The following is a 144,179-nucleotide window of genomic DNA, read 5'->3' as shown; positions in this document are numbered from 1 at the left end:
GTTGATAATTAACGTGACATGCTGGTGCCGCTTTGGTATATCGCGCGGGACCTTAGATTCGTCTACAACATATAAATTGCTCCCTTGAGCATTCACGATTACAACGATGCTGTGTGTGGCACGGTAAAACTAGAGCTTGTTCGTATTATGTGGTTTATTCGCTTCTATTTCAGACGAAATAAACTTCTTTCACTTATTCATTCATACTAAGTAAACTAAAGTTGTACTGCGCACGTGCCACATAGTTTTGAGAGATTCCGTCACTCCAAGACGGCCAACTGAAAACGCGGAAGATAACACAAGAGTACTTAACCCTAATTTATATTTTTCGTCATACATGAGGAATAATTGCGAAAGACAATTCTATGCTCTTCGGGGTTGGCAGAGTGATAGTAAAAACCAAGGTTACATGTCTCACAATGGCTGAGTAACTATCTGGTCGGAGGGCGGTAATTTATAATAATTGATTGATATGTAGGGTTTAACGTCCCAAAACCACTATATGATTATGAGAGACGCCGTAGTGGAGGGCTCCGGAAATTTAGACCACCTGGGGTTCTTTAACGTGCTCCCAAATCTGAGCACACGGGCCTACAACATTTCCGCCTCCATCGGAAATGCAGCCGCCGCAGCCGGGATTCGAACCTGCGCCCTGCGGGTCAGCAGCCGAGTACCTTAGCCACTAGACCACCGCGGTGGGGCCGGTAATTTATAATAAACACATTCAAAGTCATTTCATTAGCACCAACTTTTTTACCCGAACCTAAATACTGCCTATCTATGACATTCTTTTCTTTGTTCCCCTATCGCTCGTGGCTCCTACTCACTTTCAAGGACTGGTCAAGAATTAGGTGGTTTTACAAAATGGTCTGCACTTTTAAAACAATTGATGGTATCCAATACAAAGAAAACAGATTAGCGACAAAATTGTGGTGCTTCAGCTATAGCGTATATTTGTTAAAATTAAAAAGTACTTTTTTTATTTAGAGCAGCATCCTGAAATTTGATACGTATACAATTTTGTAGACACAATACGATAGTTATCCTTAATAATTAGTCAACATATTATTTTCATCCCTAGTATCAGACCTTTTCTCCTTCTCTGGTAGCTGATAACAAATTCAGGGGATTGGCTTAGTAGTATTTGATTTTTTTCACATTTTCTTTACTATGAACTAAAACTAATATAGCGAATACACATATGGATAATGAATAATAAAATATTTGATAGATGAAAAATTTGGCTAGATATTTTTCAGACTTATTAACAAATTCTTTATTAGCGATGCAGGCACACCTAATTCTGATATTTCGGATATTTGAGGACCCAGATTTCGAAGAGGACGTACTAAGATTTTTTTCCTCACTGACGTGAGGCAGTGACATAATAGAAAGTACTTTTGCTAGTTTTCGCCTCATTACAAAAGAGACATAGATGAGAAATCGTTCACCTGCTCTATGTAGGTAAAAACCGAAACGTAACGTGGCAGCGAAATTTGGTCATAGCCACTACCATTTTTCTCGATCCCGATAGAACACTACGCCAGGGAATACCATCAGTCCACTGCCGAATCATATGGGCCCAGCTTCTTCTTCACTATCGACTTCTTGGTGAGCAACGCGTAGTGGGTGAGTGTCAGGTATCAAGAAGGGCTCGAGCAAGCAAACGGCAGACATTTTGAGGCGATCAAACAAACCACAAGGGAAGGTCATCAAGAACAAGAACAAGACTGGATCAGCATGGCATCCTTGCCAGTTCATCAACTTTCTGGCATCCCTTCTCAGCCTTTCAAGTGGCCACACGTACGTTTATTTATTGAGACTTTGCGAGTGCACTAGCATAGACCACGAAGTCATAGTGATGGGTAGTGCTCCGTTCGAAATGTAGAACTGTTGTGGAGCAGCTAGCTTACGCCAATATTCCTATTAGGCGCATGCGTTTTAGTTTGACAGGGTAATCTCCAGTCGTTTTGTTTACCTTAGGAAAGATTGCCTATATTCGTGCGACATTAAAGTTGTTACAATGAGTGTACTTTCTTCGATCAGAGCCCCGCCCCTATGCATGCCCCTGCCTTTTTGCACCCTGTCATAGGTGTTTCTTGAGTTTCAGACAGAACAAGATTAATAATATCGAATGTGAGGCTTAATCCACATTACCTAATGTGTGCAATGTGTGGTGAGTCTCAGAGCCTAATTTAGCCTTGCACGATCTCAGTTCATTTGAGTATGCGTGTCTCGCTCCACATTATTATAGCTACTTAGGTTTTCAATAAATTCAAACACTCACCCAACACGTGCATTGAGTGATATTGAAAATAAAAGAAATGATTCCTATTTATAAACAAACGTGCCGAGCATGTCACTCGCGTGCGCTGTGGAGAATTTTCTTTAACCCCTTTGCATAGGCAGTCAATATCTTCACATGTCGAGAACCACGCAAATGAGTAATAAAGAATAATAAATATATTTCTGCATGGCTTTTGTGCATGTTTCATACAAAGGCTATATTTGTGATTTTTATAATGTGCTAAAACACAGACATTGTTATTTCATGTACAAATCATTTAGCAGAACGTGCTTCACACGAACGGTATTTACCAGCCCTGCTTTGTTCGTTTTTTTTTGTTGCATGGCAGTAGCCTTGTAAGCACGTTTTGTTTTTGATCAGCACGCAAGCTCAGTGTTAAGGTGATAAGTGGTCTTTTCTCAAGTGGTGTGGTTGTGGATAACGCAGGAGCCAAATTCGTATGTGCCCGACAAGAGACCTGGCACTCAGATGGAGCCCACTGACGTGGACGGAAGCAGCCTGGGCGAACGCAATTGGCTGAAGGTGACGTTCTTTTGCCTCGTAGCCGCTCTTCCAATAACCATCTGCAGCCTCCTCCTGGCCCTCGTTGTGTTCACTCCTGAGGTGGCACTGGAAGAAACCAACACGGTAAGCTGTGCATCAGTACTGAATTTTGCGTACCATTGCTGTGATTGCAATAGATTAGATATCGTACTGAGCACAAACAATAATCAGGGCACTTATACTATAGGTCATGACAGTGCCAAATTAGGCAATTTCATAAACAAGCATAGCAATTGCGCCAGTATATTTCTTGGTAGTCTTTATCCACGTGCAGTATGAGGCCACATGGCGAAATGTTACTCAAGAAATTCATCTGCGTCACTTCTAATTATCTGTTCAGATGGAGCAACGCTTACTCAGACAGTCCACCACCATAGCAAAAGATCGGCAAGCGACTCAGCTGCTAGCTTGAACTTGATAGATAGTTAAAAACGGTAACCGTTTAACTAGTATGCCTTCTGAATTATGTGCCAGTGACGTAGTGATTAGAACATCAGGCTTCAGCCTTCAGAATCTTGCAAACAGTTTATTCACGCCCACCCGATGCACGTAAGCGGAACAGCTCGTCATTCGTGTGTGTGTGTGTGTGTGTGTGTGTGTGCGTGTGCGTGCGTGTGCGTGCGTGTGTGTGTGTGTGTTTGTGTGTGTGTGTGTGTGTGTGTGTGTGTGTGTGTGTGTGTGTGTGTGTGTGTGTGTGTGTGTGTGTGTGTGTGTGTGTGTGTGTGTGTGTGTGTGTGTGTGTGTGTGTGTGTGTGTGTGTGTCAATTACCAGCAGGGTCGTTGGGGGGGAGATGTGGGATGGGTGGCTCAAGGCACCCCGGTTTATGCATCCCGCCATCTTAACAAATTGAATGTCCCACGAAATTCAGAACAACGACAACCTTGCATTTGGCAACCAATAAAAATAGTATGTGCGGTTAACTGCCAAGCAAATTTACTCAGGAAAAGGTAGTGGTACCTGCGTATTTTATTAGTCACTGGTCACTGCATTACCGAGTGCTGCCGTGACTAAAAGATATGAATGCTTAGCGAAGTGCTCAATTTTCATGTGTAGAGCTGTAGCATTTGCTCACCATTTGTCTCCGGTACACAACATATCCGCCCTATGATTACGCACTGAGCTGTTCTTTCAACCTCACCCTAAACCACTGGCCCAAACGCACCCCTTCTTGTCCGTGCACTTTTATGGCTCAGATAACTCTGCGGAGGAGGGTGAAAGAAAAATGACACTAATGCTTAAGTGCACCTATGAATGAGCATGGAGCTTCCGAAATAAAGTAACTGATATAATGTGGACTTTTATGCAAATGTCATTCTGCTAGCCCATCTGTAATGCTTATCAAAATATTTAGGCGAGAAGACTGGAACGATAATTCATGTTGCCTATATCAGTTTTTATTGGTTTGCGCAAGGCATGCACCTTCACTCGTCATGTTGTCTGCGCGTAGACTTGTTTATTTGCTGTTTCTAACCAATGAGGTTAAAAAGTTTTTAACGATGTCAATATATGGCAAGGTTTCACAACCTCTAGCGGGACAATTCATGCTACAAAATGCTGGTGGCTCTGAGGGTTCACGAAGCAATTTGGATTGTTAACGTAGAAGCATGGTTTGTGTACCCTAACAAACATAACGCTACCTGAAGCATCATACGACAGATCAAACGTTTATTAAAATAAGCCGCTGACCGCGAATTGCGTCCCAGATTCACATTTCATTCCTTTTCTCCCGTGTGCTGCTGCACAAGACATCCTCGAAACGTGTTCGTCAGCTGCGCCACTTTGTGGGCATTTAAAAAAAAACACTGTAACCGCATTTTGTTCCAGCCTAAAGTAGGAGGACGATCCGGCCCCCTAAACCTTGACGACCCGTCGCAAGATTTTCCAGTAGAAGAAGTCCGGCAGCAGCAACCTTGGCCGAAAGTTATTAAAGAGATTCAGTCGCCTTCGACTACCACTCTTATGACGCCTCGTGTTGGCCCCACCAAGGAGATGATATGCGGAACTCGTGACTGCCGCATCCTCGCCAAATGGCTTCAATCGAAGCTAGACAAAAGCGCAAAGCCATGTCAAGACTTCTACCGATACGTGTGTGGCACCTTCAGGGGTACCAACGAATTTGCTCAAGTACGTATCATAAGGTAGTAATATGTTCTGTAACCTGGCTTTCGTCTACTATGCAGGGCGAATCGCTAGCCATCAGAGATTTCCGAGGTCTCTACAAAACAAGAGCGTAATAGTTGCATCGCGTATATGAAAAGCACTTCCGCGTAGGTTCAGAACATAATTCAGAAACTTTCACAAAGTGAACTTGTACCGAGATACTAAGGCTTCAAAAAATCCCAACTATACTAATAAATAGTGCTGCAGTTGTGGTCTTACGAAGAGAGATGTTCTACCTTACGTGTAAAAAAACTAGTTTTGTAGCATAAGTTACACTGGTTGAGGTGGAGCAGTTTTGCGTGGAATATGTAGAACAATAGCTCTCACGCTCGAAGCGCAGTGACGTCACATGACGCAGAGCTGGCGCGCCGGAGAAGGTCTCGAAGATCCTGGAGTGACATGTCGCTAGCGGGCAGGTGCTTAACTCGCGTACGCTTTCTCACTTGATCGCCCGTCTATTGATCCACCCTCCCATCTGTCTATCCGTCCGTCTATAGATCACGTTACTTACATGCTTGCATAGACGAGCTAAGCCACTGCAATTTCAAAGACGATAGTCTTTTTTGAGGACCTTCGACGGAAAACTTTTGATCTGTCTGTCTGTCTGTACATTTGTCTGTCTGTACTTTTGTTTTTATGTCCGCCGTTAACGATACCTCAAACGGCACCGAATGACCTACACCATCCGCAGCGCCCTCCAATATTGCTCAAGCTTCAGCGTTCATACTTGTACGATTGTCTGTTAAAAATATTTATTGCGTATATCTGAGGCACCATAACAACATGTCGATGTTTTGTATGTTTGCTTTATACTCTAGAAGGCACACACAAGTAATTCTAAGGACCGTAGTGTTCATCACGCTGCACTGACAGTGCAACGTGATGCTCAAAAAGGTAAGTGCTTCCAACGTTTTGCTAAGACGGCATGGTGGTGGCATCTGCCCGTCGCTTTGCGTTCGACACCTTATCATCTCCGAGACAAGCGCGCACCTTTCTCCGCGAGCGAGCACGCCTTCCTTCGTTTTCGAACTGCCAGGTGGCGCTCGTGTTTTACGTGTGTCAATTCGCTCGTTCGCTTCTGCTACACGCTCGAGGCACTAACACAGCGCCTCCAGAATACTTTTCACCAATTTTCTTGCGTAGAACATCAAATAAACGTTTTTTCCCTCTCTCGAGACGCAAGACTATATGCAGTGTAACGTGCAGATTTGGGGTTATTTTTTTAGGTGCAAAACTTCTTATAGTCTTCGGCAATCCCTCGTCTCCCTGGCACACCCAGTAGCGTCTTCCTTATCATACAATAAATGGCACTTTTCCACAGGGATAGATGCAAAATGCACTTCGGTGACGACATACTAATTGGCGTTGTACGCATTTTCTGTCGTCATTGCAAGTTCTCGTCTGGTTTCTTAAATGATACCGTCCCGTAGAGATGTGTGCAATATGGCAGCTGGGTGAATGGATATCAGATGGCGTTAGAGGTGCCACTACTCTCCAAGTAGTTGCTACGTTGGCGCGCACGTTATCTCTAATACTCTTGGGTCGTCGCCGTAAACTTCGGATCGCGCCTGATAGCTCAAGAGGCTGCACCACGCAAGCTTGGCGCCAGGCGGATCCTAAGACGGTGCGTGCCAAGGACGCCACTTCAAACCGTGGCAACGACAAGCGGATCTCTGTACGGCGCGAACCAAAGAAGCCGCCCCGAAACGAGCTCAACGAGAAGCGGACATCCAAATGCGAGAGCGGAATGCGGTGCTGAAGTGCGCGCGGCGCCGAGTGGACCCGGTTGCTGCACTTCACAGGATTCACGGTATCACCGAAAAACCTCTGGAGCTTCGCCCAAATCACCATCGGGTCCTCCACGGATATGCTATAGTTTTAAAGACGATAGTATTTTTGGAGGACCTTCGACGGAAAAATTTGTTCTTTTCCTGTCTATCTGACAGGAAAAGGTTGCTGCGTTATACTCGCTGGGCGTAACCTCCTTGGTTTTAGAAAGGTTTAGCGAGGGTTGGGCCGCAGTGCCATGAATACAGTGAACTAGTATATACAATGAACTCGAGGTGGTTAAAGGTGGGCAGTAGACCCGAAGGGCAAGCCGTAAGAAAGTGCTCGAGTGCCACCTCTCGTTTAGTCCTTGGAATGTCCACTGGATGGCAGTGCTTCTATATGGGGAATATATGATGAAAAGGTGCGAGATGGTGGTACTTGGAGTGTTGAATAGATGGACGAAGGGACACACACACAGATGTATTGATGAACCAAGGAGAAATAATGAAAAATTGCTGGAGTGCAAGCTCCCGCAGTGCTTTGCCAGCAGAAGTGAAGCCACCTTTTGCCACTGCCAAGATGGCGGAAACATGCTCTTTTCTGATAGTGCCCACCTAAAGAACAAGTGGCTTTGATATGTTATGTAAATCAGTGTTAGTTCTGTAATAAAAGATAGTTGTTCCCGACGAAATGACACACAGAAACTAGTATAGATGAATGAATTTTCAAAGAACTTCGCTTCCAATTAGAGGCTCACTAAGGAAAACTAGTAACACTAAGACGCACTTGGAGAACTATGTGACCCAAAAAAGTTGTCACAATAAACTCGTTGGGCGTGCAAGGGAAACACTTCGTTTTAAAGAGATGATAATTTCCTAGTAATCCCTAGTAGTTTGGCCACCAAAGCCACCATCTCGTCAGAAAAACGGCTTCACTTTTGCGCGATCATTTCCACTCCAGCCATTTTTTTAATCTTCCTTGGGATGGACGCATGAACAGACGCAGAGGCGGATACATGGATAAATGGAGGGACGGACGCACGAACAGATGCATGCACGAACGGGCAGATGGACGCATGGACGGTCACACAGACGGACGCATGGACGGACGGAAGCAAGAACGAATGGACGGACGAATGCTTCGCCCCACTCTCCATCATTCACTCCGTGGATATGCTGTCATTTTTTTAGGGTTCATCTTTTATGTGCACGTTCCTGCGTTGAGCGGCGTCCGCGTAACCAATAGAACAAACGAGGAGAGCAGCAGAGGATGCAAGCAGGTGACAGTAAGAACAGCGTGAGAGAAAGGGAACAACACTGGTGATAGAATAGAATCTCATGGCGGTCGCTTCTGGCGGCACATTAGCATGCGCCGTCGAGCGTCGGCATGTGCGGAAGTAGGCTACGTGTGGCATTACACTGGCTCCCACTCAACCGTGCTACGATCCGTCTGCGGCTGTTCTTATTGAATGGCTGTGACAAAATCATGCGCATCTGTCATGGCAGTCACAGTGTCCCCTTCTTATATTAAACTGAGTACATGTATACAAAATAGCGTCAGGCAGTTTCTTCTGAAAAATAGGTAAAACAACTGAATCTTCGGAGCTCAATTCACGCATGCGGTAGCGCTAATGGAGTACGACGCGTGATATTAGCCGAATCAGGGAGTCAGAATTTTGAAGTACGAAATTCTCCACAAAAGATACCCGTTCGCTATTTTGCTGATCACAGGAGTGTATGGCACCGCACTCATGGGGAAAATATGAACGTGACAGCTGGAGAGCAACAGCAGGTAAAACATACACGTTTGCGCGTGCGTTGATACGTCACATTCTACGTTGTTGTAGGGTCCTTTTGCTGCCGTGCTCGTCTTCCAACCCGGTCCACACTGCCATACACTGCGTAGCATTTGTGAAACAGTAAAATCTACTTCAAAGCTATCTTACAGCACTACAAAAAGTACGTAGGCACGAGAATTATGATGTACCAAGTGGAAATATTTGTTCAGATATTCCCGTTTCTCTTTCTCGCAGATTGCTCAAGATTTGTCCACCACCACAATCTCGAACGCCTACGACTCGAAGGTTCCCGCCAGGGGTCAGACATCATGGCAGAAAGCTGCTGGGCTCTTTCAAAACTGCGTTTCCATGGTAACTGAGAGTCGCAAAGAGGTACGAGCAAAATGAGGCACACAATAGAAAATAGCTCATTGCAGTATGCCAACTATGATATTTGTCTATGTTTCACTTTATACGTAACTAAGCCGCGATGTCAGCTTTTTCAAGAACGTGCATATTTTTAAATGTGTGAGTTCTCATTTATCAAAGACGCTGTCCTTTCAGAGCGCTGGCATAACTATTGTTATCGCGCTTACTGTGGGTCAAGATTAATTTAACGAAGTGTGTCTAAGTCGACGTATTTTATTACTGAATGGCAGTTCTTCAATAAAGCACATGGTAATTTGAAACTCATGAAAATACTATCTACCAATCAATAACAGCAGTTATGTCAAGAAGCAACTCAAAGCAACACGGTCGTCTTGAATCTCCCCTTTCATGATTCATACTTGAGTATACGAGATGTCGCAAAAAATTGTGTGAGCCGTATTGTTGTTGTAGTTGTTGTTGCTGTTGTTGAAGTTTAACGTCCTCGAACCACCGTATGAATATGAGAGACGCCGTACTACAGGGCTCTCAAACTTTCGACCGCATAGTGTTCTTGAATGGGCACCTAAATCTAAGCCCACGAGTCTGAAGCATTTTTGCCTACATCAGAAATGCGACCACCACAGCCGGAATTCAATCCCACGACCTGCGGATCAGCACACAAGTGCCTTAGCCACTAGTCCACCGTGGCGGGTAATTTTCAAACCCTAACCAAGCTACGTATAGCTACATGTATAATATATTGTCACATGGTCACAGGGACGGAGGCACGGAACAGGTCGCTAACTTTCGGTACTGAAAGCTGAAAGCCCACACATCATAGCACGCGCCCACAGAACTACTTCGTTATCCTCCTCAGAGGCTGGCCACTAAAGCTACCAGCCTACCTTGCGTCAATTCTCCCCTTTCAAGAGCAACCATCCCGGTCGAATGAAAATATGTTGAAGATGGCCATGAAAAAATTGTCGCGTCAACGAAAAAAAAGCAACCCGCGCTGTTGCAGATAATAAAGTCCGAAGTGTTCATAACTCGCGAGCGTGGTACGGTTTCATCCGCACCACGTTGACAACTCCTGGACGTGGACATCGTCGGTTTAAACTGGCACCGGAACTTTTGGGAGCTACCGCGTGATTCACGTCACTCAGGTAGCGCGCAACTTCAAAAGGGCCAAAGTAGCGTCGCAATAGCTTCTTCGAAAGCCCACAATGTCGAACTGGTGTCCACACCCATACATAGTCACTTGATTGATAGTGGACGTTTCTTCGGCCTTGGTTGCAACGGTGAGCGTCGGTATCTTGCTGCGTGTGATTGTGGTTCCGTGCAAGCTGCTGGGCATCCTCGGCTTCCTGGTTGAAGTCGTCAACGATGTCACTTCCGCTTGTGCCCTGGTCTACGGGGAGCATAGCGTCTAACGGTGTTGAGACGTGACGGCCATAAGCAAGCTCTAATGGTGTTAGGTCTGTGGTCTATTGCTCAGCCATATTATAAGCAAACGTGACGTAGGGTAATATTTCATCCCACCTTTAGTGCTATACATCAACATACATAGTATGTCGGCCACTGACGGACAGCTCCGTCAGGCCGTTCGTTCGGGGATGATAAGATGTTGTTTTCCTGTCAGCTTGGTGAACTGTTGCAATAACTCTGCCGTAAATTCTGCTCCGCGATTGGTTATGAGAACAGCTGTTGCACCATGACGCAAAACAATGTCGTGGACGAATAATCTGGAGACTTCCACTGCAGTTCCCTTGGCACAGCTTTGGTTTCTGCATAGCGAGTCAGATAGTCGGTTGCGTCAATTATCCACCTATATTCTGATGATGACGTAGGAAATGGGCCGAGAAGATTCATTCCCACTTGCTTACATGGTGCTGGAGGTGAATCTGAAGACTGGAGGCAGCCGGCTGGCTTTGCGGGTGGAACTTTGCACCTCTGACAGTCATGGCAGGCTCGGACATAGCGCTGAACGGATGAATGCAGTTATGACCAGTAATTTCTTTGTCGCATGCGCGCTATTATCCTAGCAAAGCCTAAGTGACTGGCAGAAGGATCGTCGTGGCACGCCTGCAAAGCTTCCTCACGCAGTGCCGTTGGAATGGCAAGGAGAAAAGTTTCCTGGCTGCTCTTAAGATTTACCTTGCACAGAACATTGTTCCGCAGGCAATACAATGTTTATCCACGTGGGAGCGGGAGTGGGACGATAATGTCTTCTCCTTGATGACGCTGGATGACTGGAAGTAGCTCAGTGTCCTCACGTTGAAGTTCAGCCATGCGCACCACCTAGACGATGCCAATAAAGGGTAAATATTGTTAAATGTCGGATGACTTCGAGAAATAGGAGCACGAGACAGGCAGTCAGCATCTGTATGCTTATCTCCTGATTGGTAGACCACCGTTATGTCGTATTCTTGAAGGTGGAGGCTCCGGCGGGTGAGGCAGCCTGATGGGTCCCGTAGATTGGCAAGCCAACAAAGCGAATGGTAGTCGCTGACGGCTTAAAATGTCCGGCTGTATAGGTAGGCTGTAAACTTGCTAATGACCCAAACGACTGCTAGGCACTATTTTTCGGTGGTAGAGTAGTTATTCTCGGCTTTATGGGACTGCTGCTCGCGAAAGCGATTACACGCCCTGCGCTATTCTTCCATTGAACTAGAATGGCTCCGATTCCTACGTTGCTGGCGTCCGTGTGAATCTAAGAGTAGGCAGTGTCATCAAATTGTGCCAGCACTTGAGCTGTCTGCAGTCGATTGTGTAGCTCTACGAAGGCTTGTTGTTGTTCTTCCATCCATACGAAGAACACATCTGGCTGTGTCAGCCTTGTTAGAGGTTCCGCAATTTTTGAAAATCCTGCGACAAAATGAGGGTAGGAGGCACAGACTCAGAGGAATCGCTGAACAGCCTTCTTGTCTCCAGGACGAGAGAACTCGGCAACGGCCGCCAGTTTCTCCGAATCAGGTCGATGGTTCCCCGGGCTCACCACGTGGTCGAGAAACTTGAGTTCCTGATAGCCAAAATAGCACTTTTCGGGCTTGATTGTAAGGTTTGCTTTCCGTATTGCAGTGAGGACACTTTTTTGCCTTGAAAGATGTTCGTGAAACGTGCTTGAAAACACAACGACATCATCCAAGTATACAAGACGCGTCTGCCACTTTAGTACAGCGAGTGCAGTGTTTCTCATGCGTTGAAATGTGGCGGGAGTGGTACAGAGACCGAAAGGGGAGGGGGGAGTGGTTATGTTGTAAGAAGGAAAAGAAAAGAAAAGTTAGCCCCGTAACTGTCTGCTTCAGGGAGCGACACCTCACAAGGAATGGGGTTGAGGAGAGGTTAAAAGGATAGGAATAAAGGTGTGGAGAAAGAGAGAAAGAGAGAGGAAGTAAGCGTGAAAGCATGAGAGCGATGACATATCGAGGGGATAGGAGAGATAGGAAACATGGAAACATGGTCACAGGAGTCCGAGGACGGGGAACCACTTGCGAGAGCTCTTGTCGGCGTCAGGAGATGGCGTAGAGCAAGTCCAGTTGGTCAGAGCTACACTGTGGTGGGAGGTCGGCGTCAGGAGATCACGTAGGGCAAGCCCAATTGGCCAGAGCCACGCTGACGTCGGAGATTGCGAGGGAACAACCGGTCGGCACGGAATCCAGCGAGCGAGTCAGAGACCGAAAAGCAGCACTTTAAATTCATAGATCCCGTCGGGAGTCACAAACGCGGTTTTTTCACAGTCGCCCTCATCTACTTCAGTTTGACAGTACCCTGACTTTAGATCTAATTATGTAGAGAACTGGGAGTAGCGCAGACGGTCTAAGGCATCATCAATCAGTGGCAGTGTATAAACGTCGCGTTTTGTGACTTTGTAAAGCCGTCGGTAGTCGACGCAGAAGCGTAGGGTGTTGTCTTTTTTCTTTACTAAGACAACAGGTGATTCCCACGGGCTTGTCGAGTGGTAAATGACGTCATCATTCAGTATTTTTTGAACTTGACGCTTAATCACGTCTGTTTCCTTCGGAGACACACGGTATGGATGTTGGCGAAGAGGCCGCGCTGACTCTTCGGTAACAATGCGGTGTTTTGTTACGGTAGTACGTTGAACTTTCGATGTCGTGGAAAAGCAGTCTGAGAATTCCGTCGCAAGGTTTAGCAGCCGCCCTTTTTGTGAATCTGGCATGTCTGGATTAACGTGAATGTGGCTTCCCAGGTAGGCACAAGATTTTGCGTCCGGTAAAGTCGTATCCAATGTGCCGACATCGGAAAAGTCGGCGATTTTGCGGGGGAAAGCGACAGTGGTGCCTCTTGGGACGTGCTGAAACTGATTGGTGATGCTGCTCAGCAGAACTCGAGAGCTTTTATTCTCTAACCGAGCATCGGGCTATTCAGATGTTTTCTTTGAGCAGCGATGGCACATTTGCCTCTGCAATACCCTCGTAGTCATTCGGAAGAGAAGCTTAAAAAATGTAAGCCCCACGGTACGCCTAAAGCGCCTACAGCTTCCGCGGCTCAGCGGTGTATGTACCAGTGCCACAACTAATGAATTGCGAAATTAGGTGCGCGAGTCCCAATCTTGAGCGGGCTTATTTGGCTGATGACAGTGATAAGTGAGTGGCCTAGTAGTGGGTAATAGTGAGAAATATGGGCGCATTTCTTGAGGAACAAGAACTTCATTGCAAGCTTTACGCTCCTTTTGTTTTGCTTCAAGTAAAAAAAACCTAACAAAAATTCACCATAACAGAAAGATTGGTGCCTGCTATTCTTAAACTCACTGTTACGCCACTGTTATTAGTTAGTGGGACACCTTCACAAAAAATACACTGCGTGTTAAGCAGTGTTGCAAATTATTCTATTTTTATCTTGGTGCCATATTGCCAATGAAACAAATTTAATTTTTATTCTAGCAAACTTTAATACCCTTTGAGCTAAGATAACAAAAAACGACATCCCCAATGCTTTGAAAAAAACTGATACAGAACTATTTTGTGTATTCGCGTAAAAGAAATGCATGCTTGAGGCTTTTGCAGGTCAAATTAGGGTTTAAAATTGACATTTATGCACACAGGTATTTTTTCGTGAAAAAAATGGGTAAAAGTTGTCACAGCTGAATTACTTCGTTCGTAAAAAAACGCCAATACAATTGAATAACAGTGTAATATTTGTTGTGTGTTTGCATAATCAGGAATATCACAGATCTTGTATTATTCATTACTATTGCAAGCTGCCGCATCGGATGAAAATTCTTGTGTTTCAAAAAACAGCCTAATTCAGCAGGCATGCAAATATGTTTCAGACTGGTGACCTCGTGGCGTGGATGAAGTCACTCAATCTTGACCTGAAGAATGTGACAAATTTGCGCAGAGTGGACGCAGTCGACATGATAATTCGTTGCAACTTAGACTTTGGAGTCCAGGTCATCTTTTCAATCGTATTTCCTGCCACATGGTTCCTCAACAAGCGACGAGCGATGCAGGTACGTACGTTTTAGTTATCTTTCATGTTTCCGTTGACACCCAATACTCCTGCGACACTGTCATACGCGAGAAGAATGGCTAGATTCTATAAGGGTATTTATCTTACAAAACAAATTGCCAGCTAGAAATCTTTGTAAAATAACTTGGGTCACTATATTTTATTCTGGCTTACAAAAACCCAAACAAAGTTTTCTTTTCTTGACTTTTTAAATATCTTTTTATATGTGCTTCTTTCATTGTCTGTGCTCCCTTCTGTGACCTTTGCGCACACAGCATGTGAGCTCAGAACAAGAATTGCCGTTTGCTGATGCGGTTACATACACCGCCTGTATAGAGTGTACAGTGGAGCAACGACACTTAGTAAAAGTAAACTGTACACGTATTAATACAAGTAATCGAAGTAATCTACGTCATCCACGTACCCCTATATCGATTGTGTGAACAGGCCCATGACACAAAAAGTATGATACCGGAACGAGTGGTTTTGTCGATGAGTTAAAATGTGTGAGTCGGAGCAAACGATGAATATCAAGCCTTGAGTATCATTGAGCGCTTAGATTTTGCATGGATGTCAACATGCCAAAGGTCCATGCGAATGTTAGGGACAATTTACGAAAATATCCCGCTGTTTGCACGGATCACATCTTGCCAGACCTATGTGCAGTTATTATATATTAGCAATCCTGTTTACCTTGTAGGTGATAACTGAGCAGTGATTAAAAAAATATTTCCACTTTTTCAGCTTGTGGATGATTGTCTTGCTGACAAGTTTTTGCTTACATGTGTAGGTTGGCAGAAGAAGACTAACGTTTGTTACTGCCTAAGGTTTCACGCAACTCCGTGGTTGCCTAAGAAGCATTGCGTTTTAAGATTCACTGAAAGTGTAGGGCCACCATCGTTTCCTTTTTTTAATGGGACCGACAACTGATTTTTACGGACCCAACATTTTACGGTGCGACAGAAATTTGTAGCTCTTCACGAATAATTAGGCAGTGATTGATTAACAATGTGTGTGAATATTTCGTAACAAGAATTTTAGTTCTGTGAAGCCGCTGAATACAGTGCAAGTTCCTCTCTAAGCAACGATGTGAAGCGATAGAAATGGCGATATCCCTCCACGCAAACTGTTTACCATGTTCAAGATTCTGCTTTCACGGGAATGAGAGAAACTGCGGTTAACATCTTTCATGTTCACAATAACTCTTCGAAGCAATGGATGGTCACGTGAAATTCCTTTACCGCATCACAAGTCACGTGCTCATGGCCTCTGCGAATAACAAAAAGTGGAGTGCATGACTGTGCTAATATAGGTGCACGTGACAGCATACATCACGGGAATCACATGCATGTTTTCGGCTATATGGTGCACCAAAAGTAATTTTCAGTGCAGAGATGATAACTCCCCTTCTAATGAGATGAACAGTGTTCGTTTTAGCAAACACATTAGTCAATCTTTCCAGTAGTTGAATTATCTCAGTTGGTGTCCTCAGTGGTTGTAAGACTCTTTAAGAAACAAAGATAAAAAATATATCGTTACAATAAATTTTCAGCAGTCTAAGTGTGGGAATCTTTGACGTGACGTAACGACTCGAGGGATAAAACAAAGGCGTATTTTGTTTATTTGAAATTTGCAAGTAGTATCTTAAAGGCCAACGGATACCACTGAGACTGTTTCAATGATGTCTCGTCTCCGCATTTCAACGCAGCTTGAGTGCAGCAAAAAGGACGTCGTATGGATGGCCTCGCACCCGAAGTTTCCACGGCCAATAATATCTGGCGACTACTACAAGTTACTTCGTTTCTACGATCCCACCAGCCTCGATGATGGAGGACTCGCTGACAAGCTCTCTACTTATGATGACGAATGTTAGTGTTCCTATTTTTTCAACTGCTTCCACTGCGCTATAACCAAACGAATGAAACAAACTGCTGGTTCCCCGGCTTCTAGTTTACTTGCCACTCTTGCTCCCATCATCGTCTCAGGCACCAATCTTGTTCTTTAAAACTAACGTACGAAGAAATTCAATCGTAGCCTAATTATGTTTTCCTAAATAAATGTAAGAAGCTACTGCGCGCACGTTATTTGTTGTATGCGGATGTAATTAGTTCCTGCGCAAGGTTTGTTGTATCTTTGGCTGAAAGTGTACAGGTGTACAACTTGCACGCTCTGTTGTAGCCTTGCATGACATTACCATCACAGAAGGTATCAAGGCAGCTGCATTTGATGACAGGCTAGGAGCTGCATTACGCAGGAGTGGATAGCACTCTTCTTGAGAGAGACAGAGAGAGAGACAGAGAGAGAGACAGAGAGAGAGACAGAGAGAGAGACAGAGAGAGAGACAGAGACAGAGACAGAAAAAACACATTGTTAACAATGGTGGCGACTGTGTGCGTAGAAGCATGAGTGCAGTGTACAGAACAATATGGCAGATCCCACGTACCATGTGAATCCATGATATGCCAAGCACGAATGACGAAAGTTGATATGTCACTTTAAAAAAAGCACAACGTTACAAGGCAGGGGTACTCTATGCCATACATGCCTTCCATGTCCTAATTATCATGCTTGAACGATTCATTTACTTTTGTTGTCTATTAACGTCACCTGATACTAATTTTGGTATATATGAAGCTTGCTGAAAGGCCGTGAGCGTGCTATGAGCATAGCATGTAGTCATGTTTCAAATGACATCCATATTATGATGTTTTGACGTGTCATTTACATTCGTCGTCCATTCAGGCCACGCGATACCAAATTTGGTATATGTGGAACTACTGAAACGGCCGCGATAACGCTATGAACGTAGCTTGTAGCCATGTTTTACATGAAACGCATATTATGATTATCAGGTTTGGACATGTCATTACTTTCATCGTCTATTCACTTCCCGTGATACCAAATTTGGTATATGTGGAGCTAGCGAAACGGTGGCGAGTGCGTCATGAAGGGCCAAATATACTCCGGCGCAACGTTGAAGCGACGCAGGCTGCGTGCAGCGACGCCACGCTAGCAAAACGGGAGCACTCTATTAACGCCAGGCATGGCCGGCGTGACCAGCGTCAGTCAGCGCGGCCTGGCGGCAACTGGCGCAAAATCGAACATGCTGCATTTCACTTGAAATACGTCAAGCAGACAGCAACGCGTCTGCCTCTCTTCGTGACGGAGGAACGCCGTGTGCGCTCAAACGCGCTTGCGTCAAAGCAACGCAGCACGGTGCGTGCCTGCGAGTCTATGGCAGGCAGATCTACAATGAAAGTCAGTGGTTAGATTCACCGATCCCTACTAGGGGGACAACGGTGCCTGGCGTGACTCGATGAAACGAACACCGGTGGGCACGCGCACCGGGTTACATCGAAGTGAATTGGCACCTTGAGTGTGGCATGTAATAATGTTCTTACATGACGCGCATCTCATGAATTGCATGCTCTCACTAGTCACAAACCATTGTCATCCATTCACGTGACGTAACACCAAGTTTTGGCAAATTAGAAAGTAGTAAAACCGCCACGAGCGCATCATGTGTGTTGGACGTAGCCATGTTGTTACATGACAAGCATGTCATGATCATCATGTTTGAAATTCTCATTTGCCTATGTCATCCATTCGTGTCACGTAATACCAAATTCGGTACATGTGAAGCTAGTGAAACGGCCACGAGCGCATCATGAGTGTGGCATGCAGTCATCTTGTTACAAGACACGAATTTCATGTTTATCATGTTTGCACCAGTCTCATACCATAGTCATCCATTCACATCCCGCAATACCAAATTTCGTATACGTGAAACTGGCAAAGTGGCAACGAGCACATCATAAGCGTGGAATGTGTCATGCTGTTACATGACACGCATCTCATGATTATCATGTTTGCAGCACTCGCATACCTTCGTCATCCATTCATGTACCGTAATACCAAGTTTTGTATAAGTGAAGCTAGCGAAACGGCCTCGAGCGCATCATTAGTCTGGCATGTAGTCATGTTGTTACATGACACGGATATCACGATTTTCATGTTAGAGTCTGTCGCTTGTGTCCACTATGCAACTTGGTCATACTATACCAGTTCTGAATTATGTCATCTGCACAAAACCACCGCAAGAGCAGCAGGACCATGAATTGTAAATCACGACATTCATGATATACTTCTCATGATTTTCATGTTATGACGGATCAGCTATGTTCTTCATGCAATAATGTTATGTCATACCGAGTTTGGTATTGATACCACTATCCAAACGGTCAGGAGAGCTAAAGTCGTAAGCGGCCTGATAGATAGATAGATAGATAGATAGATAGATAGATAGATAGATAGATAGATAGATAGATAGATAGATAGACAGACAGATAGATAGATAGATAGATAGATAGATAGATAGATAGATAGATAGATAGATAGATAGATAGATAGATAGATAGAAGACATAAAGACAGATAAATAGACATAAAGAAGACGCAAAATAAAAAAGTTGAAGGATGCTTACGCTTGACCTGTGATAGAGTAAGCGGCTTCCCTTACATGCCCTTTGATTTTTTTTTTCAAATATAATTTTACAACGTATTTTTGACCGCAATAATTACGTAGTGAAACACGTTTACGCTAACTAAATGTTGCCTATTTTTTTTTTCTTTTTTGCTGCAGTTCACGCAATAATAAAAAAACGCATTTCGGCAAACGCCTCGATGCTGTCTGGAACCATTCATGGCATGGGACACACGACGGATCCATACGTGTCACCTGGTGTGTTTTCTGTTGACATCCTTTCAGCAATTTATACATTTACTTTATTTTAGACTTTAAGTTATACGGAAACAATATCACTGGCGGTCTTACACAAAACAGGTTTTTAGGCATACATTGCTTGGATTGGGCTATCTATAGCGACCAAAACAGTACTTCTCTTTGCTTACAAGTTAACATACCACGTTTACCATGCCAACCCCAATACGCTGAGCCTTACTACTATAGCAAAAACGAATACAATAAAAAAACAGATATATAGTAAATAAAGCAGAGTATGGAAAAAGAACGCTATGAAACACCAACATTTTATCTGGTGGCGATGTGTGAGTGATGCCGTTACAAGAAGTGCGCAGAAAAAAGAGCCGTTTTTCACGCTCATTGTCAATAATAAAAGTGTACTCGATGCAATGAGCCTTGTTCAATTAGTATCATGACTGCAACTTGTAACATTTGCTGTCTTGGGTATTGTGTTTCCAGGCTTGTTAAACATCAGCGCACTTAGAGGTGCCGATACAGAACTTTTCCGCCACTATGCAGCTAAGGCACCTCCATGCCAGGCAATAAACGCTGACCGCGCACACGCAGTTACGAAAATTTTGAGTGGTGCTCATTTTCAGATTGTTGTAACTACAGCATTCCCGAACCGTATTTCTCCTTATTTGTCACTTTGATTGCGATGGCAGCTTATGGTTGGATCGTTACCTTAATACCGTTTTTCTGCCGGCGCCAATTTTATTATTCTGCACATCGCGGTTGTTTGCAGCGAAATGATGTACTCGACTGCACACAATTTTAGCTACTGCCATTTTTTGATATATTCAAAGAACTTACACAATGATGCTACCCCTGAAGCCTAAATGGCTGGAAAAATTATTTAGCTCAGTTGTGTCCTGTACGACAAAGTATATATGCGTCATTGAAAAATTTACCTATATTGGACTAAGTGTAGTACTGATGTTTTACTGGTACTAGTTCCAGTTTTATTTTCATTATACCACAAAACCAGCCTTGCAGAAAGATTCCTTGTATGCCCAATAAAATTTGTAGTTAATATACTATGCATTTTTGCTTTTTTGTTTTTTACGGAAACGTTTGACAAGCATGGATACTTACTCTACCAGCAAACACTCATAAATAAGCACTCAGAAAGTAGCCAATACTTTCAGCATATAACATATTTCAAGGTATCCCATCTAGGCGTAATTGCCCTTGACCGTGGCCACGTATACTTAGGTAGCGCTTACAGTTATCTGTGAATGTTAAAAAGAGGCTTTAAAAAGCCCAGCGGTTGAAGCACAGCGCAGCAAATATTCCCTACTTGGCTATTGATTTTTTTAATCCTCCTTCATATATTTAGGGCAGACACCTAACTTGACGTCGTTGTCCTGTCTTTGACAGCAAAATGGTCTACCGTGTTTTCGAAGTATACCAATAATATCTACCACGGAAACAGCACAATCGTGTACCACAAATACGTATTGGAAATTCTTGTCGATCTGATCAACCACAATTCTGTGGGCGCCGAGGGACTTCGCTATTTGATCGCTTGGAGCATCTTCCGACAGCTGGTACGCTACACGGAGCCAACACTGCTGTTGGGCAAAAAGAGTGTTAGTGAAGCCTGCTACGCTGAAGTCTTCAGCGTCATGAAGCTGGCTCTAGTGAGCCCATTCCTGCAAACGGGTACGTCTAGATACCTAACTAATACATTCATGATTTCCAACACATTTATAGTTTTCTTGTGGAAAATCAAAGAATTCAGGCCTAAAGTCGCGAGCGTGTGCCTGACTGAGGCGTTGAGCCGTGTACAGTCAGTGCTTGGTAAATTGACCTAATTAAGACAAAAAACACATGTTACGTAGACACTAAACACATGGTCGATTAACATAAGCTATATAATCAACATAAGTACCATTAGTAAACTAATGAACATAAGTGATGCAAGTAGCAAGAGAAGAAATACCAACTACTCAGCCGGCATTCTCTTTCACTGGCAACATAACAACCACCTTTTCAGGTAATATAGCAACCATGCAGTTCCTAAACAATATTTAAACTCACCGCGAATTTTTCGATGGAAGAGTTTCATTAAAGAACAAGTATTTATCCTTCACACTCATACCGGCCAACCTTATATTCACGCTCTCAAATATTGCTTGTCATTAGCGAATTATAATTCCACCCGATAAGATCTGACGACCAGTATCCCTGCATTTAAGTGCCATGTTCGGCACTATTTATTTGGACTCTTCTATCTCGTCTACGCTCTCGTCTTTTTTTTCTTTCTTCTTTGATTTTCGTACCCTCCAAATTACTAATCTTTTGCCGGCACTCAGGGAAATTCGCAAGGGTGAAAATGTCTTAAAATTAAACGTGCCTAAATAGTTCTCTTGCACCCGTGTTTAAATATTCGTGCCAACTGCATTCACTAGTCCCTATAGGCAGAGCGTAACGAAATTCGCTTTGAGTTTCACGATTTACTCTATGCCAACATTTTTTTTGCTCAACAGTCGTTAAACCGGATATGGTGCGAGAGGCCAAAAGTTTATTGACCACGATTGTCACGGCCTTCCGGAAAGCATTGACTTCTTCGCTTTGGCTCAAGGGCAAGGCCCGCATTATCGCCCTGAAGAAGCTCGACAAAATGCAGCAGTACGTGGGGAGCCCTGGCCGCTATTCAGAGCCTGCCTACGTGGAGAAACTTCACGGTGACAGTCATACCACTCCATTTACCTAATTCTACCTTCAATTCAACAGCATTATACAGAGGTGGTTGGGGTACATAAAGATAATGAGAAATTCAAAAAAGAATAACATGGAATAATAACAACGACAGTACATATGAAGAAATGATGTTAACCTGGTGCAACTGAATTCAAACAGAGTTGCAGTTAGAAGCTCAGAAAGATAGAAGTAACGGTCAATAAATACACATTGTAGGCATCTAGTATAAAATATAGGGTTTACCGTCCCAAATTCAAATATTACTATAAGAGACGTCTTAACAAAGGGCTCTGAAAATCTTGACCACCTGGAGCTTTTTATGAGCACTTAAATCTCACCAGACGGGCCTAAAGCATTTTTACCCTCCATTGAAAATGTGGAAATTGTAAATTTTGTGAAATAAGTATTTGTCCAAGCAGGAACAAAACAATTCATGGCATAAAATGGAAACCACGCTGCAGGAAAGGCGGCTCCGACACATGAACGTGCTTCAGACAAAAGAAAAATAAAAGGCCTTAGTGCAGCGTCCATATGGACGTGTACCTTATTGTGATAATGCACACGGGTTGAGTAATAAAATGTGATCGTAAAGAACTGGATGATTGCTTGTTTTATGAAGAAGTATGACATCAGACGCTTTGCAACATGATTCAGGTGACTATAACGAAATGGTGCATTCTATTGACGTTACACTGCTAGCGCGTTGGCAGATAAACAATATTAAGCGCGCTTCATCACTATTCCAAGCAAGGATGTGGTTAAAAAGGTCGCAGATAGAGAATTCTTATTAAAGGCGAAGCTCCTAAAGCCATGGGTCCGTGTTTTCTAGCTCGTACATGACTGCCTACTTAAAGGACTCAGGAGGTGTGGACGAACGAACTAACAAAGAGACAGACCGACGGACAGACAAACAGACGATTCACGGTTTACCGATAAAACCCTGCTAAGCTTCGCGCCACTTATCATCGTTCACTCAGTGAATATGCTGTGATTCTATTTTTTAGTTCAGGCTGAGTAGTGTTGCGAACGTTGTTACTCCACTTGAGAAACGCAACTAATGTTTCGTCGTAGGTACCTTAGAACACACTTGCTATTGTTGCACACATAGTCAGTTTGCTGTTTACAGCTATAGCAAGACTTTGTTTGAATGCTCACGTACATGTTTTAAGTAATGAAATATAGAATAGCGTTTTTAAGGGTATACTTAGCACGAGGTACGCTAGTAAGTGAGAAGCCTAAAACAATACGTTTGTTAGCGTTCATGTCTATGTGCCCACGCCGGCCAGCGAACAACATTATCAATCTGATATATGATGATATGTGGGATTTAACGTCCCAAAGCCGCCATATGATTATGAGAGACGCCGTAGTAGAGGGCTCTGGAAATTTCGACCACCTGGGTTTAACGTGCACTCAAATCTGAGTACACGGGCCTACAACATTTCCGCCTCCATTGGAAATGCAGTCACCGAGGCCAGGATTCGAACCAGCGACCTGCGAATCAGCAGCCGAGTACCTTAGCCATTAAACCACCGCGGCAGGGCAACATTAGCAATCTCAGTTAGCAAAGAACTAGCGTCGAGCTTACTGAAACACGACAGTTTGAGTTTAGCGTTAGCCTGATAGCGTAGGTCAAGGGGATGGCGTTACCGTGCAGCAAGCGTTCGTTGTGGGCAGCATCTTATAGTTTAGCGGAATAGCGTTTACGTGGTTTACGTGCCTCAGCCGAGATGGTGACGTCACCTATTAGATGGTTAATAAGGTAAACAGTAAAAATCAAAAGAACACGAGAATGTCTGCCTAAGCCACCACGCGAAGAATTGTTAGAAGTTTATTTTTGTGATAATAAAAGTAAATAAATATGAACCACGCGCCAAACGCCAAAACATCTACGTTGCCGATTTGTTTACATCGATGTTGTAGCTAGGCCTAGGCGCGTTCGAAATGGGAAGCTGTCTCAAAAACTATGCCAACTTATTCGTAATACTTGGTCAGCGAAGCTAACTGAAGGCAAGCGAAGCCACTTTGAACAGTCGTTTGCTGGGAACAAGGTGAATCTTTCAACAAGTACGCCAAAATTACCTACGCCTGTTCACCCATCTGTCTGTCTGTCTGTCTGTCTGTCTGTCTGTCTGTCTGTCTGTCTGTCTGTCTGTCTGTCTGTCTGTCTGTCTCTCTGTCTGTCTGTCTGTCTGTCTGTCTGTCTGTCTGTCTGTCTGTCTGTCTGTCTGTCTGTCTGTCTGTCTGCATATTTGTCCACCCGTCCATCTGTCTATCCATCCGTCCATCTAGTGAACACTCCAAGCACTGCCTTCTGGCATCTTTTCATTATTTACTCATCATATAAAAGTACTGCCAATCAGCGGACATTTCAAGGTATAAAGGATATGTAGCTACCTACTACTACGATATAGATTGAGGACTAATGACCCATGGCTTCAGAAGCTTCACCCCAAAATATTCCTTGCTTTCCGACAGATGCGATGCAACCAGTTCCACCTATTCACCCCCGCATGGCATCATATATTGCAAAAACCACTGAAACTTTTTGACTATTAGAAAGATTGTATAAGCTTAGTTTTCTTAAGAAATATTCAGTTCCTATTCGTTTATGTTGCACCAAAAGCAGGTGAAATTTCGAGGTAATTTTGTACCTAATTTCACAAGATCTTCAATTGCAAACACAATATTTCAATGTTATTGAATAATAGCAATGGGCAACACAACAGCAGTACAAGTAGACGATACTGATATTTGCAGAAGAAGTTTTTTAACTAAACCGGGTCGGCTTCTTTGCAGCATACATGAGAATGCCACCTTGGTCAGCAATTACAATTTCACTGTCATTTATATTTGTTACTGTTTTTGATATCTTCCTCGCGTTTCTGAAAGGCACTCATAGCAGAGTACTAGATAATCTTTTCAGCTTGTATTTTTTGCACTTTTTTTTCGAATTTACAGTGATTAAAATTACCCGGCTATTGTTAACAAGTAGTAGTTTCTGTAACAACAGTTATTGTAGAGTTGTTCATCAAATAAAATAAAAAACTATAACCATGAAGTGTCAGTACCTTAAATTGAAAATTACTGCGCTACTGTCACAATGGTCATCTCCATGGTGATGTCGTGCTAATCCAAAATCAGGCGTAGAGTGTGGTCTCTAGCGAGTGGCTAATGAGCGTTACTTTCATTATTATTTCAAAGTACCTCGAACTTTTTGTTGTATAGTATACTAAGTACCAATTAGATTACTCCAGAAATTCAAGGAAACGTATTGTCAAATCGACTGCGTCACCAATTGAAAACCATGCTTTAATATTTTTATTACCACTCTCAGATACAAGGAAAGAAGTTAGCCCAGTTTGCTGAAACAAGCCATCCGATTGCCTGAGCCGTCAAAGCTAACCCACTCGGCAATTCTTGCCGAGAGTGCAGAAACCGACATTTTGGATTGTGACATCATCTGGCGTGTGTGTTCATTGCTACTGGCTTGTGTGCATCCGCCTTTCCTGAAGTGTGGCGGATTTCTAAAGTTATATCCTACTACAGACGCCACTGTCGGATTCATTTCCCTTTTCTTCTCGTACCGTAAAGGGCAAGCGATGTGAGTGTCGTGCCCCGCCGCGGTGGTCTAGTGACTTAGGTACTCGGCTGCTCACCTGCAGGTTGCGGGATCGAATCTCGGCCGCGTCGGCTGCATTTCCTACGGAGGTGGAAATGTTGTAGGCCCACGTGCTCAGATTTAGGTGCACGTTAAAGAACCGCAGGTGGTCGAAATTTCCGGAGCCCTTCACTACGGCATCTCTCATAATCAAATGGCGGTTTTTAGAAGTTAAACCCCCCATATCAATCAGTCATCTTAAGTGCCGTGGTACATTTCTTCATATAAAGGACTCCTTTACTACACAGACGCCCCACTGCACTGGTCTAGTGACTTAGCTACTCAGCTGCTGACCCGCAGGTCGTGAGATCGAATGTCGGGTGCGGCAGCTGCATTTTTGGTCGAGGCGGAAATGCTAGGCCCATGTGCTCGGATTTCGGTGCAACTTAAAGTATCTCAGGTGGTCAAATTTTCCAGAGTCCTTCACTACGACGTTTCTCATAATCATATGAGGGTTGTGGGACGTTGAACCCCACATATCTATCAATCATCGTGATTGTCGAGGTACATTTCTTCATATAAAGGACTCCTTTGCTCCACATAACAAAGCCACCTAGAACAGGTTAAGGCCTGTGCACTCCCTCCGTGATGTCACGCGCCTTGCCCGAGTGGGTCACGCCTCCCGAAAAAGTTTGTCTGCTAGCCGTCCAAGCTTTACTAACTTCCATGCACTGGATGCATGTGGGATTGCCTCACACAAGTCGCAGAGTGCTAATCACATATAAGTACTTGTCTACCGAGCATGCAGATATATATTTGAGGGCAAGTTATGTCAAACTAAGGCGTGCTAAAGGAACCTTTAATTATTGTGCCCGAAAGCCGTAGCGTTGGAAGCGTGCCAGAATATGGTATGGCGCATTTCGATTCCCTTGAATAAAAAGAAATAAACTACGATCTAATATATTTCGTGGGGACTACATTATTTATTTATTTTAGCGTGAATCTTCAGGACGTTGAAGGTAGCTTAATTAAGCGTTTTTAGTTTTCTCTTCGATGTTGCGCCCTTCTTTGCCACCGTTAACTTGTCGGTTTTTATTCGAACGCAGCTTTTCAGTTACGTGTTGGTGGCTACCTACAAGATCTCGTCAGCACTGTCTCTGGATGGTGTCCTTTGCAACGTATGTCTAAATCTTCATTGTCAATTAAAAGGTGCTTCACCACACTGAGCAGAACCTGCCTTTGGTGCCGTGCTGCGTGAAACCGGGCGGTGTTCTCTTTCGAGATCAGCTTTTCAAGCATGATTTGTGTGCGTAGAAAAGCACTTATTACTACTGGTTGGGAAAATTTTAGGGCCCCTCTTGTGAGGCCTTCGATTAGCATATCATCAACCATTGGTATATCTCTATCTTGTCTCGTGATGTTGGCCCCACAATCTTCACAGGAAGTTTTCCTGAGAGTGGCGTGGGCACAGCAACCTGCAATATACACTATTGCAGCCAGGCTTTCCTTTTTTGATTTCACGTCCACTTCAGTCGACTTGATGCCACATTCTTCAATCACCTTGACTGCACCAAACACATTACTTTTAGGTTGGGACAGTTCTTTCATCTCTGAACAAACCAGCCAGTTTTTAAGCTTCAGTTTCTCTTCTGATTCGAATATTTGTTAGACGGAAATATGTAAGTTGGATCCACATAGGTGACAGTAACGACCAAATCTCTCCTCGAGGCTGTCTGTCTGAAACTTTCCAAGCAAGACATATTCAAAACCTAGCTCCTCCAGGCAATACCGACTGACTTCAATCAAGGAATACGACGTGAGACGTAGCGCCGAGTGCGTCTTCGTGGTTAACAGTCTTGCACGGCCAGTCCAGTGCCAATCTTGAAGTTTTCCCAAGTGTCAAGCCAGTCCACAAATGCATTAATAAGCTGCAGCTGCATGTCCTCCATGCTTCTTACGGGTGCTTGAAGAGGATTTCTTAGGCTTGCCTTTTGATGGTGTTTTAGTGTTCACGACGCACCACAACTTGTGTATTAATTCAATAAATTCAGCAGTTTCTTGGGCACGACTTAAACCAAGCTTTGCACCATAAGTTTTGAGTGCTTCTGCGATAAATGGACAGATCACTTTCATAGCTAGCTTCACGTTGTGTCTTTCGATGTTAAAGGGCTTTAAAGCCTTATAAGTAAGTCCATATCCCGGCTTCGCGAGATTGTGTTGCTCGGAAGCGTACAGTTCACGAAGTGTCTCAAATGTTGCTTTCTTCACCTGCACTTGTGATATCGTACTTGAAAATTCGGGTTAAAAAATGGAACAGCCTCCATTTTTCTGGTTCAACCAGTTGTTATGGATGCTTTTCACCAAATGCACGGTATCAATAATAAAAACTAGTGGGCTTGAATTCTCTGCTGGATGTGGGTTTACAATGTCTGTTGTGTTGTTTTTTGAAAAAAAAAATGATATTACTTTTCGGTTCACAGCGTTGTCATCAGTGATAACGGCAATTACTGTAAGTCCCGCGTTTTCAAAACCCAAAATTAATTTTTTCTGGATGTCGTGAAAATGGCTGGCTTCAATGCCGAAAACAGGAAAGATGTGTACCACAACTTTGTGCGCATAAAGCAATGAATTTGGCATGAACACGTGTGCTGTTTTTATTGCTTTTGAGGAGTCTGATGCCGTCCCTGTTAATGAACCACCCTTATACTCAAAATACTTCTGGATGTGTATTTTATCTAACATGAGCGTTACGACTCTTTCGTGCGGCTTTAGAAGGCTCACCTTTTTTGTAATGTACTGCAAAAAGCCTTCATCGCTTTGTTCGTTTGTAGGACTTGCATTCAACTTGCTACACAGCCTCAATATTGTGGAAGGCTGAGGTAACATTAATTTCCAAGTGTTGCGACCAAATTTGTATGCGTGAGGAGATATCATATGAAAAATACTATCAAGTATAGGAAGATCTGAAGAATATTTCATAGCTCCTCGCTCTTTAAGTAGAAGGCGCAACTGTTCCTTCAGAAACTCGAACGCTTCTGATTTCTCTTCTTGTAGGAGCTAACCATTAGACAGCTCATCAAGAATAGAAAAAATAATGTGGAAGCAGGCTTTCAACTTTTCTTCTTTTTCGCAGACGTCTGGAGCATTGAAAAGTTCCACACTTTAAAGAATATTCTGCAAGCTTCGAATTCCTTCTAGTTTTTCAGGAATGGGAACATCAGCAATGTGCAGCTCATCTTTTTTCAGTAAGTAGAAATGTGCAACTAATAAGGAAACAACCACAGAACGTTCAACCTCTAGAGGTAGTGTGTTACTCGAATATGCAGAAACATCACAGCAGCTTCCGTGCTGCTCACTATCCAATAGTCGGACAACCTAATATGTGAGAGTTCTGACACGAGCTGCTCGAAAGATGCCACTCGATTCTTGCGTTCCTCATTTTTGTGCGAAACAAATGACATCTGAATGCCCTTTTGTAGCTCGTCTCCATCACAACGCTTCCGTTTTGCGTCAGACTCCTTGCGAACGGAATCACAGTTGGATAGGTGAGCGGCGATGTTCGGAAACAACGTCGGCACTGCATCTTCGGTTAGTCGAGTAAGGCTCATCGGAACTTCTATTGTCTTTCCGTTGCTATCCGTGTAAGTGGTGGTAGTCCTCAAATACTCTGCTTTGAAATCAGATTCGCAGACCTGCAATATGCAAAAGCAAAAATAATGTTTGAAAATATTTTAGCAACATTTTATATACGTTTTCTGCCCGATATACATTCTATAACGTTATAATTAGTAAGGATTGAGATCTACAGTGACGCTGCTCCGCAATGCACTGCACTAGCACAGATCTGCGACACATAATTCACTATATCTGAAGGTTTATCGGTAAAAATTGTAAATTTTTACCTTCAGATCACGCAGAGTGTTAATATCGACGTCTTCGCGACGAATAGCGCGTTTCCATTTTATCCTGTGGTCGTCTTTAGGGAAGGAGAACAAGCGGACCTTCGGTCCAACGTCATAATTTCCACGACAGTTCGGCACGCCGAAGCGGCCCATTCTGTGAACTTCCTGATAATTTCACGTGAACAAACTTCACTGCTTTCACTCCAAGTAACACAGCCAGGGCCAAGACTAGCACAAATCTCCAAAGAATGTCCACTAGCACTTTTTCAAAATTCTTGTGCAGCGTAGCACCTCGCTGTGCCAGGCCCAAACAAGTTACATTCAAACCCAACTGGTCGTTACAATGCCGACCAGTTTATCAGGCTAGGTGTGCTGACGTCAGTCAAGAACACGAAGGGAGTGAAGAGGCCTTGAAAATTCTAGGAGGCGCTGCACAGATGCCAAACCATGATTTTCTAGTGACTAAGCTACTCAGCTGCTGACCCGCAGGTCGTGAGATCGAATGTCGGCTACGGCAGCTGCATTTTTGATCGAAGCGAAATTGCTAGGCACATGTGCTTGGATTTCGATGCAAGTTAAATAATTTCAGGTGGTCCAATTTTCCGGAGCCCTTCACTATGGCGTCTCTCATAATCATATGGCAATTTTCGAACGTCAGACCCCACATATTAATCAATTATCGTGAGTTTTGTGGTACATTCCTTCATATAAAGGACTCCTTTACTCCACAGACGCCCCACCGCAATGGTCTAGTGACTAAGCTACTCAGCTGCTGACCCACAGGTCGTGAGATTGAATGACGGCTGTGGCAGCTGCATTTTCGATCGAGGCGGAAACAGTGCTCGGATTTCGGTGCAAGTTAACGAATCTCAGGTGGTCAAATTTTCCGCAGCTCTCCACCACGGCGCCTCTCATAATCATAAAGTGGTTTTCGGACTGTAAAGTCTACATATCAGTCAATCAATCTACTCAACAGATACGTATCAAATTGAACAAAAAGGTGCATATCGAGCACCATGTTACGTAAATTACGCTGGGGGATAGCTTACGAAGTCGGTCTTTTTTTTACGAATTTCGCTTCCCAGCTTCCCTGCCGGACGTTCTCCCAGACCGGTTCTTTGCATCGTGGAGGAAAGCCCTCTCACACTGGCGTCACCGAGAGTGGGCTGACCAATCCACATGGCTGTACGATGAGACAGAAGCGAACGCTCAGTACTCTGTACATTCAAACTCCATAGCCATACCGACAGCGATGCTTCAGCGCCCCTTCTTTTTCTTCGATGGCCCGCCCGCACTGAGCTACGGTGGGATTGGCGCAGTGAGTACATGGTGTCATGCAATAAGCATATATAGACGCTGTAACTGTGAATTTCTGTTGCAGAGCGACCAGCATCGTCGACACGCATCCACCTAACTGCGAACGACAAACACCGATGTTCTTATTTGCGTTCCTATATATGCAAACTGTTGTCCTGAAGTAACATGGACCTTTAAAGAAGCAGAGTTAAAATCTATGATCAGGAGAGATCATTATATCGGAAATGCTATGTCAGTGACATTGGCGGCGAAGGTTGTGAGCGAATAACATATATAGATGCAGAGAATATATATAAGCATCCTCTCGGGAATCTAAGGCCGGCGCGGTGCGTATTAAGTCAGTGTTGTGCGAGAGAAATGCTTGTGCGGGGGCTACTTTGAACGTTCTACAAGTAAAGGCAGGGATTTAACAAGAAAGTCACTATAACACAATAAACTATACGTTAAACGACATTTAACTGTGTTTTGTGTGTGTGCGTGTGTTTGCGTGTGTATGCGACAGCTTTAGCAGAAGTACAGCGATGCGATGTTTCCGAAAGTAGGCCAAGCGTTCTCGCATGATCACTTCCTTGACTTGGTGTGCAGCGGTAATGCCAAATCTATAGATGATTCACGAATCATAAAAAATATCTGTCGGTGGCGGCGTCCCACAGCGTCATCGGTGACAACACTAGCATGCAAACAATCACAGCGTGATGACGTTGACACTTCTTGCATTATGTTGTAACAGATAGCCAAACAAATCTGATGTGCTAATCACGATTTCACTACTGTGTCACTTGGGGACGCCACCACATGGCGTCATCATTAGTGAATTGTGAACTGGTAATTTGAGCAGTGCAGGTGACAGTAAGAGCAGGAAGCTTAGGAGGCCTCTGATCCTGTAGACAAAAGAAAGTAGAGAAACTTGTTGGAAACAGGGCGGCAACAGTAGGACAATGACTGGGCTGAAACTAAAAAAAGAGATCGATTTCACATCTGACTTGTCTTAAGGTGCACAAGAGGCACAATGAGTTTCAATACCTTTCTCGCACGTAAATAAATATGCTATAATATCGCAGATAATGGCCCACGAGATCATGCATGGCTATGACGTTCAGGGTTCAAATTACGATGACAAAAGTCACCACGATCCCTGGAGAACGCAAAAGATAGGAGAGGAGTACACCAATAGGACATTTTGCATACGACGATCGCATAGAGCTGCAGTGAGTACATGCTTTATGCTTCTAATGAAGCGATGTTTTATTTATTTCCTCTAGAAACTTGTTCAAAAAAGCACGTGTTGTGAAAAAAACTATAGCATGTGTGACTCACAGCTTCGCTAGGCGCATGCAAGCAGCGCTAATAGTACTACTGAGGTTGTTCATGTGACTACAACGGATGGTTCAAATATATAATCGTGTAATTGAGATGCGACTGCTACGCAAAATATTTCAATGTTGAAGTACAAACGCTATACTTAATTTCGAAACGAAAGACGCCTTTCGGGGCTTTTGCAGCCAAAGCGCTAGCCTGGGCATGAATCACATAAATCTCTTATTATCATAGCAATGGAATTTTGCAAAACCATGCTGTTATGAAGACGAATAATAATTAAAGGACTTGTTGTAAGCGCTTATACGTCTCTCACTGCCCAGAATTTTTCACACTCACAAAGCACGTATTTCATTCACATATACGTATAGGAGATTCACAAAACGACCGGTATTTTAGACTGCACAAAAAATTGCGTTCACGATGCCACGTATGCAACATGCAGATCTGGTACTTAATTGACTTGACAAAGTGCGCGACTAAGTTTTCACAGAGTTTTTGGGTATGCAAATTTAAGTTTGTGGGAAGTGTGAGATAACACAAAATTACCTTTTTCAGAGACCATAGTGGTTTAACATAAAATACTTGGTCAAAAGTGCTAAATTCACAAGCGGCGCGGTATTTGTTGAATTTGAACACGCCGTATTAACATTGGGACTTGGAAATTACAGCGCATTAGGCACGGATTTGTTGCAGCTGGACCAGTATATATTGCTCATCGCTATAACACAATGATCGTCATTGCTAACTTCGGTGTACCTAATTAGATGCGGGGCAATATTGCTGCATATGAACTTTGCAAAACCAACAGGCCAGAATACAGACTTTCATACAATTACAGATCGTCAAAAAGCGACAAGAGTATCAGCTAGCCTGCCCTTCCCCCCCCCCCCCCAGAAAAAAAATTTTTGGTAATATTTTTGCTGACAAAATTGATAGAAGTACAGTCTCGTTAAGGCTAGGAAAAGGGCTTCACGATGATGGCCGATGCGTCTGACACGAAGCAATACTGTCTTTGAAAGAAGGTACCAGCAACACTGGAAGGCGGTGCAAAATGCAATGTAGTAACAAAATAATCAGGGTGGAGTGATTCACATCCTAAAAAGTGCAATCGCGATATGATGTTGTCTGCACCCTCATTCATTGGCTGAAATGGTCGGGTCCCCCTCCAACCCACCAACAGAGGTCACAAAGATGGCTATTTTTTAAATAATTACTGTTACTTTCCTCCGTGGACCATGACAAAAGTTAAACCATTCTGGAAGAACTACCTGGAACAACAGAACAACGGCTGTGGTGGCACTGATCGTCTCAAGTACATTTTGTAGCTTAAGTTACACTGGCCGAGGTTGAGCACTTTTGTGTGGCTTATTGAGAGCCGTGCTCCGCATGCAGGAGGAGCAGTGACGTCACACAACACACAGCTAACGCACCTGAGATGGCCTGAAAGCGTCTGCAACGATGTCACTTGTGGGTTAGAACTTGAATCACGAGTGCTCGCTTGCAAGCAAGTACGTCTACTTGTGCATTCATCCATCCATCCTCAGCTCACGCCATGTGTATCCTGGCATAGCCGAGCTAATCGAGTGCTAGTTTTATTATTTCACTGGCGAAGTGCTCCTAGTGAATAAATGCAACAAATACAACGCCTTACAATTCTGCTATAGTGAATGACTACGAACTTGCCTTCACACTCATATCAACTGGCTGAAAAAAATGCGGGGATGCTTGAAGAGTTGAACGTGATGTCGATGTTCTGTCCCTAGAGCGCACTTAGTGCTAAATGGCTTGTCTCAGTAAAGTTTTGCATACGGCTGCATTCCATGTAGTCAGTAGCACTCTAAGTATTACCAAATGAACGCCTGAAATCTTTTCGAGCTTGCTATTTACCCACAATAGGTGGCTTCCAGGGCAAAGCCGCCGTAACGTGTGTGCCTTTCGTAGTGGGTGGCCCACTTAAAGCACGAAGTCAGCCCAATCGTATGTTCTAACAACCGCTTGCAATGTAGGCTTGTACCACGCAATATTACTGCGATAGTATACGGCACAAGTCAAGCATGTATACAAGATGCGTTCATGTGTAAACCATGCATGTTACTCTCGCGGCATTTCCTAGCAGATAAAGTTACTTTTACGATACTTCAAACAGACGCATGGGTCTGCAGTAGAACACCCGCTTGCCACCCAAGCAACCCAGGTTTATTCTTACTGAGACCCAGGCTTTTATCGTATTTATTCTATTTCCAACTTTCTCGCTTTTTTTGGTCGTGAACAAGATCATAATTTTCTGCTCACAACTAAGGATGCCCCCACCAACTCCGCAATTTCCGCAAAACCAGCTCGCTATTACTTTCATGAGTGCCAACGTGTAATACTCGGTATGAGCAGGAGGCTCATCACCACGCGCGAGACGTAAGTACACCAGTGCTAGTTGATGAAAAAAAGTTGCGGCAGCCATTAGACTTGTGCGAGGTGGTTCAGGCCCTACATTTACTATATTGTGTAGGCAGTTGAAAGTAATATGGCGGGAGTAACATACCGGGGTAGGTGGGTAAGCTGCGCTCAGTTAGCAGTCAAAGCTTGCACAAGAAAAATCAACTTTACTTTGCACTGTTTGTAAAAAGGAAGGGTATTTTGAGAATTATTGATGTGAAGCCAGTAGCCTGTTTATTCCCCAGATTGCTTTACCTCCCGAGGAAAGTGATACTCTAAATATCTCTGTTCACACCATCGTCTCTATATATTCCCTGGCATTTCTCGGTCGCCTAAGCCTTGTTTTAGTCGTATTTTCCGGTGTATTATTGGGTTACTGTATCAGTTGAGCTTAAAGTTCAATGCTTAAAGTTCAATGTATTATGTAATTTGTATTATAGGCGGCTTCCACTAGAATATGAATACTACCTGTATCCGTTTTGCACTCGATGTGTTTCGCAAAACAGTTAGATTTGTGGGTGCAGCAGTGGCACAGTGCAGACACATAGCGTGTATTGTGTGGCATACTTCGAAAACACTGTCGGTCGTGAATTTTATTACTGCTTCTTTTTTTTCCCTTAAGCAGGAGCTGTGAACTCACTTATTGACGTTGCCCTTTAACTTGGCTTGCAGCTAATAATGAGATCCCAACAGGAAATGGTAAACGACACCCTCGACTCGGAGAACTTGGCCGACTTCGTGGGCACCCTGACCGCGTACGCGGCCTTTTCGTCGTTACCCTCGTACGAACGGGACATCGAGCTGTCGGGCCTCAACATGTCAGCCGAGCGCACCTTCTTTATCAGCAGCTGTGTTAAGTGGTGCGAACAGGAACCTTTGATTGGAGATCGGTATGCACCGAGCCGATCTCGCTGTTTGGTGCCACTCATGAACATGCCACAATTTTCGGCTGCGTTCTCCTGCCCGTTGGGGACGCCCATGAACCCTCGCGACAAGTGCACTTTCTGGTAGTGCAAGCACTTCTACATTTGTGCTATTAGATATATATTGTGCGATATGTTTATCAATTGTGAATATATAACGTTTCTATACTTCGAGCTTTCATATTGTATTACAGTTTTATGCTTTATTGGAGACTAAGGTTCCGTTGACTTGGCAGTGACAACGGAACTGTGAACGTCGTAATAAGCAATCTGCTTTCTGTACAGGCTGACGCACGTTTTTCACCGGTGATACCCAACCCTGGAAGGAAAAGTACCGTGGTCCCTGGCTGCATAGTTACGCTGCTGCGTGCTTCATTTGTGCGCCTGCGTGCTGCCGTGTCCTGCGCGGTGCAGCTTCGTCCACGTCATCAAATTCACCCTACAAGAAGAGCGCTCAGGTCGCCGGCTGCATCACTTGGCAGTGACAACGGAACTGTGAACGTCGTAATAAGCAATCTGCTTTCTGTACAGGCTGACGCACGTTTTTCACCGGTGATACCCAACCCTGGAAGGAAAAGTACCGTGGTCCCTGGCTGCATAGTTACGCTGCTGCGTGCTTCATTTGTGCGCCTGCGTGCTGCCGTGTCCTGCGCGGTGCAGCTTCGTCCACGTCATCAAATTCACCCTACAAGAAGAGCGCTCAGGTCGCCGGCTGCATCACTTGGCAGTGACAACGGAACTGTGAACGTCGTAATAAGCAATCTGCTTTCTGTACAGGCTGACGCACGTTTTTCACCGGTGATACCCAACCCTGGAAGGAAAAGTACCGTGGTCCCTGGCTGCATAGTTACGCTGCTGCGTGCTTCATTTGTGCGCCTGCGTGCTGCCGTGTCCTGCGCGGTGCAGCTTCGTCCACGTCATCAAATTCACCCTACAAGAAGAGCGCTCAGGTCGCCGGCTGCATCACTTGGCAGTGACAACGGAACTGTGAACGTCGTAATAAGCAATCTGCTTTCTGTACAGGTCAGTGACCAAGTATACTGAGCTGCTTATAGCTTTTTTGTGTGTTCCGTCGTCACTGCCAAATTGTTTTGAATTATCTGTGGTGCTTTCTTGCTTCTTTCGTAAATCATTAAGATTTGTTATGGCTAAATTGAAGGAGGAAATGAAGACTGAATGTTTGAAGTTAAAGGAGGAGGTGCAGCAGGAACTTAAGATGTTCCGTGACTCTGTGGTAAGGGATTTCAGGAATGAAATTCGAGACATGAAAACAGAACAAAGGAACATGACTAAAAGCATTGACTACGCTCACGACAGTATTGAGGAGTTGAAGAAAAAATTAGAAGAAGCTGTCGCTGAAAGTGCTCGCCTTAAAAGTGATAATGCTTCTCTACGCCTAGAAAACGCGTCCTTGAAAACCTCTGTATTTGAATTGGAGCATCGATTGACCGGCTGTGAACAGTACTCTAGGAATGTCAATATAGAAATACAAGGCGTTGTGAAAAGGGAGACTGAATCGGTCAGTGACTTACTTTGTACGCTAGGCACGATTATCGGAGAGCCGCTTAGCAAGGATGACATAGAGGCGTGTCACCGTGTGCCGAGTAGAACGGAAAACAAGAGCAACATCGTTGTTCAATTTAAGTCCCGCGTCAAACGGGACAGGGTGCTAAAGAAGGCAAAAAAAGCGCGCCTTACAAATGCTGATTTGGGCATTGGCAACTCAACTTCCTTTTCACCGCCTGTGTATGTGAATGAACATCTCTGCCCGACGTTGAAAAAACTGCTCGCGACCGCTGTAAAAAAGAAGTACGAAATGAAATGGAAATCTGTATGGTCTTACAACGGGAAGATATACGCTAAACAAACTGACGAAACACCTGCTGTACACATACCCAGCGAGCGTGATATCGACAGGATTTTTGGAGGGCAAAATAGTTCTGTGTCTGCATAATGTCAGTTGATGTGCTTGCTTGAAACTTTGAAATAGCATTTATTCGCTATGGATTACCTAGAGCTTGCTTTTCCTCGCGATATCTGCTTACACAATCAAACAGGCAACTCAGTTCTGCATATTAACACGAGGTCACTTAACCATAAAAGGGACGACGTTGCACTCTTTTTAGAGCAATTCCAATTAAAATTTGACCTCATTATGATGACTGAAACTTGGGGTACAAATGATGAACCAACTTTTACTCTGGATGGCTACAATACATTCTATCTTAATCGGACGCATAAGCGAGGGGGAGGGGTTGCTTTGCTTGTTACGACAAAAAAGAGTTGCCACATCGTCCCTGAATTCAGTAAGATAACAGATGAATATGAAATACTTACAGTCCAGTTTAAAGATGAGCTTATCTCGGTAATCTACCGACCGCCAAATGGAAGCATGGCAAGTTTCATGCAATTTTACGAGAACTTCTTGGAGTATGCTTGTTGTAATAATTTCCTCCTTATTTCTGCAGGAGATTTTAATATTAACCTACTGGAGGAAAACTGTGTCACCCGCGAGCTAAATAACCTTTTGCTCTCGAGTGGTTTTAAAAATCTAATTAATACGCCAACACGAATTACATGCTCCACTTCATCAGCACTGGATCTTGTCATTACCAATATTGACACAGTAATTTATAGCGCAGGCACAATAACATCTGATATTAGTGACCACTGTCCCGTGTTTATGAGCTATTTTTGCAAACCTCTTGATAAAGGGACGCGGCGGGTGCTGCCTACCATACAGCATATCACATCTCGAAGTCTTGAAGCTTTTACGCTCGATATATCCAAACAAAACTGGTCATCTGTATTTAAGGAGAAAAATGCCGATAACGCATATGATGCATTCATCCAAACTTTTCGACGCATTTACGCAAAATATTTTCCATTCAAAACATTAAAATCTGCAAGAAAGGCAAGGAAACCCTGGGTCACTCGCGAGCATTTGAGTATGATAAAGCGTAAAAACATCTGCTATCACACTTTTCTACGTACGCGCTCTGCTGAAACTTTGAAAGAATTTAAAAAGCTTCGCAATAGATTAAACGCTGAACTTCAACGTGCCAAGAAAGCCTACTATCAGCGTATCTTTGTACATGCCAATCGGCAACGTTCAAGTGCTACGTGGAAGCTAATTAATACCATACTCGGTCGTGATAATAAAAATGCTTTGCCTGAGTCTATAACCTTTGGGGGTAAAGATTTTAGAGGTGCAGCACTCGCAGATCATTTTAATAACTACTTCATAAATGCAGTAGCGTTGTGCAATGATAACGCGGATTTTGTCGCCGGATGCAGTAACGTGAGCCAAAGTATCTTTCTTGACCCAACAAACGAAAGTGAAGTATGCGAAATCTTCAAGCATCTAAATAGTACTAAATCTCTTGATGCCGATGACCTGCAGATCACACCAATAAAACACGTTTTATATCTACTTAGTAGTGTACTAACCTATATATATAACTTAGTTCTTGAACATGGTGTTTTTCCAGAAGCCATGAAGAAAGCTCGTGTATCAGTCATTTTTAAGGGTGGTGACCGCAACAGTGAAAGTAACTACAGGCCTATATCGGTCCTTCCTGTCTTCTCTAAATGTTTAGAAAAAATTATTCATGTCCGCATAACGAAATTTTTTAACAAACACAATGTGTTAACAGATGCGCAGTTTGGCTTTATAAGCGGCAAGTCCACTGAAACTGCATTGTTGACATTAAAGGAAGCTATACTTCATAACTTTGAACAAAATAAATTCACACTCAGCATATTTCTAGATTTCAGTAAGGCATTTGACTCGCTTCAACATAATATATTGTTAGACAAATTAGAATCAAATGGCATTCGGGGTGTTGCCAAATCTTTAATTCGATCATATCTTAGCAATAGGTGCCAAAGTGTTTACATTAATGAAAATAGCTCGTCATTCTTGCCCCTCACTCGTGGTGTGCCGCAAGGCAGTATACTTGGTCCGCTGATGTTCAATGTTTACATTAATGACATTGTTCAACTGGACACAACAGTTAAATACGTCATATATGCGGACGATTCAACAATAATCCTTGATGGCGTTAACTTAGATGACATTGTAAGCAAAGCAAATGATATACTTTCAAGAATTTCGTCATGGTCCAGAATGAACCAGCTTAAAATTAATCCAAATAAAACCAAAGCCATTGTTTTTCGTGCCAAAAATAAAGTACTCGCTACCCATCAACCTTTAGTTCTTGAATCAGTGCCGATTGATATTGTTGATAGCTACAAAATACTCGGAGTTTATTTTTCCTCCAATCTAGGCTGGGATACACATGTAAATTTTGTTTGTAAAAAGCTTTCTTCGGTAACAGGAGTGTTGTCTCGTTGCCGGAACATTTTGCCGCTCAAAGTGAAACTTCAGATATATTATGCGCTATTTAATTCACATCTAATGTATTGCAGCCTTGTATGGGCCACGACAAGCAAAGCAAACATCAATAAAGTCATTACTTTGCAAAAAAAAATAGTCCGCCAGATTGGAAATATTGAACCGTTCGGAACGACGCGTGGAGCTTTCCAAGAATTTAATATAATACGAGCTGACAACCTTTACACATTTCGCTTATTGCACACACTTTATTTCTCGAATAAGGAGTTCTCCAACTTCATTAGATTACTGTCATGCCTACAGCGTCGTGTCATTACGTTTCCTACAAGAAATACAGATATTTGGTTCGTACCGCGTTTCCGCACTACATATAGACACCAAGCCTTGGCCTACAACGTTCCCACAACACTTAACACGCACGAAAGTACAATCTCCTGCAACAAAAAACAACTACACTCACATTTCTGCTCTCTGGCTCCATAGGAACATTCCTAGTCCAGTCCAGTGTAAATAAATTGTATCATGTTATATCTCGTTATCTTGCGTTGTATTAGCGATATGAATGTATGTGTTTTCACATAAATGTATATATGTTTCTTTTTAGGTTGATAAGTGTCAATGTATACGATTTGTCTGTGCATGGTGTATTTTGCTTATTGAAAACCCTTTTTTACACATTTTATAACAGGTATTGTAAAATAATCAGTTAAAAAATCATTTTTGAATTGTGTATTGTTCATATTTTTTTTTTTTTTTATTGTACTTGCATGTTATGTACTTGTAATCATTTCCGCACTACTGCCATGTGTATATTCAGGTCACCAGGGCCTTTGTCAAGCCGTTTCTCACGGCTTTTAGCCTTGGCGACCTTCCAGTTTGGTCTGGTAAATAAATAAATAAATAAATAAAATAAAAAAATAAAAAACAATGAATTGGTCTATGAATGTACTTTGATAAATTTTCATTTCTACTATTCTTTTTTTGATTAGAGAAAAAAAGCTGCCGAGTTTCTTTCTTGAATTTCGCGCCAAAATATTCATGCCCATTGGCAACATTTCGATGTCTATATTATGTAGTTTCAAAACATTGGCTAAGCAAATTTCTCAAGCAGAACGTATATATAAATACATGCCCCCCCTACTACTTGAAACCGATGTTGAAACGTGTCAAAGGAAATGTACCAGCAGACTTATGCAGCCATAGTCACCTATGATACTAATGATGCAGGGGTAGCCTTAGGCAGCTGTCCTCACGCGAATTAAGCTAAAGACCCTAAGTGGTATCCACAATGAAGCCGGTGGAGTGGTGGTGGTCACTGGTGTCCTGAGAAAGGTAAATCATCCTTGACTTATGCTCGTCCCAATTGTTTATTTTTATTTTTATAAAGAATAAACGTGTCATTATCGTCCTTATCATCATTTGGTTATTGGCTTCTGAAAAGCTGAATGAACCTAATCACTTTACTGATTAGAAACCACTTAGGAATCAATGAATGCAGCAAAATGTGACGTTTGGTTTGGGAACCCAAAGGTGGTGTCGGCAACCAAATTTCTTTTTGTGCTTTTTCCGCATACCAAGCGTGATTACGTGGGGAGTTCGACTGTTTCAGAAATGTGGAAGAGTAATTTGATGGAATAAAAAAGTATTTGTCTTTACTGTCACCTACACGGCTTTTGAACGAGTGCCTACATATTCTTGCAACATTACATACAACGATAGCTGATAAAATGTCAGCAGCAGCAGGATAGTTGAACAGTGCTTTTGGTGAAGGTATACACAATATTTGTGCAAGGAGTCAAGTTAGTTGTTCATGATAGAGAATGTCCATGAAGGCACAGTTAAGCCTGGCAAAAGAGATGTCAATCACACTGGTGGCAATATCATGTCACCATGACATTGCCCCCAGTGTGGCTAATACCATGTCGATTGGGAATAGCAGCGACCAGTCTTCTAGTTGGATAGTGACAGTCAGGCGATTCGGAGCGTACATTCTTCATTCTCGCTCTAAAGGGATGGTGCCACCAAATTTGCGGCATGTGTGTTCTTTGTGTAAGCGTTTCCTTCAGCTCCAGGAAGCATGATACACACACAAAATTCGTGTATTTTGGCTAAATAATTTAATATTGCTCTACCTATGTGGGCCATTTTCGGTTTCGGTTTCGTGGTTCTGAATTGGGCAGTGACGTCGGCGCATAGGTGGCTTGGTCACATGAGCACAGAAGGCTGTGATGAACGTCGTGTCAAGTTCCGTCTGCACTCACACATATATGCCGCACCAAGCGCCAGCAAAACAAACGCGCTCACAGTCGCCATGGCCAGCTGCAGTAGCATCGAGGCAGTGGCAAGGCAAAAGGCAGCAAGATGGAAACAAAGCTTTTATAGTTGCAACGTATGTACTGGGCTTGGACAAGGAAGCCGCACGACGCTCGATGAACCGACCTTTCATAGGCGTCGAGATGCTGATGGAGGATGAGACAACCCCGCTGTTCGACGCGCGCATCATCTCTGAACGACGCCTCGAGTTTCTTTTCCAAAGCACTCCGAGTCCTTGACGGACGCACACAGTGTCTCTGCAAAGGTCATCAGCACACTCGTAACAGCAGGCATGCTAGTTCTCTTCTTGTTCACAAAATGCGTTTAGGAAATGGTGGAGGTCATTCGCGTCACTAAAAATCTGTTGTGACGTCAAAACAGCTGCGGTTCCCGCTTCTAGCCTAAAACGTCAGTCTTGCTGCGCAAGTGATTTGCCTAGATAGCGAGAGTGAGCACCAAGCTACAATTTTAAATGCAAATCATTTTTAGCAAACTTTGGCAACTTTCATGCTATCTATCTATCTACCTATTCATCTATCTATATGTCTGTCTTTTTATCTATATATCTATATTTCTATCTATCTTTTTATCTATATATATATATATATCTATCTGTCTATCTATCCGCTACATATTTCCTTATCTTTCTATTTATCAATGTATCTATCTATCTAATTATCTATCTATCTGTCTATCTATCTAGCCACCTACGACTTTAAGCTCTCCTGGCCACTTTGTTATTGGTATCAATACCAAATTTGGTATGGCTTGACATGACTGTATTACGAGCATAATGTACTAGTCATAACATGACTATCAAGACATGTATGTCATGAATGTCATGATTTATATTTCATGGTCTTGCTGCTCTTGTCCCCTGTTGCAAAATTGGCATAGTATGACATGACTGCATGGCAAACACCAGTGAAAGACTAACGAGGGAATCATGACATACATGTCATGTAAGTCATTAGTCACGACTACACGCCGCGCTCATGTTACGCTTGCAGCCGTTTCACTGGCTTCACCTATACCAAATTCGGTGTTACGGGACGTGAATGCATGGCGAAGGTGTGTGACTGGTGCAAACATGATAATCAAGACATGCGTGTCATGTAACACGACTACATGCCACAATCATGATGCACTCGTGGCTGTTCCGCTAGCTTCACATATACCAAATTTTGTATTACGAGATGTGAATAAATGAGGAAGGTATGTGGCTGGTGCAAACATGATAATCATGAGATACGTGTCATGTAACAACATGACTACATGCCACACTCAAGGCGCCAATACACTTCGACATGACCCGGCGCACTTGCGCACCGGCGTTCGTTTCAACGAGTGACGCCGGCAATGCCACGCTAGGCGCCCATCTAACTGGCATATGCTCGCAGGCGTGCGCCGCGCTGCGTTGCTTTGACACACACGCATTTGAGCGCGCCCGGTGTCCCTCCGTCACGAAGCTAGGCAAACGCGGTGCTGTCTGGGTAACGTCGCTGGCGCGAAATGCAGCATGTCGCATTTCACGCCGGTTTGCCGCCAGGTTTCGGCAACAGACGCTCGTCGCATGCGCCTTGCGTCACTCTAGAGAGTGCTCGCGGTTTATAGCGTAGCGGCGCTGTGCCCAGCGTGCGCGCGCGTCGACGCTACATGTGCTCGCCCCCGTTTTGCTAGCTTCACATATACCAAGTTTGGTATAACGGGACGTAAATGAGCGACGAAGGTATGGGACTGGTGAGAACATGATAATCATGAGATCCGTGCCATGTAACAAGATGACCACATGCCACGCTCATGATGCGCTCGCGGCCGTTTCCCTAGCTCCACATATACCAAATTTGGTATTGCATGACCTGAATAGACGACAAAGGTCAATGACACGTCCAAACATTATAATAATAGTATGCATGTCATGCAAAACATGACCTTACGCTACGCTGATAGCGTGCTAGCAGCCGTTTCCCTACTTACACATTCCCGAAATTTGGTTTACGTGACGTGAATGGACGACAAATGTAAATGACACGTCCGAACATGATAATCATGACTTGCTGTCATGTAAACCTGAACTACATGCTACGCTCATAGCACGCTGAAAGCCGTTTCGCTAGCTCCACATATACAAAATTTTGTATCAGGTGACGCGAATAGATGGCCCTAATAAACATTGCATAGAAGTCATCTATGCCATAATTTTCCTCCGCTTCGTATCATTTTGCTGATTTTAAAGTGACATATCAACCTTCTTCATTCGTGCTTTGCATATCATTGATTCGCACTGTACGTGGAATGTGCCAATTTTTAGAAGTGAACTAAATATATTTTACGCGTTTGTTGTGCCAGACAATGCGTGCGGAGAGTTTTTGCATACGGAGGAAACCCACAACAGGCTTGGGACAGCCTCGAAAGTTGTTGTCACCAGCCCTTTCAGTTTTTTATGATGTACTTTTGTACTGCCATCATCAGCACCTCTTCAAATGACGCCATCATCCTGGCAAAGTTTATTGCATGGCAAGTACCACTTCCACGTTTCGAAAACTAATGTGTTCCTGTTCTTGCTACAGCGGCCCTATTTGCGAGAACTTTGAAACCTGATTAGCCCCCCTAGTTCTGCGCATAACCTGCGAGGAGGACCTGGTGCGGGTAGTGTAACAAATCCTTATAATGGTCTTCTTAGTTGTGATTCTGTATGCTATATTACTTTCGATTCTTTATTTTTTTTGCTAAACAGAAAAATGATATCCATATGCCTTTTCTGACAGTTTTGCATGCTACACGCATCTTGTGTAATCACTGTCTCTATTTTTAATTGATACTTCACAACTGAATATTTGTTTTATACCGGTAATAATGTTGCAAACTCGAATAATGTTATTGCTCTAAATACTATGCATCACTTGTTAGTTATCTATGTTTGGTTATCAAAAGCTGTGGAACCAAAGTGTGGTACTGCAAATAATGATAAACCATCATTACTACGTATTTTATTTACTTTTACTTATGCATCCTATTTAAGAGCTGCTACTTTGTAATACTCAGTAACCTTATTGTCTGTTTATATGTTTTTATCTCTATCACCTGCAAATGAACACTAATATAAAGTCTTCTACTCCCTGTAAAGTAAACACACTTTTTGAATATCTGGGCGGGTCACGCCTAGCTGTATTTCATAATAATATGCAGTCCGCACGTTGTAAAGACGACGACCTCTTTGCTCTTCTTGATCAGTTTAAATTTATTTTTCTGTAATAATGCTTACAGAAACGTAGTATCGTGATGACCTGGATGTTATCACAATCGAAGGTTAGAATACAGTGTACTTCAATAGAAAAACAAGAGCAGGAGGTGGTGTATGTATGTACCCTAAACATGATATGAGATACGAACGGTTAAATGAATGGTGTTTTATTATTTATTTGTGGGGTTTAACGTCCCAAAACCACCATATGATTATGAGAGACGCCGTAGTGGAGGGCTCCGGAAATTTCGACCACCTGGGGTTCTTTAACGTGCGCCCAAATCTGAGCACACGGGCATACAACATTTCCGCCTCCATCGGAAATGCAGCCGCCGCAGCCGGGAATCGAACCCGCGACCTGCGGGTCAGCAGCCGAGTACCTTAGCCACTATACCACCGCGGCGGGGCAAAAAAATGAATGGTGTCAATACTTGAATGATTATGAAATTGTATCTGTTAAAGTGGACAACTGTGTATTTGTGACAGTCTGCAGACCTCCCAATGGTAATATTACAGCTTTATGCAGTTCTTGGATGAGATGTTTGCTTTCATTAACGAGCATAATTATAGCATTCTATTGGAAGGTGACCTTAATGTTGATATGTTAGGAAACACAAAAAAAACAAAAGAATCTTTCCACACTTCTTTATTCTCACTTTTATCAAATGTCATTGTAACTCCTATTCGTGTTACTCAATCGAGTGCAACATTATTAGACCTGTTCGTAACAAACCTTTCCTCTGTATTCATACTTTCAGGCACTATATCTACCGCGATTAGTGACGACCTCCCTGTATATTTCATTGCGCCCCAAATCCGTTATCATCCCAGACAGTCGATTTCAGGTATATTATATCAACCAGTGAATTTAAGACCTATTTCCAACTTTTGGGTTGAAATCGAGCGAGCATAATGGGACAACTTGTTTTCCTTGTCCGCAGCTGATTTAGCTTATGACTATATCATGCAAACGTTAATTCCACGTTACAACAAATGTTTTCCTCTTAGGGCTCGCAAGCCTTGGATGAATTCTGAGATAATAAAAATTATGAAGGAAAAAGATAAATTATTTACCATATTTCTAGTTACCCAAAATTTAGATGATTTGAAGACGTTTAAAAAATACAGAACATCAGTTACTAATGTCAAACGGCAAGCAAAACGAAATTAGTATCATTATATGCTTGAAGGCGTCTCTGCAGCAAAGAAATCTGGAATAAGTTAAACTCCATCATATCTCGAGGTAGAGCTACAAATTTTTTAGAACTTGTAATTGACAATGAGGTTATAAAAGGCAAAGAGTTAGCGGATAAATTTAATGAATACTTCGCATCTATAAGTAAAAGCTCGCATCAAACAAGTGCTTTTGAGTACTTACCAGCACCACTCTAGGAATTAACAATTTTTTTGTCCGACAGATAAAGATGAGGTAATACGAGTGTTTAAATGCTTTAGGATGTCTAAGAGTGAGAATTTAAATGGCCTAAAAATGTAAGTGATAAAACATGTTATCATCCTGCTTAGTCCATGTCTGACAAACATTTACAACGTGTCCTTAAAAAGCGGCATTTTCCCGCAGAATATAAAGGATGCTAAAGTGACGGTGATCAACCAAGGTGGAGACAAAAACGCTTTAACAAATTACAGGCAGATTTCCATTCTGCCGCTTTTTTCCAAAGGACTTGAAAAAAGTATTCATACTAGATTGTTGAATTTTTTCGATAAACATTTCGTTATAACTCAATCACAATTGGGTTTTAGATCAGGCTACTCAACCGAAAGAGCCGTATTGTTTCAAAAGGAATTCATTTTAAAAAATATTGAGGCCAAAAAGTTCACACTTGGCATATTTTTAGGTATGTCGAAAGCATTCGACAAAATAAACCACAAGACATCATTAGGAAAACTGCAGTGTTATGGAATTCATGGTGTAGCCTTAAATCCGATCGAAAGCTACCTAACAGACAGACACCAGTGTGTATCTCTTAACAGAGAAATTTCGTCCGCGCAAACTGTTAAAGATGGTGTTTCCCAAGGCAGCATATTGGGTCACCTTTTATTCATTATATTTATAAACGATATTGTACATGTTGAGCCTTCAGCCCAATACGTAATTTACGCAGACGATAAAAGCTTATTTTTTCACGTACAAATGTTAGTCCTCTCGTAAACACTGCTAACTCAACATTACAAAAAATATACAGCTGTACCCTTAAAAATTCTTAGCTTATAAATTGTCTCAAAACAAGAGCAGTTCTTTTTCGTGCCAAAACTCCTCTCAATGAAACCACTGAATCCTACAATCTTAAGGTAAACAGCACCATAATCGAATTCTCTTCCACCGCGAAGTCTTTTGGCGTTGTTTTCCATGAACACATGAAATGAGATTATCACTCGGAATTTTTATACAATAAGCTTTCGAAAGTCATGGGTGTATTGAGAAAATGTCAGGGTCTATTGCCAGTTCCTCAAAAACTTCTGATATTTAATGCGCTCTTTACATCACATCTGAGTTACAGCAACCTGATTTGGTGTAATGGAACAAAGTAATCTATTAGTAATCTTATTATCTTACAAAAAAGGCGCTACGATCTGTTGCTAACCTCCATTTTATTTCCCATACATCACAATTATTTGCTAAATACAAAGTATTCAAATTAAACCTGCTCTACGAATATTCTTTAGCAGTCTCTTTTAGATTTGATACCATAAAAGGTCGTGGCTATATACGTCGTTCAGCTAACTTGCAATTAAATCCTTCAACATGCCTAAACCGACACTGAATATAGGCATTTGCTGATACCGCGTAAAAAATATGGCTTTCAGGCATTGAGTTATTGCTTGCCAAATATACTAAATAAATTAGGAAAAAGTTATGAATATGTTCGTATGCTCTATAAGATGTTTATTTTAAATATGCTTTATTATTTGTGTGTAGTATTATTTTCTGTTTGATTACTTCTTTCTTTCGATGTATAGCATGTGCGCTTTTGGTTAGTGTAGTTCGTTTAAATTATTTTGTTCTGAAGCAAAGCATATGCATTGCTGGTTTAAACTGTCCTGTGTTTAAATTGATTTTGCTGTTTTTGTTGCCACAGTTGCCACGGGGATATGGGGCTTTGTCAAGCCGTCTTATACAGCTTTCTTCCTCTGTTCCAGCCATTTACTGTACAATTGCACGAGGTAAATCAACTAACCTCAAACTCAAACTCAAAGCTATAGCATCCCCCTCGCATACATGCTTTTTCTTGGATGGTTGTCGTTCAAGTCACGAAATATATTTTCAGGCTAGGTCTTAATATGTTTACTAAATGGACAAAAGCGGCTATCATGGAACTATGACAGATTTAGTCAAGAGCTAAAACATGAATGAAGTTTGAAAAATGCCATGCTAGAGCAGGCAGCGAAAAACAAAACGTGCGTGCGAAAAGCACTGATCCGTAATGAGCGCTAACTTCAAAGTATAGGAAAACTTGGCAAAATGAGTTTTAATATAGAGCTAACTTCTAGTCTTTGTTTCACGAGTGCTATTATGCGTGTCTGCTTTTTGCGCTACCTGGTAACATATACGAGTGATTGAACAAGAAGCATAATCAGAGCTTACAAGTTGTTTGCGTTCATTTCATGACGTCACAGCGGCGTTAAGGATCAGAACATTTTTGAATCCATTATTACTGTATTATGATGTGTATAGCACGACATCATCACACGAAGACGGTGCATGGTTAAAGCTCTACCGATCCAGAAGACCACGAAGTACCAGGTGAGCTTCAGTTATATTTTAATGGTTCTGGAAGCTCTTTAGAGCGTTTGGGGGAAGGCAACACTGGAATCTCGCTTGAGAAGAAAAAGTTGTCATTCAACAGAGTGAGTGTGGCCAACTCAATTTATGCCATCGTCATCTTTACCATCCTCATTAAATAAAGAACGCCAACACAGTCGTTGCGTTTACCTATTTCGGATCACTACGCTCATAAGCCTGGCTGTACTGTTCACCGCAATGGCGTTGAAGAGCTCGTTTCACAAAACTTCTGGAAGCAGTATCAAAGTCCGTGTCTGCGTCGTTAGACGTGAGCAAAAAATTACCGCTTTCCAGGCCTTCTGCCTGGTAAGCAAGTATTCTACCTCAGAGTCTCACAATTACATGAAACCACATGGGGAAAATTATTGCATGAATGGCATATATAGTGAAAAGACTCTCCTTAGTTGATGTAACCACCAAAACCTCCGCTAAGGTCTCTCCTCGATGAAGTGGCAAGAGTGTAGAATAGCGCTAGGCGTCAAGACTGGTGAACTGACGAAAGCACCCGTCCATCACAAAGCGCGATGAAGAATTTCATCATTATCAGCCGCAAACACATCAATAGAATGAGCAGCGCTGTATACAAGCGCACGTGTTTGCCTTCGTGTTTGCGATGATTTGCAAACTGAATAGCTGTGATGCAGTGGGTTTTTCGCAGCTGCATTTACAATAGCTATTCAGCATAGTATGGAACTACCAATACCTCGTGCAAAGACGTTTGTCTTTTTTCAGCACGGTTTGGTCATTCATCGAGGAGTGAAGGCAGGCTAGCAATTGCGAGGCACCCTAATAAAATGTCTTGTTGAGCGCGTTGGTTTCTTCCAGATTTGACTTCAGTGCGACCAAAAAAAGTACAGATTAAACGAAGAGTAAACAACTACACGAGCGCCCGTGTTGTCGTCTCCTCTTGTATTTTGTTCATTAGCGCTCAAATCTATTCCGTATTTCGAAATTGATGCGCACAGCACCTAATTAAGCTACTGTGGTTGATTGATTGATTGATTGATATGTGGGCTTTAACGTCCCTAAACCCCCAAATGATAATTATAGACGGCGTAGTGGAGGGCTCCCGAAATTTTGACCACCTGGGGTTTTTAAAATGCATCCGAATCTGAGCACACGGGCGTGTAACATTTTCACCTCCATCGGTAATGCAGCCGCCGCACTCGGACGCTGTTTTGTTCTCCTGCTAAAAGCGAAGTTCAAGCGTTCATCGATGTTTTGCCTCTAGTGTATTCATCATATTTTCGTCTCTCGCAAAGATGAATCAAGAACGTCGGGCGCGGACCACAGCTCACGACAACTATACTCACACTCAAAGGGTGCCTTATTTGTCTATGCAGCTGGACCAGTGAACCGCAAATGCACGGCAAGCGTCATTCATGAAGGAAAACTGGTCAATGGTATATCAATCATTCAGGGCACAGACACAACTAGAATGGAAGAAGCAGGAATTTCCCTCACCCTATATGAAACCCCGAGTCGACCTTTGTTCTAGCATATTCATAAGTAGCCCACCGAAATTTTTACCAGCTTATTGCACCTACCCTTGAATCTGTGTATAAACCTGTTTGCCACATATAGAGAAATTGTGCAGAATCAATGATGACTCAAAAGACAGAAACTTTCACCCCCAGTGCCAGGCGTCAGTAAGAAATCGCAGTTAGCGCGCGGTTGCCTACCGACCCCGTCCAACTCCAAACAATATACACTGTCTAATATAAATGCCAACACACACGCACCATTGTTCAGGTACTGGGACAATAAAACAGCCACTCTGTACCACATGGTATGGAAATGTCCACACAATCCAACTTTTGCAACTCAGGACACAACCAAACTTGGAAGGTTGGGAGCCAGCTCTGTGCAACTGGGATCCGAAGGCCGAAGAAGCCCCCCTGAAACGTGCGGGGACTACGGTCCGCGCCAATTAGATCCTGGACAAAGGATCCCACTCACCGAGCTACAATATTAAGCCTCTTATTCTATATATCTCTCTCTTGAGAACATTGTAGCTAGTTTTTGTGCCGCTTGTTTTGTAAATAACGAAAGTGGATGTCGCTGAACCAGCCGTTATCAACAAATGTGTGTATAATGAAGCTATGAAATTTCAAAAAAAAAAGAGTCAGCTTACATAATATCAATGTCAGCCAACAGTGCACTAACAGCTCAGGACTAAAATCATCAAGGGCGCCCACATAAAATATTAGGGTGGCCTAAACATTAATTTTATGCGCTGGTGCATTGAACCGGACCATGCAGCCGCTGTCGACATGCGCCAGCGCAACCACTGTTGTGATGACTCTTGCTGAAATCACGCATTTTTCAACGCAACTTGCTTTTCTAAAGCTTTATGCTGACCCACTATCCCTTGCGTCGGGAAGAGGGCTCATGATATTTTGCGCCCAAGAGCTGCTCGTGCGTGGGCTTCATGCTACACGGGCTTCAAAGAGAGCAGCCAACAACGCACGCGAAGGACTGTCTCTAACTACACACGAGAGATGATTTCGGTGGGCGGAATGTAGCAGAAACTGGCGCTGGCCCGTGTGCCAAGCACGTAAGCATATAAACGCACCTTCATGCGTTTGTACACTTGCACTGGCGTGGTATGTTTCATTCTCATACAGTATATGTGGACTAGTGCGAACAGACACTAGCCGACTGTGCGTTGACAACGGTCTTAACTTCGCGTGAAGACTTTTTAAAGGTCGCCAAAACTGCATATTCTACAAAGTGTTGCCATCACAGAATGTTTCTCAGCTGGCACGATTTGGTCTGACTACACAGATCAAAATGACAAGTTTTTCAGGATATTGTCATATTGTGAGATCAACACCGTGATTGCACGATGACAGGTGCTGCACGGTGCTCGTGCCCTTTATTCGCTGCGCAACAACGTTTGGGATCCATCACCATAGTGCGTATGGATCATTAGCAATGTTGAGGAATCCTTAATATGATTATCAGTGTAAACTTTAGCGTGAGCGGCTTCACAGTCGGTTAGAAATTACAACCACCAGATTACGATGGGGAATTCCGCACCTGAATTATTACCTACATAAAGCTGGACTCACAGCATCTCCGTTATGTCTTTTCTGCAAGGACTCAGAATCAGTAGATCATTCCTTTTTATCCTGTCAAGGATATTCTCAGCAAAGGAAAATATACCTGGTCCAACCAATTGAGCAGCTAGGTTTAAAAATAAACGTGGAAGTAATTTTATCCTTCGGAGGGATTACATTAGGTTATAGCCACAGGGAGGTCTACTCTGCCGTGTGTGCGTACATAATGGCAACAAAAATATTACCTAGTTAGTCTGTTGTTATTATTATTTATGGCTACGAGACTACCTGAATGCTTGACTCAAAACTAACTCACTTGATGATCCTGCCGCCCGGTTCTTGGCCGATCCCCCTTTGTGGGCGAGTGCCAGCAAAGCTGAAGGCTCATCATCATCATCATCTCCTGCTGCGCGTCTTTCAGGCACGCGCTGCCACGTTGTTCTCTCAGTCGCCTGCCTGGCTTTTACAACACCACTAACGGTGAGCGAAGTACTGAATTATGAGCTTTGTCAGACTACGCCTATATTCTGAAGGAGCTATTTATACGCGAGAAGCTGTCCGCCTCGGTGGAACGGTGGCTTTGGTGCTGGGCTGCTGACGCGAAGCTTGCTCGCCCAATCCAGGCCATGGTCGTCGCATTTCGGCGGAGGCGAAATAATAGTCCCGTGTACTGTGCGATGTTAGTGCGCGTTAAAGAACATCTGATGGTCAAAATTTGCGGATCCCTTCGCTACGCCGTCTATTATAAGCATGTCCGTTTTGGCACACCAAACCCCAGATATTATACGCGGGAGGTAGTTTAGGAGCAAATTTACACCTAAGTTTCTCAGCGCTCTTGTTTCGGTCTGAACTTGTGCTTACATTTTTTTTTTGCAGACACACAGCGATGCTGCTTTGATAAAGCCAGCCGGTCAGATCGAACGCCACTGCTTTAGGTACAGAATTTTTATGAGCGGGTTCCAAATGTGTCCCTGTTAGTAGGAAGCCTTGTTATAAAGAACCCTCGCAATAAGATACTTGAGGAAGCGTATTTGTTGCTTATGAACGTCTCAGTTTTGCTTGGTCAATTTTCTGTGAAAGTCATGGCCAATCTTAAACTAAGGCTAACAACAATGGAGCCTGCATGTAAGAAGTTTCGGTAGTGCGTGAAGAAGTTTTGGTACAAAGTATTGACAGTGGCTCGTTGTTTGCATGCATTCAAGTTAAAAAAAACAACATTTTGACGGTACAATCAGACTACGTGCACCATGCAATGAAGTGTAGAGTGAGGCCAGGGCAGTCAGTGTATTTATTGTGTCGTTTAGAGTGCGGTGACCCTATTTATTTGAGTACCAGATTTTTTGAAAGTTATCAGGATATGCTGCCATATTAATAGTTGGCATAGTGGGCTTCGAACTATCAAACAGCGCTCTAGATCTCACATCGTCAATATCGTTGAGCAGTAAATGCTGCTTCAGTACTCTCTGTTGCCAAACTCATTGAATGACTTCAAGTTTTCTTTTTTCTCTTCTCTACTGAATTTACAAGCCGAGCATTGTAGCCGCAGCACCACAGCGATGGACTGTGTGATTTTGTTTTGTAACTACTGTAGTGTAGTTTTACCACGCGACACTTTAAAATTTGTTATCCAGTGTTTGTACATGCAGTTAAGAATATCGCTAACTTTGTGCCTTTTCACCATAGATTCTGCATATGCGTTAGTTCAGCGTTTCACCGCAGTAACCAGTAATTTTGTTCTGTAGCCTACTGGCTTGTGTGCTCGTCGCACTGGGTCACGTAATTTTAGAGAGAGTATTACTCGAGCCAAATTTCGCTACATATTAGGCTTCCTAAATGTGCGATAACGTTAAACGCTCAATCTAATCACCAATCAAAAGATTGTTTTAAAACGACGCTGTCGTTGCTTGCAACATCACAGCTTCAGTAATAATAAACAAAATCAAAACTTTGCTCTACATTCTCAACCAGAAGCAGAACACTGCACCGTCAGTGCACAATTACAGTCCTTCGTTCGAGTACTTAGACTACACCGACCAATGAAAATTTTTACAAACTTGATGCGGTCAATTCGGCTCTACGAAACGATAACCTGGTTAACTTTTGCAGAAAATAAATTACAGAATAAACATACCACGCTATGAGTGTGGTATGTTCTCATGTTCTTAAATGACACGTGTGTTAGGGTTATTATGTTTGCACCAGTCATATATTTCCCATCCTTTGACGTCTCGTCAAATCCGTTTGTTACATGTGAAGCTAGCAAACGGCCGTGAGTGCATCATGAAGGGCCCAATATACTCCGATGTAGCGTTGACGCGCCCGCACGCTGGGCGCAGTCACGTTATGTTAACAAAACGCGAGCACTCTATAGTCTGACGCCAGACGCGACGGCGTCCGTCGGCGCAGCCTGACGACAACCGGCGCGGAATCCAACATGCTGCATTTCACGCCAATGCATGACCCAGACAACACTACGTCTCCCTCTTTTCGTGACGGAGGGATGCCGGACGTGTTGGAACGCGCATGCGTCAATGCAACGCAGCCCGGCACGCGCCTGCGAGTATAAGGCAGGACCGGCGCCTGGTGTGGCAACGCCAGCGTCACGCGACGAAACGAACGCCGGCGAGCATGCGCACCACGTCACGTCAAAACGTCTTGGCGCCTTGACTCTGGCATGTGGTCATTTTGTCACATAATACGCATCTCATGATTATCATGTTTGCACCAATCACATACCTTCGTCATTCATTGGCGTCACGTAATACCAAATTTGGATTATGTGAAGCTAGCGAACAAGCGCATCATCAGTGTGGCAAGTTGCCATGTTCTTACATGACACGCATGTTCGGATTATCATATTTGAATATGTGATTTACATATGTCGTCCGTTCGCGTCACGTAATACCGAGTTTGATACATGGGAAGCTAGCGAAACGGCCGCGAGCGCATCATGAGCATAGCTTGTACTAACGTTGTTACATGACACGCATCTCTTATTTATCATGTTCGCACCACTATCATACCTTCATCATCCATTCACGTCCCGTAATAAGTGAAGTGTAATAAGTGTAGTGAGGTATAAACGAAGCTAGCGATACGAACACCAGCGCATTATGATCGTAGCATATAGTCATTTTGTTACATGACGCGCATCTCATAATTTTTATGTTTGCACCAGTCGGGTACCTTCGTCATCCCTTCACGTACCAAAATAAGAAATTTGGTATATTACACGCTAGCAAAATGGCTGAAAGCGCATCATGAATGTGGCATGTAGTCATGTTGTTACACGACACCAATGTTGTTATTTTCATGTTAGAGTCTGTCACTTGTGTTTACCATGCAATCATGTCATACCATGCCAGTTTTGCAACTTGTCATGCGAACACACCACAAGAGCAGCAAGACCACTACATGTATATCATGACATTCATGAAAGACATGTCATAGTTTTCATGTTATGACAAGTCAAATATGTTCTTCATACAGTCATGTTGAGTCATACCAAGTTTGGTATTGATACCATTATCGAAACAGCCAGGAGAGCTAAAAGTCGTAGGCGACTAGATAGATAGATAGATAGATAGATAGATAGATAGATAGATAGATAGATAGATAGATAGATAGATAGATAGATAGATAGATAGATAGATAGATAGATAGATAGATAGATAGATAGATAGATAGATAGATAGATACGCTCAAAGGTGCTGAAGTACGCTAAGAAATGCTTCGCATTTAAATAGAAAAGTTCTATGGTAACCGTGAATGGGCCACTCACCATATCTATTCCTAATAAGATACCAAAAAGCAACAAATGGCGCATGCTGAGCATAACCCTGCGCCTCACTCGCGTTTATTTCAACCTGCCAAGGAACAGAGTGTTATCTCACCCACGATTCAAATTCTTAGCTGTGTCTTCATTCACCATAATGTTCGCTCATCTTGTACTCTTTCGTTGCAGAAATATAAAATGACTCGACTAAAACGCTGATTTTGTTTTTTACGTTACTTACACAGAGGCTAAAGCCACCCGTGATGAAGAAAAGACCACTAAGCATGCAAGACTTTGGTGATGATATGGCGGTCCCGCAGGACGAAGATGACTGGTTGAGAACGACCGTCTTCTGCTCGTTGTGCTTACTGACGCTGATGAGTTGTTGCATCGTTCTGGCCCTGTTCATACTGTACATTGAGAAATCTGAAGACATGAGTGAGAGAATAAGGAGTACCTCTACAGTAGTCTTTTCTTTATTATGTGGTTGGGTTCTTTCATTTGAACATTCCTGAAATGTATAGAACTTGATGGCCAAAGACGATATCAGATGGTTTTGGACACCCCATATACTTCACTGTGACTGCATTATTGCGTTTGTGTATCTTCCGAATCTTATCTAGGAAACGGTGTCAAAGTGACCGAATTTTCTCACCAAGTTCTAAACACGCTTACTGTGATAGGCAAACTGTAAAAAAATTAAGACATGTGTTTAAATGAAAAGTTTTAGCATAGCGTAGAAGTGACCCCCTCCCTTTCTCTATATGTTTTTCGTACGCATAAGTGTCCTAATATTTCTTCACATGGTATTACCTGATTGCCCTATATGGTGTTATACTCTTAGTACTAGCACTCGCTAATTGATTCATGTTCAGCGGGATATCTACAATCTCGTAAAGAGTTTTTAAATAAAATTACGAAAATTTCTTTTCGCAGTAGGGCGCGGCTTAACAGAAAAAAAAACAAGAGCATTTGACCTTAACGATGCACAAATTTTGTAGTGTTGAAGAGACACAGGTTATTTACTTGAACTCAAGGCACCTATTGAGTTCATGTAGATCATCCATTATAATAGCCTTGTTGGCGGGCGAACGTCACTGCCTCACCGCGGTGGTCTAGTGGTTGAGGTACTTGGCTGCTGACCCGCAGGTCGTAGGATCGAATCCCGGCTGCAGGGGCTGCATTTCCGATGGAGGCAGCAATGTTGTAGGCCCGCGTGTTCAGATTTGAGGGCACGGTAAGGAACCCCAGGTTGTCGAAATTTCTGGAGCCCTCCACTACGACATTTCATAATCATATGGTGGTTTTCGGACGTTAAACCCCACATATCAATCAATAAAACTTTGCTGGAATTTCTGCCGTAAACCTACTCCTTTAAAAAAGACAATAAGCGTATATGCATATCTCCTGCTTTTGCAATATATTTCGTTTTAATATTTATGTAAGATGTAGTTGAAAAATGGGACTGATTTAGAGGATAAAGAGCTTTGAAGCAGTTGGGAATGCAACTTCAATGAAGCTCTAATTACTGTGTCAGTTCGTTATCCCAGCGCCTGTATCCTTCAGATAGCCACGCACATCACTGCTTGACTGGTTTGTCTTGGCTTGTTCGCAAACTTCCGGACCTTATTCGAATGTCTAGTCACGGAGAGTGTAAACTTGTCAAACCTAGTGTTACCAAAATTGCTTCGTGCCCCTTAGAATACAATGTCGGTTTCCCATGTGTTGTATCAAAGCTTGGTCAGGCAAAAATGGCTTTTACTGTATTGACAATGTGCATGCTCTGTTGATGCACCATGGCCATTTGATGACAACATAACGAGTGATCGTGGTTTCACGTGTTTTTCAGTAGCAGCAATGTCAACACAATCATGTTTTCATAACCCCTTATAAATGAGGAGAGTTTCAGTGAACTTGATGTGTTTTGAGTGCTTCTATTTACGTACCTATCTAGCCGCCTACGTGTGGATGCTCTCCTGATAGCTTTCATTACTTGGTGTCCAGCGAAATCGGTGTAGGAGAGTGGCAGGGTTGCATGAGTATGACTGTCCGTTCATGACAAGTATAATTTGAAAGTGCCGTCTCGTACGTCATCAAACCTTTTCCTCGAGACACGTGGTACAGGCACCGGTATAGCATGGACCATAGTATACGGGTATGCGCCACAGTAGATTGCCAGGTTACACTTACCCAGAAATGGCGAGAAGAGTTACTAGGGATTTAAATGCAAGAGCGTTATGAAAAAGCTAGTTTACAATAAATAAATTGCACACGAAAAAGTTATAATTAAAAATAATATGCATATTATTCTAACGCCATTATACAGTAGGACAAAAAAACATCGCACAATCCCGCCACCGTTGCATATGATGTATAGACTCGTGCAAGTTGACAGCCACTTGCCATCTCATAACAGCATTGTGCTATCAAAGCAACTTTAATTCAGACAACTATTGCACAGCGGCAGACTATTGAAACAGCTGTCAGACAACTTTAATTTTCCTGGCATAGTACTTCCAACAAAAACGCAGTCACCTGGAAATAACTTCATGTTAGATTAGGCCTGTTAAATTATAAGATTTAAAAGCAAAGTAAACACGACAAGGCGCAAAACAAAGAAGCCTGATGTGTGGGCCCTGAAGCTTGGTCCAGGAAAAATTCTAGTATGCTGGGTCCTGGCTGCAAAAACTGGTGACGGTGACATAAGGAGCAGCATAATCTGACTCGAATTAGCCAGTCTCTGATTAGGTTGAGGTTCTAGAAGCAGTTTAGCATATTATACACAATTGAAGGCCCTTGCAAAGGGTAATACTTCTCTATACTGGCAACGATTTGCTAAACTTCAAAAGCAGGGGAATGGAGTTTCTCTAATCCTCCAGTTGTAGCACCGTAATTTTGTAGTCGTCCTATGGTGAGAGATTATCTTGCGACTATTATTGTAGTCAACAAAAATTCATTCAGTCAGACAATGCAAGAACAATCTTTGTAACATATGAAAGTTTTCATTATTCTTCGTGGGAATAAAACAAATCATTCAAGTAAACTGATTTGCTGAAACAGAAAATACATACATGCAGTGAATAAGTCTTCTTCAACGAAATTATTCCGTTAACAGTGTGCGTGTGTGCGGCCAGCTACTTAGCATAGGAAATCATGCGGGCAAGCTATCCTGTCTCTTTTGCCACGCTATGACAGCAGTTAACGCACTCCCCTGTCCACCCCGAGGTCACACCTCCTTTTCCTGTGGCGGTCGCCTTTTGATAGGTGTGAAATGTTCATGAACCGTATAGAGTGTGACATCGGTGCTACCTAAAGAACACAAAATGTTCGAAATTACTGGAGCATTGCAGCCCAACATGGTTTATAGTGACATGACGGCAGATTTTTATTACTATTTATGAATATGTACCCATGACAACTGGTTTCACGTGTGTTTTGCATTTCTTCAGCACGAGGATGCAACGATCAGGGTTTTACGAGTTCCGGAGGTATCGGTGCGGGTCCAAAGCTTACCACCGTCCACAGGAGTCACCAAGACCGAGCAACCCGCTTCAGGGGCGCCAGCTATAGTACCTACACAAACGGAGGTCATCCTGGATCCCGCGTGCACAACCACCCAGTGTCACATTCAGTCACAGTGGCTCCGAGCAAAGCTGGATTCTACCGTAGACCCATGCCAGGACTTTTACCGCTATGTGTGTGGCAGCTTCAGGGGAACTAACCAGTACATCGAAGTAGGTAACATCGAAAACCGAAGTAGTTCTTTCTCTCGTTTCAGCGAGTTTTCTTAAAACAGCACATTTCAAACGAAAGACAAAGGTTAGACACATAGCTGCAGACTACTAGATTGCCCAAAGGAAAATGTGAAGTGTGAAGAATAATACGTAGATGAATAATACATAAGTGAACTTCAATACAAATGGCATCTTATTTAGAAGAAAGTTCAATTTTTGCGTTTTCCAAGATTCAACATCTTTTAGAATAAAATTTCACTCTCGTTGCATCACTCCTGCGTTACGTCGAGCCAATTGGCGGAGAGAGCCAGGTCAACAAAAGCATTCGAAGGGCAGACATACCGTCGTATTCTCTGTGAGATTCCTTGTATGTACAAATGTGTACGAGTATATAAAATAGAGAGAAAATATGTCAAGAAAATGTACGCTAGGTACGTGACCACGATGTCGAACAACCGACGTTTCACTTCATGACAACATGCCTTAGATAATTGAGCCACAATTGTAGGTGGGCTCGCCTGTGCGAAAGGCCAGCTATTTATTCACATTATCACTTCAGGTGCTTCAGCGTCACAAAGGCCTGTTCACTATTTCATCACGAGGTGGTGCTAAGAGCAGACTGCGTGACTGCTCGTGGTCTCGTGAGCCTTCTATTGAAAGTAATCTGCGAAGTGAAAACTGCTAAGTGTGGTTTCCAGTTCTTTTTTCACAAATTTGCTTTCTCATTGCAGAACGCGATTTCATTCCCATACGATGATATTGTCAAGTTACTCACGACAAACTTGATACAATAGTCTCGTTGAGTCGACTAGCCAAGCAGCGGCTTAGAGAGATCGTCTTTGTCCTCTTTCACTCTTCGATTTCACCCAGGCAAAACATGTGGCAATAGTCCCACCCCCCTTTGAAAGCATCGACTCGATGCTCGTAAATAACAAAAATGAAGGCATACACACGCAGATATCGCAGACATAGAGAACCAAAAGGAGAGTGCCAGTACTCGCAGCGCAAATGAGGAAGTTTCATCAACGCTCGTTCCAAGCGAAAAAAGAAAAGGCATAAAAACACAGGAGAACACAAACAGGAGCAGCAACGCAAAGTCATGGCATATCGTAGCACGTGAAACGACAAGGGCTACTGTGTAAAGTAGGGCTTCAGCCGAACGACATGCACGGTTTCGGGCCGAAGCTGTCGACGAGAAGACGCTGCGCCGTGTGGAAATACCTCGTAGGTAACATCTGTGACTTGTCTAAGAACGTTGTACGGTCCAAAATAACGGCTTAGGAGTTTTTCGGATAAGCCTGGTCGCCGTACAGGGATCTACACCCACACTCGTTCCCCAGGGTGGTAGGTGACATTTCGATGGCGGAGGTTGTAACGTCGTGCGTCTGCATCTTGTTGGTGACTGGTGTTTATGCGAGCTAGCTGACGAGCTTCTTCGGCGTATTGATTGTATTGCTCAGCGTCTTGAGCAAGTTCATTGCTTTGGTCGCACGGAAGCATAGCATCGAGCATGGTTCGCACGTTGCGCCCGTAAGCAAGTCGGAAAGGCGGAAATCGCGTTGTTTCTTGCGTTGCCGTATTGTCAGCAAACGTGATGTATGGAAGAGTCTCGTCCCAGGTTTTGTGTTGTACGTCCACGTACATTGACAGCATGTCCGCTATGGCCTTGTTAAGCCTCTCTGTCAGTCCATTGGATTGCGGGTGATAAGCCGTTGTTTTTCTATGACTTGCGCAGCTCAGTTTAAAAATGTCCTCCATCATTCGTGCTGTCAACGACGTCCCTCTGTCCGTAATCACGCATGACGGGGCACCATGCCGTAGGACGATTTGGTGCACGAAGAACTGCGCGACTTCAGAGGCCGTGCCATGGGGTAACGCTTTTGTTTCAGCATAATGAGTAAGATAATCTGCGCAACTATAATCCATTTGTTCCCAGAGGACGACAAAGGGAAGGGCCCGAGAAGGTCTATTCCCACGAGGTCAAACGGTGTCCGTGGGGGGGCGATCGGTTAGAGCGGGCCCGCGGGTGTCACAGGCGGAGTCTTGCGTCGCTGGCACTCACGGCAGCCTTTCACATATCGATGTACACTAGTTGATAGTCGCGGCCAGTAATACTGTGTTGGCGTACTCTGGCGAGAGTTCGCGAATAGCCCAAATGTCCTGACGTGGGCTCGTCGTGGCACGCAAGGAGGATCTCATCACGCATCTCGGTAGGAACAACTAGTAGGAAGGCTTTGTCGCTACCACGGGCGTTTTTCTTGTAAAGAATGCCTCTTCTTAGACAAAAAGAGGACAGTTCGTGAGCAATGTGTTGAGGGACCTGAGAGCTGCGGCCTTCCAGGGAATCAATGACTGGGCGTAATTCGTCGTCTGTCCGCTGCTTTGACATAAATTCGGAGTCGCTAACTGCTCCGAGATAGGCATCTTCATCTTCGGAGCCCCTGACACCGTTCCCCACAGGCGCTCGAGAAAGCGCGTCGGCGTCTTCGTGTTTGCGCCCTGACCTGTACACAATCGTAATGTCGAACTCTTGCAAACGCAAACTCCAACGTGCGAGACGGCCGGATGAATTTCTGAGATTTGCCAGCCAGCAGAGCGAGTGGTGGTCAGTCACCACTTTGAAGGGACGACTGTAGAGGTAAGGCCGAAATTTGGTCGTCGCCCACACGACTGCGAGGCATTCTTTTTCTGACGTAGAATAGTTGGTCTCGGCTCGAGAAAGAGTACGACTGGCGTAAGCTATCACATGCTCAACGCCGCCATGTCGTTGTGCAAGGACAGCGCAAAGTCCGACGTTGCTGGCATCTGTATGAATTTCTGTAGCAGCATCCTCATCAAAATGGGCAAGAACAGGGGCTGCTTGCATTCTCTGTCGTAACTCTGTGAACGCTGTATCTTTTTCTGCGCCCAAAGTAAAGAGCACGTCATCTCGGGTGAGTCGCGTAAGAGGTTCAGCTATCTTCGAGAAGTTGGCGATAAATCGGCGATAATACGCGCACAAGCCGAGAAAACGGCGTACTGCTCTTTTATCTGATGGAACAGGGAAGGTGGCGACAGCAGCAGTTTTGTCTGGATCAGGTCGCACTCCATCCGCACTAATGACTTCTCCTAGAAATTTCAGCTCCTCATAGCCGAAATGGCATTTTTGAGGTTTCAGCGTGAGTTCAGCTGTGCGAATGGCTTCCAGAACCTTTCTCAGACGCTTCAGATGTTTTTCGAAGCTCTCGGAAAAGATGATCACATCATCGAGGTAGAAGGGGCAGCTTTGCCACTTCAAGCCTGCGAGAACTGTGTCCATCATCCTCTGAAAAGTGGCTGGTGCAGAACAGAGGCCGAAGGGAAGAACTCGGAATTCGTGAAGACCTTCTGGAGTCACAAACGCGTTTTTTTTCTCGGTCTAGTTCATCCACTTCAATTTGCCAATAGCCACTCTTTAGATCGATAGACGAAAAATATTTTGCGCGTCGTAACATGTCGAGGGAGTCGTCGACCCGTGGAAGCGGGTAGACGTCCTTTTTTGTGACGCTATTAAGCTTCCTGTAGTCAATACAGAATCGCAGCGTTCCGTCTTTTTTCTTTACTAGAACGACTGGCGAGGACCAAGCGCTGCTGGATGGTTGAATAATCCCGTCATCGAGCATCTCTTTTACTTGTGTCTGAATAGCCTCGCGTTCTTTGGCAGAAGCGCGATAAGGCTGCTGCCGGATGGGGCGGACGTCATCATCGGTAATAATTCGATGCTTCGTGAGGTGTGGTTGACGGACTTTAGAAGAAGAGGCGAAGCAAGGTCGAAACTCCCTTAAAAGGACATAAAGTGCAGCCTTTCTCTCATTTGACAGCGTCGAATTAATGTCGATGCGGTCTAGACATTCCTCATCCTAATGCGTTTCCTCGGATGCTAAGCACTCCATGACGTTGGCAACAGGGTCTCCATAAGCTATGGTGGTACCGCGGAAAAGATGCCGGTGCTCGTAATTTAAGTTCGTAACTAGTATCGTTGACTGTCCGTCACGGACGCTCACAACACTTCGGACAGCGCATACACCTTGGAGCAGCAGAAGTGATAGGTTCCTTTCAGCCACCACGTCGCCGTCTTGGAAGTCTTCACAAGTGACTTCGATGGGAACAGATGCTCGAGGTGGCAGCGTCACACTGTCGTCAGCAACACGCAGCGCAGGTCTACGGCAGTTATCAGCGTCTCGATCTGTTGCGCCTTGAGTCGAGAAGGTCACGATGCACTCACGGAAATTTATGATGGCGCCGTATTCCCGAAGAAAGTCCATGCCGATAATCAGGTGACGCGAACAGTCGCAAGAACGAGGCAGCTGAGCACAAACGTTGACGCACGAATTTTCACTCTTGCGGTACAGCGACCCAGCGGTGTTACAACGTGTCCTCCAGCTGTTCGAATTCGCGTTCCATTCCACGGCGTGATCACTTTTCTGAGATCTTTCGCTAGCCTCCCGCTGATAATCGAAGAGTCTGCACCAGTGTCTACCAATGCACTGATCTGAAGACCATCAATCAGCACAGGTATGTCGAGTGACACGCGGTTACTAGCTTCAGATGTGGATGTCGGCGTTTCTTCGGTACTGCGATTATTCTTTGACGAAATGTCTTCGGCGTTTCGTGCAAGCGTCAATGGGAGGTCTTCCGCACTTTGAGTCCCAGCGACCTTGCCCCCGAAGGCCGCTGCCTTCAGTTTTCCCGACGAGGGCTCAGGGAGCGTTCCCGTGCCGCCACCCCGAAACCTGGCCCAGTGGCTGCGGGTCTCCTCGGAGATGGTGACCGCGATTGCCGTCGTGTAAAGTGTGCACGCTGTTGCGCGAGATACTCTTCGATATCTCTTGGCCTTTGACAGATTCGGGGACGAGGGGAATTGACAGAAAATCCGCGCAGTCCAAGTTGCCGGTATGGGCATTCGCGGTATATGTGACCAGCCACACCGCAATGATAGCAGAGGGGTCGTCTGTCTGGCGTACGCCAAAGATCAGACTTGCGCGTCGGTGCACGGCGACTATCGAAGTCCAAATCAGCGTGCGCTGACTGAGTCGCGACCGACGGCATCATTGTCTGGATCAGGACGTGCGGCACAGTCTGGATCAGGACGTGGGGCACAGTCTGGATCGGGACGTGCGGCACTGGCTGGGTCGGGACTCCTTGACCAGAAAGAGGAGTGGCAGATCGCAAGGCTTCCGCGTACGTACGACGGCGACTGTCAGTAGACATGGGAGCCGTTTCCGGATCAACCGACGTGGGCGGAAAACGATGGGCATGCAGCACCTGCTGGACCTCGTCACGGATGACACTGGTGATAGAACCAACATCGATTTGCCTTGTTCCGTACATCTTTTCCATTTCTTCCCAGACGACAGATCGGATGATCTCGCGAATCAATTAGGGGCTCTTGCTCCCAGGGGGGGCGAAAATTTCGGGAGTTGAGGCAGCATTCACTTGACGGTCGAACAGGGCAGACCGTTGGTGCAGTACTCGCACCATTGTTGCCGCTTCAATAAGGAACTCAGAAACACTTTTGAGGGGACTACGCACCAAACCAGCGAAACGTTGTTCCTTCGCACCACGCATGAGGTGGCGCAACTTTTTTTCTTCTGCCATAGCAGGATCCGCTCGCTTGAAAAGCCGTGTCATGTCCTCGACGTACATCGAGACGGTCTCGTTGGGCATCTGGATGCGTGATTGTAGTGCACACTCCGCCCGTTCGCGGTGGTCAGGACTCCTGTAGGTCTCCAGTAGGCGACACTGGAACTCGCGCCAAGATGTCAGAACATCATCCCTGTTCAAAACCCACGTCTTGGCGCCGTCTTTTAGGCAAGTGTACACGTTCCGGAGCTTCGCGGCATCATCCCGGTCATTGATCGTTGCGACACGTTCGAACTCACTCAGCCAGTCGTCAACATCTTCATGCTGCTCTCCGTGAAAGGGGCTAGGCATGAGCGGGTTCTGGACGGTGCAGCAGATCGGCGTGGAAGGTGTCTGAGCTTGCACGGGGTCTTGTGCCCCGCCGTGGTGATCTAGTGGCTAAGGTACTCGGCTGCTGACCCGCAGGTCGCGGGTTCGAATCCCGGCTGCGGCGGCTGCATTTCTGATGGAGGCAGAAATGTTGTAGGCCCGTGTGCTCAGATTTGGGGGCACGTTAAAGAACCCCAGGTGGTCGAAATTTCCGGAGTCCTCCACTACGGCGTCTCTCATAATCATATGGTGGTTTTGGGACGTTAAACCCAACATATCAATCAAATCAATCAACGGGGTCTTGTGTCGAAGTCATAGTCGCTGCATAAGTGGTTGGTGTCTCAGGCGGTAGGCCTCGTTGGCGGCGGCTTACTCTATGAACAGGAGTGTCCACGGGTGCAGGGCTTGTGTTCCGGCTGCTGGACGGGGTCTTGTGCATCGGGTGGATTGTGAAACGTTGTACCCAGCAACTCCACCAGTCTTGTCACGTTACTCACGACAAACTTGATACAATAGGCTCGTTGAGTCGACTAGCCAAGCAGCGGCTCAGAGAGATCGTCTTTGTCCTCTTTCACTCTTCCATCTCACCCAAGCAAACCATGTGGCAATATCTTGCAGTTTAGTACGAATTCAGTCAAGTGCCAGGACAAACGTTTGCGCTCGCTTGTGCTGTCCCGACCGAAAGTTGCAGGAGGCAGGCGTGAGGGTTCTCCTTTGTTTTGACCGGGGTTTGCGGCGCCAGAGATCCGGGATAAAGATGTTTAGGCAGAAGGAGGTTGAACTTCGAAGAGAGGATTGATTTACAATATTTACATGGCACGGGCTGCCTGGCCGGAAGCTCTACATAGGAAGCTATACATTTAAAAAGGCTTTCTCTCGAACAAGCTCCGTGAACCACCCTAAGCAGCCCGCGAGGGCTGAATAAATAGTGTCATCTCCCCAGATCCCTAGATCGGGAAATAGGTCCACAAGGCACTCTACAATAAGATGTCCCGCAGCACACACGAGTGTCTTTATGCCGGCACCAACCCAAACATACACATACACAAATACACAAACCGAACACGTGTATGGTCCCAGCGATGCTGCCTCCTTCGGGGAATCTTGCTTCAGCGGAGGTAAAAAAAGTCTGTCATCTCGCCGCTCGGGCCAACCGCCCATGCTTTTTCGAATGGCAGTCGCGGTCTAGGCGCCTCGGAGGGGCCATGCCTGGACATCTTGTGCTGATTTGAGCGTCGGCGGCTCATCAGCCAGTGACGCACAGTGTGATGGTCCGACGTCCGTAATCGGCGGAACTTCGGCATTGTGGCTTTTACCAGGGCATGAAGACGCCACGTGTGGCATCTCTGCGTGGAGCAGAAGGACAGTGGTGCTCCGTAGAGTAATTTCAGCTATGCAGTGCCCAGCACATCAAAAAAGCAGGGTGTCTTGGCGCTTCTCCTTATCTCCACAAAATGAGGCGGCTGCCTTTCTTCTGTTCTGGCAGCCGTGGCAAAAGGGTGGCCCACCTAACACTACAGCTCGTCCACCGGCGGGAAAGCTACCAACCTGAGGGGGACCAGCTGTACGGGTTGCCGGAAGCGTCCTTGTTTGGTGGCGTCTTCCAGGCCACTGCCAATGGCGCATCACGGCAATCCTAAATTATCCATGGGCCTTTCCTCCCTGGTATTTCACAGAAATACACACAACCGCAGACGCGGGAGAGCACCCTGCCCGCAAGTCAGACACATCGAGTCCGAAAATGTTCTAAAACAACCCTTTCTTAAGTCTTAAAACCAAACACAAACCAGCAATCGAAGCGTTTTCTGAGCTGTCCCTCAAGCTCTCAATTCCAACACGACAATAATCTTCTCCTAAACTGCTTTCAAGAAAAAAAAACTCCCAATCGATGCCCTCCCCATGGCATGCTTGTGTACCAGAGTCGGTATTTCGCTGTAAGTTAACCAGGTCTCATACTCATAAAGAAAATTCTTTGGCTTCAAGTTATCATTTGATCTCCGAAACGTTCCCGAAGCTATTCGTGAGTTTCCTGTAAGCTGACAAAAAGATAACTATCATGTTGCACAAGAATCAGGAACATCCACATCACACGTCTGCAAACGCACGCTATAGCACTATTGCGTGGATGAACTACTAAATAACTTTCTCTTGCGGTTACCACTCTTCTCAATTATACAAGTAACCTCATGAACTAACATTCTTACTCAAATCAACACCAGACACATGCGAAGAAACAAAAATAACAACTACAAAAAACTTCCGCATGAACCGTGAAAAACTTGCAAGGAATATCCTTGCGTCTCCGCGCTCACTCAAACTTCGTTCTAACGTCACCTTTGCTCCACAAACGCTCCTAGGCGCGTCGTTAAGCAACTGTACTGCGCTAACTTTTAAAATAAAACATACAAAGCTTAGGAAATGAATAAATCCTAGCACGTGTCACCTAAACGCTAGCTCCCGTAGCCAAAATACCTAAAACTTTGCGAAAGTAAAACCGACTTGAAGAGTCAAAAAAAACTTCAAAACAAAGTAAACAAGTCCGCTGGTTATTATTTTCAAATGCTTGTGGATTTTACTCAATTTTTTAGAAGAATGTGTGGCGGTCGCTCTCTGTAGGCCTTCCTTGGCGAACGGTGATAGGAACAATCACAAAACCCATTCGCTTCACCTCCGAGCCCCGCTGAGCTTTGCGCTGTCAACCAGTGTTCTTCCTCTCGTTTCGTTACTTCTTGCGAGCCAGCGACCTTGCGCCTGCATGTCCAAGCAAACGTGTGGATAGGATGACGGCAGGCCAACCATCCCATTCCTTTTCCCTGAATTTCCACCCAATGCGCCGTTCCTCTTCTCCTCGCCCGGCGGCTCGGGTGCATGCAACCTAACTTTGGTGCGGATGACAAATGCCTCGTTCGGCTTACTACGCTTAAACGTTTACCGGCTTTTGTTAAGTGGGTAGTGCTCTTTGTCACACTCCTCCCTTTACGGCGCCGCTGTAACCTACGCCTCTGCTTGGAGTCCATTTCTGACCATTACACTCGACTCTCCTGCTCGCCAGCACTCGGGCTGGTTTCGTTAGCTGTCTTGCCTGCACAACCTGAATGATTTGCGCACAAATTATCTCTCTCACTCTGCATACTGGTTGTCATCTTAACGCGTCCTCTAACACTGCAGCTGTTTTCTTCCAAAGAAGCTAGCTTGTATTCCAGGGAGCTGCTCACTACTGCGTTGTCCTGACCAATCTCAATTATCACTTCATCTCTAGAATTCGCCCCAGTGTTCCTGACAAGCGTGTCGAAATCCTCTTGAACACCGCATGCACAACCCACCATTGCGACACTCTCACGTGGACTAGGCTCACCTACCTGGGAGTTGTCCACAACTACTCCACCCTGCACTACTTCCGTACATAGTACAGTCCTAATGCTGGCGTTCTTGCCCAGCGGGTCGAAATATTCTTGGACTCCGCAGGCAATATCCGACAAAGGCACACCCCACTTTCTGTCTTGCCAGGTGGGTGGCCTACAATTATCTTAGCTGTTTTACTAGAATTCCCCAGGCACGGCACCTTACCGCGTTTACTCTCGCCTTCGGTGATTTCTCCTCTAAGCGCGGCTTTTTTTGCAGCAGTCAACCTCGGTTCATTCGTGAACCCACTGCTACTCTCGTAGCTGCTAGCTTTTCCTGCGGCTCTGATTTGCACCGCACTCCACTGTTCTTCGCTCTTCTCGTGTGCTTTCTGTACTAATTGACCACTCCTCTGCTTCTCATCTTCGCAATTGACCACTCCTCTGCTCTGCGGTCTAGTCTGTCACACTCGCGTTTGAGACTTTTCTCCTCATCAGAAATCTCTTGCATCGCCTTCCTCTGTTTTTCCTCCCTTATTCTCTCTTTCTGTATTCATTCATGTTCTGATAAATACATATTCCCGAAGTGGTCAATATCGGCCGTGTTACTTTTGATTTCAAGAACTACCTCATAGATTTTATAGATGCATTCATGTCATCCTCGAGTTCTAGGTCAAGATCCCAACGCAGGCTTAGCAGGTTATCCCTCGTCACTTTTGATAACAGCTCCATGGCGACTACTTTGCTTTGGCTCAGTTGTGAAAAAAAACAAACCACCAGCGTTTTCATTCTGGGTCTGGAGAATGTGAAGCTTTGTAAACCCACAGCGGAGACCACATGCATAAGCACACAAGTAGCAATACGTGGCCAACCTCACTCTCTACATATTTTCCTATTTCTTTTGCACTCCTGTGCTCTCTTCAACTTCCCAAAACTTTTCCGCAACGTACACTCACAACTTGCGCCAGCCTCACAAGTTGCTACAGAATTATCTGAGCTTTCAATCTGAACCTACTTGCTCAGATAAACATAGAGTGCTGGTCTGTGCGCTACTAACAACTACAGGGGCTAGGCAGTTGTCCATTATATCAGTCTTTTAACGGGTCTAAGCTAAAAGACTCGATACATCTCAACCACAAAGCCAGGCACTCACCCAATTACATGCGGTCGTGGTATGCTGCTTTCGTCCTGCCGAATTTCAGGGCTAGGGCTTTCGGCTGACCTCCAGTTCATGTCGCTCTCCTTCACCGAGTCTCATCTCACCGCTGCTATCCAGTTGTTGCGACCGGGGTTTGCAGCACCGCATATCCGAGTTCAAGATGTCGAGGCAGGAGGAGGAGGTAGAACTTCGTACAGAGGGTTTATTTAAATTATTTGCATGGCACGGGCTCTCTAGCCTGAAGCTTTACATTGCAAGCTCTACATTGAAAAAGGCTGTCTTTTGAACAAGCTCTGTGAACCACCCTAAAGCGGGCCGCGAGGGCTGGAAAAATGCAGTCTCATCTCCCCAGATTCCTAGATCGGGAAATGGGTACATACGGCACCCTCCAATGACATGTCCTACAGCACACACTAGTGTCATGATGCCGGCAGCACCCCCTAAACACGCAACACAAATACACAAACCAAACACGTGTATGGTTCCAGCGATGCTACCTCCTGCAGCGAATCTTGCTTGAACGGGGTGAAATGAGTCTGTCATATCGCTGCTCGGGCCAACCACCCATACTTCGTCGAACGGTAGTAGTGGTGTAGGCGCCTCGGAGGGGCCATGCCTGGACATCTTGTGCTGATTTGAGCGTCAGCGGCTCATCAGCCAGTGACGCACAGTCTGATGTCCGACGTCCGTAATCGGCAGAACCTCAGCATTGCGGCTTTTACCGGGGCACGAAGACGCCACGTGTGGCATCTCTGCGTGGACCCGAAGGACAGCGGTGCTCCGTAGAGAAATTTCAGCCTTGCAGCGCCCAGCACATGGAAACAGCAGGGCGTCTTGGCGCTGCTCCTTATCTCCAGAAAATGAGGCTGCTGCCTTTTTTCTGTTCTGGCAGCCGCGGCAAAAGGGTGGCCCGCCAAACGCTACTCCTTGTAAGTCTCACGCATAAACCAAGAACGTTCGCATTGCATTCGGTCACATTGAAGGGCGTGGTGACTCTGCGATAAGTTCTCTCCTGCATGTCGGCAGCGTTCCATGGCATGACATATTTCACAGCCACCGTAGTGGAGGAGCAGTACGGTGGCTGACCGGGTGTCGTACGTTACACTCTAAGAAAAAAGGGTGTTAAAAGGGCGAGTGGTTCGTCCTTTTGGGGACTAATGGGGATGCCACAGCCATTATTCTCTTTAAAGACTAACCGCACTAGGTCTAACAGTTAGTCCCCACAAACAAGCTTATGGGACTAACATTTAGCCCTCACATTTACACCTTAGTGAGGAACCGTTAGTCCCACAATTCACCGCAAATGACTAACATTTAGTCCTTACACTAGCACGTTACAGGGCAACTGTTAATCCCCGCATCTACACCTTACCGCGCAACCGTTAGTCCTCACAGCAGTTGCACCTCACCGGACGAATGGTTGATCCAGTCAAATACTCCAATCGAATGAAATATACTCCAATCGAATGAAACACGGTGCTGCACGCGGAGTGTCTGCCGCCAGCGAACTTCGAACAGGAGAGCGAGCGCACGCTTGGCTGCTGCCACGAACAGCGCTGAGCTGGTTTGGAGCTAGGGCCGAAGAAATCGATCGTAATGCGGCCCTCTTTCCCAAACTCGAGCGAGTTCAGCGCGAAGACGTGAGTCCGCCGTGGCGGCCCACTGATGGCGCCGAGCTGCTTGCGACCGATTGACGGGAAAGTCAACTTTCATGGCGACCAATTTTTGCTGAATTCCGGCGCTAGCGAAAGCCCTGCCAGCCCATGCAGGTGCACTTACAGCGCGCGACGTACTAAAACCAAGCTCGTTACGAGATCCCGCGACGTGTTTTTGATGACTCTCAACACAGCGACGAAGTCTCAGCCGAATATATCGTGAGCCCGGAGCTCATAGCGGCGGCGAAGACAGGTGAGCACTCGATGAGCGAGCGTACGAGAGGCCGACGGCAATGGCGGCCAAGTTCCAGGCGGTTGTAAAGCACAGGCGAACTGCAGGCGCCCAAGCTGACCTTCGCGGTGCATTTCGTGCGTGCAATATAGAAGACGACCGAGCCCGTTTCCGGCAAGCGCAATCCGTATCGCACACTCGACAAGTAGAATACAATAGAGAGTAATCACCTACTTGCGTAATAATCCAGCGCTGATTTCTGCCCTGAGTCGGACTGAAGTAATGTATCCGATAGGCCTGCTGTCTTCCCGGCCGCCATGTTGGCCTTCCCAACTGTTGCTTTCGTGTGTTGGTCGTGACTGTCTCGAAGCCAGAGATATACAGCATGGCGTGGTGAAGTGTTGAGACCTGCTCCAGACTTCACGGGTGTGGCGAAACGTAAAAGCAGCAGCACAAGCTCATCCAAACGTACACACAAGCACCACGTCGTAATTCCTAGATTGTCGAATCCAGGCGGCCGTGGTCGAGCACTCCGAGCGCGACGCAACGCGAACCATCGCCAGCAAACTTTTTACTGGGGAAGACTGCACCAGGAGAGGCGGAGGACGAGTAGTGATGTTGGCAACGCTTTTGGCACTGCCCGCCTTTCCCGGGCGTTTCATCCCTTTTGAGCGTAATTGGAAACTAAGTGGTTTGCAGGCGGCATCCTTCCCTCTGTAGTTGCTCCTCAACGGTCTATCCGTTCATCGCGGGCACCTATTGGGCGCCGTTACTCCTTTTCCGGGTAATTTTCCCTTAGAGTGTACGTGCAAACTATCTGAGGCTTTGCAACCTATCTACTCTAACCACGTGCGCAACTTGTCGCGCACAATCGTGCTGTTTACACGGTTTGTCACTGTCACCGAGTGTTTCTTTTCATGCAAGTCAGACCATGTCCCAGCAAACCTGCTTACTTAGCAAGTTTGCTTAGTATAATTCAAATCACTCGTCGTATGCTTTTGCTCTTTTAAGAATCTTCTCTGTTGTAATCGCATTCAGTTTCATTCTTACGGCGAAACTGTCTTTTTTCTTACATTCTGCATGACATCATCTTTTCGTATTTTATTGTCGATACTAAAGTTTTTTACTGCTTTAAAAGAAGCAGTAGTTTCAAAAAAGACCTCCACTTTGAAATATTGTGCACCGCAATTCTGCAGTGAGTTCCTAAATTGGTGCTGTAAACTTCTTTTAACACTCAAATATGGGGATGACAAGTAGCCAGGTACTAGTCTCCTCTTACGGGTTACCGAAATGATTACGAAACTCCGCAATTCTGCTAACTACTTCATCTTTTTCTTCGCAGACTCAGCTTGCCATTGAAGTTAGCATCGTGGCAAGCATATATAAGACTGATATACCATCCACAAATCAAACTTCATGGCAAAAAGTGGCTGCATTGTTCAAAAGCTGCGTATCTATGCAGGCAACAAACCGGACCGAGGTACGTACTGCATATATCCTATATTGTAAAGAATACTTTTATAGCAGTATAACTCACTTGCGGAGCACACCAGTGTCAATACCGATGAAAACTGTCCAGGAACTTAAAAAAGTTCAGAACATACAATAATAGATATACGGGCGATATACAGAATATATAAGATGTACAATACCATTATCACAGAAAGGCTACAATTTACCACCCAGATGGTTATTTAGAGCACTGGAAGCTCAAAGGCACACATAGACACTAGATAAGAGAAAGGACTGCTTCACCATTATTTAGATAGAAGAGTTTCATGAACATGCACTACATAAGCTTAGCGCTATGTTGCATAAGTCAGAAAATCAACATCAAATATGCGCCAGTTACACTGAACAAGCGGACTGTTAGAAACCATTGCGAGGCTTTTAATAGAGTTAGCCTAGTGGTTTTCGGGAGTTCTTCGCACATATACTGTTGTCGACTTATCGTTTGACTCATGGTTGTCTCATTGTAGTGCCTGAGGGATGTGTTACGTCATTCCCGCCCCGGCGCGCTCTGCGCTCGGACGCCCCCCCCCCCCCCCCGCTTGCTGGCTCCGTCACGACTTCAGTGCCGGATGACATGCAACTTCCGCTTCGCGTGGTGCTCACGTGATGGCGCTCTAGTCTACTTCCCGTTAAAGTCCCTGGATATTTTTAGGAAAGTACCGCCATTCTGTAAACCGAGCCGCCACACCACGCATGCTCCTTTCCTCCTCTCGCCTGTCGGGCCGCGACGAACATCGCACGTGTTATAAGCGTGACATAGCATTCTTAATAGGAAAGTGGCACCAGCTGGGTTAAAGGGCCGGTGCCCGCACGGTGGCTGTTCGGTAGAGAATATAGATTAGGTGTGGATACTTAGGAGAGGAGAGTTGCACACTTTGGAGAGGATATGGCGGAGAGTGTCGCTAATTTCTACTATATTAAGGGGCTTTACTTGCCGTGACGGACTTCTCGCAACAACTGGCTTCAAAGCGGGAGCCAGACTAAACTTTGTTGTACACATGGGCGCGGTCATGAGCGCTTGATTGGTACAACGTTCAAAAAATACTATACGATTATGAGAAACGCCGAGTGGAGGGCTCCGATCTGGCCACGATCGAGTGCCGACGCGTGGGCTGTCTCGACAGACATCGATGTGCTGATAGCTCAGCACGTTTTGTACTAACAGTGCCTACTTCGTATTGAGCGAGGGAGAGTACGAAGACCTTTTCGCACGCTGCAGCAGCTGTATTTTGACACCACAGGTTTGCACTTACGCAACGTTGGATTGAAACTAGTTAGCTGCAAGTCTTTCTTCATATAAGCCGACAATTGTTTGCCATCAAAATTATTGAAATGTCTGAAATTCTGCGTTTTATGAATTGTTTATCTTAGCCCCATCAGTTTATATGGTCTACTGTAATTAACTTCATGATCTATTATTTCATTCCTGAAGTAACAGATGGTGTGGTATTAGCAGTACATTATCAAGCAGTATGACGTCAAAGGCCGTAACAAAGTGGCACTTGGAATAAATATCACTTCGTTTATTGATACTACAGTTTTTAAATAGTTTCGGCAAAACTGTGCATAAGTTCCTTTTAAGGTTCCTTTCATTGGACTGGACACTGTTTTTATGGTGATGCATTATTTTACAATACAATAAAAAGTGATCGTATACGTCCGCGCTCACCTTTTCCACGCTGTGTGAGACTGTATGCGTCATTCACTGGCAGTTAGAGGCTTCTAAAACTATGCAAGAAACTTTAAATTGTAAATAAATGCGTCATTTTAGTTTAACACTTTGTTTAACAGATTTAGATCATAGCTGCATTGTAGTTTTCCTTTCTCACAGAATAACGCACTGATCTCGAGAAGCGGAGAACCGACTGTAGTAGCAAAGTACTAAACGTAAAAACTGAGTAACACACATGCTCCAGCTGGTTTATGTACTGTGGGAAGCAGCTGCTGAGAAACTATTACACAGTCACTGCTGCGAAAAGGTGCATATACGCGCAATTACTTGCATGTTGCGACATAGTTCCGTTAATTGCCTTGGCTTTGTTATTTCTTGTATACATTTAGTTTTGAGACATACATAGATAATTATCTGAATACGATCCGTCGCGCTCCCTCTAATAATGTTCAAAGGTGAAAATGTAATTATGCACCAGTGTCAATACTAGAAAAGTGTTAGCAAACAAAGAACTTCATTCCCTGCGAAACTTGCGACGTCTTTGCTTTGTCGTTCAAGGAAGAGCACGCGTGTATGACGTCGTGAATAGCTTTGCACTTTCGACAACAAGCGTATATTCCAGACGGAAGATCTCGTGGAGTGGATGATTTCACTGAATCTGGACCTCTGCAACGATACAAGGTTGTCGACAGTCGATGCAGTAGATATGATTGTGCGCTGCAACCTGGACTTCGGGCTGGAGGTCATCTTCTCGATCACGTTTCATCCCATCTTTTTCGTCGGCAAAATGCCAGCAGCACATGTGAGTAACCATTTGATTCTTTCATTTTCATCTCCTGACACAAAGTATAACTGAGGATGTGTTGGTGCGAGTGAAAAAAAATTGGAGCAGCAAACCATGCCGTTTTTATTACGCTCTGACCATGGTGACATGAGAAAGACGCTAGAAGAGTCCTTAGTTGCATCAGAAATGACTCTAGGGGCATTTTAGGGGCGAATCTCTTTAAAGCGAGGGCGGTGCGTCTCTTTTATGTAATAGCCACCTCTCGTTTTATCCTTGAGTGTCATCTGGATGGCGGTACATGTATATTAGGAATACATGATCAAAAGACGCGAGATGGTGGTACTGTTCACTAGATATAGAGACGGACGGATGCCTGGACGGAAGGAAAGACAGGCGAGACCAAGCGATGATTCATGGTTTATCGAGGAAACCCTTCGAAGCTACGCCTCACTTATCATCGTTCACTCCGTGGATATGCTGTGCTTCTTTTTTTAACATTATTTGGACAACAAGCACTTCAAAATAAATGCAAACAGCTGAGGCAGCAGATACCACACTGTTCAAGTTTATTTTCTCTCTGAACAGTGCTTGCATTATAAGAACAATCAATGTACTCGAATACCATCGTTTTTTTTTGTTAACACTCGTGTGAACCCTTAGAAAAGTTAGGCTAGGTTTTCATTTATTAAATAGTGTTGTGTAGTGGCAAAAAACTGAGTTTCACCGTGATAAGCCTTGGGGCTAAGCATACGAGTTCGTATTTTTGTTTCACGGCCTCTACGTGTGTTTGCGAGTCTCTCGATGCTCCCACATTAAGGTAATACAAAACAGCTTCACTTTGATAGAAAGAACAACATTCACGCCTAGTGCGCACAAGGCAGCGGCGTTGAAAAGAGATTCACTTATGAAGAATCCGCACAATATTGATATCTTTAGAAGTGATTAGCTCAGTCAAAAATTTGGCAGCTTGAAGTACTGCAGCCTCAAAGAACAGTAACCATCTTGGTATGATCTAGAGCCCTTAACCGCCAAGATGCAGCTCCACGTCCGCAAGACCCGTTTCCCTTCGTGGAGTTTCCGTGCGACAGAAGACAGCCAGAGTCGTTCTTCTCTGGTTGAGTCGTAGTTCCTAGCATGCCTTCACCTTTATTAGCGATTAAAACATAAAACGCGCGAGGCAGTCTTATGGGTTAAGACATCACACGGAAACCCCATGGGGAAGACGATGTCGACAGCAAAAGTGAGTCAAGGGTTTCAATTGAATTGCTGTCGCAATGAAGCGATGCTGCCTGATAAAGGTATTTCTGTGGTGTAGAAGAAATTTAATAGGCGACTGCACAGTCGTTTCTTTTCTAGTTACATTAGGCATCGGGTTGGGCGTGAGAGCGAGCCGCCATAGTTAGACAAAACAAAAACAGTTTATGTGCAAAGATATGCCTACAAGGACTCGTGTAAAACGCACCGAATCTCCAGTATTATATAGGTGCCACACGAGTCAATGTCCATTCCATCTATGTCACTCAGAGCGCTTGTTTATTTATGCTAAAGTCACTCACACCCACTATAAGCCGAAGAAAGCATGCCGCAATCGCTGTGGATGCTTTGTCGCTACTGCTGCTGAGTAAAGCCCAAACCTCATAAGCGCGAAAATGCACGCGACAGCGACGAGCGAAGCGACGTAGATCGGCGTCGCGCGATCAGTCGCTAGCGCAGGCAAACCTCATTCACGCGACGGCTTCGGCCAGCGAATTCCACTGTTGCTGGCATGAGGCCGTCAACTCGCACCAAGAAAAACGCGTAGCGAGCGGTTTCCAATTAAAAAATACAATATATTGTTGTGTAATGGAACGGAAAGTGTTTATTATTGCCTTGCAGCATTTTTATATGCGCGTGCGTAATAAACATTGCGTTATTTCTTGTTGCGCATACGTGACTAGGGCAGGGTCACGTGCACCTATGTAGTCTTCGTCTTTTCCGGTTTTTCGCTATTGGCTGCTTGAGCCCAGCACTTCCGGGCGATGAGCGACGGTTTCCAAATCTGGAGAACCGAGCGATCGCGCGAAAACGAGCACGCGACACGTCGCGCGAACGCCCTGTTTCGTCGCTCATAGCGTCGCTCGTCGCTGTCGCGTGCATTTTCGCGCTTATGGAGTTTGGGCTTTAGCAAACATCAGCGACTTTGAGCATATCTATCTATCTATCTATCTATCTATCTATCTATCTATCTATCTATCTATCTATCTATCTATCTATCTATCTATCTATCTATCTATCTATCTATCCATCTATATATCTAGCCACCTATAACTTTTAGCTATCCTGGCCGTTTAGATATTGGTATCAATACCAAACTTGGTATGGCATAACAAGACTCTTTAGAGAACATATTTAACTATTCATAACACGAAAATCATGACACGAATGTCATGAATGTCATGATTTACATTTCGTAGTCCTGCAGCTCTTGCGGTGGTTTCGTTCACAATGGCATGTTGCAAAACTGGTATGGCATGGCATGATTGCATGGCGAACACCAGCGAGAAACCATAACATGATAATCATGAGATGCGTGTCGTGTAACACCATCACTGGATGCCACGCTCATGATTCGCTGGCGGCCATTTCGCTAGCGTCACTTATATCAAATTTGGTATTACGGGACGTGAATGGACGACGAAATTATGATACTGGTGCAAACATGATAAAATTGGGATGCGTGTCATGTAACAACGTCACTACATGCTACGCTCATGATGTGCTCGCGGCTGTTTCGCTAGCTTCACGTGTACTGAACTTTGTATTACGCGCCGCGAACGGACGACATAGGTATATGACACATCCGAACCAGATAATCACGACATGCGTGTCATGTAACAAAATTACCACATGCTACATTGATGATGCGCTCGCGGCCGTTTCACCAGCCTAACACATGCCAAATTTGGTATTACGTGAGGTGACGCCATTGGATGACGAGGGTATGGAACTGGTGCAAAGATAATAATCATGAGATGCGTGTCATGTGAGAACATGACTACATGTCATAGTCAAGGCGCCAAAACATTTCAACGTGACGCGTTGGGCGTGCTCGCCCGCGTTCATTTTGTCGTGTCACACCACCATTGCCACGCTAGGCGCCGGTCCTGCCATATACTCGTAGTCGCGCGCAGCGCTGCGATGCTTTGACGCATGCGCGTTTCAGCGAGTCCGGCGTCTCTGCGTCACCATAAAAGGAAGATGCATTGTTGTATGCATAACACATCGGTGCGAAATGCAGCATGTCGCATTTCGTGCCGGTTGCCGTCGGGCTGCGCAGACGGACGCTGGTCGCGCCTGGCGTCCGACCATAACATGCTCGCGTTTTGCTAACGTAGCGTCGCTGTGCCCAGCGTGCGCTTGTGTCAATGTTAGATTGGAGTATATTGGGCCCTTCACGATGCGCTCGCAGCCGTTTTGCTAGCTCCACATTCACCAAGTTCGGTGTTAAGTAATATCAATGGATGACGAAAGTATATGGCTGGTGCAAACTTAATAATTCTGACGCGCGTGTTATGTAAAAAGATACATACCACGCTCAAAGCGTACTCGCGGTCGTTTCGCTAACTCCACACATACTAAATTTAGTATCACGTGACGTGAAAAGATGACGAAGGTAAATGACACATCTAAACATGATTATCGTGACACGGAAGTCATGTACGTTCTCATCTACCTCCACCTCGTAACGTTGTGCTGATTTTTAAATGACATATCAGCCTTTCTCATTCGTGCTTCGCATAACATCGATTCCCACTGTACGTGGGCTCTGCCAGTTTTTTCCTACGGTAAGATGCCTTGGCATTCCTAGGTAGAAGGTCAATTTTAGATGGCTGGTTATTTAGGGCTCCATGAATACACGACATTTTGCCCCATAAGTAAACGCTACTCACAGACGATGAAGTTCTCAAAATCATTAACACAATGTTCAGTGGCTTTTAGTGGCTGCTAGAGTCTGAAGAATGTTGGTAATTTATATATGGCTGCCAACCAGAGTTTAATGTTCAGCGTTAGCTTGTAAACAATTTGTTTCATATTACCATGGTTATTCCTCAAATTATTTGACACCCCGCTACGCTGTACGAAATCCCTAGCACAAACCACGCCTGCAATGATCGAGAAGCTTCAGGACTATAGTAAATCATTTTCGTGAGACTGGACCCACTTCGTGAAACGTTCAGATTATTCTGAAACCGACGTCACCGCAAGCGATAACGCTAGAAAGTTTGATGACAAGTGTATAAATGCGCACACGCTTTGTCACTTGTCAATTGATGGACGGCCGGCGCTCCGTTTGGCGCTATGAGTGCTAGACTGCTACTGTAATCCAACTTTCCGTTTACCGGGCACGAGTTCACCCAAATAAACAATTTATTATTCGACCCGCAGTCTGCTCCATTGGTCCAGGTCAAGATTCCGTGAAAATATATTAGAGCACAATACACTGCAATGACACACACAGATGCACAAAAGGGATCACACTATGTAAAAAAAGGCACATTTAAAAATAAGGGTGTTGTATTTCAAGAGCAGGTGTCTTCTGTTCAAGGATGCTACGTGGCCTTTTCGTTTCAGGTTACCCCTGGTTTACTTATATTTATGAAATAAAAAACATAAAGTTCCAAGTACAGCAAATGAAAAAGTGAATGAAAGTATAGAACTATTCAGAGCATCATGCAAACAATTCTTTATGCAGTTCGGCTACAGCCAAGCAGACACAGCTTGGTGGTTCTGGCGCGGCACGGTTTCAAAGGAGCATAGGTCGGGCGTCTACATCCAGCTACTTCGTCTATACGGTGTCACCAGCCCTCGAGATGAGCTACTTGCAGGGAAGATTATGAAGTACGAGAAAGAATGTGAGCGCCATTTTTTGTCATTTTTCTGTATATATATATATATATATATATATATATATATATATATATATATATATATATATATATATATATATATATATATATATATATATATATATATATATATTGTGGGCATTTGTTACTTGCATCGTCCTCATTCCTGCATGATCACAATCACCATCATTCGCTTGTCTCTTTGTCCTCATGGCCACTCTGGTTCATCATCATCGTCATCGTCTGTGTACTGGCTCTGCCCGTTCGTTTTGCGAGGTCTTTCCTCAATTAAACGCTGTCGCAACCCAGACTACCAAGACTTCATACGTGGTGGAGGTGAATTTTCGGTCCTCTTACCTCCCGCAGCCCGCTCTACCCGCTGGAGCTTCGTTCAGGCCGCCGATTGCGCCCACTGTCAGCCAGCATGTCCCAGACCGAGCCTACCGGCGCTCATGTCATCAACCAGGCACCCACGCAAGCTGCCCCTCCTATTTACATACACGGACATCAGCGGGAACCCCCGCTCTTCGCTGGTCGTCGTGAAGAAGACGTAGAAGATTGGCTCGACGACTACGACCGCGTAAGTGTCGCTAATCGGTGGGACGAGGCCGCCAAACTGCGTTACGTCCCATTTTATCTGACCGGAGTCGCAAAGACATGGTATTTTAACCACGTCATTGACTTACCCGACTGGGCTACCTTCCAGCAGCAGCTGCGACACGTTTTTGGCACCCCGGACGTTCGATCCGCCGTCGCGAAGAGGACACTTGATACTCGCCGACAACATCCCGGTGAATCGTACACTTCATACATCGAGGATGTCCTCGCACTGTGCCGGCGTGTCAATCAATCCATGCCGGAATCGGACAAAGTGCGTCACATATTGAAAGGCATTGGGCCTGTTGCCTTTAATGCACTCGTTGTGCAAAACCCAGCTACCATCGCTGATGTCGTGACGACATGCCAGCGCCTTGATGCGCTGGACTCCGTTCGCCTCCAACCAGACATTGGCGACCACCACTCCACGTCAGATGGCCACCTGCGCGACCTTATCCGGGACATTATACGCGAAGAATTGCGGTCCATGGGCTTCACACCTCCTACACCACGACCTACTCAGCCTTCGGGAATGCCCTTACGTGACATCATCAGGGAGGAACTTACAACGCTGACCGGCGTTGCGCCCGTACAGCCACATGCTTCACGCCCCATAACCACGTACCCTGAAGTTGCTGCCGTGCCTCCCAGCGACGCCCACACGACATTGCCGTGTCCATCCTACGCGTCAGTCGCTGCCGCTCCCCCGGTCAACTACCTTTCCGTACCCCCTGACCCTCCGGCCCACCTGACCGCGCTATCTACAGGTGCCCCGAATGTCTTCTATTCCCCACCGTGGCGCTCGTCTCGCCTTGTTTGCTACTACTGTGGCTATCGCGGCCACATATCTCGTTTCTGCCGAAAGCGCCAGCAAGATGAGCGTCGGAACGACGTGCGTGAACGGGATTTGTACGCCGGGGCGTCTTATCAAGGTCCGCGTTATTCGTCTCCCCCGCACCGTTCTCCATCTCCTCCTGCATCGACTGCACCACGAAACAGCCGAAACACGAGACGCCGCTCGCCTTCGCCCTTCCGCCGTTCCACTTCTCCACTTCGGCCCGCCTCATTCACCTCTGAAATTCATTCGGAAAACTAAGTGATGCAGTTTGTGGAGGAAAAACTGCATTCGGAATCAGAACTGAAATTCCTCCATCGGGCCCGTGTAACATGGTTTCTGTGGAAGTGGAAGGAGTGCGAGTCGATGCTTTGGTGGACACAGGTGCGACATTGTCTGTGATACGTGCTGATTTGTGTGAACCTTTAAGGAAAGTAATGACGCCTTACGATGGCCCCACATTAGTTGCTGCCCAGGGGAACGTCATTCGCCCTTCCGCGTTTTGTACTGTGCGTGTTTTCATCGACGGCATCCGCCATCATGTCCAGTTTGCTGTCCTGTCCCGCTGCTCTCACCAACTAATTTTTGGGTGGGATTTTCTATCATCTGCTTCCGCGGCGATTTGTTGTGGACAACGCGTCGTTCACCTTGCTGACACGGACTACATGCTTGACGACGACAATCAGAAGCCACTTCGTCTGGTCGCTGCGAAAGACACCGAACTGCCGCCACTACAAGAGCAAATTGTCAGCATTACGTCCAATGACATCTATCACGGGGATGTATTGGTCTCACCGTCACCACTTCGCGTTCGCAAAGGTATAGTTCTTCCGTCCGGTGTCGTTCGTTTTTGCAATGGCTCGGCACTTGTCACCGCTGTCAACTCTACACCGGAGAAGATCTTACTGCCACAGGGCACTACTGTGGCCCACGTTGCTGACTTCGAGCCTGTATTTGTCACGCCACTTCAGGCCATCACATCCAAAGAACCTTGCCTCGGTGAGCATGTTTCTTCCTCCGCCTTTACCACAGCTATCAGCAGCGAACTGACATATTCACAGAGGCAGCAGCTGCTCGCATTGTTACAGAAACATGCAAATTCATTCGACATTTGCTCGTCGAAGCTGGGCCGCACTAATACTACAGCACATCGAATTCAAACTGTTGGGACATCTATCGTACACCGCCGACCCTACCGCGTGTCTCTAACTGAAAGAAAAATTATAGAAGAAAACGTTGCGGACATGCTTAAACGGGAAGTCATCCGTCCTTCATCTAGCCCTTGGTCGTCTCCCATTGTTTTGGTCCGCAAAAAGGATGGCTCTGTGCGTTTTTGCGTGGACTACCGGGCGCTCAATAAGATCACACGCAAGGACGTGTACCCTATGCCACGCATTGACGACGCCCTTGATTCCCTACAAGGCGCGGAATTCTTTTCAAGCATCGACTTGCGTTCTGGGTACTGGCAGATTCCCATGCATGAAGACGATAAGCATAAAACGGCGTTTGCAACCCCCGACGGGCTATATGAATTCAACGTGATGCCTTTCGGGCTCTGCAACGCACCCGCGACTTTTGAGCGCATGATAGATACCGTGCTGCGCGGTCTGAAATGGAAAAGTTGCTTGTGCTACCTGAACGACATTATTATCTTTTCGTCAACGCTTCCTGAGCACCTAGAACGACTGGATCAAGTTCTGACGTGCCTTGCCGGCGCCGGGCTTCAAATAAACACTAAGAAATGCTCCTTCGCTAGCAAATCTATCAAGGTCTTAGGACATGTCGTTAGCAAAGATGGCATCCGGCCCGACCCTGACAAGATTTCTGCAGTCCTTCACTTTCCGCGTCCCGAAAAACCAAAGGAGCTTCGCAGTTTCCTTGGCCTCGCCTCCTATTTTCGCCGGTTTATACAGAACTTCGCTTCTATTGCTGCTCCATTACACCAACTACTCGTCTCGAACGTCCCCTTTCTGTGGTCTCAAGAATGTGAAACGGCATTCGAGCTGTTGAAGCGGTCACTCAAGTCTGAACCTCTGCTCTGCCACTTTGACGAAGCCGCACCGACTATCCTTCATACCGACGCTAGCGGCCTTGGTATAGGAGCCGTTCTTCTACAACGCGACAAGTCTTCCCTAGAGAAAGTTGTTGCATATGCCAGTCGCGTACTCACCCCTGCTGAAAAGAGCTACACTATAACTGAGCAGGAGTGTCTGGCTGTGGTTTGGTCGGTCCAGAAGTTCCGTCCCTATCTCCACGGCCGTCACTTCACAATCGTTACGGACCACCATGCCTTATGCTGGCTTTCTACACTGAAAAACTTGTCCGGACGCTTGGGTCGGTGGATACTACGCTTGCAGAAGTACGACTTTGACATAACTTACAAGTCAGGCAGAAAACATCGAGACGCCGATGCTTTATCTCGTTGCCCGCTTCCGACTACCCATATCAGCGTTGGTGAGAACTCAAACGCCACATCTACCAAAGCTCATACGCTCGCATCAATAACGCAACCCTTTTCGGACGAACAGGCAACATTTATCTCCCACCAGTGGTCCGATTCATACTGCAGACGCATGATGGACCACATTTCGGGAGTTTCTCATCCACCAAACGCGCGACTCCGTCGTCAACTCCTGCACTTTAAGCTGGACAATGGGGTTCTCTACCGCCACGTCTACCACCCTGGAGGTCAGCGCTGGGTTCCTGTACTGCCACGCTCTCTTCGACTTCAGGTGCTCGAAGCCTTCCACGACGACTTGACTGCTGGTCATCTTGGTTTTAAAAAAACTCTTGACCGCATTCGATGTCGTTATTACTGGCCTGGTCTTTCTTCTAGTGTAGCGCGGTACGTCGGTTCCTGCTACCCATGCCAGCGTCGTAAACTCCCCACGTCTGCACCTGCTGGACCTCTACAGCCACTTCCGTGCCCGTCAATGCCTTTCGAGGTTGTAGTTGTTGACCTTTACGGGCCTCTCCCCGTCACATCTGCTGGCAAACGATGCATAGTGACCGCCGTGGACCACCTGACACGATACGCTGAGACTTCCTCTGTTATTACAGGCTCAGCTGTGGAAGTTGCAGACTTTATTCTTCACGCAATAATACTGCGTCATGGGGCTCCTCGTGTACTGCTTAGTGATCGCGGCAAAGTGTTCCTGTCACAAATGGTAAATGAAGTACTCCGCGCTTCTGGAACTACTCACAAGACTGCTTCAAGCAACCACCCTCAGACAAATGGTCTCACAGAAAGATTTCACCGAACCCTTGCAGACATGATAGCCGTTTACGTCCAACCCGACCACAAAAACTGGGATACTCTTTTACCATTCCTGACATTCGCTTACAACACCGCCGTTCAGCGAACAACTTGCTACTCACCGTTTTATCTCGTGTACGGACGCACCCCGACCACCTTTCTCGACGTCTCCTTCTTTAGCAGCCATGGGGATTCGTGTGAGTCTTCTAGCGAAGAATACATTTCCCGCCTGGCTCAGTCTCGCCATCAGGCTCGCATCAATACTGAAGCGAGACAGCACGAGCGGAAGATCACCTATGACGAATCCCACCGCGTTGTGTCTTTCCAACCTGGTGACGAGGTGCTGCTTTTGACACCTATTCGCACTCCTGGTCTCTGTGACAAATTCCAACCACGCTTCATCGGGCCATACATTGTTTTAGAACAGACTTCGCCGGTTAATTATCGTGTGACACCACTCGTCGCCCCAACAGACCACCGCTACCGCAGCACAGAGATTGTCCACGTTTGTCGCATGAAACCTTTCACGCGACGTTCCCCGTCACTTTGACTTACGGCGGCCAGGGTGTCCGCTTCCAAGGGGGGGGGGGGGGGAATTAGTGTGGGCATTTGTTACTTGCATCGTCCTCATCCCTGCATGATCACAATCACCATCATCCGCTTGTCTCTTTGTCCTCATGGCCACTCTGGTTCATCATCATCGTCATCTTCTGTGTACTGGCTCTGCCCGTTCGTTTTGCGAGGTCTTTCCTCAATTAAACGCTGTCGCAACCCAGACTACCAAGACTTCATAATATATATATATATATATATATATATATATATATATATATATAGGCAGGCATGGTGGTTGAGTGGCCGTAGCGTTGCATATAGTCCAGTCGATCCTCCGTGAGTGGTCACAACGTGGTTTATTTCGACGTTTCGGCCTACAGTCTCGCCTTTATCAGGATTAAAGGTACAGTTTGTTGGTGCTCAGCTTTATACAATCTCAAATCAGAGGGCAAGGAAAGAGAAAAAAAGACAGAAAAGAAAAAAGAAAAAATCAGAAAAAAGCATTTTCTTGTGAGATGCCCCATTCAAGCCACGCGTCCTTTTTAAAGGGCCACTCACCCGGCTTCATACCGAATTTTAGTTAGACAGTGGAAGTTGTTCGGTGTTCGATGAGGAACGTTTTGTCACAAAATTTTTTCGAATCGGTTCATTACGAGCGGAGAAAACAGGTTTTTTGAAGCGGCGCGAAACGAGGATGAGAGGAGACGAGCTCGAAACCCTTGCCGCTCCTCCGCGTAGCGTTCGCAAGCCAAACCTCTTCTCCACACTCTCCGGCATCCGACCAAGAAGTGACGTGCGCATGACGTGCCCGAACAAGCCCAGCCCCCGTGCACGCGAGCGGCGTTGCTTTGTTGACCAGCGTTATTTGTTGACCAGCGTTATTTTGTGGTCTTCTGCCTGTTTCTGCGGGCTTGTTTGGAAACGCTGGCTTAGACGTGGTAGAGTAAATGAGCACAATGAGTGCGCGAACACGTAGGAGCGTTCCACGGTAGTCGTCTGCTCAATGGGCCGACTGCGAGAACCCGAACGCATGTGAAACGCTGGCACATTAGCCCCGCATCTGGTAGCATTTCACGGGAAAAAATTTAAGAAAAACGTGCACAATTTTTTTGCGTCTCATTATTTATTGCAAGTTTTATTCATCCCCTAAAGCAACAAATACATAAACTACGCATGTTGTGTTAAACAATTTTTGCCATGTCACGTGGTATACTGTTGACAACGTCAGAGCAGAGTCGTCTACGTAGAGGACCAACGTGACCGCAGGGCTGTGTACGTAGGGCCAAACCTACGCCAACGTCATGCCCTCATTCTCTACACGTGCTTAGGTAGAGGGAAGGGCGAGGAGCTGTCATCTTGAAATTTGACCCATTTTCGTGGCGCGTAGGGTTGCAAATTTTGGCAGACGTGATGATGAACGCCTCGTCTACGCATTGCACTTGTCAGCTCAAAATTGTCAAACCTGGTGAGTGGCCCTTTAAGAAGACCACTTAAGGGAGCTGCGATCGAAGCAAAGTGGGGAATAAACCTTCGCAAATACGAGGCCATACCCAGAAATGACTGAACCTGCTTCAAACAGGTTTGTAATTTGTGTTTTAGATTTGTACTACTGCGACACGGCAGCTATTCGCTCCGGGAGTGGCTGAATGCTGACAGGAGATATATGTCCCAGGTAAGAAATCTTGGACACTCGAAACCGGTATTTCTCTTGGTTCAAACGAAACCCTGCTGCATAGAGTCTGTGTAGTACTTCGTCCAAATTGCGAAGGCGTTCATCCTCCGTCCTGCCAACGACCAGGATATCGTCTTAATACACCACACAAGCTTGGTTTTTCAATGCTCCGAGCAGGGAATTAATCGCATGCTGAAAAGTGCTAGGAGCCGTTCTTAGTTCAAACGGCATGCGGTTGAATTCATACAAACCGAAAAGTGTGCGAAAGGCCGTTTTACATCTATCTTCATCCGCGACGTTAATCTGCCAGTATCCTGCGCGTAAATCAAGTGATGAAAAGAAGTTGCAGTGAGGTACTGTATCAACAGCGTCATCAATGCGGAGTAAAGGGTAGGAGTCAGGCATTGTACACTTATTGAGCTGCCTGTAGTTCACGCCGAAGCGTAGTGATTCATTTTTCTTGCAAACAAGGACGACTGGCGCTGCCCACGGGCTCGATGACGGCCTAATAATGCCCGCGGCAAGCATTTCATCTACTTGTTCTGCGATCACTGCCCGTTCTCGTTCAGCGTATCGTCGCAGTGGTACGCATATTGCCGGATGATCTCCCGTTGGTATGCGATGGAGCAGCAAATGAGTGCCTGGCAGTTCTGCTGTATTGCTAGCGAATACTGGCTGATGGCGAGCCAATATAGAAGATAAGGTTGGCGGAGTGGACGGCTCACCTGTCGGTGGTGGCTGGGTTGTGGCGGTAGTCCCAGCTCTCGAAGACCGGAGCTTGACGTGGCCGCGATGTATGGTGAGCTCAATGTCATCAGATAGCAAGAAGTCAGCACCAAGGATCTTGTCGGCAGTGAGGTCTTCAAAGACGGGAATGGCTGGAAGAACTTTAGTGCCCGCTGTCGTCCGGACTGAAATGTTGAGCATTCCGACTGGCATAGCACTGCCTCCAAGTACGCAGAGGTGAGGCTGCGTCCACGGTCGGATAGTGTCCGGAGCATGACGTCGGTGTAGCGCCGTTCGTTCCGCACCGGTATCCACCAGTGCAGATAGGTCACCTATTCCCTCAACATGAATAGACATCCGAGGAATTTGACAAGCTTGGTAGTGGATTCGGGTCTGGAGCGGGTGACTACACTCCTTGGCGTTGTGTCCAATGCGACCGCACTTGAAGCATCCGAGTCGTGTCGAGGCGTAAGTCGAACGGAGAGTCGGTAATGTGTTCAAGCTAAGCCGACGACGAGAGTTGTGCTGAAGTTTGGCTGCCTTTTGAGCGAAAACCTGGGGTGACGCTTCAGGTGACTGGCAAAATAAGATGGCAGCATGGGTAGGGTCAGCCAAGCCATCAACGACATACTGGATGGCAGCCGGAGAGCTCCATATAATGTCACATTTGTCGAGAAGCACGAGCTTATCGTAGACGTATTTACGGGCGTCTTCCAATGGAGCCTGCCTACGTAATCGCATGCGCATGAAATGGTCGTCGTATGCGAATGGAAGTGGTTGGAAGGCCGTGACAAGGGCTGTAGTTTAGTCACTCCAGGATTTGTACTTTCAGTCATTGTATTGATGCCACGCTTTGGCGGACTCGCGCAGTCAGCTTACGGCTAGTGATAGCGTCACGTCGTCAGTCCATGCATGTCGACGGGCCAACAAATGAATTTCATCCAGCCAGACGGTCGGGTCTTGATCAGTGCCAGTAAAGTCAGGGATTTAAGCCATGGACGGAGGAGGCAACGTGGTGCGTGCACAGGCTGCTGAGAAGGTGACGGTGGCGTCTCCAACAAGCTGGCTCGAAGTAGCGATGAGCTGCAGAACTGTGCAGAGTTCGCTGGCGGCTACAGGCGAGGAGCCATGCCTGTTTTCTAGTGACGGTACTGACGTCGCTCCAGGGATGGTACCTGAGGCGAAGTCCAAGGGAGCGTGTACGGCGTCCCTGAGCAAGGAGGCGGTTTGCGAAGCCAAGTCAGTGGAGTCACCTTGTGGTTTGGCAAGGACGCCTGCAGGCAGCGCGCTGGCTTCAGTACCCGTGGTGGCCAGGTTGGATGCCATGGCCACGGTAGCAGGAGCTGCGGGCTGCTGGAGAGTGCGTCCGCTCCGTAGGACGGTTTCTTCTCGCAGGTCGTCGCGCACAGGTTCGTTGAACGGCTGCGCCATTGTAATGAGCGAGACCGACACAACACCCGTTCGTCGGGCAAGCTGTTCTATTCTGCCTCTTCTTCTTCACTCTCCCGCCCATGGCCTAGAGCTGCCGCGCAACTCTTCGTTGAAAAATATATATATATATATGTAAACAGACACAGACATTGCAGTGGTGGTCTGGGTGTTATAAAGAAATGTATAGTTTAGAAGCCACTCCATGTTTTAATCGCTTAGCTCGTTTAAAAATTCATGCCTAAATATCTAATCAAGGAACCCTTCAAAGTTTCTGCCATGACCACACACCTAATACAGTGTTCTTTTTTGTTCGACCCGCATTCATGGTGGTGCACCGTAAGCGGGAGTACTATTGATGATTGATTGATTTGTGTTGGTTCAACGTCCCAAAATCGCGATATGATTATGAGAGACGTCGTAGTGGAGGGCTCCACAAATTTCGACTACCTGGGGTTTTTCGACGTCCACACGGGCCTACATTTCAAGTATGAGAAATAGATTGGACGATATATTTGTTTGTTTCTTGTTTATTGTCAGGGCAACGTCATATGAAGAAGAATAAAGGGAGCTGTTGAAAAGGCGTAAAGTAAATAGCTTGCTAGACATGACAAGCAAATCTGATCACGCAGTTATCGGCCTACATCTGTGCGATAGACCAATCTGTATAGTCATTCTTGGTATAACCGACGTATTAAAATCGCCCTGAGCATCAAATCATCATGCGTAATTCCTGGTATTCATTTGTAATCATTATTTTGGGTCAATGAGACACAGACGTCAACTCAAACACAAGAATTACGATTGTAATAGGCTTTCGTCGAGTACGTAACGGTACATACCGTCGAGAGTTCTTTTTTTTTTGCTTCCCAACCTGGTAACGTAGCTGCGGCACCGTGCTTTTGTATGAGTTGTAAAAAGCAGTTCCAATTATGTGCTTCTTACAGGAGCCTCAACAGCGTGTTTCCATAGGCCTTACAATACTTTCTTCGAGGAAGCAGAAGACGTAATCTGCGTCCATTTTTTTTAGTATAGCCCGTAATGGTGCTCTACGGCCTTAACAACAGTGTTTATTTAGATTAGAATTCCTCGCCCCTCATTTGGTGCCATCACTACTGCAACTACAATTGTTCCATTAGCTACCGGAATGTCAGCTGTCCCTTAGTCTTGGTTGATGTGTACTATGTAATAAAATCTTTTAACAAAATAGCTAATTTAGGGCTAGGTCTGATGACAGATGAGTGTCTTCTTCGGATGCCGTGCTTCGGTGTCTCGTGTCCGATGCCTACAAAACTCATACGTAGCGAAACTTCTCCGAAAATATCGTAATGTTATTCGTATCACTGTGTAACTACATCTCCTTTCGTGCACTTTGTTAAAGGTTTTAAATATATCGAACAGACTTCTCCCGGGGTTACCACACCAGTGCACGCGTAAGGCGGTGGGTAATAAAAGACCACCACTGTTAGCTCTGAGTGGAACACTCACGCGCTGGTTGTGGCCAAATTGGCATTTTTTATTAGGCTTAAACTTTATCTTAGTGTGTCAAGATTACCAGTGGTTTGTGCAAGAAAACAACTATGTGTGCAGTGAAATGTTCAATGAAAAACTCGCCACACTGGCTGGCTGATGGAGACCCGCCGCAGTGTTCTAGCGGCTAAAACACTCGGCTGCTGACCTGCAGGTCGCGGGAACCATCCCGGCCGCAGCGGACGAAGTTAGCGTATGGGTGAGAATACTTGAGGCCCGTCCAAACATCAGAATATTTATAATTACGTATCTATGCGTTTTCTAGTAAGGAAACAAACTAACTAGTATTTACGTATTCACTGTGCGCCTTGAATATACGTTATGCCTGCTTTTTCGTCGACAATGTTTGAAAGTATGAACGCAGGCACCAGATCACGATGACTGAGCGTTGAACCAGTTTGAAAAATTCCGCCGGGTGGCTGAACCATGTGACACACAGACGGGCCGAAATTTCAGTAATGAATCCCAAGAAGAGCTGTCCTATTTTGAAAAAGCCCGCTTTCAAATGCGTTGTTTCCTACGGGGCACCAATACATTAAAAACTAAAGTCTGCTTCCCCCTCTCACTATCTGCGTCTCTCACTATCTGCCATTCTTGCAGTGGAAATGTATTTATATTTTGTGTTTCAGTGCAAAGAATCATCAAGAGAACGACTCCAGAAGAAGACACCTTCCAGTACGGAACCATAGAAAGTATGGGAGAACTGACCAAGCCCTATGTGACATCAAGTGTGTTGGCCATTCATCCTTTCTTTTTGTGTTTGCCACTTAAATTCGTTTTACACTGATATAGTTGGACATGCACTAGGAATAAGCTAGGCGCATAAGTTCATTGTATACAATCGTTCTATACATTGTTTACATACAATATTTAAATATTTCATCGTCGTCGTCATCATCATCATCATTAGCCTAACTACGCCCACTGAAGGTGAAAGGCCTCTCCCATGATCGGCCAATCACCCCAGTCGTGAGCTTTTTGCTGCCACGTTATACCTGCAAAATTTTCCATCTGATCAGCCCACCCAACATTCTGTATCCCCTTCGTGCGTTTGCCTTCTCTGGGCATCCGGTCAGTTCTCCTTAATGACCAGCGTTTATCCTCGCTACGTGTCCGGCCCATGACTGTAGCCTAACTGAGTGCGTATAGTTTTTGCCAGAGTGTATTTTAGTACGGCGTACAGCCTTGCCGCTATTTGTTTTTAGCATATACCAACCATTAGAAGCTGAGGACTTACATAAAAAACTTTTACTTCCACAATTGCTTGAACTTTACATGAAGCTTGAATAATTATAAATTAGATACTGAAACCTTGTCTGGAGGTTTCTGACTCGTGTTTATTGTTTAGGTCACTATCCACCCCTTCCCCCAAAATACAAAACGTTTTGGCAGAAGCCATTGAGAGAAAAGATCATTCTAACACCTCCTAATAGAACATGCCCAACACAGCCACCCTCTTTGTGCAGATTCATTCATCATCTCTCATTGTTCCTCGCTATTGCAGTTCACAAGTCCGTTTATCGAATTGTCGACTCTGGACAATCTATCTTCTCGCGATTGTCAAAACACAGAGGTTCACATAATCGACTTCTGAAACTGTATCCGTGATCGTTGCACTCCGTTAATTAGAATGTCATTGTAAAAAGACATATAGCTATGACTGCGACTGGTAGAACTATGGTGGCGATGTAATGCCATCGCGTTTTTCCACCAAGAGAACAAAAGAGGATGCGGACTGAAATATATTTGATCTCAGTATATTAGAGATAGGTGCATGTGCATGAAAAAAATTATGTGTATGAAAAGAAAACAATATTTACCTCTGTATTCTTGCCCTAGCAAAGAAAATAAAAACCTCAATCTTGTCGAAAACTTTACGCTGAAGGTTGATGCTAAATTAAGCCATTCTCGTGAGAGAAAATTCTGAAAACAAAAACTATTAAGTATACTGTCGGTGTTTCTGTAGACATTGCCAAACAAAACAAACCTCTTGAGCAAGTGTCCAATGGTCATGCTGAGGGTGAAGAGATTTATAGGTGTGGTGGAACGAACATGTGACTCAAAACAAATGAATAATTTCATAGTGCGAAAATATATTTGTACTCACAGTTGCACACTCATTATGGCAACGTAAAAAGTTGACTTTCAAACCACTGCAAAGCGAGTCTGTAAGAATTGTTAGTTGTACAACACCTGCAAGTTTTGCAAGCTTCAAGCGCATGGCGTCTGTGTAATTTTCCAATCACCAGATAAATGGTCCACGATGTTCATGACATACACCAACCTCGTCTACAAAGGCAACAGCACGATTGCGTACCAGGAACACGTCCTAAAAGTTCTCGTAAAGCTGCTCAAGTACAAAGCTGTGGGAAACGATGGACTTTGCCACCTGATCGCCTGGAGCCTGTTGCGGCAGCTGGCGAGGTACACGAAGCCGGAGTCCACAGCCGACCAGAACGTGAACCATTTGTGCATCGCTCGCGTTCTCATGGTTATGAAGATGGCGGTCATTAGCCCGTACCTCAGGATGAGTAAGCATGCATGTGTTCTTAATACATCATTTTATTGCGGGCACTATGGCAAACTTTAACGTTTATTGATCGAACGCACCGAGAATTAGTGACAATGTCCAAAGGAACATGCTACTTGAAAAATAAAAAAAAAACAGACGTTCAAAAATAAACGTGCTACTACGGGCCTTTTTTTACGGAGAGGAGGATTTCCTCTTTTCTGGGCTGTTGCATGAGAGTACGAAAGCCAACTTCACAGCCTCGGCTGTGCATTTCTTGGAGGGTCACGAGCGGTGACAACCGCCCAGAGAGGACTATGGCAGCACGCCTTGAGTGAAAAGGTCTATAGAAGGAAACCAAATGCACCACTGGTTCGAAATGTGCGAACGGAATTTTTCATGCCTATTAAGGTTAACGTCACAAAACAGGGTTTGTCGAAGAAGCCATTTACCCATCTTTGTGGCGCACCAACATTTCACAAGCACTCAAGTATAGCACTCGCACTGAAACCTCATTACAACACAGCTTCTGTAGCACCGACGTCGCGTTTTGCAAACAAAATTTAGCTTACTCTCGTACGATGTTCAGTACACCAGTAAAGCCGCTGGAGTGAAGTATGGCTAAACAATTTCTCTATTTTGACAATACAAATGAAGAAAAGAGCGATCGACTCAAAACTGCCTTTTACTCACATGCAAAAATAATTTGGGCAGCTCGGCCATAGTTATGACCCCTCCGGAAGAAATGCAGAGCTTAGCGACGTTTTTCTCCGCCTACTTTTATGATCACTTCTTTCTCAATCCTTTATTTTTTTCTCCTCTCAGTTTTTTGTGTTTTCACCTGTTTATTTTTTTTTCTGTCTCTTGTGATAATTTTTTTCTCTGCGAATCGCTTTTTCGTTGTTACCGATCTCCAAATCTTTCTTTTTCTCTCTACATGCCTTTTTTTTCTTTCTCTAATTCTTACTTTTTTTTCTCTAAATCCCTTTTTTCTCTCTAAACCCCTTTGTCTCTCTCTACGCTAAGCTAGGCTATTTCCCCAATATGGCTTGGGAAGCAGACATCAACACCTGCCTAACGCAGATTGGACTCTTTTTTATTCTCTTTATTTATTCAATATTTCTTTATTTTGTCCTCAATATCCTGCCCTAACCTGCCCATCACTAGTCCTTACTCCTACTTGCTCCTAATTCATATCCATTTTCTAAACCATGACATGAAAGAGTAGACCATGCTCATCTCCATCACGCCCTCGTTCCATTCTTCCTGTCCTTCAGATCAGTCTATCTCGCCCTCACCTCTTTTGCGGTCCCCAAGCTATGAATTATATACTGTGCATGAGTATGCCGTCGCACGATCAGCTTGGCACATGCCCGCTTATTGTTACACGCGCTCTTTATTGCAAAGGCATTTCTTATGGCGGTGTCATACGGGCGCTTTTAATCGCGATGAGTGTCCATCCAGATTAACCACGATCTGGAATACGTATCACTACATGGTCACTTTTAATCATGATTAGGCGTAATCGGGATGAAGACTATCGCGCTTTGCATGAGAGATAGCAAATTCGCTGTCGTTTGCATCTCCTGGCGGAGCTTGTTGAAAGCACAATAAACAAGGCAATCGAGCAGAGTTCAACAAGAAGACTTAAAAACAGCTAGATGTTCATGAAAAGTGAATTCTAAACTTGTTGAATAGGAACAATATCTGAAATTTTAAGATTCGTATCAATTGCAAGTAGTTACGAGAGAAACAGATGAGAAGCAGACGACCGTTGCCTTCCGTGCTTAGATCAACTCTCGCACTGTCGGAGCTGTTGGAGCACCTCGAAGCCAAATGATTATCAGTGTTGCAAGTTTTTCGACTACGTCGCAACGTACACGCACTTCGCGGTCAAATGAAGAGAGCTTTACGCTAATCGACCAGTGGCAGGAGCGACTGAAAGACTTGAGGAAGCAAAAGTGAAACTCAGGCGCATACAAGATTGACGCTTTGCTGCGACTGGACGGCTACGTGCGGGAGCCATCAGAAATAAACGCGAAGGCTAAGAATATCACACGGTAATAGGGGTAAGTGCGAGGAATCCTTTATCGAATAATGAATTTATAAAATTACTTTTATTGCTACTCACTAACATTTTGCCGTTCGAGCGGTTCTCGCACAAATATCATTGCTAATAAATGACTCTATAGAAAAATTCTGCACCGAGTTTTGTCAGTGACATGTTTTACGGCATGCAGGTGCCACTTCGTGCATTTATTCTGACCCAATAACTTACTGAGCCAAGCTCATTACGAATTAGCTTAGGCCATGTAGCAGCGGTCATAAAAATTATCGCGATGAAGAACAAAAGTGGCAGCATATCCACGGAGTGAATGATGGAGAGTGGGGCGAAGCATTCGTCCGCCCATTCGTTCTTGCTTCCTTCCATCTGTGCGACCGTCCATGCGTCCATCCGCCCGTCCATGCGTGCGTCCGTTCCTGCGTTCATCCATGCATCCGCCCCTGCGTCCGTTCATGCGTCCATCCATGCATCTGTCTGTGTGTCCGTTCGTCCGTCTATTCAAAACTCCAAGTACCACCATCTCGCATCTTTTCATCATATATTCCCCATATAGAAACACCGCCATCCAGCGGACATTCCAAGGACTAAACGAGAGGTGGCACACGCACACTTTCTGACAGCTTGCGCTTCGGGTCTACTTCCCACCTTTAACCACCTCGAGGTCATGTTATATTCTAGTTCACTGTATTCTTGGCACTGCAGCCCAACACTCGCTAAACCTTTCTAAAACGAAGGAGGTTACGCCCAGCAAGTATAACGTAGCAACCTTTTCCTGGCAGATAGAGCTCAATGTACATGCCAATGGCTGCATGGGAAGTGAGAGACAGGAGAATTCGGCTTTTACTTTCTTACGGCTTGCACTTCGTACCTACTTCCCACCTTTAACTACGTCGAGTTCATTCATGGTACATACTAGTTCATTGTATTCATGGCACTGCTACTCAACGCTCGCTAAACCTTTCTAAAACTAGGGTGGTTACACCCAGCGGGTATAACGTAGCAACCCTTTCCCTTCAGATAGTGCGCAATGTACATGCAATGGCTGCAAATGGGGGTCGCAGCGTGCACGTCAACTAAAAGCCGAATGCTCCGGTCTCTCATACCCCATTATCAGCTATTTGCATGTACATTGAGCACTATTTTTTGTTGTTCAACAACGCACAGAAGGAATCTCTCACCGGCACCACCTTGGAGGTCAAAATGTTTGCAGGTCCAAGCGTAAGACTGGTTACATACTACGACGGGACGCGGGACGAACGGGTGTCACAGAACGAGCGCTAAAAGCGGGCGCGCCGCCAAATTCTTGAGATAACGCGCCCAGAGAGACGCGCCGAGGTCAACAAAAAAAAAAGAAAAAAGAAAACAAGCATCCAAGGCTCCCCGGGCGCGCGAAGCTTCTCCTCTCGGAAGCGTGGCTTCGCCGATGAACCTCCTCACCCCACAGCGGCGGCCGGGCAAGCGCTAGAAATTTGCAGAAGGAAAGGGGCGGGTATGCCGGGGTGAGTCATCTGTCGGGGACGGCCCCCGTACAGTCTCGCGCCTCTCCCCAACCTTCGCGGCGTATCGCGCCCACGAAATGACGAGAACCGTCTGGAATGTCGCGCGCAAGGTATTTAACCGAGCAGCCGAGATGAGAGATCAGGAGAAGACGGAATTTAGCGCCAGAGTGCGTAGGGATCCCGCCGTGTAGTCGGCGAAGGTTTGTCCGTAGGGACGAAGCAGTAGATGAAGAGGATTTCCACCTGAGGTGTGAAGGCTCGAGCTACAGGCAAGAGCGTGTGTCCACCGCTATCGAGCGAGGACGCGTGGCAACAGCTGCGTGTGTGAAGCCGACGTGTTCGGGTAAAGAAGTTTGAAGCTTGGAGAGTGGCCTATTGAAGACGGGAGGTTTCCTGGAAGAGAAACTTCGGCGAGGTTTCCTGGAAGAGAAACTTCGAGGGCGCGGAACGACAACAACGCTGGACTTTGAGTGAGTGATTCTCGGAAAAGTATCATTCAGACTTTTGTTCCAAGGACTTTGGACTGAATAGGTTTTATATCTCTTTAGTCTTTAAGTGTCTTGGTTGTTCAATGCATGCGACTGCATTGTAGTGCGTATTGTTGTCTGAGTCCGTTGTTTCAAGTGTGGTTGATTGTACTGTGTAGTACGTTGTTTTATTGGTGACGTATTGTATGTAACTATTGTGGAGTGTGCATACGTGTGTATTGTTTTTGATCTGCCGTTAATGAGAATATAATTTTGTTTGTTTATCAACTCTCGGCTCTGACTTGTTCTTTGGACCACAACCGGCGTCTGCTGGCGCGCCAAAAAGGACCACTTCTAAATTGTCCACGCTTTCGTGGTGCGGTTCGGGGGGCCGATACTTCGACCCTTGGAATTAGCCCGGCGATTGCCTCCCTAATAAACGGGACATGTGTGACAACGGGTGCCGCTATAAGGAGCTTCGCCCCTAAAAACTGATCCGGATCGCCCTGATTGCGAATAAAAGTGCGCGTATTACACCGGCAGTAGTTGGGATATGCAGGCGTCGATCGAAATCTTTCCACCACCCTCTCCCATAAGGCTGCGTGCACGCGCGTCCTCAGCAACCATTGCCCCTACCTCCTTGACTTGGAGCAACTCAGCCGTTGTTACTAACACAGTGGAACTGCAGAGGTCTCAAGAACCACAAGAAGCGGGCTCATTTCCGCCTCTATCTTGAGACCTTTGAGTTCCTCGTTGCCGTGGTTGCCCTTCAGGAACCCGGCTCGGACGTCAAACTCACAAATTACACTACATTTAAACACAACCCGGAGACATGTATACTTGTTCACAAGCAATATACCGCCCAGGAAGTCACACTCCCCACAACACCGCCTTTCCCATACACAATGGTGTCGGTGCTGCCTATAAGGCGATCTGACCCACCTGTTCATATTTTAAACATTTACTGTCCCCCAAAGCTTAAGAACGTCACGTTCAGCGAAATTTTCACACAAGCTATGCAGGTGGCAGGACGGGACCCCCTCCTGATCGTCGGCGACTTCAATGCCCCAAGCAGGTTATGGGGTTACCCACGAGAGGACACGCGTGGAAGGAAGCTTGCGGAACTTCTTTCTACACTTGGACTCACCCTCCACACTGATCCCGCCAGCCCAACACGTGTAGGCAACTCTGTTCAACGAGATACTTGCCCGGACCTCACAATTACACGCAACATACGCCATGCCGACTGGCTGAACACACAGGACACTCTCGGTAGTGATCATTGTGTATTAAACACAACTGTGTACATGCGTCCCTTAAAACGCCCACTTACACAAGCTCGTATCCCAGACTGGACAACTTTCCGCACCACTCTACCTATTGTAGACCCTCTCCAGTCGGGATACGACACCTGGTCTAAATCACTGACGTCTACACTGAAACAACACGAACAGCTGATACAGCTCACGGAAACACAAACGGACGTGGACAACCACCTCCTCCATCTTTGGCAGGCCCGCTGCAGCCTCACCAAACGATGGAAAAAACAGAAACATAACAGACGCCTCAAGAAACGCATCCTAGAACTCACGGAGCAAGCTGCGGATTATGCTGCTCAGCTAGCCGACACTAACTGGGTGGACAGGTGCAACACGGCTGCACGCCAGATGTCTGGTCGCAACACGTGGCGCCTGTTTCGCGCTCTCATCGATCCAGCACAAACACGCACGGAAACTCAACGTCACTTACATAAGGTCATGCACAACTTTACAGGAACGACAACACAGCTGGCAAACACGCTCAGGGACCGATACCTGTGCACCACCAAGGACCCCTGGACGGCCGCATACTCCTACGCAGGCAAAAAGAACACGCAGTTGGACACCCCGTTCCAGCTCCACGACCTCCAGGCGGCCTTACGCAAGATGAAGCGTGGCACTGCACCAGGACGTGACCAGGTTACGGTCAAACTGTTGGCCAATCTTCACGACGCAGCCTACGCCACGCTCCTCATATACATCAATAGCATTTGGGACGGAGAAACTCCTCTCCCTCTTGAATGGAAATCAGCTCTCGTGACCTTCATCCCGAAGGCAGGTAAACCTATTGACGTGGAGAACCTTCGCCCCATCTCCCTCACGTCTTGTGTCGGCAAGCTGATGGAAACGATGGTGCGCGACAGACTCTCCGAGTTTCTAGAAACACACCACACTTTTGCGGACACCATGTTTGGATTCCGCCCTCAGAAGTCAGCCCAGGATATACTTCTACAGCTCCACCATGACATATTAGATCCTGTTGAATGCCCCCACAATGACAAGGTAGTCCTGGCCTTGGATCTTAAAGGGGCATTCGACAACGTAAAGCATGAGGTAATCCTTCACCACCTCAGTCAGACCAACTGTGGTTATAAAACATTCAATTATGTTAGACAGTTTCTTACAGACCGTCGAGCCTACATACGCATCAACCGTACGCAGATAATCAAACTCGACCGGCTGCTTAACGAGGCCAAACGCATGGTTACCGGACTACCAAGGTACACACGCCTGGATGCGCTCAAGAGCTGCAGCAAGCTCAATAATCTGACCGAGCTCATCGACATGCACATCCACACACAGGAAACGAGGCTTCGCGCAACAAATGCCGGGCGATACACGCTTATGCTTCTCGGGTATGACATCAACACACTGCCCATGCTGCCTAACAAAACGCCGCCTTGGGAAATCACGGTACTCACCGACGGCAAGCCACTTCCGTTGAATATGGACCCTAATCAGCGAGCACGGCGCCTTAACTACGCCAAGAGACATGCTAGGGCCACGAGTTCACTCCCCATGACTGAACGCGTCGTATACACTGACGCTGCACTTCCTGCAGACGGTACCAGTAACACTTGTTATGCCACTGCGTGGTACGACCAGACAAACAGAAAGCAGAGCCGACGTTATCATGCTTCAGCAGATGCGATGTATAGCACTCGAGCAGAGCTAGTGGGCATCTTAGATTATTTGGAGTGGGCCCTCGAAATGTCACCTCAAACTGACCCTGTTCACCATCGTGTGTACACTGATTCCCAGGCTGCCCATCGGGCATGCGCTAATGTTCTTTACACAGATCCTGTACTCCAGAAGATCCGACACCAGACGCGCCTGCTCCGCGAATGTGGTCATGACGTTACCATCCACTGGGTCCCCGGGCATTGCGGTATCCCCGGAAACGAGAAGGCTCACAGATTAGCGCGCGCTCATCTCCTCACCGCGCTAGCCAGAGCTTCCGATACTCCTTCCACTTTTCTGGCTACCCCACCCGAGCTAGCAGATCCGATAGCAGATAAGCACATTACCAAACAACGTCGCGCCGCCTACCTCACAGCAGTGGGTAATCCACTCTCGATACCATTGCTTCCTTCGAAGGTATTCACACGGAGAGAGTCTGTCCTGCTTCGGAGAATTCAGGCAGGAACACTCCTTACCCCTTTCTTGCTGAACCGTTTCCACAGGGGTGACACGCCACCACCCGTGACAGGTCTCTGCTCCACGTGCAACTGCCGGGCTGATCTCAACCATTTGTGCTGGGAGTGCCCTGTGTACAACCCGCCTAGGCTCCGTGCCCTGGCCACCATAAAACGGGGACCCTGGCCTTCTTCTCTCCGGACATGGGCCTGCCCGGAGCCTTCGCCCCCTGATCGCGCCATCGAGTTCTGGCGAGCACTCATCATGTTCCTCCAGGACCCGGCCGCGCCACCGGTTGGCGACCGGCTCCGCGACAGCCACAAGATTCAAGCCATTCAAGCGGCCCCCACTTAGCTGCCTCCATGACGTCCGGTAATAAAACGGAGGCAGCTCTACCCCCCCCCCCCCCTGCTATAGTGCCCTGACTGTCCACCGCAGCGCCTTCGGCGCGAACAAAGTGGAATAAACATGGTTTCATTCATTCATTCCTACATACGCATACAAGATGAGGAACATGGGCCTTACGTCATCGGCTCGAGGGGAACTCCTCAAGGCGCGGTCCTCTCCCCCCTCCTATTTAATATAGTCATGCTTCATCTTCCCCCCAAATTGGCTTCTTTACCAGGGATACATCACGCTCTTTACGCGGATGATATCACGATCTGGGCCACGCAAGGTAACCTGGGTCACATGGAGTCATGCCTGCAAGCAGCAGCGACTGTAGTCGACGACTACGCAACCTACTGCGGACTCCAGTGTGCCCCGGCTAAGTCAGAATTTGTGCACGTACGTCCCTCCCCTCAGGACACAACTCAGCTCCATATCAGTCTTCCCTCGGGACCGATACGTGAGGCCAAGGAGATCCGCGTCCTTGGCCTCTTCATACACCACAAACGCAAGGCCGACACCACAATAGCCAAACTTCGCACGGTGGGAGACCAGGTGGGCCGTATGGTCCGCCGGGTCTCCAACAAGCGGGGCGGATTACGAAGCAGGGATGCAATGCAGCTTGCCCATGCTTTCGTAACGAGTAGAATACTCTACTCGACTCCCTACTTGCACCTACGCAAACACGAGGATGATCAACTCGAGGTCATCCACCGTAAAGTTATCAAGCGGGCTCTCGACCTCCCTATCACCACGTCCAACCAGAGACTTCTGGCCCTAGGCTTGGTGAATACCTACCGGGAACTTCGAGAAGCCCACCTCGTTAACCAATACATGCGCCTTTCACAGACCCATTCCGGTCGCCGCCTCTTGGACCGAATACACATCAAACACGATTACTATATTGAGGAAAGGGTGAGAGTGCCGGAACCTTGGAGACGCGCCCTCCGGGTCCGACCCCTTCCCCGCAACATGTCCAAAGAAAACCACAGTGGTCGCCGCCAGGCGCGCGCGGAAGCGTTGCAGCGACACTTTGGTCAAGAGGAACACGTGTGCTACGTGGACGTTGCCGGCCCGCACCATGGGGGGTGGTATACTGCCGCAGTCATACACAACGCAAACACCGTAAATGGGCTCACTTTCAAAGCCTACAGCGCAACACACGCGGAGGAGGTTGCCATCGCTCTGGCTCTCACCTATCCCTCTTCTAAACATATCATCACCGACTCACGAGGGGCCTGTCGGAACTATCAGCTAGGGTGGGCTTCACCGCTTGCTCAGCGCATACTGGAACCTAGCTGCCGATACGTTAATCCAACTCCGCGAAATCTGGTTTGGGCACCCGGTCACCAAGGACTCAGGGGTAACGAACAGGCCGATCAGGCCGCCCGCGCACTCTCTTCCCGGGCTATCTCCCTGTCTTTGGAAGCCTACTCGCAATCAGACAATTCGGCCCTTTCATTCAAAGATATTACCAATTACTACAAGGAGGAGCACCGGCGCTATCCAGACCCTTGTAAGGGACTGCATCGCGCTGACGAGCGCCTCCTTTTAAAACTGTTTACCAATACCGTACTGTGCCCGGCGGTGCTAAAACATTTCAATTCATCCTTTGATGGCGCGTGCCAGTTCTGTGGTGAGGTGGCTGACACCTTTCACATCGTCTGGGCGTGCCAGTCTAATCCATCTATCCCCCCCAACCCCAATCCCACGAAAGAGGACTGGGAGGCGGCCCTGCTCGGCTGTCAAGACCTGAAGGCCCAAGAGGCTCTGGTTCAACGTGCGCGGGCGGCGTTGCTTGCCAATGGAGCCCCGGAATAGGGGTTCCACCTAGTGCTGTGAGGGTAGGAGGCCAAGAAGGCCCCAACCCAATCACCTCTCTGTAACCATTTGATGGTTATTAAATGTTTTCACCACCCACCTTGACTTGAACGTGACTCTCTGCCACCTTAATGCATTAAAACGCGTTTGTAGCGTGTGTGCCGCCAGCGTTTGTGTAGCGTTTTTTTTAAACTGTGCACGCTAGATACTAGAGCTGCAAACGCCTACCGCGTTTCTCGAGACAGAAAAACGCCACGTGCGGCAAGCGGCGCTACTGGCTGCACAGTATAAGAAAAAAAAAGAATAATTCTTATGACGCTAGGTTCTCACGTGCGAAACGTCGTTATGAACGCTACATGATGCATTCGCATTTCCTCACGGTTACCTTCGGGGAGGTGAGGGCAATTTTCTTCTCGATTCCACACAACTAACACCAGGCTTAAATACATTCGCTGTTAAAAAAAAGATACATTTACAGTTCCCACCATGAGAATGAACTAAAATGATCAGCTCTGACATACACGAAAACCCTTAACGGTCTGATGGTTGGTTCACACCGACCAGTAGCAGTGGTCGCGCGACCATTGCGACTGGTCGCATACAGTTGCGAATGGTCGCAAACGTTCGCAAAGCAACTGCTTTGACTAGTCGCTTCCTGATCGAAGTTTTAGTCGCGCGACTGCCGTCGCAAAGAGACTAGAATCAATGAGCGATGCCCAGAAGTAACGCCAGTGTTTGTTTGTATCCATGCTCAGTGTTAACTTTTATCATTTTTCGCGTGGGCCCCTTGCCACCAGATAGAAACGAGCGCATTCCTTAGGGTTGGTGTCATCATCATGGTCATCAAGGAGTTTTTGGCCTGGAAATGGCGGGATGCAGCAGCTCAAGCAAAGTGTCACATTTTCTTATAATAAACAGAATGTTCACTATTTCCCCGCGTATTCAGAACCGTTTTAGATGCGGAGCATCTAATACTCGAGGCTTGTAGTGCGGCGCCGTCCGCAAGCTTCCTCCTCCTCCTTCCACCATCTGTGCACCCTTCCTCCTCTACACACCGCGTGCGCTTCTCCTCTTCACGAATATTCGCTAGGTGTATAATGAAGCGCGCATGCGCCATCACGCTTCGAGAACATCGGCAGCTGACGCGCGCGCATGCGCCGTTGCGCTTCTCCCCCTTCTCGAACATTCGACAGCTGACGCGCGCATGCACCGTCACCCACCATCTGTGCCGCGCGCGCTTCTCCCCATCGAGAACATTCTACAATTCTCCTGATTCTCCAGTGGACGCGCATGCGCCGTCGCGCTTCGAGAACATTCAACAGCTGACAGTTCATGCGCCGTCGCGCTGTATATATACTCAAGGTCGGCGCTCGCTCGCTCAGTTGCCGCTCGTCGGTTGGTTTGTACGGCGCGTCGACGTCCAAAGTCGCGGTGAAATGAATGCCAACGAATCCACAAACACAATGATCGACGTCCCTTCGACCAGCGCCGCCCTTTCGCATACGTGTGTACGTGTTCACTCATTTAACACCCCCTCCTACAACCACGTTAACCAATTTAGCCATCGACCCAAGTAAGTCGCAATTTAACACCCCATTTCACAACCACGTTAACCAATTTAGCCATCGACCCAAGTAAGTCGCACTTTAACACCCCGTTAACCAATTATATGCTCCGCATCCTCCTCAGTGTTCCCCCGAGGGAAGCTGCGGGCAATTTTTTTTCTCTTGAATTTACCTGCTATTACCTTCAATGCAGTGAGTTTGCAACGCATTTGTGCTGCATGTCTTGGCACCACCTAAAGACAGCGCGTTCGAGACGCTTTTGTGCTGCATTGGAGGCGGTGGTAAGTCAAGTTCAATTCAAGGAGTGTTTCAAAATACGACACTCCCGGAAATAGTCTGAAGGGGAATGAAGGTCTGAAGGTTAATGAGACTACGCACGCGATCGCCCGAGGGCTGACTTTCCGGTCGATCGACGCTGACCCGCCGCCTTCGCGCGAGCAGTCCCTCTCCACAAGGGACGAACTACGAACGTTTAAGGAAATCACCACACACTATAAATTCCACCGTAGGATTTATCCAGAGGCAGCTAAACAGCTGAGCAAAAAGGAGGAAATTATGTGGCGAAAATAGCAAACCGGGGTGTTTCCAAACCCTCACCTGTACAGTAAATGGCACCCGGAAGTGTTCAACTCCATATGTGCGCACTGCAATAGCACTGCGGGTTTAGGCCACATGGTATGGATCTGCCCATCCTACAATGACTCAAGTAGAAACGTAGAATCCTGGGAGGCCTTATTACACAGCCGTGACGCCGAAGAACAGCGTCAAGTCATCGGTCTCGCCCTGACCACCGCCGAGTCCCAAGGGATTCCGGCCGATGGCCAGGGGGATGATTGGGGGCAGAGGCCGAAGCCTTCTCCCCCGTCATTCTAGACGGGTGCAAATGAACGTTATTTCTCTATTTCTCTCCCCCGGAAACACTCCTCGTAGTGTGAGCGCAACTCGGGAGGCAGGCGGCTTGCATGGCCGGCCGACTCTCGCGAAAAGGGATAGTCACAACCACCACCGGCTTTTAAATGCGAAGCGTTATTTAGCGAACTTCGGCGACTTTGAGCGTATCTATCTATCTATCTATCTATCTATCTATCTATCTATCTATCTATCTATCTATCTATCTATCTATCTATCTATCTATCTATCTATCTATCTATCTATCTATCTATCTATCTATCTATCTATCTATCTATCTATCTATCTATCTATCTACGACTTCTAGCTGTCCAGGCCCTATCGAAAATAGTATTGATACCAAACTTCGTATGACATAACTTGACTGTATGAAGAACATATTTGACTAGTCCTGACATGAAAACTGTGACATGTGTGCCATGAATGTTTTACATTTCATGGACCCGCAGCTCTTGCGCTGGTTTCGTTAACATGACACGTTGCAAAATTGGTATGGTATGACATGATTGCATTGCGAACACAAGCGACAGACCCTTACATGAAACTCATGACATGCGGGTCGTGTAACAACATGAGTACATGTCACGCTCCTGATGCATTCGCAGTTGTTTCGCTAGCGTCACATATACCAAATTTGGTATTACAGTAGGTGAATGGATGACGAAGGTATGTGACTGGTGCAAACGTGATAATCATGAGATGCATGTCATGTAACAACATAAATATATGCGACGCTTATGATGCGCTGGCGGCCATTTCGCTTGCTTCACATATACCCAATTCGGTATTACGGGACGTGAATAAATGGCGAAGGTATGTGACTGGTGCGAACATAATCATGAGGTGCGTGACATGTAACAACATGGCTACAACCTATGCCCATGATGCGCTCACGGCCGTTTCGCTAGCTTCACTTATACCAAATTTGGTATTACGGGACGTGAATGAATGACAAAGGTGTGTGACTGGTGCAAACATGATAACCATGAGATGCCTGTCTGGCATCTCATGGTTATCTGGCGTGACGGGGTGTGCATGTTCACCGGCGTTCATTACGTCGCGTCACGCCGGCGTTTCCATGCCAGGCGCCCGTCCTGCCAAATACTCGCAGGCACGTGCCGTGCTGCGTTTCTTTGACGCATGCGCGTTTCAGCGCGTCTGGCGGCCCTCCGTCAGGAAAAGAGGGAGATGTAGTGTTGTCTGGGTAACGCATCGTTGCGAAATGCAGCTTGTCGCATTTTGCGCCGGTTGCCGTCGAGCTGCGCCGACGGACGCTGGTCGCGCTTGGCATAAGACTATTATAGAGTGCTCGCAACTTGCTAAAGTTGCATCGCAGTGCGCAGCATGCACGAATGTGAACGCTATATTGGAGTATATTGGGCCCTTCGTGATGCACTGACGGCCATTTTGCTAGCTCCACATATACCAAATATGGGGCTACGTGACGTCGTTGGAGCTCGAACTATATGATTGATACAAACATTATAATCCTGACAAGCGTGTCATGTAAGATAATGACAACATACCACGATCATATCGTGCTGGCGGCCGTTTTGCTAGCTCCACATATACTAAATTTGCTATCATGTGACGTGAATAGATGTCGAAGTTAAACGACACATTCAAACATGATAATCATTACACGGACGTCATGTACGACATCATCTACCTCCACCTCGTAACATTGAGCTGAAATATCGACATTCCTCATTTGTGCTTCGCATATCATCGATTCCCACTGTACGTGGCTTCTGCCAACTTCTTTATTACGATAGCAATTACATGGATACTCTTGGCGGGATTTTGCCGCCGGCGTCAGCGTCGACGTTGGCGTCGACGTCGGCATTGATATCAAGCACAGTATATGAATACGTATCTATATAAATGAAAACTCAAGAAAGACAAAATCAAGGTAAAAGAACTCCGGCACGCGATATCAACGTGGGACCTCTGCGTCGTCAAAGCGATACGTTAACCACTGATTGATCCCCCCCCCCCCCCTCCCGAAGAACGTGCACGTTCTTCACTGCTTAAACTGCAAGCTATTTTTATCTACCACATCCCGCTGCCGTGTTTTCGACATTAGCAGAAAAATGGCGCCATGAGCGCACGTCGCCACATCGAGCAGCGGCGCCAGCTCTAATCCCTTACGTGTATTTTGCGCGGCTTATACTGTAGGGGAACGACGCTCCCTTGCACGCCCTTTTCTCGTGGTGGCGAGGAGGTGAGTACGTATGCCTTGGCTTGCCTTGGTCTTTACGTGGAACAATTCTGCTGTATTTACAGGGGGCACAAAGGTCACTGCAATGATTGAAGTCTTCATTCACGAAAAGCGCGCTGTTTTCAGACTCGGCGAAGTTACAAATAGGACACATATTCGCATGTATTCGTACCTGCGAGTTTGTTTCGTGCGCAATGTGAGCGCGAGAAACGAGGGGGAACGTTTGGATCTGCTTTCCATTCGGCGCTTGACCTTTCAAATCATTGCTATCGCGTTCATTGCTTCCCCTTTGCTGCAAAGCTCTGACTTTTTTCTTATATGTTCCTGCGCTGCCTGCGCTGACACCATGGCCTTATTGTTCCTAAACGAAACAAATTGCTTTAGCTAGAGACCTTACATGGCATAGCGCATCAGCGGAATGACATTCTCTTGTTCTTTGCTCAAATTGAACTCGATGACGCTGCTGGGAACGCTGCACGAGACCGGTCAAAAACAATAAACGTGGCACGCTCAGTTCGCTCCGCTCACTCGACCGGCGATGATCAGCTGATCGCCGCTGGTCTCCAGAGTTCTCGCTGATAACGAGACTTGGACGTGACTCTCCGGCTTTGCGACTTCTGGTTGCTCGTTGCAGCTTCGGCCGGTGTGAACATGAGTCGCTTTTTCGTTGTTAGTCGCGGATGGTCGCGTCAGTGGGGCTAGTCGCCGGTGTGACCCAACTGAAAAGATTTTGGTGGGGCATCACAATTGCGGCCGAGAAGAACAACATAACACCAGTGGGCACGTGTAGAGCTGACATTAAATATCACAAAGAGTGTAGGTACTCCTGACACTTATTTATTTTTCTGTCTTGCGAATGCTTGTACTGGGAGGTTTTAATGAATAGGTTTCAAATATATTTCGCAGTTCTCTCGTGAAACAGGTACATGGAGCATGCACTTTTGTTACATTCATGGATAGCGGTGTAGTTTTTACATGTAGTTGCCAAGATGGAAGTGGTGTAGATATAAAAGTAGCAAAGAAGCTGGTAGTACAGATTAGGGTAGTGAAGATTGTAGCGTAAGCTTCATATGTAATAGTAGTCTGCCGTTTGAATCTTAAAGGGAACTGAAAATCGTGGCTGGCTTGTTCAAAAATTGAAGTTTGCAATAGGTCCTTCAAGGCTTCGAAACAGCGAAAGTGGGTCATTGTGTGCTATTTTGTTTCTGTAATGTTTCTCAGTGTAGAGAGGAGCGAAGTAAGCCACAGAGAGGTGGAGACGTGACACGGATGTCTGAACTCCATGGAGAAACTGGCATAGAAGTCGACCATTCTGACTTTTCGTAGGTCCATCAACACGCATCTGTTCGCGTAGTGCTCCGATGGCTTCATGGTATTCTTGCGACCACTGTAGATTTCCTCTTTTGTTCTCTCGTAGTACTTACCACTGAAGCACTCCAGATGCTTTGGCCAAACTGAAAGCTGTGGCTACGATGTTTCTCACGGCGTTATTTCCGAAAGTTTATTATAGCTTTTCTCAATTACTGTTCACGTCTGTCTATGAATTTCATTTGGTGTTTGGCGCTCGTAATTTGCCTTCTTCATTTTCTTGTACCAGCAGTGAAAGATCGGGCTTTCACAGTTTTCAGTCACCATTTGAGCATGGTTGTTATACTTTTGTACACAACTTTTCACACCGAAGTCACTACGGCTCGCATATGTAGCGTTACTGTTGAAAACTTCACCCATATTGTGATGCGCACATGTTTGATTCTGGTGGGCTTTGTCACACTGTAGATAACGCGTGAGGCAGAAGCAGTGATGGCCGTATACATTCTGCAATTTTCTCGCAGAGCATACAACTGTAGTATACACAGGCTAAAATAATTGCACACACGGAGAGAAGATATCTGCGTATTAGATCGTTGCCTACGATAAAAATTTGCCGTATCCCAGCTAAGAAGTAATGTTGACACAATATTGAAGCAACTTGCTCAATATTGCGGCAACATATTGTTTACCATATGGCTCGACTAAGGAAACTAACGGTAGCCTGAGAAGTACTGAGAACATGCTAAGACAATATTACCGTTGTCACAATTCACTTGTGTTTATTTTTTTATTTGCAGCGGTCACTATGCAGATGATACGCGATGCTGAAGCAATGATGGCCGCAATTGTAGCCAGCTTCCGATCTGCCTTGGCGTCATCGACGTGGCTCAGAGGCACGGCGCGCGAAGCCGCGCTTCGCAAGCTGGACCATATGAAGTACCATGTGGGCAACCCGAGTGGCCGACGTTGCGACGCCGCCTTCGTGGAGGAGCTTTACGGTCAGATAATTTTTTAACTACACACGGCGGGTTATTTGTTATAAAGGAACGGAAACAAGACAAACCAAAGCGCTCATGTTTTCACCTTCGTGTGTATTGATGGACGTTTTTGGCGTTTCTATTTGTAGTGCCGTTATCTGCATGCAAAAAATACAGCACCCATGCAGCGCTTCCACGAATAATTTGTCACTACAGCTACAAGAGCGCATAAGTTCGGCCTATAACTGGAACTTTGCGTCCTGCTCAAACGAATAGATTAGGAACAAAAGCAGGCTAACTCAGTTTCATGTGGGAAGTGACAAGATGAATTTTTTTCAACTCGAATACCTACAATTGTTATGAGATCAACGTTCCATATGCTGCATTTTTGTCATTGTCGCATATGTATGGAGTTTTTCATTCGTTGTTTTCGCCCGAATGCCGAACTTCATAAAGTGACTTGGAAAACATGTCGAGGATAAGCCCTATTTGCATAGCTGTGGGAAATAATGGTAACATGCTACCTACAATATCAATGAACAGACATATCTTTCAAGGGACGAAACTCCTTGACATGCGCATATCTTGTCACAATGTACATAATTGTTTGTTACTTTTAATACACGTGCAGAAAATTTGGGATGCAGAAAGCGCGCGCCACTTTTTGTATGAAAAGTTGTTGGGGCCATTATAAAGCATTAGTATTGTCACGTGCATGTCGTTAAGCGGTTTATCAGGCGATAGCAATTATAGCTTTCCCTTGCCTTTTTTATGCTTGCTCGGGGTAGCCGAAATAAATTATGAAGTGCGCGTCTCATCAAATTCTGCGATAGACGTTGGGCGGGGTGTGACCGGTATCACGTGACTCTCCTGAGACAACGAGCAGCCTGCAGCCTGCGACTGGGGTTCACTTTTCCTCAGATGATCGCTCACCACAACTGGCAGGCTTGCGGCGAAACCATTGGAGTGTGTTTGCTTTTGGTGGAGGGAGCACAAGTTCGCTGTGAACAAATTATCTTGCTTTCTTGTGCCTGCATCGTACGGTACCTTCGCGTGCGTCTCTACGTGACAGTATACATAACTGTATGCCATGCTGAAGAAAAGGAGAGACAGCGTAGCAGAATGCGCGTGAGGAGCAAGTTTTACGCATGCGCAATTCCAGGCACTACGGTGTCTCCTTTTAACAGTGGGCTGCCCTGTAGGTGTTTGAGTGTATCGGATAATTTTCCAATTCTCCCTAAAACGGAGCCCTTAAAAATGACTCTAAATGAACAGGTTTTACCTTACGCACAGAAAATGTTACAGCTGGTCGTCTACAAACTGCCTCCTATCGTCTCCTCCAGGTTTTCTGCACAATTCAGTAATTGTGTCACGCAGTGCATTTAGACGTTAACGATTATCGATTTCATTGGATCACCATACCCACACTTCCTCCTTGGCACAGCTCCACTCCCCGACGTGACGGAGGACCGCTTCTTCACGTCCTGGCGGGAGGCCCTGGCCCTATCACGACATCAAACATGGGCTGACCAGACCGCGTGGCAGTACGACGCCGCGGAGGTTAACGCCGCGTACTATAGGCATGCCAACGTCGCTCTTCTGCCGACGGCGATTCTACATCAGCCATTCTTTTTCGCGGATGGTCCACTTGCTCTCAACTACGGTGGATCGGGGTCGGTAAGGAAAGCAAACATGCTAAATGATTGTGTGTCTAAATGTGACTTCTCAAGCACACTAGCATAGCGAGTGACCCGTTCTTACTTGATTCAAGCTCATTGTGCAGATCAAGGGATGTGCCAGGGTTGTGGGCATAGTTCTCAATAGTATTGTAATAACTGCACGTACACGCAAAAAGTGGTTTTCGACACAATCAGGATTATTCGCATGACTTACGTTGCTTTGAAACACCTAACGTCGCTGCTAGAATCGCATGTATTCGCCAAGAATTCTATGGGCCAGGCAATGTAGGGTGAAATAAAACTGCAGGTAGTAAATACGGCATCTCAGAAAATAAAGCAGCGCGAAAGGCACAGCACCAGGAAATGTTTGTGTCCTAGAGAGTTCATAAGATAGCTTGGCAGCCGCCCTCCACCCGTAATCTTAGTCTGGGATAAAATAACTTTACGCAGTCGGACCCGTCCCGTCATAATCTAATGTGCGGAGATGGAGCAACGCCAGTTTTTACTACAACCAAAACCGAAGAGTGGGGTCAAAAACTTTTTACTTTACGAGCGCGTATCCGCAAAGCTGGCGACGAATGGAAAGCTGTTGTCTGAAGGATCTCATCTCCTAATTTTCTTCTGTGAACGCCGTGCGATGCTGTCTTAATTTTGGACTGAACCTTTCGTATCGAACTCCGCAAAAAAAAAGGACTTGGAGGAGAGGGGGGGGGGATACTAATTTATTGATATGTGAGGTTTGACGTACCAAAACCACGATGTGATTATGAGAGACGCTGTAGTGAAGGGCTCCGGATATTTAGACCCCCTGAGGTTCTTAAACGTGCGCCCAAATCTGAGCACACGGGCTTTCAACATTTCCACCTCCATCGAAAATGCAGCCGCCGCAGCCGGTATTCCATCCCGTGACCTGCGGGTCAGCAGCCGAATACCTTAGCCACAAGACCACCGCGGCGGGGCGGGCGGGTGGGGGTGGGGGGGGTTACTGCGGCTTACGTTTACTTCCCCTAACAGATATTTTTATTATACGACTTTCTGTGCTTAAACATATAGGCAGCACTGGTTGTTTGCTAATGAAGAGGCCGAGTGCAAACGCCACCATTCCGGAAGACACTTAATACGCATCGCGATACATATTTCATTACATTTATTCGCTTCAGCAGCCCAGTATATTTCCAGAAATGACTGCAAACCACTTTGAATTATGGTCGCTTACACAAGCTTATGCAGGGTTGCTCATCGGGGGAAAAGTGGTGGTACATCCCATCCCCCCCCCGCCTACTATGTCTACGTATGGGCCACAATTTACGCTGCCTCCTTAGCAGCCTATAGGGACCGCAGCCATCTACGAGGCATTCCCCCTTTCCCAGTGCACACACTTCGGAGGCATAGTTTTCATTTAGGACTTTTGAAAATATGCTGTTTTCATCACACTTTATCGTTCACTACATAGCTGTCACTTTATTGCATTGATCTTCATTTAATTTTTCATTGTCAGATAATGGCGCATGAAATAATGCACGGCTACGACGCTGACGGCTCCTATTATGACGAAAATGGTGCCTTTGATCCCTGGGGTACGGAGGAATTCGCGGTGGCGTTCACCAACAGGACGATATGCGTGCGGCGATCATATAAATCGGTAGTAAGTACATGTCTACTTTCGAAATACTATACTCCACGCCGATGTGTCACTTTCGCATCAGTACGTATTTTTATAAAACGAATTCTTGGAAGTATTACAGTGACCAGCTTTCTTTCTGTAAGCATCGCATAATAGTCCTGCGTATTAAGACGGCGCCTACAAATATCATACAACATAATGCATAAAATGGCATCAATCTCACTTAGGCAACTTCTCGATGAGGACTCGAAAACAATGTGAGTTCCCTAATTCAAATTAACGTGCATGATTCTTCAACGGCACTTCCAGCGTAACTCATGTACTAAGTGTTCACGGCAATTTCGTATCAATGTCACCTCGCAAAACGCATCGCTACTTGTATATTTACTGAATAAACAAACTTAAAATTTCTAACTGAACCATACTTCTGCGCATCCATTCCCTAATTAATAGAGACAACTATCTTTATATGGCGGTCGAAAGCAGACACATCATCAACTCCTACTGAAGCATGTTCACCCACCTGCTAAAACATGCACTGAAAGTTAACAGGAAAAATAACGGGTAAACGGGGAAAATATCCATTCACCGCCATGGTTCAATTTTGAGCAATATCGATGCCACCACTGCATTTTTCTTTTATCCGTGAGCAGCGCAGACTTGTTGATCTTCCTCGTTCAAATATCATAGTAAGGGTTCTTTTATATAAAATGTAAGTGAATACACCTGCGTAAATAGCAACTACGCAGACATATATGGCTGTATATAACGTATTGATCTCGTAATGCTATGTACTAGCATACGCAGCCGTACTTGGGCTATATGCATAGCGCTGGATTCAAATATATGGAGTAAATATTAAATGTCTCATATCATGTAAATGCACGACAACATTGTGGGCTAAACGAAAGTTTTGGCTTATGATAATATATTACAGAAAACGATAAAGATATGTTTCAGCATGCCATGAAATAGCTATCAGAGATTTATCAGAGAGTGACTCGTGAGGGAATTCACAGTTGAGAGGTGTCAGCGTCGTATTACAGAGGTGACAGCGTCAAAGCATATGTACAACTGGAAGAGACGTGTGAACGCTACTGTGTTTGTGTTGTCTATGACGCACCTCCCAATACCGCCCTTTGAGCTGGCTGAATTTTGAATAAATTCCATAAACGAAAAAAAATTGTGCCTCGTTCCTATTGATGTTGCAGTTACTGGCGAGTGCTAGTGTGGTAAGCTTCAAAAGACTAGAGTGCCAATTCACATTGGTCGTCGGTTTAGCTATGACACACAAAGGCTATTCGCACTATTGTTAATGCTCCATGTTTGCCTCCATGATGCTATCGCTCAAGGAGCAGACAATCTCCTTGAGCGATAGCATCATGCATGTCTGTGGGTGCTTTCCCAGCACCATTCCCCTGCCTTTATTTCTATTAGAAAACAACATTGTTAACTCTCTAAATACAGCTTATCCAACGAAACACGCAGCAAATTATTTCAGTTATTTCATACTTCTTTAACAATATTCTGAGTTGTCGTGGTGTGTTCGCTCTTGGAGTACGTTTAAGGCACCAAGGAGCAACGATTTGATGCTGGCCGCCGAAAAAAAAACTGGGGTGGCGAAGTTTTCACTGGTATATACCCGATTCAAATCATTTGCAGGAAAAGCTGATGGCCCGGCAAAATATACTGGACGACGTAATCGATTCGGAACAATTGGCGGACTTTGTGGGCGTCAGGGTTGCGCACAAGGCCTACAATTCATTGCCAGCCGACGAGCGTTTGATGCAGCTGCCCGGCGTGGACATGACAGCCGAGCGCCTATTTTTCATCAGCCACTGCGTCAAGTTGTGTGAGGATCAACGCATGGTTGCAGAGCGGTATGCGCCGGCGAGTTTCCGGTGCATTGTGCCGCTCATGAACATGCCTGAGTTCGCGGCCTCGTTCAAGTGCTCTCAGGGGACCCTCATGAACCCAGCACATAAGTGTGATTTCTGGTAGCAAAAGTTTTTGGCAGCTTGACATCACCGCTTTGTGAAATTATTTGAAACGTTGACACTTCTGATCTCCACAACACTATTAGCGACGCAAATCGGAGCTCCACGCTACTGATTACTGTTTATTTTATTTACCTTTTTCGCAAATGTATGATTCTGTTTTTCTTATTTTGGTATATGTCATGTAAGCTACCTATTTTTATGGTGACTACGTACACGTGATGAATATCTTGGCAATACGAGCGTTTCTTGCAATGCAATAATGGCAAATAAAAAATTGTGTATTGTTCAGCAGATGTTTAGTTAGGCTTCCGTTAAGCCTTACTCGTGACTTGCACAATCCCACACTTTACTGCAGCACAAAGAAGATGTATGTGAGGAGCCGTATAGTCTCTGAACGGGACCAAGTTAACTCAGAATATGAAAGCTCTGTGTTTTATAATAACTATGCATTAAAACCAACATAGAAGCCTGTTATTGTCTATGTGCCATCGGCGTCAAATAAAAGCCGAACAGCGGCAAACATTATAAGCAGGATTCTGCGCAACGCTCAGTTATCACCAAGGGCATATGGGCATATGCACGTGCCAGTTAGTATTAACTATAGGTCGCCTCCTATACCGAATTTCTCATCAAGATGTTAGCCGTGGCTTAGGTCGGCTAGGCGAGGATATACGTAGCGTGAGCAACGGACGGACCGATAGATGAACGCACGAACGAATCGACTAGCGAGTAAGCTCACATCAGTCAAGTGCCAGCCCTCTAGTTGCACTTCTTCTGCGCCGCATCATCTGTGCGCCGTGTTGCGGCACTGCTCCTTGGGCACGCGAAGTGTGGCTTTCGAAAATCCGTGCTAAACTGCTCAGTATTGATCAGTACAAATTACGATACAAGAATACTGAAGCGGTACTGCGAGTCAGCATGGCTCTAAGCAATGATTACAAGAAACACATTTATTTCTCAAGCATTGCTACAGAAGGCTGGCTAGAGCACATTTCTTTTTAGCTTTCAGGGCAGAAGGCTTCCACTACTTCCCTCTATGTTTTACTACGGTGTCTGAATTTGTGCTGATAAAAGATGCTGTACATGCGCACTTCTAGCAGTGCAGTGCTACTTGTGTGTTCAGGTGGGCTTTTAACGTAGACATTTTTTCGCGAAAATAGTGCATAATGTTGCTACGACGTGTGGCCAAGTGTATATGGGGTAGAGGGATGTGTTTAACACGAGGTTATGGAGCGTATATGTAGGGTAAAAGGCCACCATGACCCTCTTTTAGCGCTGCATTGCAATGAGCAGCGGTACGCAAGGAATGTATTAACACCACCATACAGTTGGGAAATTCTAATCAAACATCCACAAATATACCTGAAGCATTCTGCATTAAAAATATAACAGACTATATCAACTATTGTAGGCAGCATTTCTTGGGAAAGATGTTATCATTGCTTTATTGTGTGTCCTTATGTGCTGTTTCACATGCACTGTGAACGGTTTATTTTGAGTAGTTTGCGCAGATATGTGGTTTGGTATGTTAATGTTCCAAAAAACTGAACGAGTTAAATTGCACCTTTTTTGCTTTTTTTCTGTTTCTCCCCATTATCCTTGAGTGAATGAAATAAGATGGTAATAATTATAAGGCAAAACGATTTGACACCGTACTAATAGCTTCGATGGAAATGTCAAGCCTGTATTTCACCCGGACAGCATATCCAACTAGCGCTCTTCAATAAAATTTCAGTATCTTACAACACCTGAACCAGCTCAAAAGTTTGCTCAAGGTGCAGTTACGTGCCATCAAATTCTTAACGATAAATCGTTATCCTGTACGCGACACGCAAGACTTGTGTCGAAGTACATCACGCAACCTTATTTCTGCGTTTATGAGCAACCCACACAGGAGTATATCAATAGTATGGGCTGTGTCTCACACTAAAAAAAAACTTTCAGACATGCGCATTCAAAGGTAATGTTGCCTGCACACAACACATCGATTAATTTTTAAATAAATTTTTAGTTGTGCACAGCTTCAGAAAATTGCTATTCCCACCGTGTGAAATTTGGCAAGCAATAGTGTAATGGCTGGTGGATACCTGACTTTACATGAAAAATGAAGCGCGCCAGAAGTCTGAGAAGATGCGAATCTCTTTTCAGGGAGAACCAAAACCTTCCTGTTTGAAAGCGTGCGGAAACATTTATGTAGAGGCGTTCTTCCTGTGCTAACACTGTGTCACAAATGCGAAAACCCATACACATCTACAAATAACAAATCTTTTAGAGATTCACAGATATTTATTAAAGTTATCGAAAAACAAAAAAGCTTTCATACTGACATTGCCTAATGGAGCAGAGAATAATATTCCATTCTAGAATCTGTGCGTGTATTGCTCTTCGCTCTGGCGGTGTGCGACGATCCATTGTCTGGCCATATCTTGCAAGTAAGCCTTGAAAAAAAAATCGCACTGATTTTAATATCAGGACACCTGATCTGATCTCCGGAATTGTGCCAACGAACAGTCACGAAGTCTCATTTTGGAAAGGCAGTGGACAGCAGAAAGCACGTCTCTATATCGTTTGCACGTTGAATAAAATTCTGCATTCTGAACAGCTCAGTTTTACGCATGGCCAAAGTTCTGCATTAGCATTATTCACGCTTCGACAGTGGCTGTCTTAATATATATATATATATATATATATATATATATATATATATATATATATATATATATATATGTGAATCCCTCTTAGGTATTAAATTCTTCATATTTCGTCAGCACGTTTGATAGCATCTGTTGTATTGCTGAGTAGCCTTTTATCCGCAAACAAATGCTCATAAATTTTCCTGATACGTCAATTATTGCTGCGGATATCTGTCGCAATTTACTCCACGGTGAGAGACTGTTCAGTAGGGTTGATGACAAGAAGTCCTGAAGGTTCTCAAGCAGATTCATTATTTTGGACCATAGTAATATGCAGGACACTTGCATTGAGCAGGAGTCCTCCCGTTGCGGAAGCGAACGAAGGCGACTCGCGTGAAAGCCAACCCATAAGTGGTGTCAGGTTGCAAGCGATGATTTCCAATGCCGCTGGTGAATGGATGTGTCATGAGATGTAATAGCAGCTCTAAAAACTACGCACCTGCAAGAAAGCTTTCCAGTTTGCTGTCGCAATGATGGCTCGATTGGCAGCGTACGCGGGGGTAGCTAGGTTTTCAGAAAATGTTTATAAATTCCATTCTCCTGGCTCACTGACAATTTACGCTGCACGCAGTTAAATTGTGACCGAATAGTAGCCATAAAGTGATACCGAATGCTGAAGGTTTTTATTGTGTTGAATAAAAGGCGTCGTAAGCTCCAGCAATTATCCCGCCAACGCTACTGCTCGGTTGAGTGCGGTGTCAGTTCGAGCTGTGGGGTTCCCAAAGTACAAAGTGTAAACTCGAACGGTTTTAAAGAAGCGCGGGATGGGAAGCGAAATGCGGCAGGGACCGCAACAATTTTAACAATAGGCCCCTCGAAAAACTACGGCAACTCTGAGTGGCGGCGTCTATGGTAAAGGAAGAAAAGACAACAAAGAGCGTGCGTCCACCAGGCTCCGTTCTTGTTTATCCCGCCTTCGTTATGGCAGCGGCCAACCACGTGGTCATTTTCGTCACGGCCGGGTGAGAAAGTGATCTTTTTTGCCCTCTGCCTCTAAAAGAAGACAGGCTAGTGTAGTTTTACCGAAGCATGTCGACGAGAGAGTGCTCCTGCAACCGCAGCTACAACTTCAGCGTAGAAACGCGTGGGACGCCGCGGCCTTAACGAAGGTGGAATAGAAAAGAACGGAGCCCGGCAGGCGCATGCTTTTTGTAGTCGTTTGTTCCTTTACCATAGACGCCGCCTCCCAGTGTTGCCATCGTTTTCGCAAGGGGTCTATTGCTCCATCTGCACTGCATTAGTCCCTGAGCAGCAGCTTCTGTGCGTGCAAGCAAAGCCGCGCAACACTGTTTTAAATACTATATAGCACCTCTGACTGCCAAGATATACACTGCCAAGACTGCCAAGAAGTGCCAAGATATCACTTGATGAGCTGGCACGCGGTACCTCAAGAACTCGCGAAGCCCAAGTATATGTGTGGAAAGAACAGAGCTGAACTACAGCACCGACCAATTTATCACGCTGCTCGCTTATTGCTATATTGTAACATGTGCATTTTAACTCCAGCAATCTGACTGGGTTTCAAGACCACGCTCCAACACGTGTCAAATGCAAGTGCGTCTTTTCTATTGCAATAAGCAGTAATATTCGAAATAAGGCACAAAATAGTTAGAGCAATGGCGTATGCATCCCGGTTTACGCTTGCCTGTAGCACGAGCACCTGTCGTTTCTCGCATGTCGGAAACATTACTCTCAAAGGTAAACTTGTCAACTAGTTAGATTGAAAATATTTTATGGAAGCGCTTAGTCTGTTGCGTTTGCGCCTCGTCTTTCGCGCTGTTATCATAAGATATTGTCACGGGCTAAGTAGATGCCTGAGGATGACGACGACGAAGTGCTGAGGAGAACGTGCTCGGACTGCAGCAGCGTTGTACGCATTTTCTCGCCAGTATATCCATCGTGTATACTTTATTCCCCGTAACATCATTGACGGAGGTGCTGGGCGCACTCATGATGATCGGCCGATATGTTTCACGTGCCATCAGATAGGACACATCGCTCACCATTGCCGCAGCCGTTGGACCTCATCACCTTGACCGAGCTTGTATGATTGGGGACCTCGCTCTGAACGTGCACCTTATGCCCCGTCCTACCGTGCTGATACAGGTGCAGAGCATAATCCAGAACGTCGGACAACGCGCTCGCCATCGCCCGTGTGTCGTCAGTCCCACTCGCCCAACCCCGCCGTTCTCGGTCTCCCTACGACCATCGCTCGGAAAACTAGCCGGTGCAGCCCCTGGAGGTGACGCTGCATACACTACTCGGACTGCAAATCCTCTAATTACTCCCGACCAGCGGTGCAACCTTCTTACAATTCTCGTTGATGGTTTACCTGTAACCGCTCATAGTGATACCGGTGCACAAATATCTGTGATGAGCTCTGACCTGCGCCGCCGCCTCCAAAAAGTTCAGACGCCTGCGATTGCACCTACCGTTCGTACAGCGGATGGGAGTACTCCTGCTGTGCTTGGAATGTGCACTGCGCGATTAACGATTTCTGAGCATCAAACTTCAGTTCTGTTTGCTGTACCGGAAAATGGCCCTCATGATCGCATCCTTGCACTCAACTTTCTGACTTCACACGCTGCGCTCATTGACTGTTCCAAAGGTCTTCCTCGGCTCGAACTACCATCCTTCTCAGAGACCGTCTCTACCAGCCCACCTCGTCCACGCTCTGTCGATTTCCTCATACTTTCTCCGCAAGCCGCAGTCCAAGTCCAACTTTCTCCATATCCTCCAGTATATGATGGTGATTATGTTGAAGCCCCAATTGCTGACGTGGCCATCACACGTAATGTTGCACTCCCTAACACGGTGGTTACCGTTAAGGAAAACCGAACTTCATTTCCCATCCTCAATTTTGGCTGCTCAGCGCAAGTTATTCCTCGCGGCATGCCACTTGCGCATATGACACCACTGGTCGACTACACAGTTTCCGCCATAACCAATAATTCACCACCCGATTTTTCATCAGCGTCGCTCTCGTTACGTTCCTGTTCCGACCTTTTCAAGCCAATGCTATCTGACAAGCTCACCTCTGAACAAGTCTCTGCTCTCTGCCGTGTGCTTGCCTTTTATCAGGACATCTTTGAATTCGGCGACTGTAATTTGGGCCAGACATCTGTGGTAACCCATCGCGTCGACACCGGTGACGCTCGACCCATTCGTCGATGGCCCTACTGTGTGTCAGCCCCGGAGCGTGCTATATACAGCGAGAAGTCAATAAATGCTTCATAAGGGTATAATCGAACCCTCAACTAGTCCTTGGTCCTCACCCGTTGTACTTGTTAAAAAGAAAGAAATAGCTGGAAATTCTGTGTTGATACCGCCTTCTCAACCATATTACCAAGAAAGATGTCTATCTCCTACCGCGCATAGATGATTCACTCAATTGCTTACACGGTGCCAAATTTTTTTCTTCAATAGACCTTCACTCAGGCTACTGGCAGATCGCTGTGAACGACAAAGACAGAGAGAAGATAGCCTTCGTGACTCCTGATGAACATTATCAGTTCAAGATGATGTCTTTTAAATTATGCGATGCCCCCGCTTCTTTTGCGCGCATGATGGACTCTCTCCTTCGAGGCATGAAGTGGACCATTCGCCTCTGCTATCTTGATGATGTTATTGTTTTTTCGACAACTTTCGATGACAATTTTACCCGTCTGTCCACAGTGCTTGATGTTTTCCGACACGCCAACTCGCAACCTAACTCGTCCAAATGTCGCTTTGGGCAACGCCAAATCTGCGTACTCGGCCATCTTTTTGACGCTGCGGGCGCTCAACCAGACCCTGCAAAAGTCCGAGCAGTTCGCGACTTCCCCGCACCCCGCTCAGCCAAGGACGTCGGAAGTTTTTTGAGACTGTGCTCCTATTTCGGTCGTTTTGTCGAGAGTTTGCTGAAGTGGCCCCTCCTCTAACCTGCCTCCTCAAAATGGATGTCGCATTCACCTGGGGCCAACAGCAAGCAAACGCCTTCTCGTCGCTCGTTGACATTCTCACCAATCCACCAGTGCTAGCACACTTCAACCCATCTGCCGCCACGGAGCATCGTACTGACGCCAGTGGCCACGGCATAGGCGCAGTGCTGGCGCAGCGGCAACAAGGCATGCACCGCGCCGTCGCGTATGCAAGCCGACTGTTGTCGCACTCGGAAAAAAATTATTCGATCACAGAACGCGAGTGCTTAGCTCTCGTCTGAGCCATTGCGAAATTCCGACCGTACCTGTATGGCCGACCATTCTCAGTTATTATGGACCACCATGCACTTTGCTGGCTCTCCTTACTCAAGGACCCTACAGGACGCCTTGGTCGCTGGGCGCTGCGCTTAAAAGAGTACACTTTTTCCGTATCCTTTAAATCCGGACAACTTCACAAGGATGCCGACTGCTTGTCGCGTTACCCAGTCAATCCCCCTGACATGATGGAAGATGGACAAGAGGTCCTCGTTGTTTCAATTACCGACTTCACCGACATAGCTGCAGAAAAACGACGCGACCCCTCTTTGCGTGTTATTATCAATGGTCTGCACTCTCTCCACCCTGACCACTTCTTAAAACTGTTAGTTCTTCACAGCGATATCTTGCACCGCTATAATGCCCGCCCAGGTGGTGCTGAGCTTTTACTCGTTGTTCCTGCGCATCTTCGCTCACACGTTTTAGCCCAGCTCTATGATGCCCCCTCCGCTTGACGCCTAGGGGTGTCACGCATGTATTGCCGCATTCGCCGCCGATTCTTTTGGCCTGGCTTCTACTGTTCTGTGCGACAGTACGATGTGGCATGCGACCTCTGCCAGCGCCGCACGACACCTGCTCTGGGGCCTGCTGGTACCCTCCAGCACATTGAAGTACCAGATGAGCCATTTTTCTGAGTCAGCCTCAATCTTCTAGGACCTTTTCCCGTGTCGGCCACCGGTAATAAGTGGATTGCTATTGCTACCGACTACGCAACGTGGTATGGCATTAAACGCGCCCTCCCCACCAGCTGCGCTACAGATGTAGCCGGTTTCCTTCTTCATGACATCATTCCGCGTCATAGTGCTCCTCGTCAGTTGATCACCGACCGCGACCGCTGTTTTCTATCTAAAGTAGTCGACGAGCTCCTGCGATCCTGCTCTATCCACCACAAGTTCACTACAGCGTACCATCCGCAAACTAATGGCCTCACGGAACGCCTCAACCGTACCCTCACGAATATGTTAGCGATGTACGTCTTTAAGGATCACAAAGATTGGGACATCTACTTACCTTTTGTTACCTTCGCATACAATAGTTCACGTCATGATATAGCTGGATTTTCACCTTTTTACCTACTGTTTGGTTATGAGCCACCTTTGCCCATGGACACCATGCTCGAATCTGGCGCCCCCTCATCGACTGCTTATGCTCGTGATGCCCTGGCCCGATCTGACATTGCCCGCAAAGTCGCCCGGGATCCTTTATGTGCCTCGCAGCTTAACCAAAAGAGTGCTTACGATCGCTGGCACCTCGACGTACAGTACTCTCCGGGGTCGCTCGTCTTGCTGTGGTTACCATCACGTCGTGTTGGTCTCTGCGGAAAACTTATATCCCGTTACGTTGGCTCCTACTGCGTCATACGCAAGGTCACCAGCGTGACCTATGAGATAGCTCCACTCCATACCACGTCAGTACCAGCTTCAGTCCCGACCGATAAAGGGCACGTCTCAAGGCTTAAACCATACTACTCACGCCCCGAGAATTGATCGCACCGGGATGATACTTCTGCCGCCGGTGGGTAATGTCACGGGCTAAGTAGATGCCTGAGGATGACGACGACGAAGTGCTGAGGGGAACGTGCTCGGACTGCAGCAACGTTGTACGCATTTATTCGCCAGTATATTCATCGTGTATGCTTTATTCCCCGTAACAATATGATTGATTTTATATGATTCACTCCCTTTGTTTTCGTTTGAAATAGTGGTAGGACCCCCCACTCTCATTTTGAAAGTCTACCGTTTTAACACGGTCTTATTCGCGCACTAGAACAATATATAGCTAAAATGTGGCCGTAGCAGACAGCCAGGCAACTCCCGCGCGCAGGTAGAAACTCAAGCGCTCACGGCACTGTCGGCAAGCTGGCGCAGTTGACGTTTGTGCAACCTGTATTTGTGGCATGTATGCCATTTCATGTTAAGTTGCGAAATGCCTCGCAAGTCAAACAGTCTGGCTAGCGTGAACGACACCATAATTCTGAAAGTAATCCTTCCTGAGACATCCAGACTAAATTTTCAAAGCAATGAAAAAGACGCGTTAACATATGTCTTAAATTTAGTTTGTGATAAGAAACTTACAATTAGTACTAAGAGACCTTTGTAAAGTTCAACAATACGCGCCTTGGCACATTCAGGAGCCGGCCATCTATACCAACAGCCACCATATCCAAGGTATAGGCAAAATTATTACACTAGAAGTAGCCCACTTTTCGATTCGCCTGCAAGGTTATAAGCACATGCTTTTTTACGTTTTAAAATTGTGGTATCCACGTCTACTTACGTTCATAAATTAATAGTTGCGATGTAAGTACCCAATTTTCCGATCTTCTCGTAAGCTATTTAAAAGCTTTTTCCTCTTTTGAAATGGTAAGTTGGAGTTGCCGTGAGTGGCTCCTAAATTTCGGAAACAGAAGAAATGTCGTCGTTGGTCAGCCGCACCATCTGGATCTTCGATTCCTGTGACTGAATAACAGAGACGCTACGTACGTGGCCATAGTAATAGAAATACATTTGACGACCAGGGCTGGGCAAAGGCACTTTGAATGGTACTGCGATACGATAAAAGGAACTCGCAGAAAAACTGCCGCCCGCATATTCCCACGGAGGCAACTCAAGTAAATGCGTCGCAAAGCAAGGGGGCGGAGGTATCACGTGAATATTGTGTAATTGGTTATGGTTAGAAAACAGTTAATTATTTTGTTTTCATTATTCTTATTTGTCGATGAAAGGAGAAGCATTCCTTACCCTCACGTCAAGCGAAAGCCAAGTAAAGATTTCCTCGACTGCACTTCACAATGCACCATTCCATTCCCACATATATGGGATGGCTAGTGAACAGTTGTGTACCACGAGCAGTTGTTTAGATGCAAAAAAACTCTTTGACAAGCCTGTGTAACGCTGTCCGTCCATATCTCCGTGCCAACGCGCTGCACCGTGCTCCCCTCGGCGAAGGTTTGGGGGCTGTGCCAAGTAGGTCACACCTTCCCTCGCAGTGCGCGGTGACGTCACTCTCTCCGTCGCTTTCTGCGTGCTCACCGCGTGTCACCTCTCTCTCACTACAGCTCGCAACTACAGCCCTTGCTACAGCTCGCAACACGCCAGTGCATATCGAGTGAACACTCTTTCGGCTCGTTTTTCTGAGATTGAGAGGACAACAGAAAGTGATGCTCCATCGCTAGCCGAAACATTCACGGAAGCGTTTTGGCGTAACCCACAAGTCGCCGGCTTTGCGAGGGTTAGCAAGGCCAATCGCGTTCGTTCGCGGGCCGCCGGCAAGGATCACGCTGCGCAGATTACTTAAACCAGCATTCCGCCTAAATTATGAGTGAGCAGGGAAGAGGTCAAGCATACAGCCGTTGTTACCAAAGCTGGGTGGTGCGCACAGTGGAAGAGTCCAGCGGGTATGAAAGAGAAAGCCACGCGCCATACGTCTCCCGGATAGTCAGCACCTGGTGCAAGCGAACTGGTAATTTTTATTGAAGAGCTCCGCCTGTCAAATTAAAATGGTGTCGTAGTTCTGAGTAAACAGGCTTGCCAGTGCATAGGTGCCGATTTTTCTAGGTGACTCGAAAACTCACTCAACTGAAACTCTTAGTAGGGTGTCCCAAGTTCTAAACTTGCCAGCATGTACGTTAATGTAGCAGCGCGTAACAACCAAAAGCCCCAGGGCCGTTTTGTTGCTCTTCCTTATGGTATGTGGTGTCGAGTCGCGCACATAGCCTGGCATCGCAACTGATACAATGTTTGGCACCGTATCGAGGGTACAGACGCCGACTTATTGACTCAGTGCGTCATTTGACATGTTTCAAGATTTAAAAGATACAACAGAGGTGCTAGAAGGCGTAAAAACTAAGCAAACTATTCGCTGCTTCACCTGCTCAAATAGCGTTATTCCGTGCGAGTCATCGCTTCAGACCAAAGTCTAATAGGCACCAAGGAAATCTTACGTGCATGACGGACCCCCCCAGTAACCTTGGCATAAGTTTCATCTGGTCGTAACTTACTGAATGGAGGGTATTATAGGGGCAGAGAATTAGAGCAGTGGCTGGGTCAAGTCTAAGGACACGTGGTAGCAGCGCTGTTACAAGGCCATCAGTTTAGCAATATTTCGCAAATACGCATTGGCTTGCTTTGCTTACATCTCTGTGGTACGAAGGATCGCACTCCCTCTCATAATATATTTAAGAAGCGAGTGCAGTGTCTACAAAAAAAAGAAGGTTTTATGATTATCGACCACAACAAAAAAAAGGTTCATATATAAAATGAAATTAGCTGCTGGGTAAGCCTGCTTCTTTTTTCCGGAAAATAAACAATTCTAAAGTTGCGGTAAAAAAATTACGAATGAGTGTCATTGTAATAATGGCAATCGACTTGCAAAACACTCTTTAAAGCAGTCATGTTACACAGTCAGGCATATATATTTCGCACATGTCATGCAGTAAAATATAAATGAGCATAAACAGCGTAAAGACAATGTTCGGTCATATATGAACATGTCCTCACTGTAAGAATGTAAAATAAGGCTACGTATTTACCCAGCAGAAGCGTTAGTGTCACCCTCACTGAAGTGTCGTCGTGTTTTTTTTGAATTTTGTTTCTATAACGTCTCCCACACTTGTGTCAGTGTATCGGATCCCAAAGCTGAAACACGAGGGCAAAATGAATTCACTTCCCCTTTCTGCAAGGGCAGACCAACGTGCGAAGTGAGAAAGTTAAGTTAGTTTCGTGCGGCTGGCCCCTCCTTTTTCTTTTGGACCAGGTCTATATATCAGCAAAAAAAGAATGACATTGCAGCGCCGTAATAGAATAAGAAAAAAAACGTGTGCTCAAAAAAATTAGAAGCCCTCGACATAATAATTCAAATAACATGCGATATCCATAATATAATACGTAACTAGAAGAAGAAAAATAAACAAAAGAAGAGGATAAGTGACCGTAAGCGACGTCACTACCAAAAAGAGCACTTCTTTGATGGGTTCATGGGTGTGTTTGGCGCACATTGGAATGCCTCCGAGAATGCGGCCATGTTCATGAGGGGCACGATGAGGCGAGAGCGGCCCGGGGCATATCTTTCTACAATCACACGCTCGCTCTCACACCACTTCGCACAGTGACTAATGAAGAATAGATGCTCGGCCGTCAGGTTGAGGCCCGGTAGCGTCACATTTCGCTCAGCAAGGGGTAACGAAGCGAAGGCTGCGTGAGCGATGGCGACGCCCACAATGTCAGCCAGGTTCTCTGAGACGATGATTGCGTCGAGGTCAGCCTGCCGGGCTCTCCTCGTTTCCTGCAAATGATTTGTGCCATTATTACGTGTGCATATTACAAATCGCTCTTACGGTAGAATGCCTTTCGAAACAAAAAGGCTCATTCAATCGCGATTCCCGGAGCCTCATGAGCATAGGTGCGACCAGCCATGGCATAGACCACATATAGTGGAAATATTTCCGCCACACGTTTTAAAGGATTCGCAAAATCATTTTAAACGTGTGGCGGACTTGGGGGAAACTTATTGATGATGGCCGTGCCGGAAAGGCTAGTGGAAGCAGTCTAATCGACATCGATGTCACACGGCTAAATCACACGTTTCAGAGTGGCTTCAATACCTTAGTGTTCTAAATTTGACGTGGACTACACTTACAGCGAAAACTTTGCTTCATTCTTTATACAGCTGAAACTTTAGTAACACAAAATTGATAGAGATATAATTATTCTAATACTATTGTTCGGGCATAATGTCCCAAAGCCACCATATTATGAGAGGCGCTGTAGCTGAGGCTCCGGAAATGCGACCACCTGCGGTTCATTACCGAGAATCTAAATCTAAGAACACAGGCCTCAAGCATTTCCACCTCCATCAAAAATGCAGCCGCCACGGCCAGGACTCGACCCCGTGGCCTGCTGGTCAGGAGCCGCGTGCCTTAGCCATTAGACAACCATGGCGGAGTATGGTTACCTTCAGACAAGGCTGAATGTTATTTTCGCCTCATAATGCACATGAAAAGCTACTTCTGGTAATTTATACCAGTGGAATAAATACCAGCATATGCAAAACAATGTCGGAGACGGGATAGAGTAACGGTATAGCTAAAGTTATTCTCAAAAATTCAATCAGCACCCGCGTGGTACGAAAAAATGGTGGTCACTGCTAGTAGCCGTTATCAAGCGGTGGGTGTGCAACCGAACATAGACCAGTGTTCAAAAAGAATGGAGCCGCATCTTAGTTATTTATACACAATGTTCTTGGTAACAGCAGATATAGAAATTGAATGTAGCATATCGGCAATCGGGCTTGCGAGAAAATTTTAGGTACAAAGAGGAATGGTTGCAAGCTTGCAGCTCATTAGGACCGAGGTAACCTTTTGTTGTTTTCTTGGTGGATTTTGACCTAAACAAAACATAAGGTAACTATACGAAGTTACGACAGAACAAAGTACGTTGCTCTAAACAAGAATGCGTCAACAGTTATTCGAAGAAGCATGTGACCCTATCTTCAAATATTTTTACGAGATAAGTTCATCAAAAATGGCATACCACACGTACAGTGGAAATTGATTGATTGATTGATTGATTGATTGATTTGTGGGGCTCAACGTCCCAAAACCACTATTTGATTATGAGAGACGCCGTAGTGGAGGGCTCCGGAAGTTTTGACCACCTGGGGTTCTTTAACGTGCGCCCAAATCTGAGTACACGGGCCTACAACATTTCCGCCTCCATCGGAAATGCAGCCGCCACAGCCGGGTTCGATCCCGCGACCTGCGGGTCAGCAGCCGAGTACCTTAGCCACTAGACCACCGTGGCGGGGTACAGTGGAAATCGATGATATGCGAAGCACGACTGAGGAAGGTTGATATGTCACTGTAAAATGAACACTACGTTATGAGGCGGATGTTATTGATGCCGTACTTGGCTTCCATATCATGATAATTATGTTTGGACGTGCCAGTTACCTTCGTCGTCTATTCACGTAAATTGATACGAAATTTGGTGTATGTGGAGCTAGCCAAACGGCCGCCACTTCACTATGAGCGCAGGATGTAGTCATGTTTTACATGACACGAATGTCATGATTATCATGTTTGCACCAGTCATATACGTTCCTCATTAATTTACGTCACATAATACCGAATTCGGGATATGTGAAGCTAACAAAAGGGCCGCCAGCGCATCATGAACGCAGCATGTAGTCATAATGTTACATGACACGCATCTCATGTTCATAATGTTTGCACCAGTATCATACCTTTGTCGTCCACTCGCGTACCCTAATATGAAATTTTGTGTATGTGAAGCTAGCAAAACGATCACTGCGCACCATGAGCACGGCATGTAGTCAAGATTCACATAATGTGCAGGTCATAATTTTCGCGTTCGGGTTTCTCACTAATGTTTGCCACGCAAGTCATGTCATATTACACCAGTTTTGCAATATGTCATGTGAACGAAACTACCGCGATAGCAGCAAGACCATGAAATATAAATTACGACATTCATCACATACATGTCATAATTTTCATGGTCTAACTTCTCACTTACGCTCGCCATGCAGTTATGTTATGCCATACCAAATTTGGTATCGACACTATTATCAAAACGGTCCGGTAAGCTATAAGTCATAGGCTGCTAGATAAATGAATAGACATATACGGTCAAAGCCGCTAAAGTACGCTAAGAAATGCTTCGCATTAAAAAAGTCGCAGCATATCTAAGGAGTGAATGATGATGAGTAGGAAGAAGCGTTCATGCGTCCGTCCAGGCGCCTGTCCATGCGTCTGTCCGTCCGTTCGTGCGTCTGTCTGTCTGTCCTCACAAGTCCCGCCATCTCATATGTTTTCATCTTATATTCATCCTATACAAGTACCGCCCTCCAGTGGACATTGTAAGGACTAAATGAGGGGTGGCGACTATAAGGACGTCACGGGATATACGACCCACGGCGTAAGGCGCTTACAACCTAAAAACCATTGCTTTTTAATCTATCTTAAACTTGAGCCTCCTGCAAACCATGCATTTCTCCGCTACGGCCACTTTGCGGAGATACTTCCGTTTCAGAAGAGTCATGGCTCGGGTGAGTTGGTTATTCATAAACTTATCTCGTACTAGCGCGGAGAATATGAAAAGAAAAAAAGGAATAGACGACACGGACGTGGAGAAAGGCAGGTGCTATCATTAGCGCCTACATTTCAAAACGTTTGTGCCCTCTTTTTCTGGTTCTTTTTCATTGATATGTGTCGCACTAATACAAGCTAAGCTCACGTTTCAGGTTTCATTGTAAACAATGTTTATTCAATGAAAAACCATGAAAGAAGTGCTCTTTTGTGTTTCAATGAGATTTCGCACATTTAGATAGATGCAATAGATAGAACAACAGTCAACGCATAGCGGGTCTGCCGAAACACACAGTGCAGTTGCAGACCCTGTATGCCTTTTCTGAGGCCACTTATAATGTGAGTAAAAGAGGGTCTGTATCTCTTTGTCTCAGCGTTGAAATATATATGTAGGTATTAGCAACGTGGTCATAGAGCTCAGTCCCTTACATGTCATTGTTACGGCTGCCGAGGAGAGTTGGCAATGGCACTAAGTTTTTTTTTTTTAGATGGAAAGCAGATCTTCTACTAGCTTGTGTAACGTTGTCCCTCCGTACATTCCCACTGCGTATGCTCGCGTCTCGTGCCACATATTCGTGTCTTGTACCGACCCAGTAAAGCACCCGCAAAATTGCTGCTCCCCTCCCCCTTTTCGCCTGGCAAGATCAACGCAGGCAGTGCCTGCTAGTAGAAAACCGACTGCTCGCGCTGTACAGCCGTTCACTAGGAATTCGTTAAGAATTCAGTCAGGGGCGTCTTTACTTAGATTTCTCTTGAAGAGCGCTAGCGTGAAGGTCGCCGCCAGTGTAAGCTTTAGCGACCGCTGCTGCGCATGTGCACATAGTTCCCTTTAGCATGAGGTGGTCTACGTTTCTTTATTTTTCTACGGGCGAATCTCCTTAAGACGTGGCCCATGCATCCCCGATGTATGTATTAGTAGAAGTAATAGTAGTCGCAAATAGCAAGCTCTTACTTTGTTCTTGGAAGGCCCGCTGGTTGGCAGTACTCGTAAATGATGAATATATGATGGGGTTCAATAGATGGATGGACGAACGGATGACAGACAGACAGACAGACAGACAGACAGACAGACAGACAGACAGACAGACAGACAGACAGACAAACAAACAGACAGACAGACAGACAGACAGACAGACAGACAGACAGGCAGACAGACAGACAGACAGACAGACAGACAGATGAAAGCACAGATAGACAAACAGACATACGCCAGATGAACAGACGGACTCACGGATGCTTCGTACCACACATCATCATTCACTCTGTGGATATGCTGTGATTTTTTTGCAGTGAATGGACATCTTGTTGCAGTACATAGAAGCTAATGTGTGGTCGTTCGACAGCATAGCAACTATGATTTTGACTTTGAACTTCGCGAAAAAAAAATTGTTTCCGTTATCGAAACAGAGACTACACTCCTTATGTTCCTTTTTTTTCTTGCTGGCAGAAAGCACCTTCGTACCGCCGTTATTCCTCTTCACCTCCTAAATGTTTATTTAAGGGTGGCCTCAACGCGCCCTTGCATATTCAGAGCTACATCTGCCGCATCCTCGTGAGTCTCAAATAAACAAAAATAGGGCATTATTTTGAAGAATATGGCTGGTTTAGTCTCTGAGGCACCACACATTAGGTAAGCGTTTGCTCTCACGGAGTGCCATGGTACTGTCAAAGTACACTGAGATTTGAGTACACCTCCGAGCAGAACTATGCAATCTGACCATTCTCGCTCTCTGCAAGGAATATGTTATTTTTGCTGAAGCACAAGCATTCCGTTTTTTAACGTATAAATTATGAAACCTGAAATATTTCGGGGAAAGGAGAAATCCTAAAACAAAAAATTGAATGCAATCAATATGCCAAGTTAGCATTAGCTTGCTGCAACAGTTATTATGCCCAGTTAGCATTATCTTGCTACAACCCTGGACATTAGAAATTCTGATCAGCGATATCATAATATTGTGTAATGCATTTTTAGAAGCGAACCTCCTCTTAGTCTAACCTTGTCCTGCGTCAAGCGTGACCGGCCGTATCAGAAGAAGAGACAGACGGATGCATGGAAGGACAGACGGATGGAATCATCAACAGAAGCACGGACGGACGCGCAGAAGTATGGACGGACTCCATGCATGGACGAACGAATGGGTGGAGGTATAGACGGACTTATGCAGGGACGAATGGATGGATGCACGGATGAACGCACTCACTGACGGACGCATGCACAGACAGACCGACAGAAGAACGGAAAGGCAGATGGACGCACAGACAGACGGATAGATGGATGTACGGGCGATTCTGCCCACTCAAAATCACTCACTCTATGGATATGCTGTGATTTTTATTCTGGAACAAGCTGTACTTTGTAAAGTACCCTGGTTTTTAGGGGGATGAAATAACCATGGTCAAGCAAGCTTGTATTTAGTCTGTTATAAATGATATTAACGTGATAGCGTTGAAGAGTTCGTGTCGCAGGAAACCCGCCGCCGGCGTCGGCCCTGTCGGCTGGGAGCGAAAAGTCGTCTGTGCGTCTGTGACCGAAAAAATAAGCTACCGAGATACCCGCAGGAGGCCGCTACTTGTCCACGCGTGCGCACGCGATCAAACTGAAAAAGCCACGCATTCAAAAAAAAAAAGCGCTCAAGGTCACGAGCTGCAGTAGTTTCTTTGCCCTGCTACCCTTCCCTGTTTAGTTTCCTGCGCTTTCGTCGGGACGAGAGAACAGATACTGCCATTGCAGCTTGTGACAAATCTTTGTAATTCCACTCGCACTGGATGGGTTCTTAACATTTTTGTGGCGTTGACGTTTGAGGCAATAAACATTTCTTTGAACGAAATATACTTTCTTAGTGCGCAGGGAACGTTTTCAGAAGGATTCTCTGCGCACTAAGAAAGTATAGTTCTTTCAGAAATACAATACCAACCAGCCCAAGTAGCCACTCTTTCGCAATGGGCTCTTCTAGTGAATTAATTCTATGATTACATGAAAAAGTGGTTCAGGGCTCCTTTAACGCATTTTATTCGACAGGTGCCACGACGAAAACGAGCCAATTTGGCGATAATAGCGCTTGGTGGTCCAATCTACTGTGTGCGTGTTTGTGTGCGTGCGTGTGTACGTAAAAGAACATATCAATAAGTATGCACTTGGCGGTTGAAGGATGATCCAGGGGCCAGATTTCACTATCGCGTTCAACTCCTCAAGGCAAAGCTTGAGGGTCCCCCAATTTTTTCTCTACACGAGTAAGGGTTACAAACGGGCTCAGTTGTGGAGCGTTCTGGGAATACGGTGATATTTGTGGTAGTGAAACCGGTTCAAATTAATTCTCAGTAAATACAGCATATTGTATTTGCACGACGACAGAATTCGCCTGCAATCTTGTCTTGCTAAACAGACTTCAGTCGTATAACAGCAACTGTTGCGACAGATCTTATGCTACTGAAATTTTCTTTATTTTTTCAAGGTTTTATATGTGCCCTCCAATTTTTTTCACCGATGCTTGCGTTCGCACACGGCTTTTTTTTTTACAAAAAAATTAGTGCCCTTCAAGTTCAAGTTCATCGAATAGATGAATAAAGACACACTCACGACTGTTTTGTGTGAGTCTCGAATGCAAATCACTCTTTCTGTGTACGTCTTCAGGAACTTGGGCGTTGTCCATTTTCGAACTTGGTTGTCCGCATCATACTCGCTCCCATCCACGTCATAACCGTGCATAATCTCGTGAGCAGTTGTCTGTAATACAAGAAAAATTGAAAAACATCATGTTAACACGTATATGTGTACCGTAGATAATTCATAACCACACTTCAATGATACACACCTATCTATTTTTATTTTCTGCCCAAATGGCAAGCACGCACATTGAGCGGCTGGCACAAAGTGACAAGGAAAATGCAATCGTGATATTCTAGTGCTTCAGGCAAGGGTTTGAATATTAATATTGACGCCAGCTCGCTCATTGAACCAATATTTCTTGTGCCAACAAAAGTATGGTTGTTTAGATCCTCCGCTCGCCTCCGCAAACAACCACCTTTTCACTTCACCTTTTCACTTTCTTCCGGTTCGTCCGGGTGGCTCAACTTGCAAACACATGGACATCGCCAGGACTTTCCACCATATCCAGCAAAGCTTATACTGACGATAGTTATAGCGCGAGAACAAAACGACGACGCAGAGACAAGAAGGACACGAAAGACATGAGACATAGCGCTCGTGTCTTTCGTGTTCTTCTTGTCTCTGTGTCGTCGTTTTGTTCTCGCGCTATAACTATCGTCATGCCATACCAACTAGCCCAAGCTGCCACACTTTTACTGACGTTAGGGCCGAGGCGACACGGAAAACTACGCGGAGGGTGGCGAACAATTGCATAACCAGCACGAGACTACAACGCCCTTCAAAAATCCTCTTGCACCACCTTCTAACTCTCCCTTCGAGATTCTTGGTGGCGACCTTTTTGGCTCGTTCCCGCATTTCTCTGGCGTCCATCGAAGGGCCACAGTCTGCGTCGACCACCTGACGTGCTGCGCACGTCAGGTGGTCGTCAGGTAGTCGACAACTGTGACAATACTTGCTACAACAACATCTCACGTAACGCAGCCTAACAGGAAGTTTTCAACAGGAAGTTTTTGAATATTCTACGCAAAATTTTGAGTTACTCTTTCGCGCTAACGGGCATGCGTCGTATGCTAACTGGTTGAAGGTTCCCGTTATGTGACCGAAATAACGGGTGACCGCAACGAAGGCTTACTCAGCGTACACTCTTAGAAAACTTCCTATTAGTGTAAGAAAACGTCCGTTCGTCGCCGTCATGATTGAAAAAAAAATAAATAAAATAAATATGCGTCTCAATGTCTGCAAGTTCGGCCGTGCCACGCCCTATCACCCGCACCCCAAAGACCTCGTGAAGTTTTTGGACTGGGTTGTGTTGCACATGCAAACAATTTATGTCACTTAAAAGCAGGAAACTTGAGACAATGTTGGCCTGCTTGGCCGCTACATCGCAAACGCGTACAAGACCACCACGCATGACACGACACGACATACCTTTCTTTTTACTTTACGTTCGCTCCCCTCGCAGCTGTCTTGACGCTATCCTGCCTGTAAGCTGTATCTGGGAACATTCGTTACGGAGTAGCTATGCTACGCTCAAGAAGCACGTCGTAACTTTGCTTGGTCGTGGACACCAGTCCGGAAACGTGGTTTGTTGCGGAAGTTCGTGAACCGTTACTCCTCTCCACTTCCGATTCTCGATCGCCTCAGTGAAGTGAAATGCGTTATCCCTAGTGTCATAGGCGTGCGTAGGGTTCCATTCACGGTGAGGGCGGCAAAGGTTTGTCGTTGTGCCACCCCCCATCCCTTTTATATCACTGCATAAGACTGACTTTGCGCTCCCCCCTCCCAGAGTCGCGACGCCCCCCTTTTCTGTTATCCTGCGGCATCGATGGCATCAATGCCAAGGTGTTAAAGAACACCAAAGAAATCACCAGTGTTATTCTTTCTCATATGTTTCAGCAATCGCTCTCATCCGGCACTGTTCCTCATGACTGGAAAGTGGGTAAGATCGTTCCAGTTCCAAAACCAGGTTCATCTAGTTACCGATTCATATCCCTAACCAGCGTTGGTTCAAAAGTAATGGAACATATAATTTATTCCGAAATTGCTAAATTCCTCGTCTCAGTTAAGTTTTTTCACCCTAACCAACATGGATTCCGAAAAAGACTCTCATGCGATACTCAGCTTGCATTATTGATCCACAACTTAAGCGCAAGTGTTGACCAGTTGACGCCATTCTTATAGATTTCGAGAAAGCCTTTGACATTGTTCCCCACAACCGCCTTATACAAAAGCTCTCTCAATTAAACCTAAACCAACTTGTCTACGAATGGATTAAAGACCTTCTCACTAACCATCAGCAATTCGTAGAAGCTAATGATACGTCTTCATTCCTTTCTAACGTGATTTCCGGTGTACCACAGGGAACAGTTCTGGGCTCTCTCCTCTTCCTAGTTTACATAACTGAATTACCCGATAATATTTCACCTAACGTTCGCCTCTTTATTAATGACTGTGTAATATACCGACCCATTACTAACGTTTCAGATAGAGTTACTCTCCAGCGTGACCTTCTGAAACTTGACGAGTGGTGCAGTAAATAGGTCATGGTTTTAAATACTAATAAAACTGCACTTGTTTCATTCTGCAGAACTTTGCTGCTGCTAACTATATAATTATTGACTGCACAGTTTCTTCCCTCAGCTATATTAAACACATTGGCCTTTACATTTCACAGAATCTAAGCTGGTCTTTTCATGTAAGTAAAATAGCTAACAATGGTAACAAAACTCTTGGTTACTATCGTCGTAACATACATCTTGCCCCTCCTTCAGTAAAATTGCTAGCCTGCAAAACTAATTCGCCCTAAACTAGAATAGGCATCCGCCATTTGGGACCCACCACAAAGTAACCTAAGTAAATTCATGGAACTAATTGGAAACCGTGCAGTTAGATTCATCTATACTGACTACTCATACCACACCAGTGTTATTACCCATAAAAGTAAAGCAGGCTTACTTAACCTACATCTACGTCGTAAGATTTCTAGACTCTCATTGTACCACAAAATGTATCATGCGTTTCATCATAACTCCCTTATTCAGCCAGCCCATCGGACTTCAGCCCGCACCAGTCACCACAAGGCCGTGTACCCCTTCCTGCTTGCAATACAGCCCACCATCATTCCTTCATTCCTCAGGCAGCCAGGGGTTGGAACGATCTTCCCTCAAGTGCCGTCGACTATTCCAACACAGATACAATAATTAAGAAATACCGTAGAACCGCTGTTTTACTAAATCTTTATTGTTTGCCCACTCCCTCAAATAAAGCCCAGTCTCGGGGGCCTTTGAGGTATATAATATAAAAAATAAATAAATATCAATGCGTGAGGATGACTTTCTGCCCCCCCCCCCCCTTCTTAGTTGACAACGCGAAAAAAAATGGCCACCCTCCCCCCACCCAGCCCCTCCCAGGCACACACCTATTTCTAGCCGAACGAGCGAGTATCGCCACTTCCGACAAAACTCAGCCAACGCACGTCTCATGCATTGAACCTTATTACCACCAACCTTCCAATTGCTTCGTCCAAATGGCATCTTATGCAAACTGGAAGTGAAACGTGGTGGCGGAGAAGGAAGGAAGATGAAGAATATGAAGCTGGACTAGCTCGCGAGACGTCTCGTGATCTACTTTTTCTTTGCTGTGCATCTATACTTCCCATCTTGCAAATAAATCCACTGCATTTTCAGGAAATTTATGCATCTCAAATAGTACTTACCATGCCAATGCTGCCGTAGTTCAAAGCCGGAGGACTTCCCACATTAAAAAACGGATGTTGAAGCACAGCTGCGGGGATCACCATTGTGTTCAAGTTTGTTGCATAGTAAGCGTTCACTTTCGTTTCGTCGAATATATATGTCGTATGGTCTTTCCACGATTGATGGGCCGCTGCTTGTAGTGCTGCCTTGTATGCTTTGAAGAAAATGTTTTTGTCCACGTCCGGGACATCATCTGTGGAATGTAATGCAAATAAATCTACCTAGTAATGATAAGGCTGTTTTTCTTCAACTAGTTCGTGCGGAAATTTCAAGCGCATGATGCAAGTGTTGTGATATCTGACTGTTCTCGTATGCGGCAGAATGTTGAGGCGGCATGAAATTATCCTGAGAGCTTTACATATCGCACCGTCACTGGAGTGCTCCTTTTTTTAAGTAACTAGCCGTTAGTCAATTCATGCAAACGGCTGTCGTCTGTAAAAAAACCTTGCCGTTCAGTTGGTCTAGCAACCGCCACAGCTGCGCAACACTCGGTCTCGCTTCACCTCGCTAGCCTTACCTTACGCAACGCTGCAGATACGGTGAAGCCTCGTCTCCGCAATGGCGACGGTGGAGGCACCATGCCCGACTATCACGACAGGTAGGGTGACGTGATGCTTACCGCGTGTGGCCCGCGCAGCAACCGTGTAGAAATCGAGACAAGATTAGAATTGTTGTCACCTAGTAAGCGTTTCTTGAGGAAGAAAAGGTTTGATTGGTATATTGGGTTTAGCGCCTCAAAACCAGCTTATGATTATAAGAGACGCTGTAGTGGAGGGCTCCGGAAACTTCGACCGCCTGGGGATATTTAACGTGCACGCAAAATGAGCACACGGGCCTACAGCGATTCCACCTCCATCGAAAATGCCGCTTCCGCAGCTGGGACTCAATACCGCGACCAGCGGTTCGACCGCCTAGTGTTTCATAAGGAAGAATCCTCGTGTAGCGACGATGATGACGAACGGATATTTCGGCAAGACGACAATGACACTGCCGGATATGAGTAGTAAACAGCCATGAAAAGTTTACTCGGAAAATAAAGAGCCGTGTCACTGAGTACCACACGGCCGTAAAACTTGACCAATCGGCAATCGCTGAATTTTTTATGTGAAATTTTTCAACGAAATGGGCAATGATAACTGTGCTTGCCGTACACATGAACTCGTACCACAAGGAAGCTATGCAAACTACACTCGTCCTACTTGCCTTTTTTAAGACTATATGCCTCACTTGTTTGTAATGGGCTTTTTTTCCCGCTTTCAGTTCACTTTCATTGTCATTTTGTCGCCACGCGGTGAATTCCTGCAGGTTATATATTTTTTGTACGATTTTGATAATGAAAGAACCGCATTGTATTGAATGAATGGTATCAAATTATCGGTGCAAAAGAAAAGCGGTAAACTTTAAACCAGATAATTTCAGGAATTGAATGTGCTTTTTTTTCTCATTATGGTAACTAAATGGTTAATAAGATGACGGAGCTTGCACTCGTGGCGCAACAGTTCGAAAAGCAAAGCTGGTTGGTCGAATAGCCATAGTGAGCTCTAAAAAATCCTAGCATATACTAAGTTCACACCCAGCTTTAGCAAAGTTTGTAGCTAGCCAAGCACGAAAGTGGGATTTGCGATTCCCAAGCTGTATCCTAGCAGCTTCAGAGTTAACGCAGTGCATAGGCGAAAATTAAGCTTAGCACCGACCACGTTCAAACCTGACATCACTCAAGTTAACCCTACGGATCAGCAAAGAAACGCCATTGGTTCATCTAGCATCGCTGTTTCAAGTCTTACGTGGCCAGTGCAACTCCATTTTTGTATAGGCTAATGTTTGAAATCGATCACACGATATGGTGTCTGGGAGTTTCTTTGTGCCCAATCTAAAAAAGAAAAACGCGCACTTTACGAAGATATTGAACTGCTTGTTCAAATTTCAGAATAGAAACTCTAGGCTTTGGCGTTGAAATTATTATGTGCTTTAGCATGGGGGTAAAATGTTTCGGCGCTGCCATTCTTGGTCATTACTTGAAAGTGAGAATTCGGTTAAAAATGCTTGTCTAGGCTGGAGTTCACTAAGTCGAGGGCTCTCTCTTCCACATCGTGAAGCCTTAAATAGCATTGTATAAACACACCACAGCCTAGTAGAAACTTGCCATCACCGAAAGCGTAGTCACAAAGTGTGTTAAAAATAACCAACAAAATGATATAAAAAGTTTTTTATTAATATGTATCGACTTTGGAAATAAGTTGACGCTTTACTTTTAAAGTAAAATTAACAATAAAATTGGCTGTCTTCCTTCGACCTAGCTAGCACATTTCACTCAAGCGATCAGTATCATGCAATAAGAAGTGAAAATGACGCGTGCGACATGTTTCATCAATATTTTTAGCGTGAATCATAGAACAAATATTTTGTGCTAACTGCATACCATAATATTTATCTATGCCCCGCCGCGGTGGTCTAGTGGCTAAGGTACTCGGCTGCTGATCCGCAGGTCGCGGGTTCAAATCCCGGCTGCGGCGGCTGCATTTCCGATGGAGGCGGAAATGTCGAGGCCAGTGTGCTCAGATTTGGGTGCACGTTAAAGAACCCCAGGTGGTCAAAATTTCCGGAGCCCTCCACTACGGTGTCTCTCATAATCATATGGTGGTTTTGGGACGTTAAACCCCACAAATCAATCAATAATATTTATCTATCTTGGCGGGATCCAGTCGCTGGCCAGAACTTCCAATGTAGAATTTCATATTGCTGAGCTTCCTCAGTGCAACTCGTTTCACGTTGCTTTCGACCCAACTTGATGTGTTCAAAGCGTTGTGGAAGGCCTCACGTATTTTCATTGCCAGTGACGTGGCCGTCTTCACTGTCTCCTGCGGCATCACTGATTTCCAAGCGTAAAAACAAAACGATAATTACTTTTCAATTAACGGTACTCATATCAACACAAATAAAGAAAAACATAAAAGCTTCAAACTGACAGGCCAGTGGTGAAAGCAGTACAAACGCCAGCATGCGTATTCCCTACACACTGAATGAAGATGACCTGAAATAACCTCAAAAACTGGGTAAACCATTTGTCCTCTGGCGCACTACCTTTCCTGGGTTTTTTTTACCACCTACTCTCGAGGTAAAAATTTACTCTCGTGCTAACTGAGTTTTTGAACGTAGGCAGAGTAGTAATTATTTACCCCAGTGAGGTTTTGAGCGAGTATAGAGAGAGTAAATTTTTACTGCCTTCACAAGGTTTTTGAGGGGATTTCAGAGACTTATTTCCGGTGGTAAAAAAATAAAAATTGATGGGTGCATTCGCCCAGAGTCGACAAATTTATTAAACAGCAGAATTGATTGAATTTATTAAACGGCAGTATTGCTGACACATAGATTCACATACAGACAGACACCCACACACAACAAATGTAGAATAAAACGCCACTCGAACAGACTGCACGCATTGCTCAACTACACTTTGACAATCCGGTATATATAGGCATGACTTTTTGACCTGCCTTGTAGGACCAGTAGGAGAGCTTTTTTTTGCATCGATAAACAAGAACGGTTGAAGGTGCAAGCGCAAGCTTAAGGTGGGCTGCAGGGCACTAAATGTCACACCGACCTTTTATTGTAAATCTACCAAATCTCACCTTTTTGAGTATCTAATAATTACTTTGCACCCCGGGCTCATGGCCCTACGCGTGTTAGCACTGCTGATGCACAAGTCCATAAAATATACCTAAGTACGCACAAACCATGGTAGCTCAGTGATTCTCATTGAGCGACGGTGCACAAACACAGTAGCAGCGCGTATTTATCAAAACGGGCGTAGAGGAGTGGCGCACGCCTGCACACAAGCTTCTTACTGACGGCGCACTAGGCCTTTTTGAGGAGAACGGCTATCCGATGTATTCGTCATTTCCGACACAAAGGAACACGTGACCGCTATCTTACGGGGACGGGGCGGTGTGACTTCCAACGAAAGACCACCGTCCGGGTTTTCTTCGTGCTCACCGGCAGCCGCTTGTTGGTTCCGTCTGCCTCGTATAGGCTTCGTGCTACATGTTTGAGAGCAGTTGGTGAATGAGGTGGGCAATTCGGGCAGCACTTTACTCATGCAGACATCGCCTACTGTGGAACAAAATATATGCGATGCTTCTTTCACATGCCCCGGCGACACCGGCCGCGGCTCGGTGCCGAGGACAGAGTGAAGCATTTTGGTTATTGCTTCTCCAGTAGGCAAGCACGGACGATGACACCAGATTGATTTTGTTACCACTGGCAGATATTCGCGATTCGGCTCGGAAGCGAGATATCCGCGACGTGCAGGTTTGGAGGCGCTCAGAAGCGCACGGTCGTTTGACGATGTAGGAAACAAGTGAGATCCATCAGCCCAACCAGACACACGGATACCGAGCTTCTTGCACCGTCTGTCTCCAAGGTCAACGCCGAGCAAAAGCCAACAATTTGTGAAAATATGCAGGACAAATTTTCTGAGCAGGTTTTTTTTTCTTTTTTTTCTTCTTTTGAGATCCCCTCCCCCCCCCCCCCCCGTCTTTTTTTCTTTTTCGTTCACAGAATGCTGTTCTCGCTTGCTGTGCTTATGCTGCCTCCAGTTCCAGTGAAAGTGCGTTCACTCGAGGTCAGTCCTGAGGCACGGCAATGCCAAAAAAAAAACTGTGGTCCTTGCGTACCTTCAGGAGAGCGTCACAATGGGGGTATGGGGCAAAAGCCACGGAAGCAGCTGCACCTTGCAGTCACGTGGTAATAAACTCTAAAACGCAGGATAAAAATCCCGTGATAGAAAACTCCCTAAGTGGTAAAACTGGATTTTTACATCCTTTTACCACTTGCCTGGGAGGTGGTGGTAAAACTATGTCATGTACCATCTTTTACTCCTACACGAGGCAGTAATTTTAAACGCAAGAGAGTTTTCAGAGGTCATGAGCCGCAAAAACCCCAAACTCGGATAGTTTTTGCTTACAGTGTACTCAGCTAGACAATAATTTCGAGCTAGAAGGGGCAAACACAACTTGCACCCAAGTAAACATGCAGGTCAGAGCCTATTTGTAGGTTCCTACAGCTTGGTAGCTGGCTACTTAATTAGCATGCTTCTTAAAAGCTAATTTTTATGACACATAACAAGCTCCAGGAGAGGAGGATGTTTAATCGCCCAACACGACCCTCTACCTTGCTACACCAGTGGTACGTGTTGTTCTGTGCATCTAAACTGCAATACAGTAATAGACACCACGATGTTCTCTTCACTAGCCACTGCCGGGTATTTTATTACAGCTGCGGTCAGTTACGCCTGACTTACGCTTGGTTTAACAAGTATGGAAATCTGGGCTAGTTGGTAATAGTTCATTTTTCGATAACTAAAAGTGCAAGAAGGACGAAAACGCAGACGAACAATAGGGGCTCGTGTTGTCTCATCCTTATTTGTGTCTTCGTCCTTGCGCTGTGAGTTACGAAAAATTACAATTAGTTTTTTTTGAGGAGTGAAGCTCCTAAAGCCGTCGGTGTTTACATGCTTGTCTCTCTCGGTACGTGACCACTTAGTTCTATGACTCACTCAGCAGGGGTGCGGAAGGACGGGCAGCCGGACGCACAGACAGACAGACAGACAGACAGACAGACAGACAGACAGACAGACAGACAGACAGACAGACAGGCAGGCAGGCAGGCAGGCAGGCAGGCAGACAGACAGACAGACAGACAGGCAGGCAGGCAGGCAGGCAGGCAGGCAGGCAGGCAGACAAACAGAATGCCAGACAGACAGACAGGCAGGCAGGCAGGCAGGCAGGCAGGCAGGCAGGCAGGCAGGCAGGCAGACAGACAGACAGACAGACAG

General features: G+C 45.7%; 5 protein-coding genes across 5 annotated transcripts; 4 read left to right on the top strand and 1 right to left on the bottom strand.

Annotated features, from left to right (window-relative positions):
- The first annotated feature begins 1,643 nt into the window (after window positions 1–1,643).
- Window positions 1,644–16,381, top strand: LOC142803301 (uncharacterized). The gene is made up of 6 exons (XM_075888432.1): window positions 1,644–1,803; window positions 2,735–2,935; window positions 4,677–4,976; window positions 8,815–8,952; window positions 14,222–14,401; window positions 16,109–16,381. Exons 1-6 carry the CDS (start codon window positions 1,741–1,743, stop codon window positions 16,271–16,273), a joined length of 1,047 nt encoding a protein of 348 aa, XP_075744547.1. The 5' UTR covers window positions 1,644–1,740; the 3' UTR covers window positions 16,274–16,381.
- An 18,752-nt stretch (window positions 16,382–35,133) lies between these two features.
- On the top strand, window positions 35,134–35,448 carry LOC142802911 (neprilysin-21-like). The gene has a single exon (XM_075887994.1). It carries the CDS (start codon window positions 35,134–35,136, stop codon window positions 35,446–35,448), a length of 315 nt encoding a protein of 104 aa, XP_075744109.1.
- A 17,108-nt stretch (window positions 35,449–52,556) lies between these two features.
- Window positions 52,557–113,170, top strand: LOC142803300 (neprilysin-2-like). The gene is made up of 10 exons (XM_075888431.1): window positions 52,557–52,618; window positions 53,015–53,073; window positions 59,363–59,647; window positions 73,347–73,484; window positions 75,811–75,990; window positions 80,705–80,864; window positions 92,087–92,185; window positions 93,707–93,988; window positions 110,464–110,664; window positions 112,088–113,170. Exons 4-10 carry the CDS (start codon window positions 73,461–73,463, stop codon window positions 112,384–112,386), a joined length of 1,245 nt encoding a protein of 414 aa, XP_075744546.1. The 5' UTR covers window positions 52,557–52,618; window positions 53,015–53,073; window positions 59,363–59,647; window positions 73,347–73,460; the 3' UTR covers window positions 112,387–113,170.
- Window positions 113,171–113,631: 461 nt separating this feature from the next.
- On the top strand, window positions 113,632–116,417 carry LOC142803299 (endothelin-converting enzyme homolog). The gene is made up of 2 exons (XM_075888430.1): window positions 113,632–113,967; window positions 115,609–116,417. Exons 1-2 carry the CDS (start codon window positions 113,824–113,826, stop codon window positions 115,945–115,947), a joined length of 483 nt encoding a protein of 160 aa, XP_075744545.1. The 5' UTR covers window positions 113,632–113,823; the 3' UTR covers window positions 115,948–116,417.
- A 10,835-nt stretch (window positions 116,418–127,252) lies between these two features.
- On the bottom strand, window positions 127,253–138,488 carry LOC142803298 (endothelin-converting enzyme homolog). The gene is made up of 3 exons (XM_075888429.1): window positions 138,307–138,488; window positions 134,562–134,708; window positions 127,253–128,157 (listed from the first exon to the last, which is right to left on the bottom strand). Exons 1-3 carry the CDS (start codon window positions 138,388–138,390, stop codon window positions 127,819–127,821), a joined length of 570 nt encoding a protein of 189 aa, XP_075744544.1. The 5' UTR covers window positions 138,391–138,488; the 3' UTR covers window positions 127,253–127,818.
- Window positions 138,489–144,179: the final 5,691 nt, after the last annotated feature.

The sequence above is a fragment of the Rhipicephalus microplus genome, chromosome 3 (genome assembly GCF_043290135.1).
Source record: "Rhipicephalus microplus isolate Deutch F79 chromosome 3, USDA_Rmic, whole genome shotgun sequence".
Classification (NCBI taxonomy): Eukaryota; Metazoa; Arthropoda; class Arachnida; order Ixodida; family Ixodidae; genus Rhipicephalus; species Rhipicephalus microplus.
This window is presented reverse-complemented; position numbering and strand designations above follow the sequence as displayed.

Bases quoted from the DNA above. Each gene is read 5' to 3' on its own strand.
- LOC142803301 (XM_075888432.1), top strand. From the start codon at position 1,741: ATGGCATCCTTGCCAGTTCATCAACTTTCTGGCATCCCTTCTCAGCCT. The intron at 2,936-4,676 runs GTAAGCTGTGCA...ATTTTGTTCCAG, and splicing joins CACTGGAAGAAACCAACACG to CCTAAAGTAGGAGGACGATC. The intron at 8,953-14,221 runs GTACGAGCAAAA...AATATGTTTCAG, and splicing joins TAACTGAGAGTCGCAAAGAG to ACTGGTGACCTCGTGGCGTG.
- LOC142802911 (XM_075887994.1), top strand. From the start codon at position 35,134: ATGGTAAACGACACCCTCGACTCGGAGAACTTGGCCGACTTCGTGGGC.
- LOC142803300 (XM_075888431.1), top strand. From the start codon at position 73,461: ATGCAGGCAACAAACCGGACCGAG. The intron at 80,865-92,086 runs GTGAGCGCCATT...TTTGTGTTTCAG, and splicing joins TATGAAGTACGAGAAAGAAT to TGCAAAGAATCATCAAGAGA. The intron at 92,186-93,706 runs GTGTGTTGGCCA...TCCAATCACCAG, and splicing joins CAAGCCCTATGTGACATCAA to ATAAATGGTCCACGATGTTC.
- LOC142803299 (XM_075888430.1), top strand. From the start codon at position 113,824: ATGGCGCATGAAATAATGCACGGCTACGACGCTGACGGCTCCTATTAT. The intron at 113,968-115,608 runs GTAAGTACATGT...AATCATTTGCAG, and splicing joins GGCGATCATATAAATCGGTA to GAAAAGCTGATGGCCCGGCA.
- LOC142803298 (XM_075888429.1), bottom strand. From the start codon at position 138,390: ATGGTGATCCCCGCAGCTGTGCTTCAACATCCGTTTTTTAATGTGGGA. The intron at 134,709-138,306 runs GTAAGTACTATT...CTTGTATTACAG, and splicing joins ACTACGGCAGCATTGGCATG to ACAACTGCTCACGAGATTAT. The intron at 128,158-134,561 runs GTGAGTGTGTCT...AATCATTTGCAG, and splicing joins GAGACTCACACAAAACAGTC to GAAACGAGGAGAGCCCGGCA.